Genomic DNA, 144179 nt, shown 5'->3' on the forward strand with positions numbered 1-144179 from the left:
ATTTCTATTATGTGCAAATATACTCTAAATAAATTCCATGATTTATTAAAACCATTTTGCATTATGTATATTGTCTTTGAAGCCAATCATTATTATATTTGCATCAGTTGGTTTACAGTTGCTTTCTTCCAAGTTTTTTAAAAAAATGTCTTAATCTTTCTTTGGGCCCGAGTTTGTGTTTCCTGTATCCTAATCAAGTATTAACCAGACTCAACCTGACTTACTTTCCTAGTCCAGACAAAGTTGGCCGGGGGCTGCCAACTACAATTTGCTAAATTAGAGTTGTGGAGCCACAGCCTTCCTTTCAATTTCTCAGTCAGTTATTTAATTTTAATGATGCAGCTTAGACAAACCAACTGACCTCTTATAAATCTTCCATGACATTGGAGGATAATTACTTTGTGTTTGTCTTTAAAGAACATGCCAGGGATAATCCATCATGCTGATGGTTTATAAGAAAAATACAAATCTTATTCTACATAAACAAGCTGTAACTGTTCTTTGCACTAACTCTGCCTCAAAAATATGGCAGCCTTTACATTTGATTGTCCTTGTTTTCAGATGGAAGAAGCTGGCTGGAGTTAGTCTTCAACTTATGACCACAACTGAGCCCAAAATTTGAGTCGCTAAGTTAGAAATTTGTTAAAGAGATTTTCTCCCCATTTTACGACTTTTCTCACCACATTTGTTAAGTGAATCACTGAAGGTCTTAAATTAGGAACGTGGCTGTTAAGGGAATCTGGTTTCCCCATTGACTTTGCTGGTCAGAAAGTCACAAAAGGGGATCACATGACCCTGGGACACTGCAACCGTCATAAATTTGAATCGTCAGGTACCCAAATATAAATCATGTGACCCTGGGGATGCGCCAATGGTCCTAAGTGTGTGAAACGGTTGTAAGTCACTTTTTCCAGTGCCATTGTAACTTTGAATGGTCACTAAATGAACTGTTGTAGGTTGAGGACTACCTGTATTTTAGCTGTCCCAGAAAAGTGACAAGAACAATCATCCCCTTCCTCTTCCCCAGCTGGATGAGCCCAGTGAGGGACTATGGTTGGTGGTAAGCCTCTCATTGCTTTCCAATGATGCACAAATTTGCTGATAAAAGCTGAACTGAGGCAACTGCTAGAATGTACGATACCTTTATGGTGGCATCTCTCCCATTGTCAGGGGTTTTTCCTCTGGTACAGATCAAGACGCTGTTTGATACCTAAGCAGAGCAGCCTCATCTGCACGATGGGACTGCTCTGATCTTAAAGCAAATTCTCAGGCTTGGCGTTGCTATGAATCACTAACATTTCAAATGATACAGTACGGGTAGTCCTCAAAACCTACGACCATACTTCAGCCCAAAATTTCGGTTGCTAAACGAGACCCTGAGTTTTGCCCCATTTTACGGCCTTTCTTGCCACAGTTGTTAAGTGAGTCACTGCAGTTGTTAAGTTAGTGCTACGGTTGTTAAGTGACTCTGACTTCCCCATTGACTTTGCTTTTCAGAAGGTCGCAAACAGTGATCATGTCACCCTGGGACACATAAATATATCATAAATATGAGGCAGTTGTCAAGGGTCTGAATTTTGGTCATGTGACCATGGGGTTGCTGCAATGGTCATTAAGTGTGAAAAATGGTTGTAACTTACTTTATTCAGTGCCATTGTAACTTCGTTCACTAAACTTCGTTCACTAAACTGTTGTAAGTTGAGGACTACTTATATGTACTTATTTACAGCAGAGACTACTTCCTAAAAGTACATTGCTTTAACTTATACCTGAACAGGCCATGAAAAACCTCTTGGCTAAATGATACCTTTTTCAGAATAAGGACATTTGCACCAATGCAGCATGACAATACTCAAAATTATATTCTTCAGATCACTGTTCCAGTCTGGCACAAGCTTTGGCATTTTGCAATCTATTCTGGGAAGACCACTTCTCACACAAATGACAAATAATGGCCTTCTCCCGTAATATTATTAATAAAATTCAATCATGAGTCCCTTTGTTCACTTTTTTAAAAAGGTTACATAGGTTTAAGTAGGGCAATTTTTTTTATTGTAATGTATTAGGCAAATGCCATTCCTGTCATAAAAGCTAATTGATAATGTGATTTGTTGTGCTGCTAATATATAATTCAGAAAGCTTTTTTAAAGGCTTTACTACATGAACAGAACTGTTTAATATTTATTGTGTTAACAGAGAAAGCATCAGGTTTAAAAAAACAACAGAGCTGTGTAAATGAAATATTTCTGGAAGCTTTTATTCTTGTTTTGGGATTTTGCCAATGGTTTTTCTAATGGAAAGGTCATTATTTCCTAAGTAATTTTTACCAGAACATATTTCTTTAATATGTGCACATATGTTTTTATTAAGAAAGAACAAGGATTATATACATTTTAGAAAAAAAATAGTTTCGCTAGTAAATCAAAATAGGTTATTTAAGTACCGTATATACTTGAGTATAAGCCGACTCGAGTATAAGCCGAGACCCCCAATTTCACCCCCAAAAACTGGCAAAAAATTGGTGACTCGAGTATAAGCCGATCCGCCGTTCTGCAAGCCTCCGCCGCCGGCAGAGGCTGGATCCGCGCTCTGCAAGCCTCTGCCGCCAGCAGAGGCTCGATCCGCCATTTTGCAAGCCTGAATACACAGGAATACCCTGTGTGGCCACGGCTCTCGGGGAAGCCCTGGTTGTCCGCTTCCTCGCTCCACGCTGCCATTCGGGGCCCGCGCGTTCCCCGGGCAAATCGCGGCGCCCAGCAGGCGAGGAAACACGCCCGCTCCAGTCGCCCCCCTTCCCTCAGGAGACGCGAAGCAAGTGACCGCCCGGAGCTTACCGAGGACTTGCGCGCGGCCGAGGCTTCGGTGCTTCCAGGATCGCGCGCACCTCTCCCAAGCCGTCGCCGTCCGGAGACCTGCCGAAGTTTGGGGAGGTTTGGGGAGGTGCGCGCGCACCTCCCCAAACCTCCCCAAACGTCGGCAGGTCTCCGGACCTCCGCGCCCTGCCTGCCTGCTTCTTTCCGCAGGCTGCTTCGTTCCGCAGCGGAAAGAAGCAGGCAGGCTGCTTCTTTCCGCAGCAGAAAGAAGCAGGCAGGCTGCTTCTTTCCACAGCAGAAAGAAGCAGGCAGGCTGCTTCTTTCCGCTGCGGAAAGAAGCAGGCAGGCAGGGCGCGGAGGTCCGGAGACCTGCCGACGTTTGGGGAGGTTTGCGCGCGCACCTCCCCAAACTTCGTCAGGTCTCCGGACGGCGGTGGCTTGGGAGAGGTGCGCGCGATCCCGGAAGCACCAAAGCCTCGGCCGCGCACAAGTCCTCGGTAAGTTTTTTTTGTTGACTGGAGTATAAGCCGAAGTGGAATTTTTCAGCCCAAAAAGTGGGCTGAAAAATTCGGCTTATACTCAAGTATATACGGTACCCAGTTTTAAAGACCAAGTAAAATTTGTTAATTATATATATATTGGGAGACATATTTTGTTCTGTATAAAGTATTTGATTTTTAAAATGCAGATTAAAGGCATTCTTCAGAAAGGCGTTATTAACAAATAGCTATTGTAATTTATTTAAAGTGAAGAGTCAGACATTTTTATGCTTTGGAACACTTCTAGGAGTTGTCATTTCTGCAGCTTTAAAATATATCTGGGGAGCCAGAGATTAAGGATAATTTGAGGAGGCCATTATGCAGTTCATTAATCTGTATAGTGATAACTACATAACATTCCTATCATTCCTGGTCCCTACCCATTTGTAAATATTGTTGCCTTTCTCTGTAATTTTCTGTCCAAATAAATGATTTTCCCCACTACCATTTTATTTGCATCTGTGTATACTTGTTTATGTATACTTGTTTATGTTTCTCAATTGTTTATGACTTCAAGTGCTTACTGAAATATTATTTCCTATCATTTCTGAATTCAGAAGGCAAACTTGTTATTTTCTCCCCAAATGCTTGAGAAAAGCTATTTCCTTGAAGAGCCAAACCAAAGTGCATAAACACACCTATGTGCATGCAAACTGACATGTTTGCATGTACATATTCACACGGGTTTACATAGACATAAGATCGTCATACCCGCTACTGACCTTCTGGATAACTTCCTCAGGCGTGTAGTAGCTCTGGATTGCTTGCCCTAAGGTAGGCAACTCCTGCCACCCCATCCTTGGTACAACATTGATAGGAACACAGGAAGCCCAAGGTCACAAGGCTGTCTTAAATACAATAATGATGATGACAGAGAGGTTGTTGCCATTGTTTTGGCTGTTATTGTGTTGTTGCTATATAACAGCAAAGTTTGCAGTTGTGGCAGGAATTTTAGCCCTGAGATCCATACTGGAACTATCTATCCCATATAGTAGTATTCCTTCAGATTCTAAATATTAATAGTGATCCTCTGTGGGGTTGATCCTAAAAGCAATTTATTGAGGCAAAAGCTGGAAGAAATGTTCACTTCCTAGAGACATGGTGGGAAACCTAAGGCACGCGTGCCACAGGCGGCACGCAGAGTCCACTCTGTTGGCACAAGCGCTGTAGACCCAGTCCTAGGCCTTCAGCTGGGTTTTATAAAACCTTTTCGCTTTTGGCCTCCACCACTGTGTGCAAAAAATAAATAAATGGTGATGTCCATTTTTCTCTATGAGTTCATGGTAACGTAACCCTAACCCTAAGTGGAATTTTCCTCCAATGGGATTTTCCCATGTATTTTACCAGGAAACATATATAGGGAAGGCTAGAAAAGTAAGTGCCCTCCTAACCATACCCAACCACACCGAATTTGTTGGCGATGTCCATTTTTCTCTATGAGTTCATGATGACCTAACCCCAACCCTAAGTGGAATTTTCCTCCAATGGGATTTTCCCATGTATTTTACCAGGAAACATATATAGGGAAGGCTAGAAAAGTAAGTGCCCTCCTAACCATACCCAAGAAATCTGAATTTGTTGGCGATGTCCATTTTTCTCTATGAGTTCATGGTGACCGAACCCTAACCCTAAGTGGAATTTTCCTCCAATGGGATTTTCCCATGTATTTTACCAGGAAACATAGATAGGGCAGGCTAGACATGTAAGTGCCCTCCTAACCATATCCAAGCACTCTGAATTTGTTGATGATGTCCATTTTTCTCTATGAGTTCATGGTGACCTAACCCTAACCCTGACATTTCTAGCCTTCCCTATCTATGTTTCCTGGTAAAATACATGGGAAAATCCAATTGGAGGAAAATTCCACTTAGGGTTAGGATTAGGTCACCATGAACTCATAAAGCAAAATAGACATCACCTTTTTTTTTTTTTGCACACTGTGGCGGTGGCCGAAAGCGAAATGTTTTTATAAAACCTAGCTGAAGCCCTAGGACTGGGGCGACGGCACTCATGCCAACAGAGAGGGCTCTATGTGCTGCCTGTGGCATGCGGGTCATAGGTTCGCCACCACGGTCATAGAGAAACGGATTTGCTCGATTTAATTTTTCTCTTTATGCAAGTCTGCTTAACTTCCAAGATTTTCCAGCTTTAACAACAATACTAAAGGGTATAGAGTAGAATAAGTGCAAATAGTATGCATTTCCAAATGTTCCTAAACATATTATTGATAAATGTTTCCTGGAATCTAGACTCCAAAATTCAAGATTCCAAGTTTGTTGATTCCTGGATCTCAGCATAACTCTTTATCAATGCTTTATGATAAAGTAGGGCTGTCAGACTGTAAAGAAATTCTTGCTTTTCCTCATCCATCTTTCTGACAGAAGACAGCAGTGTAGTTTCGAAGGCTAAAACATCTATTAAACGTGGCAACATTTTGGGGGAAAACACTCTGGAAGATTAAACATTTTGCATTAGCTGCATCAAGAAAATGAACTTTTGTAAACTATCATATTAGCTCCTAATACGTTGATGCCCGACACAGATGGATAATCATTGTTCATCTTGATTGCCCAATGCCAGCTGGCTTTTGCACTGACACATGCTTTTAAAGAAACATTAATAGCTGCATATGATTTTCCTGTCACCTGTTGCTAAAAATAAATGTTTGAACTTTCTCATGTCATTTGCTAAAACAATTATTGCTAAACTCCATGCTGTATTAAAGCAGCAGAAAAGAAGCCAGGGTTGACCTTACATTTTAAAAGAGCATTACCTATTGTTCTAAGAAATAGACAAACATCTCTCTCATTTTGAGTTAAAGAATAACTACATGCCTTTCTTTTTAATCTGTTAACAATTATGCTGAAGATATCGAAAGCTTGATTTTAGATGGCACAAAATGAAAAGCTGTTAAAAATGGAGCAGGTTGAAATGGGAGATCTATGTGGAAAATGCAACCGGAGGTAGTAGACTAGAGAAAAAAGAAAAAAAAAATCTTACCTAAATTATCAGACATTTCTGGAAACTGCTTCTGCACCAAGAAACTACGGTATTTCCTTAAGACTGAAAATTAATTTCTATCTATAAATGTTGCTTAATGTATTTTCTAGTTACCAGCATGATCACCACCCAGATTATAAAGTAGGATTTCTCACCCTTGCAACTTTAAGATGAGACAACAGAGTCCTTTCAGCAGTTCCAAAAAGATTCCACACCTCTTTGCACTATTCAGATAATCAATCTCAAGGGCACAGATAAACCTCCAAGTGGTCTCAGCAACTCTCAGGAAGAATGCTAACGACCAGCTGACTGCAAGGAATATAAGTTCTTCCATTCTCCACTATTCAACCAGAACCTAAGAAGCTTCTTGGATGAGAAGCAAAATGTCTTCAAAGAGAAACAAAGAAAGTCCAGTTGCCTCTTGAAAAAGCACCTTTGGGAACAATCATGACCTGGATGACTATCGCCATAGGCTTGAAGGTGAAATTAGAACATGATAATTCCCCAACCAGGGAATGAGACTTTAAGTCCAAATACTTTAAAGTTGCCATAGCAACTAATGTTATGTAATGTTATAAAGGAATGTTCGGAAAAAATATATGGTTTATCTGTTACAAATATAGTGTTGTATTATGGCTCAGTTCAAACAGTTTGAAGTAGATTAGGGAGAGAAACTGGGCAAAGATTACTTAGTGAAAGGGATTTACATCTTTAGCAATTGTAGGATTACATTAAACAGAATCTCAAAGCCAGCCTGAAAGCACCTCTCCTGTCCCTCATGTATACTCTCTCCAAAATTAGGGAGGTCCGTTTCCGAGATGCTTTATTCCCCTACCCCTCCTTTGAACTTAGATTTCATTTATCAGACAGTTGTTGAGGTTGTGGCTCTTCCTGCTGTCTCCCAAGGTCACTCTCACACACCATCACGTATGTTAACACACATATTTTTTTTATTTTAATTCCATTTATATCCCGTCCTTCTCCGAAGACTCAGGGCGGCTTACAAGCTTAGCAGTAGCCTTCATTCTATGTATATGCCTGCTTATTAGGGCATATGTCCATATGATGTAGCCCAATTGATGAATCAAAAGCTAATTAAATGAATATTGTAATGTGCACACTTCCAGAAAGAGAATCTGCAACCCTTCCCACCGCCTTTCCACCCTTTAGCTTGTCTCTACCTCCTGTCCAACTCTATAGACGAATTCAGACTTCAGTGAAGGTGTTCTGGTCTCCAGTTTAAATGAACTTAAAAATTATCCTATGGATTGAAACCACAGCATCCAACAGCTTAAAGTTTGATGGAGGCAGCCATCAGGCATCACGATGACTTTTTGGACAAGAGTCACAATAATTTCAATGTTCTTTTTATTCCTCAAATAAGCCCCCCCTTTCCTCAAATTTTCCAGAGGTCTGCAAAACTTCAATTGCCCTAAAATTCAATTAACTTTACAGCTGAAGAATATATAAGAATGAAATGGAACAAATATGAAAGGAATCATGGGTGCTTTCAAGTAAGTAATTTGATGAGAGAAACATGGTTGACATAGTTATCTGATCAGTCAGGCTGGGCGGACAGAAAGGGGAAAATCCATTTATTTCTATCCACAGATAAACCCTCAAATATCAAAATATTACAGATGTCATAATATTTATACTCCTGTGAAACAGACCTCTTAAATTTTTATCATGCTCTAATTAACTTTAGCACAACAGGGGAGCCTCCAGTAGCATTTTCCAGTGACACATTGATGTCTTAAAAGGAATACAAATAATTTATCATAGCAAACAGACATGTCTAACTTGCTGAGAAAGAAATATTCTAAAACTTTGAGAGATGTGGGCATGATTGGTTTGGGGAATTTTATTTGATATTTTTTCTATTAACCAGAAGCAAGAAGATGATAACATGCAATATAGTTGTGTAATGTGTGGGCATAACATGTCTAAATGTTTCATTTAGCTTGCTTGAGATGGCTGAAATGTTATGTGGCTGTAGAAATCCTTGCCGGGCCAATAACTCCATAGGGAAAACTGGGATCATAGTCATACAGTCATACATGTCCTTAAAAGGGCATAATCATGTACTGCTTTCTAAGACTAGAATAGAAATTTGACATTGTACCAAGCATAAAAAAAACATGATACATTTAGGGAAAAAATAGATATGAATGAAAACAGCGAGTCAACTCCAGCAGCATGAATTCATTCATATGTACATATGTACGTGCATGCAATTTATTGGCAGTGGGGCTCTCAACAATTCTAGGTGGTTTATATTTAAAAAGTTCAAAAGGACAAAACCACAAAAGGACATAATAGCCAAAATACAAACATATTTGACACCCCCTTCCTCCCATGGAACAGGGGCTCAATCTTCACCCCATCACAAGGTCAAAGAGAATACCCAGATCATTAAAAGCTTGCTAAATATCATCAGGGTGAGAACCATCTGGACCAATGGGGAAATAGCATCCCGGAGGCAGGGGCCAAGATAAGGAAGGCACTCTTCCTGGATTCTGCTAGATGACACTGTGCTTGACTGCTGGGACCTAAACATGGACACTCTGCCCAGTCTCACCATATGGGAAGAAACAACTAAAAACATGTAGTCAGTCAAATAATCAGGCCCTTTGCCATAAATCAGTTTGTAATCAATACTTTGACTTGCACTGAAAGCCAACTGACAATGTAGTTTGTGGAGTTACATTTGAAAAGAAGGCATGGCCATCACTGACCATGACACTGCATTTTGGACCCACTGAAGCTTCTAGTGGTCTTCAAAGGCAATCCCATATAGAGTGCATTAATCCATTGGTAGAGTGACAAAGCCATGAGCCATTATCTGAAGGAAACTGTCTAAATGGGAGCAAATGGCACACCAGATTTACCTGTGCAAAAGTCCTCTTGGCCACAGCTGCCACCTGATCTTTAGGTAAAAGCCATGAGTCCAAGATAACTCCCCTCTCAAAAAATTGGGCACCCATTCTAGATTAAGGAAATGCAACCCCATCCAAGACCAAACATGACAATTTTCCATTCAGGAGCCCAGGTATTCATGCTACTTAGTCTTGCCATGACTGAGCCTGAGTTTTTTTTCTCACCATCCATACTGCCAGATATATTGAGACTTCAATATCATTGTTTGGTTAGCCCAGGACCAAGATATTTTGAGTACAGTCTATTTATAGATGATATCTGACCTCAGACTGATGGATGACTTCATCTGACAGTTACATGTAGATGTCAAATAGAAGGAGTGATGGTGTGGAAACATTCAGCATCCTATAGGGGTGCGAGACGGTATTCCAGGGGGTGTGAAAACTTGGGTTTTCAAAATTATAGTGTATATGCATGATTTGTTGCTTTTGTAAGGGGTGCGAGAATATATCAGAAGCGTTCTAGGGGTGCGGGGTGTAGAAAAGGTTGGGAGCTGCTGCTATAGGTGATGGGCTGTGGGCTTTTGTTCTCTAACCCCTCCTCAACACCAATAGAAACTGGCCACAAAGAAAGAACAACCACAGAACAATGTCCCTCCCTCCCAAACCTTGCAGCTGGTTGAGAAGAATACCATGATTGACAGTAATGAAAACTTCAGAGAGATCAAGAAGCACAAGGAAGGATGCATTATCCCCATCTGGTTTCTGCTGCAAGTTATCAAGTGTAATGGATCGGTCTCTGTAGTGTAAGCCAGCCTGAAACCCAACAGAAAGGAGTCCAGATCATCTCCTTACAACTTACAACTTACATCCTGCAATGATACTTTTAACACCATCAATCCAAATCAGTCAATCTTTTTGGAAGGACTTGAAAGGTGGATTAGAAATGCCAAATCCAGTCTAAACATTGGCTGACTATGTGGCTATCCATAATAATAATAATAATACTTTATTGATTAGCCATAAGGCCATATCAAAAATATAAAATACAAAACAATAATAACACCGTACAAACATAACAAACTAAACTAAAAACAAAACGAGAAGAAAATACAATTTACATTTTTGAATCACCTCAGCAATTTATCCCAACAGAAATAAATTCAGTGACACTTGAGCAGTATCACTGATAGATTAAGTTCTTCTTTTCTTCTTCTCTCTCTTTTGTTGTTGTTGTTGCATAGTTGCAAGTCCTTGAAATAAAGAAAAGGAAAAAGTGGTGGCGATGGTGGTTATACCTGACTTATGTGAAGTGATTGTGGATAGATTGTTAACCTGCTGAAAGTTTGGTCTGATCAATTAGAATAGCAGATGGAATTTTGAGAACTGTAATTTTAAAGAGTTTAATAAGCATGATTTCTTCAGAGGCATATCAAGTAATCTTGTTTAATTAGTAGGCTTAGGTTTTTTTTAACAGCCATTTTGCATTTTTTTTAAAATATAGTAAATCTGTGTTTCTATGAACTGTTAAGTATCACTATTTTATCACTTATGCCATTCAAGCAATTAACTACAACAGCCTTGTCTCAGGCACCCAATGTAAAAAAACAGAAAACAAAAACCAGAACAAAACAAAACCAGGCCTCCATGTACCGCAATCCAACTTTTAAAAAAAAATGTAATCCTGTAACTGAAACATCTGACGGAAATTAGAATAACAAAAACATCAAGTTAAAAAGCAAGAGTTTAAGATAAATGTCAGTGTTAAAACTTTAAAAGAACCCTCAAGTCTTGGCTTCTTAAAAACAATATCAAATGCCATGAAAACCTGTTCCCTTCACACTCCAAGCACACTTCAAGAAACATACTGTTAATCAGGTAAACATGGTGTTGGGCAAGCCATACAAAATGGCATCCACCACCGAAGGATGAATCGGAGTCCGGCTTGGCTGACTGGGACTTTTGCTGTGGTCTTCTTTCTCAGCTCCAGGGGAATGAGGTGATCCTGTTAGAACAGGGGAAAATTTGAGTTACTCTACATGCTAAGACTGCAAGATTTTAAGAGCACAGGCAAGAATTAGATTGAGATTTTTTTTTTCTATTTGCATTTGGTGGAATTGAGTTCAGAAGGTTCACTTTTGCTTGCTTCAACAGCCGGCCAGTGTGGTACAGGGATTAAGATGTTTGGACTAGCACAGGGGTAGGCAACCTCGGCTCTTTTATGACTCATGGACTTCAACTCCCAGAATTCCTATGCTGACTCAGGAATTCTGGGAGTTGAAGTCCATGAGTCATAAAAGAGCCGAGGTTGCCTACCCCTGGACTAGCAGATATGAGTCTCCCTTCAGTCACAGAAGGATGTCTGCGCCACTGGTTCTCTCAACGTAATGTATCTTATGGGTTGTTGTGAAGACAATGCTAGGTATATCTATGTACACCTATGAGAGGAAGTTGTGCTACCATCTTCCGGTCGAGCTCCGGATGGCACCCGATCTCCGCTCCTTCCGGCGCGATCTTAAAACCCATCTCTTTGAACAAGCTGGCCTGGCCTGATGGGATGGGGTTGGATTTTATAAATGGATTTTAACTGTTAATCTGTATTAATTTATTATGGGCACTGTTTAATTACTTTTTAATAATTTTTAATTTTTGTATCTTGTTTTTATGTATTGCCCTGTTCACCGCCCTGAGTCCTTCGGGGGAAGGGCGGTATAGAAATTAAATTATTATTATTATTATTATTATTATTATTATTATTATTATTATTATTATTATTATTAATAATAATAATAATAATAATAATAATAATAATAATAATAATAATACCGTATGCATATTTCCCTGAGCTCCAGAAGGAAAAGCAGGATAGATATGAAATAAATAGATAAATGTTCAGACCCAGTCAAGCATTTTATTATATTTGAAGCCCCAATCCCAATTCCTGCTCAGGCAATACCTGATTAATCAGCATCTACCTAGGAAAGAAGTGTCATTTAAAGAACTACTATTAGTAATCAAAGAATTATTGTTTTTTTTTAAATAGAAAATAAGGCAGTGCCTGTTTCCTTGGAAAAGACACACCTGCTTTTGCTGTATGAATAGGGACCTGTGGCCAAGGGCTCTCTGACAAGTTTATCAGCAGACAGTTGTAAGCACGCGTGTTACATTCTTTTTCTATGTTTTAGTGCCATGTGTATAAAGGCACTGAGCCCCTTCTGACAGGCCATTGTTTCTTCATTCAGGATTAGCTTTGCATTTCGACATTTCACTGGTATTTAAAAATCACTGAAATCAAAAAGAATGGCGTGTATTAAGCTCCCAAATCAGCTCATAGAATAACCTGTGACCTGAAAATGTGTTACTGCAAAGGTTAAAGTAGTGTCTAAATTCAATACGAAAAGCTAGAAAATATCAAAGGTCAGCTAACGGTAAGGCTACCTGTCAGGAAATTCTGCCTTCTAGCTGATGGCCAGAAATTGTCCTGACAAACAAGACCTATTCTGAATATACAGAAATTTCTGATTTCTGGTGGAACCAGGTAACCTTTATGTGACTGAGTAGTGCATTTCAAGTATGAAGCTGGTAATGTAAACATAATGCTCATTTGCATTACAAATAGCAGAATTAGAGTTGGAGATCTTCTAGCCCAGCCTCCCCACTCAAGCAGGAAACCCTGACCTATAGCATTTCAGACAAATCTCTTCTTAAAAACCTCCAGTGTTGGAGCACCCACAATTTCTGGAGGCAAGTCGTTTCACTGAATAATTATTCTAACTGTTAGGAACTTTCTCCTTAATTGATTCTCCCCTTGATTAGTTGCCATCCATTGCTTCTTGTCCTGCCTTCAGATGCTTTGGAGAATAGGTTTGACACCCTCTTCTTCGTGGCAGCCCCTTAAATACTAGAACATTGCTATCATGTCACCCCTAGTCCTTATTTTCATTAAGCTAGACATACCAAATGCTTGCAACAGTTCTTTGAATGTTTTATCCTCCAGGCGCCTAATCATCTTTGTTGCTCTTCTCTGTATTCTTTTTAGAATCTCAACATCTTTTTTATATTGCGGCAACCAAAACTGAGTGGAATGTTCCAAGTGTGGCCTTACCATGGCATTATAAAGTGGTGTTAACAATGCACCTGATCTTGATTCTAGCCCTCTATTAAGGCAGCCTAGGATTGTATTGGCTTTTTTGGCAGCAGCAGCACACTGCTGGCTCATATTTAAGTGATTGTCCACTAGGACTCCAAGATCCCTCTCACAGTTGCTACTGTGAGCCAGGTACTACCTATTCTATACCTGTGCATTTGGTTTTTCTTTTCTAAATGTAAAACCTCACTTTTTGTACACTGAATTTCATTTTCTTAGATAGGGCCCAGTGTTCAAGTCTGTCAAGATCTTTCTGTATCTTGAACCTATCTTCTGGAGTGTTGGCTGTTCCTGCCAGCTTGGTATTGTCTGCCAATTTAATGAGTTTGCCTTCTATCCTCTTGTCTAAGTCACTGATACAGGTATTGAATAGTACTGGGCCTAAGACAGAGCTAGGGGTTCCCCACTGCATACCTTCCTCCACATAGATCCAGTTCCATTAAGGACTACATGTTGAGTGCGGTTGGTCAGCCAATTACAAATCCATCTAGTGGTGATGCAGTCTAACCCAGATTTTTCTATCTTAGCAATAACACTTAGACTTATATACCTCTTCATAGTGCTTTACAACCCTCTCTAAGTCATTTACAGAGTCAATATATTGCTCCCAACAATCTGGGTCCTCATTTTACTGACCTTGGAAGGATGGGAGGCTGAGTCAACCTTGAGCCTGTCAGGACTGAACTGCTGGCAGTTGGCAGAGTTAGCCAGCAATACTGCATTCTAACCACTGCGCCACCATGATTTTCTTATTAAGTGAACTTGATCAAATGCCTTACTGAAGTCCAAGTAAATTATACCCACTAATTTTGGTCCACTAATTTTGTCACTTTGTCAAAGAATGTGGTAAGATTTGTCTGACATAATCATTTTTTGGCAAACCCAGGTTTGCCTCTAAGTGTTCGCAGATTTGTTGCTTGATTATCTTTTCCAGAATCTTTTCAGGTATTCCTGTCAGGTTGATAGGTTTGTAGTTTCCTGGCTCCATTTTCCCCCCCCTTTTTGAAGATAGAAACTACATAAGCTCTTTCCCAGTCCTTTGGTAGTTCCCAGTGTTTGGAGCTTTGAAAGATATAGTTCAGTGGTTCTGTGAGTTCGTCTGCCAATTCCTTCAGAACCTTGGGGTGTAATCCATCTGGTCCTGGTGATTTGAACTGGTCTAGAATGCATAGGTGTTCTCTTACCATTTTCTTGCTTATTTTGGCTTATATTCCTAATCTTCATTTTACAGTATATTTTTTATAGGTTGGACTGTTTTTTTCTTTTTATGTAAAGACAGATGCAGTTTTTTTGCTCATATTACTTTGCAATTAGCTTCCTTAGTCCCAGTTGTTACTTTCTACATGGATGAAACTGTATGTTTTCTTCACTAGGACAAACAGTGCAATTCAAGGATACACTTTTATATTATAAAAAATAAAAAATTATAAAAATAAACGATTTACTTTCTGGTGGCTCATCCCAGAGTGTTTTCTTCCTCTGAAGAAGACGAACAGCCTGTCCAGTTGTTTTGCCTACTTTTATGAAATCTGCAAAACAAGAGCAGTTGTTTAATTAAGACATATATATATATATATGTTTTCTGAGGTTTTCGCAGGTGTTTGTATGTGGATCTTTGGTCATTCAGGTTTTTTCCCGCGTAGAATTGAAGGTGTAGGAGCAACGTTTCGACGGAATCCCATCCGTCATCCTCAGGCTGGTGGCTTCAGCTGAAGCCACCAGCCTGAGGATGACGGATGGGATTCCATCGAAACTTTGCTCCTACACCTTCAATTCTACGCGGGGAAAAACCCGAATGACCAAAGATCCATATATATATATATGGATATATATGGATATATATATATATGGATATATATATATATATATATATATGTATATGTATATGTATATGTATATGTATATGTATATGTGTATATATATATATATATATACATACATACAATAAAACATACGCAGATTCAACATATAGTGTCAGATCCCCAAAGAAATGTATTACTCCACTTTCTATCTATCGTATACTTGCTTTTATAAGCATTTTTTTGGGGGGGCTGCCATTCTGTTGGGAGAGGGAAATGCTTTGGGGGATGCTTTGCACTGTCTTGCCATGTTGCCACGCTGCCCTTCCTTCAGGAGCTGGAATGCAGCTGAATAACATCACCCTTACCTAAGAGACAGTTGGCGTTTGCAGCCAGAGAGAGACGAAAGTGAGAGAGATCTTGAAGGGCATGCCAAAGGGGCCAGTTACCACCTGTGGATTGGCTAGGATTCAAATGGACTCTGGGACCCAGGGTGAAGGAGCAACAAATATTGCTTTTGATACACTGCTTGGGCGGGTTTTCCCTCAGACCTCGCTTTGTTTTCCCTGCTATCACTAGTCCCTAATAAAAGTCCCTTTTGAGACAACGCCTGTTTCAAGAGTTCTGCTAAATTGGGAGGCCTAGTTGAGGCAGGTCCTTACATAAAGCAAGGACTGCATAGTGCCCAACCCAGAGAGGCAGCTGCCCTAGCGAGGTGGGTCGCAATCAACCTGTCTCTTCCTACCAGCGGAATGGAAGGGGGTGAGATGGCGACCTGGAGCGAAGCCGTCGCTCTGGCAGAGTCCAAGGAAGGCACTTCCAGGGACCTGGAAGAAGCAGGACCCTCGGCAGAGGGCGATCAAGCTAGGTGGTCGCTTGGGGTCGGAAAGAAAGAAGACCAGAAAGGAAGGGCTCAGAAAGTGTCCATCACCTGAGGTGGAGGAAAGAAAAAAGCTAAAAAGAAAAATCCGTAGCCTACCCCTCCCGAAAAAGAGGAAGCGGATCCAAATTTGGAGCTGGTGGAAGCAGTCTTAAAGCAGACCATAGAATATGTGGGAGAGTGCTTTGAGGAACTAAAAAGCCCAGCTTCCTTCCTCCGGAGGAAGAAACAGAGGAAAGAGCCGATGGAGAAGAACCCGTGGTGACCGAGGCAGCAGCAGTGGTTACCCCCCCTGCAGCATCTCTACAGTGAGTGCGACCTCCCCAAAGACCCAGAGAGACCTAGTTGAGGCAGGTCCTTACATATAGTGTTATATGTGTAACACATTGGGTGTAACAGAGAGCATTAAAATAAATGTCTTTAGGCATTTACTATATGTAAAGCACCCCACATCTCACCCCCATAAACAAATAATTTGTAGCATCAATTTACAGGTAGCCCTCATTTAGTGACCACAATTGAGACAATTCAATCATTAAGCGAAGTGACTGCTAACTATAACCACAGCTGGGCTCATGATCTCACTTCACAGCTTTCCTTTCCTTTGCTTAACAGAGTTTCAAATATAAGCAAAATTATTTTTTCCATCATGTTGTAGTTATGAACAGTTGCCGTACAAGGCAGTCACTAAGTGTGGATTACCTGCATTGCAACCTTACTAGGGCAAGCAGTGGTGGTGGGCAATGGTAATTTCCTTCAAAGCTAGCTCAGAGCTCTCACCTGGATTGTGATTATTCTTTGCCTTTGATTTTAAACGCAAACTCAGTGTTTGATTCAAGCATTTTTGAAAGTACAAATTTGATTGGAGAAATGGCTGTCCAGGGTTTGGACATAATCAAGACTTGCTGGACATACAGGAACCACTTCTCACTTATTAAAAATGAACCAAACCTGCTATTCATTATCTATTCTCTAAGGTCATGGATCTTAGATTCAAAATGGCTACACTTTGGCTGGCATGGGCCCACATTCATGGCAGCTGGCGCTGCTTCTTGCACTTAGGCTGCAAAAGTATAAATAATGATTTGTTCAAACTTAATACTTGATACTTTATCTGAGCTAACAGGCCAAATCTACATTCAGTCTGGACTAGTGAAAATGCATTGATTTTTGGATTTAATTTTATGTAGCAATGCTAAGCATACTTAAGTTTGCAGTCTACATTCAGGGAAAACAAAGTAAGATTCTGGCTTGAGCTGTTAACAGGGGAGCCTCCCGACATACTGTAGCTATGTGATTAGTTAGGGATCAGCCCTTAAAGATTTGTTATCAGAATGTTCTACAATTGCTGGTAGCAATAGGCAAGTACATGCTTGTCCCAGTATCTCTTTCCTTGGAAAACTACCATTTAACAATGGCAGGTGCAATAGTAGTGGCCACTGCACTTGTCTTTTGCAAGATCTGCTGACAATGGATTTGTTCCTGCCTTGCCAACCCATTCAGGCTTTAAGTACACAAGAACAGGGAACCAGTCATATATTTTTTCTAGGAAGATAGGTGGGAAACAAGATGTTAAATTCCCAACTTATTCCAAAGGTCAAATCTTCACAAAAGTTGTATGCCTCTCCTATATCTTCTTCTTGGAACCCACCAAACAAGAAAGCAGCATGCAAATAATGCAATTGTCTTCAGTTATAGTATCTTAATGTTTTTTTCATAAGCTACTGTATGTAAATTAAAGGTGAATTTTTATTAAACAAATATTTAACAAAATTATCTACTGCACAAAGAGCTGTGATGACCTAGCTACAGGAGAGGAACACTGTTTATAGTTAATTCAAATCTACACATGCTGTTTGCCTAGATTCACCACTTTTACTATACAAAGCATAATTTGATATAGGCAACTAACAGTTAAGCAAATGTGTAAAGCATCATAAAACCCTTTTATTTTTCCTAAGTTCCCACTGGATTTTATTTTTCATGGTTCAAACATTTTTGGAAAAGTTACAGATTACATGTAATTCACAGTTACAGAAAACACCGGGTATATGATTTTACTTGTCAATTATAGTTCTACTTGCTTAACAAGTGCCCTGCATGGATTTAGGGAATATAAGGACTTCCACAATTCTTGGTATCATACAGGGATCCCTGGCAAACATGTAGAGATTTTTAAGAAAAAGATCACTTGATGCAAGAAAATCTTTAAGAATCTAGATCAGGGGTGTCAAACTTGCCACATCATGTGATGTGTCGTGATGTATCGTGACTTTTTTCCCATTGCTGGAGCTGGGGTGGGTGTGGTTTCGGCATGACGCATCCGGCCTGCGGGCCAGCAGTTTGGCACCCCTGATCTGGATGCTTCACTTTCTAAAATTAGAGATATTAATCAAAACAAAATGACATGCAGTAGAATAATGTTTTTCATTGAGATTGCTTCTACATACTTTCACATAAATGTTCTAATCGCATTGTATTTTGCTCCAGGGTAGTAAACCATTGGTTGATTATGACAGAACGCACTCCAATAAGGCTTAGAATGATTGCAGTTGCAGTTGTCTTCTCCAGAGATAAGCGTAAAGAACTAAAAAAAAAAGTTATCAAGAAACTTAAAATATAAAATCACAAGCATTCTTGAATAACTTGAATACAACAGGCAAAAACAAGTGCATTCAAATTTTGTCACCACAGCTAGACTGCTAAAATGTAATTGTAATTTTCTTGTTTGCTGCTCATCAGTAAATTGGGAGTTAAATATGGGATATGCAAGCTATGAAAAGCTGTAACATGCTATGTAGATGTTAAGGACATGAGTGAAACATGTAGTTTTGTTCAGAATAAAATGTTCCAACAAAATATTCTGAGTTGGCAAATGCTGTATCAGAACAAAATCTGGGCAGTTCAAGTGCTTTTTTAAAAATTTAAAACATTCTCAGAACACCCTTTCTGTTTTAAGAAGGTAACACTGAAATCCAGCATGATGCGTTTGAAGCTCCATTTGGAGGCTGTTTCAATCAAAATAGTGGAATAACTAAGTTTTATTCCAATCCTCAAAACAATCAGAACACATATATTTTGCCCTGGTTTGCAATATTCAAAACTGAAAATCCAAGGTCAAAAGATTTTATTTATTCCATATGGTTTATTCCCAAGGTGTAATAATATAAGGTCATTATGAGAAATTGTTCATAGAATATCTAGTTGTGGTTAAGTCACGGATGAAAATAATATTTTAGTAAGTATAAACAAATCGCAATTTGGTATCCATAATGCACTCAGCTGCATGTTTCCATAATACTTCAATTCTACTCTGGATGATAACAGACCTTCTGGGGTAAATTTATTATTATTATTATTATTATTATTATTATTATTATTATTATTATTATTATTATTATTATTATTATTATTAATTTAATTTATATACCGCCCTTCTCCCGGAGGACTCAGGGCGGTGAACAGGGCAATACATAAAAACTAGATACAAAAATTAAAAATTATTAAAACGTGATTAAACAATGCCCATAATAAATTAATACAGATTAAAAATAGAAGTTCATTTATAAAAATCCCACCCCGTCCCATCAGGCCAGGCCAGCTTGTTTAAAGAGATGGGTTTTAAGATCGCGCCGGAAGGAGCGGAGATCGGGCGCCATCCGGAGCTCGACCGGAAGATGGTTCCATAAATCCAGTGCACCCACAGAGAGGGCCTCCTCAGGGGGCCACCAGTCGGCATTCTTTGACCGGTGGCACCCTGAGGAGGCCCTCTCTGTGGGAGCGTACTGGGCGGAGGGAAGTTGACGCCGGCTGCAGGTGCTCCCCAAGGTATTCCGGACCCATGCCATGAAGGGCTTTGTAGGTCATTACTAACACCTTGAACCTCACCCGGAAGACAACTGGTAGCCACTGCAGCTCGCGGAGCAAAGGTGTGATACATGGGGATATGATGGACAGTTCTACTGCAAGTAGCAGCTTATTTGTGTATTGTAGTATATCAGCCCTGAGATTTCAACTTTGAAAAAATGGAGTGAGAAATTTAACTGTCAACAGAAGCAAACTTAACAGACATGCTTTAAAAAAAGTAAAAGTATGTTGATATTAAATGCACATCAAATGAAGAATGTCAAAGCTTAATGTAACTTTATCTTCAGGTTTATCTTGCATTCCTTTCTCTCATAAGAGATACTGTATGTTGTAACATCTATTTTACCTTCTTCCTTCATCTTGGTTTCTTAAACGTATAAGACTTGGTTTGGAATGCACACGTCCTGAGAGTATAATCAATTGGCATTCTGAGGAAGAAAGAAACAGCAAAGCTGAGGTCATGTCAGGAGCATCTCAAGGCGTGAGGGCAGACTCTTCCTAAGCCATTCTTAAAGATCAAGGAATCTCCAGAATCTTGTGGTATGTAATATCTGGGACATCAGAAGAAGGGAGGACATCTTTTGGCAGGAAGGAACAGAGATGAGCTTGGGCAAATAGAAGCCTGTCAAGAGACTTGGAAGCAAGAAAGAGAAGAGAAAAAAAGGAAAGCTAGGGGAAAAAAGAGTGAAAATAATTGTCAAAATCAAGGAGCAACATAATTTGGGAGCAACATTTCCTAACCGTAAAACTTGTTCTCTATTTCTGCTAGTCCAGAGATTAGCAAATAGAGGTTTTTTTCTCATTTTGGGGAAATAAAGAGGGAAGTCAGCTAAAGGGACAAAGAGAGAAGAGGCAGAAATAGGCAAAGCTAAGGTAAGCTGCGACAGAACACAACATAGTCAATACAGGTAGTCCTTGATTTATGACCATAATTAGGACCAGACTCTTGGGGATTTGACCCATATTTCTGCAGCCCTTCAGAAGAATTCCACTCTCCCCCATGCATGGAGAGAAATTCCGTCGAGGGGTTGCAGAAACAGGGCTAGATCTTTGGGATCTCACTTCTTTGTCTGCTGCTCTTTGAAGGAGTCCCCTTCTCCTTCAAAGCGCTGCAGAAACAGGACTCAGATCTTTGGGATATGATCTTGCTCCTGCAATCCTTTGGAGGAGTTCTCCTCCCTTTGTGCACAGAGGTATATTCCTGTTGTGATTCAGTGTCAGCCTGTGCTCCCAGCAGCTGAGTCCGAGGAATCTGAGGAGGAGGAGGAGGGGTTTGGAGAGCCTTTGGTGTCAGAGGGAGGCTCTGATGCACTGCAGGACTCTCAGCCTGGCCCCTCCAGTCATGTTCCTCATGAGGCTCAGCTGTGTGAGTACGAGGTGTCAGACTCAGAAAAGTCACAGCTGAATCTGTTCAAAGACACTAGGAGCAGAAGGCAATCCAGCAGAGCAGAGCAGAGAAAATCAATGAGACAACTCAGTGAGAGGAGGAGAAGGCAGTGAGAAGCCACACCTTGGGACTGATAATAAAAGGGGAAGGTGTGGGCGGGGCTGGTTGCTGAAGGCAACCATTTGGAGACATTCTAAGAGAATCCTGGTCTGTTCTTGCTACTTCTTTTTAACTCTTGTTTGTTGACTCTTGTTTGATATTTTGATTCATTTATTGAAGGAAATATTCTGTTGCTTTTTTGTTTGAACTGTAAATAAATTTGTACAGCCTGTTGACTGTACAAAGGAAAAAGGGGTTGTCCCTGACACACAAACAGGGCCGGTCGTAGGCTGGAACAGAACAATTCCTTTGAGAGGCTGCAGAAATGGGACTCAGATCTTCAGGACTGGACTTCTGTTCTTGCAGACCTTTGGAGAAATATCTTACTACCTATGGTGGTGGTGGTGGGAATCTCGGGTGCGTGACAGGAGGCATCAGCTTGCAGTCTTACCCAAGAGCTTCCTTATTGACTGCCAGAGAATGCATATGGAGATTCTCAGTCATCCAGGTCATGGTTGTCCCAAAGATGCTTTTTCATGAGGCAACTGGACTTTCTTGTTTTTCTTTGAAGTATCTTTGGGAGACTTTCTAGAGAAGTTGGCAGAGAAGACTGCAAAGGACGATTACATGATTGCAGGGTGCTTGGCAACTGGTCATAAGTGCAAACAGATTGCCAAGCACCCGGTCTTAGGGATGGGGTGGGGGACATAATGTTTTAAGATTGCCGGAAGTGCTTTACATCCTTTCCAAGGATGCTGTACTTTTGGGCTCTTGTTAAACAACTAGCCATAAGTTGAGGACTACCTGTATGGAATACGAACATTGACAGTAGACCCAGGAATAACATAACAGTAGATCCAAATCAATGAAAAAGAAATACATTCTACAAAGAAAAAGGAAAGCGCTTTTTCAGGCTTAAGTGAATCACCTGGGATGTTCATAGCAACTAGCTTGTCAAGTGCTACGTGGGAGAGGAATCTTGCCATTGCAGAGAAAAAAAGCATACTGCAGTTATTCAATATGTATTCCCATTCTGTGTAACTGCAGGGGGGGAAAAAGTCAAAATTTAATTTTAACATTATTTTCTATTTAATAATTTAATTTAATTTAATAATTTGATTTCTATACCGCCCTTCTCCCGAAGGACTCAGGGCGGTGAACAGGGCAATACACAATAAAAATCAGATACAAAAATTAAAAAACCATTAAAAACCAATTAAACATCATGCCCATGAAATCAATACATATTAAGTTAAAAACTAATTTTAAAAAACCCAACCCCACTCCGTCAGACCAGGCCAGCTTTTTCGAAAAAGAATGTTTTAAGATCGCGCCGGAAGGAGCGAAGGTCGGGGGCCGTCCGGAGCTCAACCGGTAAGCTGTTCCAAAGGTCTGGCGCGCCCACAGAGAACGCTCTCCCCCTGGGGGTCGCCAATCGGCATTCTTTGATCGGCGGCACCCTGAGGAGGCCCTCTCTGTGGGAGCGCACTGGACGGAGGGACGTTGACGCCGGTCGCAGGTGTTGCCGTAGGTAATCCGGACCCATGCCATGAAGGGCTTTGTACGTCATAACTAACACCTTGAACCTCACCTGGAGAGCAACCGGTAGCCAATGCAGCTCGCGGAGCAGAGGTGTAACATGGGAGTATCGGGAAACTCCCAAGACAACTCGCGCGGCTGCATTCTGCACCAGCTGGAGTCTCCGGGTGGACCTCAAGGGCAGCCCATGTAGAGAGCATTACAGTAGTCTAGACGAGAGGTCACGAGCGCATGAGTGACTGTGCGCAAGGCATCCCGGTCTAGATAGGGCCGCAACTGGCGCACCAGGCGAACCTGGGCAAAGGCCCCCCTAGTCACAGCTCCAATATGCTCTTCCAAAGAGAGCTGTGAATCTAGAAGGACCCCCAAGTTGCGAGCCCTATCTACGGGGGGTAATAGCTCACCCCCCATGGCCAATGATGGGATAATCGGAATTTCCCGGGATGCCGGCACGAACAGCCACTCAGTCTTGTCAGGGTTGAGTCGAAGCCTGTTCCTCCCCATCCAGACCCGGACCGCCTCCAGGCAACGGGACATCACGTCGAGGGCATCGCTGGGGTGGTTTGGGGTGGAAATAAAAAGTTGGGTATCATCAGCATATTGGTGATACCCAACTCCAAAACCACGAATGATCTCACCCAGCGGCTTCATATAGATGTTGAACAGGAGAGGCGAGAGAACCGACCCCTGAGGAACTCCACAAATGAGAGGTCTCAGGGTCGATCTCTGCCCCCCTGCCAACACCGACTGCGAACGTCCCAGGAGGTAAGAGGAGAACCACTGGAGAACCGTGCCTCCCACTCCTAACCCCCTGAGACGTCGCAGCAGGATACCATGGTCGATGGTATCAAAAGCCGCTGAGAGGTCTAAAAGGACTAGGACAGAGGAACAACCCCTGTCCCGAGCCTGCCAGAGATCATTCACCAGCGCGACCAATGCCGTCTCCGTGCTGTACCCGGGCCTGAAACCCGATTGGTACGGGTCTAGGTAGTCAGCTTCCTCCAAGAACAAAGGGAGCTGATGCGCCACCACGCTCTCAACAACCTTCGCCAAAAACCGAAGGTTGGAGACCGGACGATAGTTGTTTAAAATTGCTGGGTCCAAGGCCGGCTTCTTGAGGAGGGGTCTCACCACCGCCTCCTTCAAGGCGGCGGGAAAACTACCCTGACTCAAAGAAGCAGTAATCACTGCCTGGAGCCAGCCTCGTGTCCCATCCCGGGCTGCATAAGTCAGCCAGGAGGGGCACGGGTCCAACAAACACGTGGTGGAGCTCAGCTTCCCCATGATCTTGTCCACTTCTTCAGGGGTAACAGGATCGAACTCTTCCCAGATTAAATCGACAAGACCGCCCGTATCCTCTTCGACAGACTCTGCCCAGTCTGAGGGAAAACCACAACAAAGTGTGTTAGTACTACAACAAATGCAACCTTCATTGCAGGGATCTCTCTCCCCCCTTCTCTAGCACCTTTCTTGGCAAGATTTCAAAATGGTCTGCCATTGTGTTCTTCCTAGGGCTAAGAAAGAGTGACTGGCCCAGTGCCACCCAGCTGCCTTCATGCCTAGAACTCACAGTCTCCTAGCTATGCCAAATTGTTTATTCCAGCCAGTCTAGAATACTTCTACAGCTAATATGGGACAGAAAACAATTTATAATTTAATTTTTACAGATGTCATAGAATATCAGCATTAGAGATGGACATACTTGAAACATTATTTGGATTGGTTTCTATGGTATATTATTTCAATTAGTTTATCCGCTTCAGTCCTTTTGTTATGAAAGACTGCAGCACTCTGGTTAAAAAGTATCGTAAGGTATCCTGAATCCTACTCATTTCAACATGAGTTTTGAAAAAAATGTAAACTTTGATTGATTTAAAATACTGTGATTCTTTCCATTAAAAATGTACTATATTCTTTTAAGACTAAAAATTTTTCTGAAAAATCTTAGGTTTTTTTTACATATATATACAAACTTCTTTAATTCTAAAATCAACAGACAAATGAAAATGTTGGTATCATACTGAATTTATCCCTTTTCAAATATTGCAGTGTGATTCTCTAATTAAAAATGGATAAAAGGAAAAAGATTGTTTGAAAGTGGAAATATTGGAATTGTGTTCTAACCTAACAACTCCTGGTGGTGGAATTGCAAACAATGAGACTAGGAAAAGGATACTTTACACATGGGCAAAAGCCTGCACTGTACACTATCTGGTGCATTTTATTAATGTTTTGCTCTGATTTATTAACTGTGGCTCTATAAAAGAGTGAGAAATAGAACTACAGAGAGCAAGAGCAATCTGTCTTCATGAAAATAATATGAGGCAGATTATCATGGAAAATTCTTCCTAAATATGTCTGTTAGGATAAACTGCAAACAAAAATGCATGACTGTAAAAATTTGCCCCTCGAATATATATTTTAAAAAAACCCTCAAGTTTTCAGCAAATGAAACTAGACAGATTCACAAAAATGAAAAAAGGGGAATAAACAGAAATGAATTCACCTATTCCTAATGAACATACATACCTTGGAAAGTGTATATCACCCATTATGCCTTCCCAACGAATGGTAAATGGCTCAAATTTTTCTAGGATTGCTCTAAAATTGTTTGCAGGATTTTCCAATTCTATATAGTATTTTTAAAAAAGGTATTAGCATTTGTTAGACTTTCCAACTCTAAATAGTTGTTAACTAACAATATAATAAAGGCAGATTTGTAAATAAGCACGCAAAAATTACATCCCCAATATTTTCCACTAAGTAGCCTGCACAAAGATTTATAATGCTTGATTTCATACTGGATAGCAATAAACAGAAGTTGTAAACATCACTTTGCCCACATTATAATGAGTGTAAACCAGTCAGGAAATCAGGGTAAAGCAGTCAGGAAATATAACCGGATCAGCTAAATCTACTTTATTGTAAGGCTTCATTAACAAAACCTTGCAAATCTGAAGGTACACATTTTCCACCAGCACTTTAAACAATCTGACCAATCAGGGCAGGTCCTTAAGTTTCTTTCTCTGACCCATTAAGCCCTTGCGGCTCTCGCCCTCCACTCTTGTCTGATTTTTCCCCCCTAAGCAGTATCTTTTCCCTCATCCCCCAAGGTCATGCACACATTCCATTACAGGGGGAACTTGATACAGAGAATTGCTAGTCACCTACTGGAATGTAATATAAGCTTGTAATACACTACATATTCTTATTATACTGGGGCGGGACATAAGAATGACTATTAATTTTTAACATCAGTCTTAGCTTTGCTGCCTATAAAAGTGATTTCTATGATGTTGGAAAAAGAAAACACAAAGCATAAAACAGGCTGATTTCTCATGGTTAAACAGGTTTAGCAGCCTTACCATCTTCTCGGCCATCATTATATGGATCCACAATATCTGAGACAAACAATTAAGAATGCGTAACTGAGGTGAGAAATGGGCCAGGCTGAACTGGCCTGTCCTGTCCTATAAAGGTTATAAGATATCCTCAGTCATAATATTGCAGGAAAATAGGCCCAGTAGGTTTGAAGAACAGGCCAACAGTGAGTAAGTATCTCTTTCAAAGAAATATTATCACCACCCCAACTTATCTGAATGTAATTTTGTCAGCACCATCATACTTCTGATTCTCTTCTCCCCTTCCATTGCCCCCAAATCCTCTTTACTCTTTACTGCTTTCTATTAATGTGGATCAACAGATTCCCATTCCACATACCCCGGCTGTTCTCCCATCATGAAATGCCCTACTTTCATATCCTGGTAACAGAAATTCACTTCTCCTTTTCTAGTTATTCAAAATTCACACTGAATAACTTCTCAAATTTATGCCTCCTTAGCTGGGGAATACTAGCAAACATTCACTTGAACTTTGTATCTTCACCCTAATTCTAAATTTATTCCTGATGATATTCAAGAAGGAAGCTTAAAATGATAATCTTTGGCCAGATTTCTGGATCTTAATCTACGATGTTGTTATTATATTTTACCAGCTGGTTGTGTTTTCCATAGAGGTATGTTTTATAGTTTTGTTTTTATTTATTGCATGCTATCCATATGATTTATGTGTATAGAAATAGTATAAGATAACAAACATACATGTAGTATGAGGAACATCCTTGCATTTCTTCAGTTGCCATTGTTAAGTCAGACATTTTGCTCTATTAGGAGTATATTTTCTTAGCTCTGAAATTTGATTTAATTCCATCCATCCATCCATCCATCCATCCATCCATCCATCCTAGAAACTCAAGGTAACATATCTTGTGGGAACCTTATTTATGAAAGTTCAATGAAAAACTCATTCTTTGGATAGTCTGATGAACAGCTACTTTTAAAGGATACATTTCACATTGTGGACATCAATGGAAATACAATTGGGTGGCAGAATACGGTTAAGAGACGGCTGTTTTATAATAAGAAACAGTTTAATTTGGCATGCAACAACCCCACCTCTGAAAAAAACAATTTCTCTAAACAAAAAACCTACATTTGAAATTCAGATAACACTGAACTATTTTATTAATCTAAGTGAACATAATTTTATGCTTCTCCAGAGGTTTTTTAATATACGAGAAAGGGCACTTTTTTTTTTTCTTGATGAAAAAAAGACATCACATTTACCTAGAGTTATACAGCTGGCAGGATGAAAAAGCCGAAGATGGGCAAAACCTCATGAGGAACTGAGCTGAGTGAGAGAAATTATATGTTTCTCTCAAGTAATTCTCAATTGTATCTCCATTTTTCCTGCTCTTTATGAAACACACATCTACTGAAAATGTCTAATTAATGCTCTAAATAGGAAATTTTAAAAAAACACATAAAAATGTTTAATTTTTTTTTCCTGAACGTGACCCATAAGAATTCAGCTGAAAAATCAGACTTCCTTTTTTTGTTTTTACAGGTAGTCTTCATTTAACGACAACTCATTAGTCACCATTTGAAGTTACAAGAGCACTGAACAAGGGGGACTTGTGAGTGTTTCTTAAAGTTGCAGCTGTCATGGTGTCTCTGGAATCCTGAGATCACAATTCAGATGCTTGGCAACTGGCTCGCAGTTATGGCGCCCTATAGTCTCATGATCGATATTTATTATCTTCACTGCTGGCTTCTGACAAACAAAGGCAGTGAGGAAACTGGCAGGAGGTTGTAAACGGTGATTATGCAACCAGATGGGACATTGCAACCAGGCAGGATTCACCTAATGGAGGGGTAGGCAACCTTGGCTCTTTTATGACTCGTGGACTTCAACTCCCAGAATTCCTGGTGTTGAAGTCCACGAGTCATAAAAGAGCCAAGGTTGCCTACCTGACCTAATGGGAGAAACTGGGACTGCCGAAATTGCCATCCTAAGTTGACTAATGTCAGGTGCAAGAAGCCAGGGACCAGGATAGAATTCAAAGTATGGGTAGTCCTTGAGGTACGACCACAATTGAGCCCAAAATTTCTGCTCTTAAGCCTGACAGCTGTTAAGTGAAATTTGCCCCATTTTACGACCTTTCCTGCCACAGTTGTTAAGTGAGTCACTGCAGTGGTTAAATTAGTAATATGGTTGTTAAATGACTCTGGCTTCCCCATTGACTTTGCTCACTAGGAGGTCTCAGAAGGTGACCCTGGGACACTGCAACTGTCATAAATATGAGTCAGTTGCCAAGCGTCTGAATTTTGATCATGTGACCACGAGGCTGCTGCAACAGTCGTAAGTGTGGAAAACTTTTTCCAGTGCCATTGTAACTTTGAATGGTCACTAAAGGAACTGTTGTAAGACGAGGACTACCTCTGCTATGAGTTTATTTCATGCTACCTATACACAGGAATCTATTAATGGACAAGGCAAATTGGCACTAGGTAAGAGTCAACAGAATTCAGGGGAGCTGGACGTAGGTCTCTTGTAGGAGCATAGCAACTCCAAATTATGATATGTGATACTTGCTAGCCCTGCCCCGTTCTTGCGTGGTGCAGTGCCTTGTTTCTGTGCCCCACAGTACGGTGGTGGCCGTTTTTGCACCTTGCAGCACGACGGCAGACTGTTTTTGTGCCCCGTGATGTGGCGGTGCCCCAGTTTTATGCCCCACGGCACAGCAGTAGCCCATTTCTGTACCTCACAGTGCAGCATCATCCATTTTTGCACCTTGCAGTGTGGCGGCGCCCATTTTTGGACCTCACGGCATGGCGGCAGCCTGTTTTCATGCCCCGAGGTGCGGCATCGTCCCATTTTTATGCCCCGTGGCTGCAGTGCTAATGCAAGTGAGGGGGGGGTTGCGCACATGTGTGCTTGCAGGCCACGGCCCACAACTGGGCCAGGGCCCACAGGTTGGGGACCCCTGCACTAAGTCCAGGTCCCACCCCCACCCCCAAATTCAGCTGACTCTAATCTGACTGGGAAAAATGCAACTGTCCATTATTTCAGACTCCACTGTTGAGAGATCTTGGGTAGAGGAAGAATAGTTTTCTTCTTTTTGTCTGGATTTTGTCTAGATTACATTGAAAATCCTGGATTGATATTGCTCTAATAGGTGATGTCTTTCGATGAGATGAAACCAGTTTAGCAAAATAGTTTATTAGTAACTTGTACTTTTTACACAGTTCCAAAGTGCATTTTTGATCAATACTGAGATTTTCATAAAGTCTTATGAACTTTTATTGCTACATTTGCTAGATAGATCTAATATGACAAAACCAAGGAGCTAAGAAAACATGTACATTTAACACTACTATGTATACTCAAAATAAAAAAAAACTATTAATAAAACAAATGTAATTGTCTTGGATATTGATGACGGCGTGAAGATATTAGTTAAGCATTTCAGGGAAACTCTGAAGAATATATACTTACTACTTTTGTACCTCTTCTTTGTTCACTCTTTGCTCTTGTACTCTTTTTCCCCTCACTATCTATAAGAATTAAAAGCACCGTGTAAATAAACTGTTTTTCTCTGTAGACCATGCATGCTCTTTAGTCTTGTATTTCAACAGCACTGTTAGGTAATATTAATAAATCAATAAACAATTTAACAATTTATTTGTTTATCCATTTAACTTGACCAAGATACTTCTTTTGTTTTTTTCTTTCTTTATTTTAGGATGGATCTCTTGACTAAGAAATCTAAAAACTTTGGGAAATCAGTCAGATAAATATAAAGCCTGCATTGCTGCCTCTGTTCCCATATCTCCTTTTTAAGATTTAGCACATACCATTTCAGCACTGCCTCACAGAGTGACTAGATTCTCTATCAGCATCAGAAGAAACCAAGATCTGAAATGCTAGCCTTATTTAGACAGTGCAGTCTATCTGTACAGAGGATGTAAACATCTGAAAAGTGTACGAGACATGAAAGAGATCTCTGCATATGCTCTGGTCTCTTAAGTTCTTCGTTATGCTGAGCAGAGATCTGAAAGGACCATCTTGTCATGCTGCGAGTTCTACTTACATAAAAGTAATAATAATAATAATCAGAATAGAGCTGAAAGGGACCTTGGAGGTCTTCTAGTCCAGCCCTCTGCTCAAGCAAGAGTCCCTATATCATTTCAGACAGTCCAGTCTCTTCTTAAAAACCTTGAGTGATGAAGTACCCACAACGTCTGAAGGCACAACGTCTGGTTAATTATGAATCTCTTTTCAGACCTTTCTGCTCAATCCAGCATTGCTGGAAAATGGGAAGGCTAACCTGAGATACCATGTCAGGACAGGATGCTCAAACCTAATTGCACAAATTGACACCAGTGGTCGTGGAGAAAGACTTGAATAGGATTTCTGGACTTCTGGACTTAAACTACAATGAGCAGTTTTTATTATATTTTCAAATGTTTGTTAACATAGCCATACCTCCTTCGTCTTTACGTATCCGATTGTAGACCATTTGGAGAGAGAAATCTCTGGAAAGAGAACTTATTGCATCATCTTGGAAAATAGTTAGAGCTTCCAAAGGTAATTCCAAAAGATCTTTATCTGCCAATAGAATCACACACTCTCCTATGTCTTCAGCACCTGATGATAACAAGAAAAATTAGATCAACTACAAACATAAGGCATTAAGAATAAAATCTCTTTTGACATTTTCCTTTCTGTTCCAATGAACTAATTTTGTTTTGATCCTTAAATTGTTAACCCTGTCTGATAAGCTCTGGGATATAGTATATGTTACAAGCTACAAATCCATTGGTGGGATACAGCCAGTTCACACCACTTTGGCAGAACCGTAGCTAATTTTTTATTGCCCAATCTCCAGAATGGACTTCCGGAAGTGGCATCCACACAGAGAACCAGTTGTTCACATATTTGAATCCCACCACTCTACGAACCCCTTTGTTTGGAGAGGTTCAATAACAAGTATTTAATTAACTATGTGGCAACATTTCCTTACCCACCTAAAAGTAACATCTGCATTCAGAAACATTTTTTGAATTGAAGCAAACAATTTTTTGTTTTGTTTTAGTGAGCATTATCAAATCTGAATATATGACTTGACTTCAGTTTCTTGTGCCTTCATATTATTAAATATTATTAGGAGCACACAACCTTAAATTAAGGCAACCTTATAGTGCATTGTTGCTCAAACTTGTAATTCATCGGAAAACTGGGATTAAAACCACCTTGTGGGATAGTTAATTTCTTTGAATCAGAATTTTGGCTAGGAGAAAAAGGAGTAATAATGTTTCTAATCTCTTTTCTTGCCAGACAGATGAGTACAACAGAAGGGTAAGGATAGTGAACCTGTGGCTGCTCTTTTAAACCAAATTTTAGCTACTGAATGGTTCCAAAAGAATCAATCCAGGTGTAAATTGTAAATAACATGCAAATTTGAAAACAATCATTTTTATTTAAATTTAAATGCCCTAAATATCCTTTGAAAGTTAAGACATACCTTGACTTGATGCGCTTTTACTTTTAGTTTTCCCTGAATCATCTGCCTTAGTTTTCCCTGGACTACTTTTTTTGATTTTTGCTGAGTCAGCTGGAGACACTGATGGACTCTGGCGTCTAAGGAGATAAAACCAGCAGAACATATCTTTACAACATAAAGATATAAATTTTAAAGAGCACCAACACCATCCATCCATCCATCCATCCATCCATCCATCCATCCCAGAGATTAAACCCTAGTTTTTTTCCTCCGACCTCTTCAAATAGATATAATAAATTTGAAACCTGAAGTCTTGCATGGTTACAAAACATTTCTATCTAGCTAGAGTCTCATTATTTCCCATCTTGCAAGCTTCAACCTTATACCATCTTCCTGTCTTATTTTCTCCATTCCTTCTCTGTTTGGACCTGGAGGTACAAGGTGCATCTTCTTTGAGTTGGGCACTTTTATTAGGGAAAAAAGGGCATTATGTTTCTCCTTCCGTTTCTATCTATTGGGTGGGGGGCTGACAAAATATCCTCCCCCTCGAAGTCTTCCTACCATTCCCTCCTGCTTTGGGAATTTATATTTCTTCTCCAGCAGGTTTTCCCTCCTACTCCATTTCCTGTTGATATCAAAACCAGAAAGTATACGTGTGTTTGTGTGTGTGTGTGTGTTTCCAAATCTTACTTCATCAGAGCTCCCTTTATTCCAGAAATTTTCCTCTGAGATTTCAGACATGCAGCCTCTGTCATTAATTGTACACATATCTTCCTCCCCTTCTCCCTCATTTCTGGCAGCGGCCAAAGCCAGCATACACCAAACAGTAATGATCATTGGAGAGAGCTGGGTGATGCCTAATGGTGGGCTGTTAATGCCTGTACATAAAGTTGGGTGTTCATGTATTGCCCATCTTTGTTATATGGCTTTTTCAGCCCTGGGTCTCACTGCAGAGTTGATGTTGGAATCCTTAACCTTGAGGAACTTGAGCTCAGTGCTCTGTAGCAATTCCGGGAAGGCTTGGGACTTTATATTTATTATTTATTTGATTTATTTGATTCATATACCGCCCTACTCCTAGAGGACTCAGGGCGGTGTATAGGGCAATAAAATAAGAATACATTAGATAAATAATTTTAAAACCCAAATCCATCAGGCCAGGCCGGCTTGTTCGAATAGATAAGTTTTTAGATCACGCCGGAAGGAGCAAAGGTCGGGGGCCATCCGGAGTTCAGCTGGTAAGCGGTTCCAAAGGATTGGAGCACCCACCGAGAATGCTCTCCCCCTGGGGGTCATCAGCCGACATTCTCTGACCGGTGGTACCCTGAGGAGGCCCTCTCTGTGGGAACGTATAGGACGGAGGGACGATGACGCCGGCAGTAGGTGCTCCCGTAGGTAATCCGGACCATGCCATGTAGGGCTTTGTATGTCATTACCAGCACCTTGAATTTCACTCGGAAGGTAATTGGAAGCCAGTGCAGCTCACGGAGCAGAGGTGTAATATGGGAGTATCGGGAGACCCCCAAAAGAACTCGTGCAGCTGCACTCTGTACCAGCTGAAGCTTCCGAGTGGTTCTCAAGGGCAGCCCCATGTAAAGAGCGTTGCAGTAGTCTAGACGAGAGGTCACAAGTGCATGGGTGACTGTACGTAAGGCATCCAGGTCCAGATAGGGTCGCAACTGGCGCACCAGACGAACCTGGGCGAAGGCCCCTCTAGTCACAGCTCCTATATGATCTTCTAAGGAGAGCTGTGAATCTAAGAGGACACCCAGATTGCGAGCCTTATCTACGGGGGGTAATAGTATGCTAAAACAAACATTTCTCATTGGTTTTGGTGGCTATGGCCCAGTAGCTTTTCCTTTTAAGGAAGGTCCTGGAGAAGGTGCTAGAATGTTAATCGCAAAGTGGGTTAATTAGCTCCCTTTCAGTCAGGGTTCACATTTGGGCATGAGACAAAATCACACTGGTTGCTGTACTGTATGACCTTCATCAGGACCTGAAGACTGGAACTGTAGCCCGTTGGTTTCTTTATATCTCTTGATGGCTTTTGGTAGCCTTGAGTATGGTATCCTTTGGCTCAAATTGAGGAAGCTGGGAGTAGCAGGGCTGTGGGAATGTGGCACATATTTCTGAGGCTTCAATCAATGGAATTGAGGGGGGTTATAAAATGGCTCCTATGGTGTTTCCGGGTCTCTCTCTCTCTCTCTCTCTCTCTCTCTCTCTCTCTCTCTCTCTCTCTCTCTCTCTCTCTCTCTCTCTCTCTCTCACACACACACACACACACACACACACACACACACACACACACACACACACAAACATATACCCCTACTTTTCAATATCTACATAAAATTTCTGGGGGAGGTAATTCTTGCCACTGCACCTCAAGGACAGTTTACAGTAATGAGTTTTATATAAATTCCACTGTATTTGGGTACCAAGATAAATATATAAACATATACACCAATTACCTCAATTCAGAGAGATTAAGCTGTGACAGTACAGGCTTCAAATATTCTTCCATATCTGACAATATTGTTTGAAACATAGATTCTAAATCTGGTTCCTCTTCATCTTCTGTACTCTAGGACATATTTCAAAAGAATAAAAGTACAATTTAAAAGGCCCAAGAGTAAAAAGAAAAGAAAACTCTGTACAAAATACCAACAAAATAATTCTGGGTTGTTAGCTTTCCTCTTGCTACCTTTTTTGTTCAATAAAAATAAAATATGCATGCATGGCATTTGATAACCATAACTTCAAGGAACATATAAATATAATTATAGTAGCAATTCTCATAGAATTTTCTCTACAATTAGTGACTTTCAATGTCAGCCTCTACTGCCACTTGGATATGGTGAAACCTCTAATTCTTTGTCATATATTAACAACCACCTACATCACCAGCTCTGCTAACAGTAGTTGCTCCCAGAAAACATTCTTACTAATGTTAGTAAAAACTATTCTGCAAAATATTTCAGCCTCAAATAGATATAAGTTGGAAAAGCTTTATCAAGGTTTTTTGCTTCAAACTGGCTGCTTTGATGGGTGTTGTTTTAACTATTCTGATTGTTCCATGTGCTGTAACTGAACTTTTATTCTGTGTCTTACAATTAAGTTTAAAAAATGAAAATTAAACATTAAAAAAACCCATCTTTACAGAAACTGGAACTACCATGTTCCAGTTGTTATTGGTTAAGATTAGCAGAAAAGCTAGGTAAAAATAAGCTTAACGTAGAGAAGACAGCTATTCTAGATGTGTGTTATATATGTGTAAACGTTCGAGAGCAGGCAACATAATTTCATTTTTAATGTGTACCGGTGTGCGCACAGTAAAAAAATGACAATAAAGGTTATCTAATCTAATCTAATCTAGATCTGATTCTGCTACTGGATAGGGAAAACATGGATGCTGTCATAAATTGATCAACTGGGACTGGAAGTAGAAGCGATATATGTCTGGTTAATAGATATATCCTGCCTATCACCCACAAAAACATATTGATAGTCCTCTGTATGAAAATTAGTGGAGGAACAGGAAGGGCATTCTGAAAAAAATGTTGTTGGTCAAGGAGAGGGAGAGTGGCAATCATATGGAAGCATGATATTTCTAAAATGCCCGTTTCTCCTGTGTCTCATCAGTGATATCATCTTATGGCAACACAATGGAGGAGGCAGGGCCCAATGCTAGAAGACTGAGCTATTTCCACAGCAAGATTGTGATGGTATTGAATCTTTACAGTCAGGCCAGTCTCTTTTGCCAGCTCAAGGGGCTAAGGATGAAAGCTGGAGAAGGACAAACTGGATCCACAACTGCTGGCGTTAGTAACCCAGAGGAATCACCAGGTAGCCTTGCATCACCCAAGTGCTGAAATAAGCATAGTATGGGAGCTTTGAAAATCTGAGCTTGAAGAAACATGCTATGCTACTTGCATCCTCTACAGACCACCAATTAGCAGGAGATTGGCCACAAAACCTTACTGCCAGTAAGTAAGTAATGCATGCTGCTGATTAAGTAACAGATCCTGACACAAGAACCTGCTTTACCATAGCCTCTGCTCCAATCGAGTAGTCTATACCGATGATTCAACCAAAAGAATTCTAACATTCAATTTAAAAAGAAAAAAATGTCAACAGGGAATATTTTACATGTAGAATTGCATTTGTAGACTGATATTTATGCCTAAAATGCCTAAAATTAACATGTTGGCCGAGTGCATTAAGGTTCCTTCAAAGAGTGAAAACGACCTCTCTTAAGCAAATTGCTGTTGGCTAGATTTTTCTGAGGGACGCGGTGGCTCAGTGGGTTAGGACGCTGAGCTTGTCGATCAGAAGGTCGGCAGTTTGGCGGGTCAAATCCCGAGTGCCGTGTAGCAGAGTGAGCGCCTGTTACTCATCCCAGCTTCTGCCCACCTAGCAGTTCGAAAGCACGTAAAAATGCAAGTAGAAAAATAGGGACCACTACGGTGGGAAGGTAACAGCGTTCCGTGCGCCTTTGGCGTCTAGTCATGCCGGCCACATGACCATGGAGACGTCCTCGGACAAGCGCTGGCTCTTCGGCTTTGAAACGGAGATGAGCACCGGCCCCTAGAGTCGGAAACGACTAGCACGCATGTGCGGGGGAACCTTTACCTTTACCTTTACCTTAGATTTTTCTGATAACAGATTCTAAGGTTGTTTTTCCCCCCTTTCTATTGGTGATGTTCCCCAGTTATTCCTTAAGGATCTTTTAAAATAAAAATTTAAAAAAAAATTAAAAATCAGAAATTAAGTATCTTCTTCTATAGGTTGGCAGGTAGGTAGCAAGCACAACAGATTTCTACCCAACCTAATCTCGTGGCTCTGGGTGAAAAACAAGGGAAGAAGGTGCTTTTTCTGAATTTCTATTGTTTTTGTAGCCAGAACATTCAAGCATGAGTTTGGGTCTTATTCCACCAGAATGCTGCTAATTTACAATAACACATTCCCACCTTGTTCACATCCTAGTTGGGGATAAAAATGTATCCTGTATAAGCAACTGTTATATATTATCTCATCAATGAAAGTAAAATAAACGATTATTTTACAAACATGTTATATTATTTGTAAAAAAAAAAATCCAACGTGAATCCACCATCAAAATTACTAAATTATCTGTGTATTTCATTAAAAAAAATATCTTACAGTGTCTAGTTTGGCAGATGATACTTGCTTTCTTTGAAACTCATCTTCTTCTATTTCTCTCAAAAGACTATCCATCATCTCCTCTTTAAAAACCTCAACTTTTTCCAAAATATTTAAGATCGTTTCTGGGTTCACAGGGCTCCGGACAATTTTAGCCTGCACTGTAGTTAATAAAAATTCAAGCCAACAAAATGCATTCAAACCTCTTTTAAAAAATATTGATTTTTCTTTTTCATATCCCCATTTATGTAGCACATAAACACAGAAATGAACGAGTAGTAGAGATGAATAATAAAAGTGTGTTTAGTTATTATTATAAAATAGCTATATTTCTAGATAGCCATTCATGAAGGATATATGAGCACTGAAGTATCACCCTCTCAGTTCTAAATATAAAATAATAGAGATACAAAGAATTGAAATTATTTAAAATTCAGTAAAATATCAGTTTAACAGAGCTCCTCATCCCTCCAACAAAAGGTAAGTCTTACCTTTCAACAACTCTGAAGTCACCCCTGCCTAAACCCACTCTGCAGGCTTCCTCATCCTGAAGTTTCTTCCACTTTCTCAATTTTGCACATGCACAAAATGCAAGTTGGATTTAACCAAAACACACATTTAATGGATGCCTCCTCCTCCAAAATAATCCATTCAATTCAGACTTTAATCTATAAATTCTACGATTAAAATGAATGTGGGAATAAATCAAGGGCTACTTTGGGTTGGCATGAAAAGTATTTTCCTGATTCAGAAATGAATCGGGAAGGCAAAAGAGAAAAGAGGAGAAAATAATTTGCCCAAGCAGAATTACTGTTCAAAGTTTGAATTAACTTTATTATGTGGTTATGCAAACAAATTTGATGGGTTGTGTACCAATGTGATGACATTACTGGGAAAAAAAATCATGCTGAGACAGACTATTGTCAGTCAAAGAGGTTAAACTCAGACATATTTTGGTTGCTAAGAAACTGTACTTTCATCACCCAAATGCTCATGTGTGACTACTCAGTGCAGTTGTGGAGAGAGAAATGCAATTGTGTTTGCATTATTTAGAGATACTTACAAGGTAGTTGAGCAAATTTTCCTTTCTGTTGTCCACCCTTTTCCTTCCCACCTTTTTCCTTTGGCTGTCCACCCTTTTCCTTTTGTTCCTTTTGTTCTTTAGGGTTGGTTGTTTTTACTTTCTCAAGTACAGCACCATACAATAAAGATCTATCAAAAGGAGGGGACAAAAACACCCTTACCTTTATTTTCCTGAACACAAGTAGTTCCTGTTTGGTGGTTGCAACTGGTTGTGGTGAAATGGATGGTTGTGGTGACACGGTTGCTAAGTAAATCACCTGACTGTGAGAGAAAGAAACACCCTACAAAGATTGCTGAGTGCTGCCATCTCATTGAGATAAAGTTTTCCCACACAGTGTCTTGTGCCTGACCTGTTTTTTTCTCTCCAATTTTTGTCCCCACACAGGGTGAAGAGATGATTTAAACCAAGTATCTCTGCAGCAGTGCAGCATGTCAATAAAAATGCTACCCTCAAATTAACAAGCTTGCCTCTGTAACCTTAATTAGTTGATTAAAAATTATCCGGCCAGCTTGCAGCTACTGATCAAAGCTGACCAGATCATAATCAGTAGCCATGAAGGGCTCTATAGATCACATCCAGCATTCTGAGCCTCATTCTTAAACATACTGAAAACCATACTGCTTGCTTAGCAGAGATGTAATGTGAGCATAGCATTGGGCGGGCTTTGGATGATCTCCAAGGCCCTACTTCCCCTTAATTTTTTTTAAATTTATTCAACTTATATGCCCCCCATTTCTCGTATAATTATATTATTCTGATTCCATAAATAAAGCAAAAACTTGACAATCCACAAACTGTTTCCTTCATATAGGGAGGAATTTATTCCCATAGTATTGGCAATTGCAAAACGGGCCTTCAAGCCTTTGCAGAGTTTGGTGGTTAATCATCACACTATGTATTTATGAATGAGTTTCACAAGTCCATCCAATATATTACAGCTGTATCAGTTGAAATGGGAGGATGACAAGAGTCACACCTAGGGCATGTATGGCACATTATGGTAAGGGATTCCTAACAAAAAACCTCTAAATACTAGAAGCTTCCTAAGAGAATTTTTCACATAGGCAGAATGTAAATACATGAACTGGAGAGACTCTGTTGAAAAAGTAGTGATGTTCAGCGGTAATCATGTTTAAACATTATGCTTGCATCAGTCATTCATGAGCATCGTTATATTCATACCTGTCTCCTGAATGCTGGAGAATAACTATATGAAAATTTGCAGGCAGTTCATTCATGATATTAAAATGGTGTGAAGAAATAGAGAGGCTTCCCCATGCCTACAAAAAAATAATTATTATTATTTTTCAAAGAAGTTATGAATACCATTCCTAAATATTATAAAGTATTATAACAGCCTTCTTATGGAGATTTTGATTGGATATAATTATTGTTATTTGTAAATATTTACATGTTAGTGATTAACATATGTGGATAGTCCTCAACTTATAACAGTTCATTTAAGTGATCATCCAAAGTTACAATGGCACTGAAAAAAGTGACTTCTGGCCATTTTTGACACCTAATGACCTTTGTAGCAGAAATTTTTGTGGTCATAAGTTGTGGTCATAATTTGAGGACTACCTATAATCATAATACCTTAAACTTATAGAAAAGTAGTTATAAGTTATATGTCAATGATTAATGTATAAAGATACTTCATTACAAAATTACAACAAACTATTGGTATGCTAAGAAAATGTATAAATGGATGAAGCTTTCAAAATATTTGAAAATGAAATGATTATGTTAGTTCATTTATCGCTTGTTCAGTTATGCAGTAAAACATCTGCACAGAAATAGAATGAGACTGTCAACTACTTATGTAAAATAATTGCAACATTACTGCCCTTTTTAGAAGGAACTTTTTCAGAATAATATTGTAGGAAAAGAGAATGAAGTACCATCTATGTATCCTGATGGGTGTTTCGATGAAACCTCTCTCTGGAACTGAGCGGGAATCACAATTTTATTTAACTGACCAAATTACCTTTGATATAGCAGCCAACCTGTGTTCTATAGTTTTGAGGAGACCAGTTGTTTCTCCTCTTTGTTGCAAGTGGTGCTGCAGATGCAACATTGCTGCCATTTGTGAACTGCTGCTGTTCAAGGTAGCCGCTAACAGGATTTCTTTCATAATCAAGGAAGCTGTACAGCTCTGAAAGATTGTAATATTAGATTTAATATCAGGTGAGCAAATGTTTTAAAAAACAGATTTCTAGTCAAAACCCAACAAGCTATTTACAGATACATTAAAATATTGTAAAAAAATATTTTCAACCTGATTCACAATAAATATAAAGGACATTTCCAACCTTTTACTATCTTCTAGGGAACAGCCTTTCCATAATGCTTACCCATTTTCTTACCTTAAAAAAAGAATTATGTAACTTTGATTTAAGTACCGATTATTAAAGATCTTCCTTTACTCTGTTTCAAGAGAATTTCAGATGAAAAACATTGGTATTTTTCCCAGAACAACATTTTAAATTGTTTACTTTGCAATGAAAGCAACTTAACTCTTTGGAAGGTGAATATAAAACTTCCTTCCAATGTGCCTTAAATCTATAGATCTCTAGATGCTTAGCAGGAAAGATGATTTGCATTGATCAAGAGTTCTCAATTACAGTACATGTACATCATATTCAAAATAATAAATATATAGCATAATTATAGTTGAAGCAAGCAAGAATTACAATTTCATCCCATAATATAATGGTCTGCATTCATAGATCCTTCGTATTTTAATATTAATATCACTGATTACTGTAAGGAGTTTGAAAAGCATTCTGATTCCAGAACGGACATTTTAAGAGTCTTCTACCAAGTTTGGAATAAAAGTGTTTCAATTTGAATCCAAATCATGGACAACTGAATTATGCATTAGCCAAAAACCCAGAAAGCCTAAGTTTCTTTCATGCTGTCACTGATTGGAGTTAGTAAAGAAGAGGAGGGCGCAGTCAGAGAGAAAAAGACAGATAAGCTGTTCAGATGTTCTTAAATTCTTTACTGCAGAAAAGGATTGCAATATATCACACATTTGTGCTTTTTTTTTAACCCTAGCCCCTTAATCCTACAGACAATTTTTAACACTATCCCAGGGAGGGGAATCTCATCTACAGCCATCCAATTTATTTCTGTGACCAGATGATAAAAAATGAGAAAGCAAGGAGCTTGTTTCAACTTCCCACTGTTCCCTATAACGTAATTCTTGGGTCGTTTCAAGTTCTTTCCCGCTAGAATACAGTATTTTCAGAACGTGCTGATGGCACATTCTAAGGTGAACTGTTTTATTCTGAGCTTGGAAGAAAACTTTTCTTGTGTTTAGCACACAACTATAATTACTAATCTAGTATAACTGGTAGCAGACACGATGATTCTGATTTTGATTTACAGTTCTTATCTTACCTGATAAAGAGCTAAAAACTGACTTGCTGAAACTGGATCAAATTGTCCAAAGCACTCCACCATTTCCAAACTAGCAGCTGCCAAGGTATCGATCAGGTTGTTATTAATTGCAACATTAATGCACTGCAGCAAAACCTCAGTTGATTGAAATAGGTATTCATGAGTCCAGGTCTGTCTCTTCTATACAGTTAAAAAAAGAACAACGTTCAGTATTGCTGCAGCTATTCTCAGAGATGAGAATGAAACACATAGGTACTTACCCCTTTGTGGAAGATGCATGAGTTTGTTCTTACCTCAAACATATGTTGCTGACTTCAAATATCTGGGTATCTTGAATGCTTAGCTTTCCTCTATACTGATAGCTTTGATTCTTTTTCCCACAATAATTCAAGACAAGGTTGTATGATGGAGTTCCTTAGTTACAAATACTCAGCCCACAATTCCTCATCTATTTCTCATTTCAAGAACAACTAATATCTGTGGTAAGCAATGCTTTTCCATCTATACCCAACCAAGGAAGTCCTCTGTGCCTCTGTGGAAGCCATAGGCACAAGTCTGACTTCTAAAGACTGGTAAATTTTGAATAAAAATGGCAGTCATGCTTCATTTTTTCACATGTTCCCCAGATTGTTAAAGGATTATCTTAAAGATTATCTTAAAGATCTTCCTTTTAATGTTTCCAAATAAGATATTAATTGGTTTCTATACGAAATACCAGTGCTCTCAGGGTTTAAAGCCAAACTGCTTTTCCCCAAAGCAGCTTTTTAACCCTAGCCCCTTAATCTTGCAAACAATTTTTAACACTATCCCAGGGAGGGGATCTCATCTACAGAGGTTTTTTTTATGAATAATGGACATGTTTGCTTCGCATTCTGTCTCTCTAGAAACCGTAGGTGAATTGCATAGGGAAACCCCATTGGAAATGCAAAGTTCATCTAGGGTTAGGGCTAGGGTTAGCCCCCCCCCCCAAATGATCTGCCCTCAAAACAAACTTCACTGTTCAATTTAGAGACTATGCCTGCTGGACCTTTTTCCATTCAGGTCTCTGTAGAAATCCTAGGTAAATTGCATGTGAAAACCCCATTTGAAATGAGGTCTGCCCCCAAACTAAACATCATGGGTCAGTTTAGAGGTTCCTTCTGCCTAGTAGACATGTTTGCTTTCCATTCCACCTCCCTAGAAATCCTAGCCAAATTTCATGAGGAAAGCCCCGTTTCAATTGAAAAAGTCTAGGATTAGGGTTAGACCCTCATGAGGTTTGGTCCAAAAATGAAGATCACAGTTCAATTTAGAGACTTTCTATGTATCTCCTGTACTACTTTGGTTTCCACTGTGTCTCTCTTGAAATCCTACCTAGGCAAATATCAGGTAGCATGGTTATCACCAATATGTTCAGGACAAATCATCTTTCCTGGCATTGCATCCTTTCCAGATCTAAATCCATCTGAATAACTTTGGGAAGACATTTATATCTTTAAGTATAACCGTTACTACAATGCATTCAACAAATCTCTGGCACACTTTCAGTACTGTGAACTGCTGCTCCCAGAACTGCAAACCAGCACTGCTAAAGAAATACTGCGAGATGTAGTTTCAGCACAATTGATATGCGTCAGTATATGCCCTAGTTTAGATGATGCTGTGCAGGTTATACAGAAACATACCCTTAATTCATTGGCTTTTTTTCTGTAGTCATCAAGTTGTTTTTTGGTAAGTTGCAGCAGAGGACTTGGAGCTTCATAATGTTCATCTATTGTTTCCATTTCTGGTGGTGGAGATTTCTCAGAATTGATTTTAGCCACCTCCTGCATATCACGATTATATAAAAGAATCACAGTCAAACAGAAATGTATTTGTTTCAGAAAAGCATGCAGCCCAATGCAAGGTTTAAAAACACACAAAAGGCCTCCCTTGAGTTTGTAGCAGAAAGCTACAAATACAGTCTTCTACGAGCACTTAAATGTCAGGTGTTGATTTCAGTCCACACTTGCCTTCAGCTCACACCAATTATTCCCAAAAATATACACATGGATCATTTGCTTTAGAAAAGAGAAAGAGCAGATGATAGAAACTCAGAACTGCTTGTATCAACAGCAAAGATGTCTATAACGATAGAGTATTTTTTACATTTGCCTTAGCTCATATTACAACCTCATATTATATATTACAACAATAGAAATTGAATTAAATGATTTGTTTAAGCAGAATGCAAATCCATAGTACCCTTGGCAAATGAACTCAACAATAATTAATGAACTATCTCTATGTTACATTGACCTAACCGCCCTGAGTCCTACGGGAGAAGGGCGGTATATAAGTTTAATCAAATAAATAAAATAAATAAATGTTATATTTGATTGCTTTTTCTTTCTACTCATCTTTTAGAAATGATATACTTAAAAGAGGATTTTAAACGTTTCCTTATCTTTCAGCACCAAAAATCAAAATACTACTAAAAGAAATAATTTGTTTCATCTCAATATTATTACTCCAAATCCTTCTCTGAATAGTGCAAATTGTTCAGTAACTCTTGGTAACTTAAGATTCTTAAAACTTTTCAATAAAAAAAAGATTCAGAGGATACTGATTGCTGGAGAGAATAGAAAACTGAGATTACTAACTATCTATTGCAAATGACAGCATTTTGTTGTGGGTCTTATTTTTTATCATATATCATAAGCTTGCACTAAAAATGGCCAATGAAATCTATTTGGAAACAATGCAGGCACAAAATCCAATAAAAGTGATTTAAAGAACTTTAATTATATTGTGTAAACCAGGCCTTACTATTGCATTTTCGCACCACTGAATATCCACACTAAAAGGCTCTATATGATTAGCTAAGAAATGTAGACTCCTTCCAGTGAGATAGAGGTACTTGGCTCTTATGTCAGGACAACCACTACAAAGACTCGGTAGGCTTGTAAGTTGAGCATGGGCATTATGACCAACTGTTTGCGCAAGGGTGATCCAATCCTGTTAAGAATCCAGAAAATATAAAATAAAATAAACAAACTATTGAGGAGGTCAAAACAGTAAAAAAAAAGTTTAAAATATGATTGCATTCAAAAATATTTACCAAAAATAGAAATAAATGAGTGCTTTAGGAACTGACTCCTAAAATGTTGCTACAAAAGTTACGCAAGAGAGACATTCCTGAAAACCTCTAGGTATTATCTAGTATTTGGCATTTGCCATATACTTGTTTTTAGCAAATTTGGTTTCAGCCCAAATTTTATAAACTGCTTTGACACTTTGAGGGTGACCAACACTGGGAGAAAGAATGGAAAAGTAAATTCAATTCTCTGTTACATCCAACAGACTTTGATATTGTCAACATGTATGTTTCTAGCCACTCAGGATAGTGGATAGTGACTAGAAATTGCTGCCACACTCTAGCAGCAATTATACTAATGAGTTTCACATAAGATTTTAAAATTAATATCAGTGTAAAATCATTGAGTGAGATTACTCAGAAGTCTCCAAGGCACATTTCTGCTCTTTAAGAAATGCCAGGTTTGTAGTCTGTGAGTAGTTTTGTTCGTTGCCTGAAAGTTGAAAATATCCTGTGATACAGAGGGTATTGCCGGCTGAATGGCAACTTTGTCTGTATAGGTATTCCTTGACTTGTGACTACAATTGAGACCAATGTTTCTGTTGCTAAGTGAGACAGTTGTTAAGTGAGTTTTGCCCCATGTTACGACCTTTCTTGCCACAGCTGTTAAGTGAATGCAGTTATTAAGTTAGCAGCATGGCTGTTAAGTGAAGCTGACTTCCCCATTGACTTTGCTTGTCAGAAGTGATTACAAGAAATGATCACATGACACCAGGACACTGCAACCATCATAAATATGAACCAGTTGCCAAACATCTCAATTTTGATCATGTAATCATGGGGATGCTGCAACTGTTGTAAGTGGGAGAAACAGCCGTAAGTTACTTTTTTCAGTACAGTTGTAACTTTGATTGGTCACTAAACGAATGATTGTAAGTTGAGGTCTACCTTATCTTTTCTCATTCCTTAATCATCAGAATTCCCTATGTATATTTTTCAAGGGTGGAGGGACTACTGTAGTGAAAGATGTGTTACTATCTTCTCTGAGGTACTTACCTGTATCTGGATTGAACCTTTTTGCTGATATTTTCAATGAGACTTCCATGATAATAATGATTTCTACTGTATATGTGGCAGATTGTATGCAGAAGAGATTAATTATGAACATATTGCACAAGTGCATACCTGTTCAACTGAAGACGTATCAGGTGTAAACCTTACAAAATCCTCAATAATTTGCTCAATTTGGTCTGCTCTAGCTTCTTTGTTCTTTTTTTCAATATTGATAAGAACAAAAATATCCAAAATGATCTCTATGAAGTTCACCTTCATGTTTGCAAGTCTTCTCATTAAAGGTGTATTTATATTTCTAGTCTGAAATAAAAAAATATTATACTGAAAATGGAAAAGAAACATTAAAAAACGATCTCAGTTTCCATAATTGCAAAAAATATCAAGATAAACATAGGATCCAAGTTTGGAGGAAAGAAAACCACGATCTGTCATACTTTCATTTTATATCTGCACTGTCCTGTATTTCTGAGATACTTTAATACATCCTTTTAACTAATAATAGTCTTCATGTTGTGGATGCTGACTGTAACACACATAAACATCATACGTACCTCATTAATTGGAAGTATATTATTAATATGTTGGAAAAACTCTTCCATTTGTGATACTGCACATTGTGCTAATCTATATGCATCTATATAATGTCTTTGCTTGTCTGCAGCAGGTTCTGTATGTTTACCAAGTATCCTGTAAAAAAATAATTTTAAACAGAAATGATATTTAGTACCATTCTAAATAAAATAGAATGGAAAAAGAAAACATATAAGCAATACAAAATTAACAAAATTAAATGTCTAAAATAGCTAAAAAAAGAAAGAGGAAAAAGGATGAAGAAAAAGAGCTACTGAGTTTGTTTTCCTTTTTGTACATCTGCTAGTTTAAGCGCAGAGTTGCCTTATCGGTATGTATGTATGTATCAGCACATACATACATACATACATACATACTCCTTAGAAGAGAGACTGTGTTTTTATTTGCCTTGCTGCATTGTACTGTAGGTATGGGAACCATTCTTCGTAAAATTAATTTATTAAAAGCCAAAGCAGTTGTGTTTGACAGGAGAAATGGAATAAGTAACTTAATGTTACTGTACATAAATGATGAAAAATTAGACCAAGTAAATGAACTTGTGTTTCTTGGTAGGTCATTTACTAAAGATGTTAAAAAAATAAATAAATATAGAAATGTCAGTTTTTAAGACCCCCTAAATGCTGCTAGATGTATGATCTGTTTGAAAAAAATGAATACTTCTCAAAATAAGTGAAAATGTCTGTGTATAAGAATTTATTTTTGCATGTAGTTGTGTGGAGGTGAGGCCTATGCACTCAGAAGTATTAAAAACAATGCAGTAAGAATGGGATACTTAAAAAAATATGTGTGTTAAAACAAGAATTACAGAATTGCAAGACAAATACATGAAGAAAGAGTGAACGGTTTGAAATGAAGGGGAAGACCAAGTGAATTATGATTAGACGGAAATGATAAGATCCTCAAAAAGAGAAAAATGAGAATTTTAAACAACAAATGGAAATGTATGAAGTATATAAACAGGCAAAAATAGGATAGAAAGGCTTGAAGAAATGAATGGTGCTTGCAATGTTTCCCTTTCTTTTTCTTACAGTACCTCAAGTTTTTAATTTGTTGGACTCTTTTCTATTCTTTTCTGCATTCTATTAAATGTTGCTTATTTAAAAAAAACACAAATAGTATGGTATATATGCATGTAGTTATTTATGAAAAATTCTACCTAAGGACTTACCTATGAATATTTGCACATGCCATCAATGCATCAGCACTACGATCTTTATATCCATAAGAAAGGAAAATCTTCTCTATGTGAATTAACTTATCATAGGATTCCAGCAATATTATTTCCAACTCATGAGAATAACCACTAGTGTTAATGAGATATTTAACCAAATCTATCTGTATATATGCTTTCCTGCACAGGAGAATATATGGACAACATAAGGTCAGAGATTTCCTCCAAAGTAGCACATATATTTAAGCAACTATTCTTACTGCTATAAAAATAGCTCCTTGACTAACATTTAATTAATTAGTTAATTATTAGAGCATATTAGAAAAGCAGAAAAATCTAATGTTACGCTCAATGGCGAAGAATAAATTTCAGCTTGTTTGTAAAAAATTGAATAAATAAATATCAAATAAATCTGTGACCAAAAAGTGAATGTTGGGCAGTCTTTTTATTTATAATTTCTCTGCACAGGTAGTCCTCAACTTATAACAGTTCATTTCGTGTCCGTTCAAAGTTGCAACCGCACTGGAAAAAAAGTACGGGGTCATCTGATCATCTTCTGCGACTTTCTAACAAGTAAAATCAATGGGGAAGCCGATTCACTTCACAGCCACGTTACTAATTTAACAATTGCGGTGATTTGCTTAACAAAACATGGCAAGAAAAGTCGGAAAATGGGGCAAAATTTATTGAATGAATTTCTCACTTAGCAACTTAAATTCTGGGCTCAATTGTGGTCATAAGTTGAAGACTACCTGTATAGAAATAATATCTCCATATAACGACTTGTGTAATAAAAAAAAGTTGTTACTGCAATCAACAGCATCCTTTGGAGGAGGGATCAAAAGGGGTAAGACAGTGTCATGGTGCGGCAGTACAAAGTCCTTTCCCTTTATGCACATTGTATCTGTGGTGGCTCAGTGGGTTAGGACGCTGAGCTTGTCGATCAGAAGGTTGGCAGTTTGGCGGGTCGAACCCCGAGTGCCGCGTAGCAGAGTGAGAGCCTGTTACTCGTCCCAGCTTCTGCCAACCTAGCAGTTTGAAAGCATGTAAAAATGCAAGTAGAAAAATAGGGACCACTGCGGTGGGAAGGTAACAGCGTTCCGTGCGCCTTTGGCATCTAGTCATGCCGGCCAGATTACCATGGAGACATCCTCGGACAAGCGCTGGCTCTTCGGCTTTGAAACGGAGATGAGCACTGGCTCCTAGAGTTGGAAACGACTAGCATGCATGTGCGGGGGAACCTTTACCTTTTTATCTGCAATGTAGATGCCCAGCTTGGTGTGGGGATTAAAGCATCAGGCTAGAAATTGGGAGTTCTACTTCCACCTTAGCTGCAAAGCCTGCTGGGTAACCTTGGACCAATCACTTTCTCTCAGCCCTAGGAAAGTGGCAATGGCAAATGCCCAAAAAATCTATAGGAACTAATCCAGGTAGGCACCAGAAGTTTTTTTAAAAAATTACTCCTATGGCACACAGAAAAAAAAATCAGTGTACAAAAGCGGCAGTTCTTCACGCACACAACTGCAACTGCCATCTTAGCTTTTAAAAAACCTTTTCCCCCACTTAGATGCTGGTGATTGCATTGCCTCCTTGCTTATTATAATTTAGGAGGGGTCCACAAAGATGTTATTCAATCCAGGTGCTACTGTTTTCACAGTTGCATGGCTTTATCGCCTTAAAGCAGTAGAATATTTTTTTCTAGGTCTGTGTGGAATTCTGAAAAAAAAGTTGGATTGATTTAATGAAAAGCAAAGAGATTGTCTGCTCACACAAGACCTAAAATCAACTGGACCATTTTCAAAGCAAGCATGATCTTATTAAACTAGATTAATAGAATGAGGAGGCTACAATGTTATTTTTGAAGAGACATGTGGAGGATTGCATTATTACTTGATTATAAAAGTAAACCCAAACTACAATACTATCCTAACTTGTAATAATTACCTGGCTTCAAAGCATGCAATTATAAAACCCAATTCAGATTCTCGGTTGGGTCTTTCCTTCAGTAATGGCCTCAAGACATTTATGTTTTTTTGCAGAAAATGGCAAGCCTGCATCTATAGAAAAACAGGTTGTCAAAAATACTAACAAAGTATTTCAGGATAAACTGTATATCCTTTGGATTCTGTAAAGCAAAGAAAAGCTGGAGTAAAACTGCAAACACAGTTGAGGTCACATAATTTTCACTTAGTGACCACTTCGCTACCATTGCAGTTACTAAAAGAGGGCTGCCTATATTGATCGCTAGTATTAAAAAATAATGTACTACTGGATATTTCAATTAAATAAATGAATTATTTCAGGGGTTCCCTGACCCCCGGGTCATTGCCCACTAGCAGTCCACGGTCCGTTCGAAACCGGGCTGTGGGAGAAATGGGCAAGTGCATGCCCATGAAGTGCCACTTGCGTGAGCAGTGCACAAATGCACGCATATGCGCAAAGCTCCATTCCCGCAAGCTCTTGAGTGGCCTCAAGCTTTGTATGCGAGCTCATGAGCCTGCTGCTCAAGCAAGTGGAGCTTCATGTGTGAGTGCAAACACCCTCCACTCAATACAAACCCCCATTTGTGTGAGTGGAAGGTGCCCGTGTGCACGTTCACCACACACCCACACCCACACCCACACACCCACACCCACACCCACACACCACACACACCAGGCCGAGCCACCAAGCTGAAAAGGTTTGTTGTAACTGCTGGTTTACTTACCATTTTATCATTTATTTCCTGGTCATCTCCTAAAATTGCATCAGTGAGAGCAAAAGTGCTCCCATGCCAAAACTGTTCATTTCCACCTATCAAGCGGGCCTTTTCAAGCAGTGCCTTCGCTTGCCCATGGTTTTTTTCTAAATTAGCTAGTACAGCCAGAAGATAAAGGCATCGTGATATACCACATGGATCATTCATTTTCTAAAAAGAAGAGATTTCAAATATGTTTTCAAACGTAAGTTGGAACATTATGATCGATAATATGCCAGACCATTCCATTCCATTCCATGTCTTTATATATTGTGAAAAACAGATTTCAGAAACTATTCTCCAAGTTTCTGTTATTTATGACATGAAATACTTTTTCAGAATAATTTCAATTAAATTCGGTCAGGAAATGAAGAAGAGCTTGCTTAAACTAGGACAATTTATCACAGACTTTGCTCTTTATGAATCTTGAGTCATAAAAAGGCAGAGTTCTTAAGCTGCAGTTTTCTGTGCACTCACCTTGAAGTAAGACTCACTGAATTCAGAGGGCCTTGCATCTGCACTGCACTAAAACTACTAGATAACCTTGCTCAATATTTTGCTTAGTTTTTAAACCAAGGGTTCACATTTGAATAATTTGAGTAATAGCTGCTAAGTCATGGCTGGTTCAGGAATTCTGGGAGTTGGTCCACAAGTCATTAAAGGGGCCATCGTTCCCCACCCCTGATCTAAGGAAAAAACATAGGATAATCTGTTCCAAAAAGTGTTAAAAGATCAGAAATAGTGCAAGTCATCCTCTGTATCAGGAAACGGGATACAAAAAGACCACTATACGTTTTACTCCTTTTTTGTGCCTGTCAAAATATTATGGGCTAGGTAACCAAGCAAGTTTCTCTTATCTAGTATAAGAAGTTTTTTCTGAGTTTAACCCACCTGATAGGAAGAAAGATCCTAAAAAGTCATTAACAGCAATACCAACAACAAAAGCTACATCTTAGGCCATCACACCTGGAAACACAACCAAGTCTTTCTGGAAAGCTGACTGGGTCAATACATATAAAATCTTAAAGAGGTATGGCATTTCAAAGGGTTGGCATTGCTCTTTTAATGAATCCCTATAAGAATTGTTTTTGGAAATTCAACAATGAAATTTAAATATTCTATATACTTCACACTTTAGGCTAAGACCAAGTCACTTGAGTTTCTGACAATTATGCTATTGCTGATCAAGAGTTGAGCACCTACTATTGTAAAACTAGCGACAGTTTTTCCTCTTATTCATAGTTATAAGATATATATTTCCTAGAAATGACAAATAAAAAGAAACAATTGGAGACATGCACATTTAACAAAAAAAAAAATTAAGTTACCTGAGTTGCTTGGTGAGCTTCGGAGAGTAGTAACCTTGCTGGTTGATATAAGCATAGTTGGATTAAGACTTCAGCTTTTTCTATCCACAAGTAGGGGAGAGAAAGCCCATTTAATTCTTTTTCAGTAACTGCATTGAGTTCCAAAATCTGGAAATAATTTATTATAGAAATTATCCTTTTTAAAATGTCTATGTTTTAAATCATTATAAATTATAATTAATTATAAATTAAAATTAATTATGTTAAAAATATATGAACTTAAAAGCTCAATCAGGGAACATAGTAAAGTATAGGTATAGTTAACTTTATAGTTTACCTTTTTTATTATGAGAGCAATAAAACATATACAGGCAGAAAAATGGGTTGAGCTGCCTTGCAACTTTCATACATATATTGTTGTTGTTAGTTGCAAAGTCGTGTCTGACCCATCGCGACCCCATGGACAACGTTCCTCCAGGCCTTCCTATCCGCTGCCATCTTCTGGAGTCCATTTAAGCTCACGCCTACTGCTTCAGTGACTCCATCCAGCCACCTCATTCTCTGTCATCCCATTCTTCTCTTGCCCTCAATCTTTCCCAGCGTTAGGCTCTTCTCCAGTGAGTCCTTCCTTCTCATTAGGTGGCCAAAGTATTTGAGTTTCAGCTTCAGGATCTGGCCTTCTAAAGAGCAGTCAGGGTTGATCTCCTCTAGGACTGATCGGTTTGATCGCCTTGCAGTCCAAAGGACTCACAGGACTCTTCTCCAGCACCATAGTTCAAAGGCCTCAATTCCTTGGCACTCAGCCTTTCTTATGGTCCAGCTTTCACAGCCATACACTGCAACTGGGAAGACCATGGCCTTGACTATATGCACTTTTGTTGGCAGGGTGATGTCTCTGCTTTTTAATGTGCTGTCTAGATTTGCCATAGCTTTCCACCCCAGGAGCAAGCGTCTTTTAATTTTTTGGCTGCAGTCCCCATCTGCAGTGATCTTTGAGCCCAGGAAAATAAAATCTGTCACTACGTCCATTTCTTCCCCATCTATTTGCCAGGAATTTCATACATATATACAAGAGGAATATTGGTTACCTTATCTTTTGCAGTAAACAGCTTCTTTCTTTGCTCTATATCTAGTGTTGTCCAATCAAAATTTTTATTTTCCATTTGGTTATCCTGTATGGCATTCTCATTTTTAAATGCAATCTCTTGTCTGAATCTGAAAAAGGGAAAGAAAATATTAATGTAATTGGTTAACATAGACATAAAAACCCTGTTATATTAGCTTATTGTTAAGCATGGAATCACCTTCAACTTTCTTATGCCAGCCTAGTAACCTATACATTTATGAAATTTATTACTGCAATCAATATTGAAACTGCATGAAAGAGAATTGAACTGGTTGATGGGATTTTAACAAATTTTGGAAAGGTATCTATGAATGCTCCAAGTATACCACATAGGCTGCTTTAGACTGGAATATACAGCACCTGACACTTAATTATGCCATTTGTTACATACCTTCCTTGTTCCTTTTCATTAATAAAGACATCACCCACTGCCTTTTCATGGAAAGATGCTGCTTGATACATTTTTAAATCTGAACATATTTTGGCAAGCCTGTGAAAGCAAATGACATATCTCTTTGTAGTATAACACTGATGTCATATATATAAATTTACATGCAAGCATACATGCATACTGACAAAGAAAAATCTGATTCAAATCCACATAAAAGAGCAAGTGATGTTTGCAGTAAAAACAAGTTTAAAGTAAAATGTCCTCAACCAATAGTGCTTTTAAACAGCAGGAGGAGAAGATGCAGAGAGAACTTCAATTGTGAAGCCTAATTGAAAAATGGATTACTCCTAGATCCATTTAGAATTGTATTTAAATTAGACTTCATATTTTAAAGCAGCAATGTAATATAGGTTGAATTATCCACCATTGCTTAAAAGAAGCAATATCATTTGACCTTCAATGAATTGGAAAATTATTCAGCACAAAACTTTCAACAATTTCAAAATTAGTTCATACAGCTAGAATCACATAGAGATCTCTGCCTGCCTGGAAAACTCAGATGAAACCTAGCCAATGATAGCTGTGATTACAAATGGAGTGGAAGAATGGTGGCTGGAAAAGCAGATATTTAATGCTCTTTTACTTGTTACATCTCCCAGGAAAAGACTCCACACCCATTGATGGTGGAGTTTCTGTATATGCTTTTGTCACATTAAAAGCAGTGAAAGATGGAAGAAGCAACTTCCAAATACTGTTTCTACTGCTACATACAATCCTCTTATCATTTCTCAAACTATATTGTAGTTTGTGAAGGAAGTTTGGCATATATAAAAACCAATGTATTACTTAGGAGACCCTAATCTCAAACATTATTTGTTCCACAATAAAGTAAGGTGTGGAAAGATCTTGCTGTTCTCCTCTCAAATAAGGTTTGGGGATTAAGAAGTAAGTTTACCTTATGCAACTTGGTTGAGATGGCCAAAAATCTGTAGTTAGAATGAAGCTACTTGGTGATAAATGCTTACCTACAAGTGTTGCTATTTCAAGTAAATTATATCTGTGGTAAGCCTAAATATAGTGCAATCATACATCCCAGGACTGTAATCATACTTCTGGGCAATTTCAACACTAGAATAAGTGCCTCAATTAATCACTTCAATTGCCATTGCTATACAGATTATGTTGCCATTGTTGGTCTAAGTGTATCAAGTTTTCACAGGTAGTAATTAACTCATTTTTTAAAAAAGCTTGATCAAATTCTACACATGAAGTGGTTGATAGGAATCAGAATGGGGACTAAGGAGCCAGAGTAGGTATTACTGCATTGGTTATATTGTGGTCTGAAACAACTTGATAAGTAAGGTCACCTTTCTTAGTGATCACATTGTTTTGATAACTGCCTCTCTCACTCATTCATACACACACACACATGTAACTGTGGTTTAGTGCTGGGTCCCCAACCTTTCTGTGTTGGCAGCCCAGTGGGAAAGGGAGGAGCAAGCACCTTTATGCATGCATGAGCATGCATGCTAATGTGGCTGTGCACATGTGCGTGCAAATGGGGCTGCAAGCATGCATGCTAGTGCTGGCTCACTGCTAGTGCCGGCGTGAGACTCGTGGCTCACAGCTCGGCTAGTGCCGACGCAAAGCTCATGGCTCGAGTAGCGCCAGTGCACAGCTCACAACATGGCTAGCTCCAGCGTGAGGCTCACAGCTCGGCTACCACTGGCATGAAGCTCACAGCTTGGCTAGTGCTGGCACAAGGAGGGGTGAGCACACACACATGCACTGGCCAACCACTCATGCAGCTTGGTGGCCAAGAGGCCATGGCCCGGCAGTGGGCTACAGCCCCTAGGTTGGGGACCTCTGGTTTAGTGAATTTATTAATATTCCCCAGCAATTCCTTTCACCAAAAATCCCAGAACTATCCCAATTAAGTCCAGCCACAAGCAGACCAATGTTAATCCACAGAGCAATGGCCAAAGAGTCCACAAAACCCTTGAAAGTTTCTCAAACAAAATAAATCCACCAGGCAAACTTAAATCCACAACACAATAGAGCTCAGGAGTCAAGAAAAAGTTAAGTTTTGAAGGCACAATTCAAGTCAAGGCACGGTGTCAATCCAAAGCTAGGCAGGAATCACAACAACCAGAAAACACACAGCTAGGAAACAAACACTTTGTTCCCAGCAACACCTCCCTCTGTCTGCTGTGCTAAATATCCAGCTTCAGATGCAGCCCATCAAGAAGGGTGAGGCTTTTTTTTCTCGAGTAGTCTGGCTGACCTTCTCTGCTCCTGCCTTTTCTCTGCTCTACATGTTCTTTGATCAGGTGCAGAAGGCAGCTCTTCCTCCTCCTCACTAACCATCTGCAACTACATGCTTTCCCCAACTGGAGCATCAGCCAAATCTCTTCCAGACATCTGCTTGGAGCCATAAATTAACTCAGCTCCTGACATGCCAAGAACTGGTTCATCCTAATATCTAGAGAGGTATCTGTGGAATAATCCATGGGAATCATCATAATAGCATCTTTTTCCACCACAAAATAGTTATTGTATCCTAACAATTTTTTTCTGCATTGCAAGGTCAATGTAAGAGTTTTCTTTACTATATTATGAGAATTAACTTTATATCTAATTACAGTGGCTTGTCCCCAGTACAGGTAATCCTCACTTAATTATAGTAATTGGGGACCTGAATTTCTGTCGCTAGCAGTGTGGTCATAAAGAGTACAGGTAATCCTTACTTAATTACAGTAATTGGGGTCTTGAATTTCTATCGCTAGCAGTGTGGTCATAAAGTGTGATGTCACATAACAGCACCACTCAGTTATGGCGATCCTCACAATTCCTGTTGCTTTGCTAAGTGAGGATCATGAGTTGTTAAGTGGAGACCACCATGGAACTTCCTACTGGTGTCCAACAAGCAAAGTCAATGGGGAAGCCAGCAGGAAATCACAAGTTCCAGGAGGCTCACCAGCAGGCTGGCCAGCAGGTAAGTGCCTGTTGTGGTGAAGCATGAGTGCATCGGAGACAGGGATGGCTGCTACTGGGTGGGGGAAGGTATGTAATCTGGTTGTCAAGCATCACAATCACAATCACATGACCTTAATGGTGGCAGTATGGTCAGAACTTTGAGGACCCATCATAAATACCACTCATTCAGTGCCATTGCAACTTTGAGTGGTCGTTCATTAAATGAATGTAGATAAGAACAGTCATGAGAAGGTGTACACGTATATCAAGAACCAGTTGTTAATATCCAGCCTGTGATAGTGTTTCATTCTCCAAAGTAGTAACAGTAAAAGCTAACTTATGATTATGTCAGGATCAAAGCCAATTTAATTATATTAAGCCTGAGAAATATATCTGTATCTGCATATGTGTGTGTATAAAACAAAGTAGGAAACACAATAATATAGTTGGCAGAGATTAATTCAAATCATTAAAAAAGCAAAGCTCTGTGGCTTTCTGACAATTTATAGCTGAATCCTCTGAGGGCTACCCTATGGCTAACCCCTAAAAGCTACCTATTATAGAGCAAACACTCGCACTATCTGTCTGGAAAAAGCATTTATTGAACTATTTTTTGGTGATGACTCAGCTAATATATTGATCTTTGAATTAAGTCAAGAATGTATTCATGGCCAGCCACTAATATCCTCCTTTGACATTTCTAAATTAATCTTGCAATTGAAAAATGGAAAGGCCACCTGGGAATATATGATTCTACTGGACTACTGAAAATTAACATTGATTGGTAAGCCCCAACTTTGGTGACCTTATTCACTTTTCTAAACTGCTTCTTTCAGATCCCCGAGGACTCGGCTGATCTATTATTGCAACTATTTTTTTTTTAAAAAAACCCAGAATGGATTTAATCCAATCAATGATCATTCGATCAATTTACAAAGTACGACCAGTAAATTACAGTTACATTGTTTGCATTAGAAACTGTTAGATGAATTAATGCAGGAAAATATTTTCTCAAAGGAGCAAGTAGGGTTCAAATATAACAATTTTAGACCAACATAGTAAAGTGAAATAAATTAATAGCTCCCTATCCTTCCAGGAAACTTAGTGCTTAATTTTGGATCTTAAATCAGAGTTTGATTTGATTCGTAGGGAAAAGCTCTGGAAGAATTTAACACTCTTCTCTATGGTCTGCTGATTATTACTTCTAATAAAAAAAATCAAGATGATAGCTAGATGCAGGTCCGAAATAATGGCCAACAAATATGAATATCTAGAGCCAGTTAAATCTTTTAAATATGCTGAGGCTACTTTTCAATTCTCTAGTGTTGGAAGAAACCAGCAAGATTAATCTCTGATATCATCCAGTGCAACATTTTAAGTGTCTTTTTAAATCAAGCTGTGTTGTAAATTCACAAAATTGACATTTGCTCCCCCAGCATGAAAGAGAAGGGCATGTACAAAATTCCCAAGAACCTTCCAGAAGGAGGCATGCTATTGCTCACATCGGCAGGAAGAGATTCCCTCAGCTGCTGTGTTCTTCAGCTGAAGAAATGCTTTGCCTTTTAAAAATCTGAATTAAGACACTAGGAGAAAAGGAACAAGGGGTAATGTGAAGGAGAAAAAGAGAGCCAAGATGCTCCTGCAGATTTCATTCTAAGCTGGAATTGGTCCAGTAAGTATTTGCTGGTTCTGTACTTGAAAAAAGTATTTTCCAGGGAGAAAATTGGTACAGGAATAACCTCTGTCCTCATTCCAATCTATTCACTATATAAGGAAAAATAAACAAAGTTTGCATTTTGTTTTATCTATAGCTATTATGACTGTTAAATTACGGTCAGATTATGACCATTCAATTAATGACTGTTCAAAGCCCTGAAAAAAAAGGTCTTTTACTGACGTACTGTTGTAGTACCCGTGGTCACATGATCAAAATTCAAGCACTTGGTGACCAGCATGTATTTATGACAACTGCAGCATCCTGGAGTCATCTGATCACCATTTGTGACTTTTCCAGGGGGCTTCAAACAAGCAGAGGTTCAATAGGGGAAACTGACCCTGGTCAACAACTCTGTGAATTAACAGCTTGCTTAATGACAGCATGATTTCCTTAAGGACTGCAGCAAAATAGGTAATAAAATCAGTTGTGATGCACTTAATGACTCCATCAGAAGTTCTGGTTCCAATTGTTATAAGTCGAGGACTATTTGCACTGTATTGTGCTCTACGCACAGCTACTTCAGTATTTGCTTTCTGTAAATGTTTGATAAGCTGTACGTTTCATGCAACCTGGAGTCTCTTCAAAAATTTCACATTAAAATGATAAAGAATTAAAAAAAAGAACTTCTTTCATTTCACATAGATATTCCATAAATTTAGTTTTCATGCTTCGTTTCACATACAGTTGGCTTACAGAACAACCCTGTACAGTACATGTTTATTCCCATTATTTTCAAAGCGGTTTATTTCTAGTTAATAAACTATAGCTGCAGGGAACTTACTACTTAAAAAGGGAAGAGCTAGTCAGTCATTTCAGCCAGTTTGAAAACTGCTAAGAGCACCATGAACCGATGCATAAAAGACAACCTGTATCAAGAACCATGGCGCAGTGGTTAGAATGCAGTATTGCAGGCTAATTCTGCCAACTGCCAGCAGTTCGATTTTTACTGGCTCAAGGTTGACTCAGCCTTCCATTCTTCCAAGGTCAGTAAAAATGAGGACCCAGATTGTTGGGGGCAATATGCTGATTCTGTAAACCGCTTAGAGAAAGCTGCAAAGCACTCTGAAGGGTATATAAGTCTAAGTGCTATTGCTATTGCTATTTTGAAATAGCTTCCGGTCCTACAGAGCGATGACTGTAATTACAATCAAAATGAGTACATATACTGAGTATACATTCAATATAAATGTTTCTAAACAAATACTTCTGGGGACAGATATTCCAATTCCAATCTCTTTAAACTTGCAGAAATATTCTATTGGCATGCAATATAATCTAAGGGGCTTTGGAGCAATGAAAAACGTAGCATGAGCTGAGATGTTCCACCATAAAAAACAACTACCCAAACATAAATTTATCAATGGGCAGAAAGGATATTGAAATGTTTCACATTGACTAAAAATAATGAATGAATACAAACCTGAGACGGTAGAGATTTGACAGACTTTTGCTTTCAACAACATCATGAGCAATGATTTCAGCCAAGTGAAGAAGTGGAAGAGTCATATGAGTACATAACATTGATTGTAGTTCCTTAAATAAAAGGTCTAAGTAATACAAGGTGCGTGTCTAAAATTAAAAGAATACATGACAAACAAGCTCACTATGATGGCAATACTTGTCTCTCAAGTGTGCATTTTCACTTCTTAAAAAAAAGCCCTCTGAAATAAATCCCCCAAAGACAGATTTCTATACAGTACTGCTAAGAATGTAAATGTTTGCAAACTGCTAAGCATGAACACATACTTAGGTGAGGATAACAACATTTCATATTTTGAGCTACTAAATAAACTTATCTTTGCTGCTTACTTATACATGTAACACTTTGACCAACTTGCAGATATTTCAACAAAAAATACCCCCAATACAGGTAGTCCTTGTGTTTCTGACCATTGCAGCATCCCTGAATCATGTGATCACTAATACGGACAGTAGTTATCCTGTGCCTATATTTTTATTCTTTTTTTTTCTCCCCTTGCTAAACAGATTGACTGGAGAGAAAGGGATTGCAAGAAAGTAAACTCTTTGCTCTTCTATACATCAATAGCAATGCAATCGCACTAGCTGCCCTGGGGCTGACAGCTGGGTACTCTACTTAAACAACTTACAGTATTCTTTTGAAATCTCTCTCTCTTCGATCTCTCTGCCCTATGAGGAGGGGCATGAAGGAGTCAGGCAAAGGAGACATTGCCTTTAGAAATTGCTTCCCCCTTCCCAGAGAGTAGAGAGTTGGAAAGGAAGAGATTTCAAGTGAGCACTGTTAGCTGTTTATAGAGAATGCCTGGCTTCCAGTTCTTTGGCTACCAGCACAATTGCATTGTTTTCAATGTGTACAAAACAGCAATCAGGTTTCAAGCCTTCCAAAGAGCCTGGGCATAGTTAGGAGGCAAGCAAAAAGCTGAAAATTATTAGTCTTGTCTCTGTTCAATCTGAAAGGAGTCATGGTCAAGTGATTTCCCACTTAATGAATGCTTCACTTAGTGGTGTAGTTATTAGTTCTAATTAGGGTTGTTAAGAACTGTACAAGGACTACCTGTAATTTCAATATGTAGTAATAAGGAAGAAAAGAAGCCAGAAGCAAGTCACAGCTGGAAGTACAAAAGTGAGAGGTATAGATAATTTCAATTATGGCCTATTGAAGACATTACTCACAGGTGCTAAAATGGTTTCTCTGTTCACAGTACAGCCACTTGAGTCCTGTTTAAAGGCTTCTCTCATCTCATCAGGACACTCATAGTTAGCCCATTCCTCCACATTTCCAGGCAAGACATCAATTGCCCCCTTCCTTTTCACCTTCTCTTTATTGGCTGAGTGTATCTGAAAATTGGACTCTTTGTTTTTAAGAAAGTTTTCTTTTTGTTAACATAAATGAAATCAAAATACATGCATTAAAGGAAATGTACCTTTTTTACATCTTTTGGGGATTTCTCTTTATCTTTTTTAGGAGGGCTTGTAGGTGAACCCTGAGTAGGATCAGGCTTTAGGGGAAAAAAAAGAAATAATGGTTGATTTTTCTGTAATAATACATTCAGTCCTAATATTTTTTTTCTTCAAACAAGTCTCAGCTCTTCTCATGGGTTTAGTCTTGGATTTCCAAGCAGAAATAATAATTAAAAAAACACTATAATATTTCAGATATGTGAACATGACTTTGTTCACTGTCCTGTTTCTTCAACAGATAGAAATTCCAAATTTGGGAACATTAAGGAGATAACATTTTATCATTCAATCTAATTATAACGAGGAAGGAAAGAGCCACTGTTTAAATTTGTAAACAGCAGGAAAGTGACAGTCATCAGTTAAATTTTAGACAGATGAGTCTACATAAATAAGATTCTGTGAATGCATCTCTCTCACCTTGTCTTATAAATGATCACTGCTACAGAAATTGTGATGATTACACTCATGAATGTTTTGACAATTTAAAGATCTGTGGCAGCATTTGTGCTATGTATACATTTGTTTCCAAGTAAACGGCATTCGTTTCCCTGCTAATATATTCTCAGAAAGGTAGTAAGAGAGGTGTCAAGGTTTAGCCTTTCTAGATATTATTACATTATCACCCTTATGATCCTGAGCACCCACTCTGCTAATTGATGTTGATACATGCTGGTAGACTAACAAATCTGAAAATCCAGATGTTCTCTATCCATGGATTAGAAGTATTAACAGTACCCTTACTTAATAAAGTAACATTGATAGAACATGGCAGTATTTGTAACAAGCTATATGCTTCATGATGTCATCGCAACGGTAACATAATTATGAAATTGTGTCATATTTGTTTGCTATGTCATTGACATTATGGCATATGTGTGATTGTCGTCTCCACCCCCCCCCCCCCAATGATGGGAGGATATGAAAACGTCAGCTTTTAAGGTGCGTTACCTTTTTTGCATCTTTATCTTTTGACTTTGGAGTTGCTGATTGGGATGGTGAAGTTTTGGCCTTTAAAAGTAATCCTGCTGTTGTGAATGACATCTGAAAAATAATTGCACTTGCTTTTGGGAAGAAAAAAAAATCCAAGAAGTACAATTCTTAATTCAATTAAATGTTGATTACAGATTGCCTTTATTTTCTGTTCAAAAAAGTCTCTATACATAAAAGTTAATGTCATGTATCATAATACAAACTAGCTTAATAAAATTCCTAGAAAAGTAAAGTTCTTTTTTTTAAAAACGTAACTGAGCCAACAAATACAGTCTGATCTACTTGGTATCCCTAAATTTTTACTACTTTTAAGGGACAACTTTTTTATTTTAAAAAAATCTTTTCTAAAAATGGCAGGGGAACATTGGTTTCTATGAAGAGCAGAGCATCAAAAAATACATTCTCTCTGGCTAAAAAAACCTGTAAACTATGACTGTTTTTCTTCCTTGGTTGGGATGTGCCAATAAGGCTTTTAAAGTAATAAGTGATCTACCACTTTCCTGCTAACATACATTGTTACATTTGTGCTCTGATTTACTCATTTTGATATATTCCAATTCAGGTTACACTTTTTTGTATAAAATATGCTTAGACAGAGATTCTGAAAGCTTCATTGCCTTAACCTTGACAAGTTGCTTGATTCACTGTAAATAGTTTTGTATGGAATATAATTGCACATAAAATATCAAAGAAATAGATTAATTTTGTTTCCAATTAAATGTTGTTATAATATCAGCACACAGCAGAAAATGAGATACAGTTCTGTTCAGACTAATAGCATTACAGATTCTATAATTCTATACAAGTGGGAATTTCTTTTGAACAAGTTTTTGGAACAGACTTGACATTCAAGTGTATCAAGAAATCACTTGCATATAACTTATCTTCATTAAAAGCTACAATAATTCTTTTTGGAAGATCAACATGATTGCAGTAAGTGCTTTGAATTCAAGCCATTGTTCATTTAAAAAAAAACCTAATAGACCTGTACAATGCATTTAACAGCCTTCTAGTTACCATGTTCTTATCTCACCTGCCACATGCGATTCACAAAAGCATACGCCATCAAACAGTATTGCTCATAAAATGTTGAACCATGGCCAGAAATGACTGCCATTATTGTATAAGCTCTAAATAAAGCTTCTAATTGTTTTATGCTTCTTAATTCTCCAATACTAATTTGGTTTCTTAATTCTACAAAGAAAATATGAAGAATCAGTCAATATTGTTGAAAATGTTTTATATAACAATATAAACACATTGTTGATACATTTTTATGTAACAGACATGTTTTGTATAACTCGTAAGCTCCATGTGTAGCTGAAAGTCTCAAGCATTAGTTTTATCTTCCTCACCCCTTAATTTAAAAAATCATAAGGCATAAAACAATATTTTGTTTAAATGAAGAAAGAGGAAAATATCATCTGTAGAAGACCACAGGAAAAAATCTAAATGTTTTTTAATGTCAAAGGGAAAAGTATTATATCACACTACACCACCAATGCTAAAATAAACACAGCTGTTTTTGGAACATAGCTAGAAAAACGTACCTTCTTCCTCAGGGCTTTTTTGGAGAGGACTGAGATACAATAACATATTTATTGCCCATTCCAGGTGTTTAATAGCCTCACTAAGAGGAAACTGCTTGCAATACAACCATTCTGCAAATCCTAAGATATTATCCACTTTTTTTAATTCAGATTCCTTTTTCTACATAAAAACAAGGAGCACATATTTAGACTAGATCTTGATATACATTCCCATTCAGAGGAAAACAAGGTAATATAAATATACAAAAGCCTACATTGCTTCTTGGAAAGTACAATTTCAGATCAGAGAGTCATAGAATTATAGATTTGGAAGGGTTCAGAAAATTAATCTAGCCTAACCCTCTGCAGATTATTGCTTGCTCAGTCTAAGCAAATACTGGGGGGAAAGGAGGCATTTTCTACACCTGTCAGGACCAAAAGCCATGATTAAGTTATGTAGCAACAGGGGTATAAGCCTAACTTTGATATATCTCTAGAAGACACATCCATTTTTTTTCAATTCAGAGATAGTACTAGGAATTTGGAGGAAGGGAAAACTATGAATGACATGATAAATATCAAAAGCAACATTTCAAAATTGAAATTTACATCATTCACTTGAACTTTGTGTTTCAGATGCCTCTAACATCTGGTACGCCAAAGGTATCTCAAGGACAGCTCCTTAAGGCCAGAAATATACTGAAAATCCTTAACCATATTAATTCAGTCTTAGGCCTCCCCAGGTGTTTAGGTGGAGAATCACAAAAGGCTACTAATCTTCTTGAAAGGAAGATCCAAAACAAGAATTAGGAATTACATAAAGCTTATATTCTTACTACCATTGTCAGATATTGATTTTTCATCAGGAATTGCAAACTAATAGCATCTTTTAAAAAGAAGATATGCACGAACCTTTAAAACTTCAATTGCATTTTGGTAGCAAGACAATTGTCCCACAATATCATAGGAAACAGACGCCAAACGATGCCACATATGTGACATGTAGTCTTCAGTTTCATCACGGAATTTCTGAATTTCCATTATATAATTACGTCCTAGTCTTGCCTTTACCATGACCATATGCTTAAAAATTGGGCTATGAAGGAAAATTTTATTTCGTCAGTATTTATGAATGACTTAATAAGCTGACAAAGTGGTTATTTCAAAACTTTTTTTATAAAGTATTTTGAAGTCAGAAATCACTATTTGAGTTGCAGGAATATTTACCTTCATGATGGAATGAAGTTTATTCATATCCAAACTTTAGCATAATAGTACATAAGAAATTTTAATATATTACATTCAGGATTACACACAGCGGAATTCCAACAGTGGGATGAATACAAACTAATTTAATATTCAGAGGAGGCTATTACTGGTAGAGGTTAACAAAGGCTGCCTCCAAATGTACCCATTTGTAGAATTTAATGCTAGTTAAATTACTAAGTAATATATTACTAAGTAATATATCCACATTGAAGAAAATAAGAGCTGTTTCAACAAACCCAGTAGAAAAAATTGCAATGTGGAATGTTTTAGGCAACCGCTGAGCTACAAATGCTTGCTGAAATGCAATTAGTAATCATTTTCACTTCAAGATATTGGAGTGAAAAGGAAATAAAGGGGGAATGTGTTTATAGGAATATGCATATGTGACTATTAAATACTGTGACTGACTTGCAACCAGTGATGTGCTGCTACATGCTAAGGACAACCTCTTTTGGCCCCATTGCTGCCACCAAACACCATTAACTGCGGAAGGGCTGATTTGTGCGCCAGGCACTGAGGCTCCCCTCTGCCATCAACCAGCTCGCAAAATTTCAGAACCAGGACTCTTGCCAGTTGGTGCAAGCTGTCTCCAGCCTGCCACTTGCTGCAATTCACCATTAGAAATTGGTGAAGCTCGTTAATGATCTTCTGCCACATGTGTCTAATGAACGTCTTTTGTATTTTACTGTATACTTGCAATTATTAATAGTATGAGGGGGTCCTTGGTGCTCACTGACGGTGTAACCTAGTCTGGGTAATGAAATGTCTGCTAGATAACAACCAAGTTCAGACAGCACCCTTCATTTCAACTATGAGCTACAAATGTTCTCCTTTATTGGTATTAATAGTGTTCTGGAAGCATCCTGGTTTCAAAGAACTGTTCCTTTCCTTCAAATATCAGGTAGTTAGGCACTGTCCCCGAGGAATAGGGTTAATTAGAAGACCTTAAGTAAGCAATATTGGAACCCCTTTGGTTAGTGGGTTACTAGAACATTTATGGACTCTATGTTTCATAATGAATTAAAAAAAACTGGAGAGAAATAAAGCAAAACTGGGGAAGGAATAGTAGATTGGGCATGTTACAGGTCTCTAAGCCAAGAAATCTGTCTGTCAATTCTCCATCAAAGCCCCTGCCATCTAGAAGATTCTCCCTTCAAATATTAGGATGACCCTGACCCTATTGGCCTTTTGTAAGGGTATGAAAACCTGGCTATGTGCCCAGGCCTATAGCCCTGTGTGTCTTTAAGGCTCCATTTTGTTGGCTATATTAGCATTGACACCAGTAGCTTTACTTGACAACTATATATATATATATTTATTTTGTTTTAAATACCTTTAATGGTATATGCTGCCAGGGGCACTTGTTGAGATAGGTGGCTATAGACATCAAATAAATAAATAAATAAGAAAATTAGATTTCTCTTACTATCAAAAAAGAGAGAAAGAAACAACGGATGGAAACTAATCAAGCAGAGAAGCAACCCGGAACTAAGGAGAAACTTCCTAACAGTGAGGACAATTAACCAGTGGAACCGCTTGCCTTCAGACGTTGTGGGTGCTTCATCAGTGGAGGTTTTTAAGAAGAGACTGGACAGCCACTTCTCTGAAATGATGTAGGGAACTCCTGCTTGAGCAGGGGGCTGGACTAGAAGACCTCCGAGGTCCCTTCCAGCTCTATTCTGATTATTATCATGAAAAGTTGTAGATTGAAGACAACCACCTTAGTAGAAAGTTTCTCCCCGGGTTAATTCTGGTTATCATAATTACTTATGATAACCACAGCGATAGCATTGCATATTAACTGAAATATTTTGCCAACTATCCAAATGACTTACAGTCTGTGCTTTGTGCGAGGGAGAATCTGAACCGCTTCATCTAAAACCTTAAGACCTGTCTCCCAATCGTTTTTATCAGCATGTGCTTGGAACAGTAACACATACAAGAATGTTCTTAAAGTCAAATCTTCCTCAGCACCTTTGAAAGACATTAACACAACATTTCAAACCTTACAAAATCCATTCAGGTAGAGATCATCAGCAAATGGGGAGAAAATATTTAAAAAGATGAAATGGCAAAAAAAAACTTACCTGGAAAAAAATGCCCATCTGATGGGCTGCTGCTCTGAAAATCTACTGTAGGCCATTGATGCAGCTGTAACATATTATCTGCTTCCTAAAAAATAAAAAAAAATAAAAATGAGGTCCTGATTGTAATAGAAAAGGTGTCATTGACATTTGAATTACAATGTTGTGATTATAACAAAATAAACTTTTAAAATAAAAATGGGGGGGGGGGGAAACCCAAGACAGTACCACTTTACAATGCCTTGGTAAGGCCGCATCCAGTTTTGGTCACCACGATGTAAAAAAGATGTTGAGAGTAAGAGTGCAGAGAAGAGCAACAAAGATGATTAGGGGACTGGAGGCTAAAACATATAAGGAACGGTTGCTGGAATTGGGTATGTCTATTTTAATGAAGAGAAGGACTAGGGGTGACAGGATAGCAGTGTTCTAGTATCTCAGGGGCTGCCACAAAGAAGAGGGAGTCAAGCTATTCTCCAAAGCACCTGAAGGCAGGACAAGAAGCAACAGATGGAAACTAATCAAGGAGAGAAGCAACCTAGAACTAAGGAGAAACTTCCTGACAGAACAATTAACCAGTGGAACAATCTGCCTCCAGAAGCTGTGAATGCTCCAACACTGGACGTTTTTAAGAAGAGACTGGACAGCCATTTGTCTGAAACGGTATAGGGTTTCCTGCCCGAGCAGGGGGTTGGACTAGATGACCTTCAAGGTCCCTTCCAACTTTATTATTATTATTAGTAGGATCTATTATCTAGTGGCAGAAAACAGCAAACTATCAAGAAGAGTGAGACGTAGGAGGTTTGAAATCCTTTCCAAAAATGACCAATTGTGCCGGGAAAGTCAGGTTGTCCAAAGATATTCACTTGTTATTTTATTAGGTAAAACAATTATTTATTTATAATCATTTATTATATACTATATTTATATATATATATTTATTTCTTAAAGAGATGGGAGTACCAGAATATCTTATTTGTCTCTTGAGAAACCTATATGCGGGCCAAGAAGCAACAGTGAGAACTGGACACGGAACCACTGATTGGTTCCAAATTGGGAAAGGAGTCCGGCAAGGCTGTATACTCTCGCCTTGCCTATTTAACTTATATGCAGAGCACATCATGAGAAAGGCAGGGCTAGATGAATCAAAAGTTGGAATTAAGATTGCTGGAAGAAATATCAACAACCTAAGATATGCAGATGATACCACTCTAATGGCAGAAAGTGAAGAGGAACTGAAGAGTCTCTTGTTGCGAGTGAAGAAGGAGAGTGCAAAAGTTGGGTTGAAACTAAACATTAAGAAAACCAAGATCATGGCATCCGGCCCTCTCAATTCCTGGCAAATAGATGGGGAAGAAATGGAGGTAGTGACAGATTTTATTTTCCTGGGCTCCAAGATCACTGCAGATGGGGACTGTAGTCAAGAAATTAAAAGACGCTTGCTCCTCAGGAGGAAAGCCATGGCAAATCTAGACAGCACACTAAAAAGCAGAGACATCACCCTGTCAACAAAAGTGTGTATAGTCAAGGCTATGGTCTTCCCAGTTGCAATGTATGGCAGTGAAAGTTGGACCATAAGAAAGGCTGAGCGCAAAAGAATTGAGGCCTTTGAACTCTGGTGCTGGAGAAGACTCCTGCGAGTCCCTTGGACTGCAAGGCGATCAAACCGGTCAGTCCTAGAGGAGATCAACCCTGACTGCTCTTTAGAAGGCCAGATCCTGAAGCTAAAACTCAAATACTTTGGCCACCTAATGAGGAGGAAGGACTCACTGGAGAAGAGCCTAATGCTGGGAAAGATTGAGGGCAATAGAAGAAGGGGACGACAGAGAATGAGGCGGCTGGATGGAGTCACTGAAGCAGTAGGCGTGAGCTTAAATGGACTCCAGAAGATGGTAGAGGACAGGAAAGCCTGGAGGAACATTGTCCATAGGGTCGCGATGGGTCGGACACGACTTCGCAACTAACAACAACAACAATATTTATTTATTTACCTTTTTACATTACAGTGCAAGATGTTCATTATTATTTTCCTCATCAGGTTTCGCTTCTGTTTTGAGCGTTGGAAGTCAAATCAGCCACGAATCCGGTAGGAAAGTCCTATTCCTTACCTGCTTACTTTTGGCCTCTGATGCTTTAATGATGCTCTTGAGAATGACTTCAGTAGGTGCTTTGAGATGCTGCCTGTCTGCCGAAGAACCAATGAAAGGTAAGCATGCATTCCAGAAATGCCGGGCTGCTACCATGGCAATGCTGAGATTTCCTGCTTCTCCTGCATATCTAAGAAAGGGGAAAAATAAAATAAAACCCACAGGCCTGCTGTAAGTAGTACATAATACAATTGCAGTGATTCTGATTAACTACCCTCTTGGACATATTTCAACATTAAGACATTGATTTTTTAAAAAATTAAAGGGCTTATCCATTAATAAAAACAATGGATAAGTTTTATCTCTTGATTTCTCTTTTTATCTATCTATCTATCTATCTATCTATCTATCTATCTATCTATCTATCTATCTATCTATCTATTATCTATCTATCTATCTATCCATCTGTTATATGGCATATAACAGAGATAATTTTTAGTAATTTAATCATTCCTGAGATTTTGTCCTCTAAAATAATTTTGTACTGATTCATTAAAAAAACCTCCCAAGATTACATATATACAGTTATGAACACACCCACATAATATTTGCTGTATAAAATAAAATAACAAAATTATCCAATGAATTAATTGTAAGGTTAATGTTTTAATGTTTCTGCTGTTCTAACAAGTTAGTAATTATTAATTATCCTGATTATTTAAAAATTAGCCAAGTAAATAAGCATAATGTGCTTATTAAGCCAATTTCTTAGTTTCCCCCAGAACTTGCTGTTTGTTGGATGTTGACAACAATTGTCAAAATTATTTATAGGATTTACACATCAACACAAACAGTAAAGCTTTCATTCTCTTTTTCTTTTTCATTACCATAATAAATATTTAATATTAGGTGATATTGCTCTTCCCAAAGAATCAAGTATTCCATAATTACAATCAGCTCCCATTATTATTTTACATTCTCAGAACAGGAGATTCTACATACTTATAGATTAGCCTGTTATGCTTATTTATGCCATCTGTTCTTAATTTCATAACTTTCCTTTAGTTGAATATAATATTTTAAAAAAGTTATGTTAGCTATATTTTCCCACATGTCAAAATCTATGGGGTGACTTATCTCTTGCACTCCATTTATCTTACACAGAACTGCAGTTTTATTTCAATAGCACTTCAAAGATTTCTGAAACTAAATGTTTCCTGTTAATAAACATTATTAAGTTTCTGTCTGATTCCTGAAATAAAAATGTTTGGTGTGATGGTTAAGCTGCTGGATTAGGAACCAGGATATTGTGAGTTCTAGTCTTCCTTTAGACATGAAAGCTGATGGGGTGGTTTTTGGGTAACCACATGGTCTCAGCCCAACCTACCTCACAGGGTTGTTGTGGAAAACAAGAAGAATTATGTACAATTTTGGAAACTTTGCATCGTCTAAGCCAATTACTTTTTCATATTTTCTATTTAAAATGCCTTTTTAAAAACTATGTCTTCTTGCCAAAGAGCTATTGAAATTTATCCATGTCACATGTCTTAAATACATTTTTTAGATTTGGATTTAATTTTTTATATTTTTATATTTAATCTTCATTTGACTAACTTTATGTTTTATTAAAAGGGAAAAGTAAAGTTATCAAAAGTCACAGACAAAATTCCATCCAGGATTATCTCAGACTGTTAGCTAGACTAGTGCAGGCAGAAATCTCAGTTTCTTTAACATTAATACAATGTGGAAATGATTATTACTGTCAGTCTAAAAATAAAGCTAATTCACAAAACTATTGATCTCTCTTTTTTTAAAAAAAAAACTAAATGTTTTTTTAAAACTAAATACCCAGAAACAGACATTAAATGATGCCAAACTACATCTGGCCTTTGGCCTTATTTTATGACGCTCTTGCTTTAATTTTTTAAAAATTCAATATGAGATCTTCCCTGCAACTTGCAGGGAAAGAGAAAGTAAGAAAAAAAAGAATAAAGGTTTCTATTCTAAAATTCTGCTTTTATTTCAGTGCGTTCAATACACAGTTGCTATTTGCCTGGAATTTATACATTTGCTGGTGTTAATATTCAGATTTCATTAAAATAAAAAAAATGTTCCAAAAAAAGATCACAACATACCTTGCACTTTCAACAAAGGATTTTGAGGCTGTAACTCGCAAATGTTTTTTGCCAGCCAGGTTTTCCATTATACTCTTTCCTTGAGTACAAGTAGCGATACTCAGCATTTCTTGTCTGGCACTGTAATCATTTCTACATAAAGAAGTCAAAAACAAACTTTTGACTAATAACTCAGTTTTCAAGATCCTGCCAGAATAGAGCAGTGCTTTGCTCTGCAGGAATTGAGAAACAGACAACCTAAAACAGGGGTCTTCAAACTTGGCCCTTTTATGACTTGTGGACTTCAACTCCCAGAATTCCTCAGCCAGCAAAGCTGGCTGAGGAATTCTGGGAGTTGAAGTCCACAAGTCATAAAAGGGCCAAGTTTGAAGACCCCTGACCTAAAACTTTCCATTCTCCTTTTTGGGCAGGCTAAGGGGGGAGAGTTGGTTTTTTTTTTTTACTTATTGGACCTAAAAGCCACTTCTCATTTTATCAGCTAATATTCATCACAGTTAAAGAACAGCAACTAGGATGATTAAAGGCCTGGAGGCTAAAATATATGAAGAACAGTTGCAGGATTTGGGTCTGGCTTGTCTAGCGAAAAGAAGGATTAGGGGTGACATGACAGCAGCATTCCAGCATTTGAGAGGTTGCCACAAAGAGAAGGGGTTCAACTTATTTACCAAAGCACCTGAAGGTAGGACAAGAAACAATGGATGGAAATCAATCAAGGAGAGAAGCAACTTGGAACTAAGGAGAAACTTCCTAGCAGTGAGGGCAAATAACCAGTGGAACAGCTTGTCGTCAGAAGTTGTGGGCGCTTCGTCACTGGAGTTTTTAAGAAGCAACTGGTCAGTCACTTGTCTGAAATGGTGTAGAGTCTCCTGCTTGAGCAGGAGGTTGGACTAGAAGACCTCCAAGGTCCCATCCAGCTCTATTCTGATTGAATTGTTTTGTCTAATTCTGTGTACAAAGAATCGCAGATGAACTACAGGTAGTCTTCGACTTACAACAGTTCTTTCAGCGATCATTTGTAGGTGCAACGGCACAGAAAAAAAAGTAACTTATGACCACTTTTCACACTTATGCATCTTAAAAGAAGCATGGAGAAACTGCGGCATGTTTAGAGGACAACTAAAGGATGATAAGGAATCTGAAATTAAATCCGGCGAAGAAATAGTTAAAGAAGATAAGCATAGTTAGCTTGCAAAAGACTGAGAGGGAATTTTTAAAAAGTGGTCACATGTGGACCTATTCTCTGTTGAAACAAACAAAACAACTGGTAAGAACCAACAGGCTGAAGCTGAGAACATTACATTAAACAATGGAACAGTCTGCCTAGAACAGTGATATCATATGCTCCATCTTGATGAAGATTTTTAGGGTCTGGATGGCCAGTTGCCAGGAATGGTTTACTGGATTCCTGCACTGAGCAGAAGGGTGGACCTGATGATTTATATCAGGGGTGTCAAACTCAATTTCATTGAGGGCCGCATCAGCATTGCGGTTGCCCTCAGGGGGCCGGGTGGGCATGGCCTGGGTGGGTGTGGCCTACTGGGTGGGCGTGGCTAGAGTGCGTATGGCCTACTGGGTGGGCGTGGCCAGCTCTACATCGTTCGCATCAAGGGTGCCTATGGGGGCCTGGGCAGGAGTGGGACAGATCTGAGGGTCTCTGGCAGAAGGAGGGTCTCTGGGCCAGGGCCAAGGCAGTGGGGACTGTTTCCAGGATGGCTTTGCGGGCCGCATGAAACCACTTTGCGGGCCAGATCCGGGCCCCGGGCCTTGTGTTTGACATGTCTGATTTATATAGTCCCTTCTAACTCAGACTTTTAGTCTGAATCTTGCTTTCATTTTAAGATATCGCCAGCGCAGAGCTACACAACTACTGTATGTAGCATGTGGAACTGGCAAAAAACTGCTTTCAACATTACTGTACATCAATATAATAGTATAATAATTGTATCCATTAGAGGTCAGTATTGCTCTATTTAATTCGTTTCTAAAAAAAAAAGTCTGAAACCAGTTTTCCTCCTCGAGTACTGCTACTTTAATGGAAAGATTCACTATGCATTAAGGTGATAAACAGAATAAAAAGCCCTCTTGAGTTAAAAGTGAATTTTAAAAGTTATAAAAATCTGAACGTGCTTTCCACCCAGAAATTTAATTGAAAGCTCGAAAGTATTTCACACAAAATAATATTAAAGAGCAAAATAATCAAAATAACACTATGGAGATCAGAGAAAAGAACTGTTGCAGCTGTAATGAGGGAGAGCCTAACTAATAGTAAGATGCTGGTGATTAGACATCAGATTTCAGAGTTAGTTTCTACATCTGATTCCATCACCACAGAAAATTATTTCTTCCTTTCTTACCTCTCGTTAGGCAAATTAGGAGGGCCATTTAGCCCTCTAGAACTCTAAAAAGAAGCCTGAATTCACATCACCTCAGTATGGTAGGTGAAATGATTAAGCTGAATATCACAATCCTTCCTTCTTTTGGGGAAGAAGGCATTTTTAGGAGAGGGAATAAGAACACAAAGATCCTGTTGTGCAAATTGCTCCGTTCTTTCCCCAAATCACATGAAAAATGGTCCCCCTCCTTCCAGCGAGAACCCCTGTTCAGGAGCTTGGGTTAAAGGACAATGACCACAAACATGGTAGGGAAGGCAAAAGACTCCATATTTACTCAAGTCTCTTCTACTAACTTTGGATTCTGATCGTGATTCCTTGAAACCTAACTGCCTTAATCCAAGTCAATGCTGGTAGTGACACATTATTTAATTATAGCTACAAATGAAACAGGGATCATTGTGAAGAGTTTTATTTTTTTGAGGGGTGGATGGAAACCTGCAGCTAAGGGATCAAGAATTATGCAAGGTTGCTTTTTTATATAATTCAGTATTTAAAAGTAACTTGTCTACTTACATTCCCTTTTTCTTTGGATCTGTGTTAAATGGCACTTTACCCAATTCCAAAATCTTCTGAGAACAAGTTATCACCAGCTCATGGTCATGGAGATTATGTGCAAAATGCATAAGCCTGGTCAGCGTCTGAAGCTGTACAAGCGAATCTGACCAACTGCATTCCAGAGCCATTTTTACCAACTACAAGGAAGTGGATAAATATATATATATACATGTACATATATATGTATAATAGGGACGCGGTGGCTCAGTGGGTTAGGACGCTGAGCTTGTCGATCGGAAGGTCGGCAGTTTGGCGGGTCGAATCCCGAGTGCCGCGTAGCAGAGTGAGCACCTGTTACTCGTCCCAGCTTCTGCCAACCTAGCAGTTCGAAAGCATGTAAAAATGCAAGTAGAAAAATAGGGACCACTACGGTGGGAAGGTAACAGCATTCCGTGTGCCTTTGGTGTCTAGTCATGCCGGCCACATGACCACGGAGACGTCCTCGGACAAGCGCTGGCTCTTCGGCTATGAAACGGAGATGAGCACCGGCCCCTAGAGTTGGAAACGACTAGCACGCATGTGCGGGGGAACCTTTACCTTTACCTTTATATATGTATATGGATTCATGAACTGATAACATTAATATTCAACACCTCCAGTCTACAGTGTCTCAGAATAATAACTTGTACCTTTTTCTAAAGAATGATTTAGGAAAAAAAATTGATATTGATACAGTAAGTGCTTCTGGCTTGGGAATCTGTGTTGCAGGTCATTTTATAGGTGTGGGCTATAATTACCATAAACCAAACAAATTTAAGACATGAGCGAAGTAACTACTTGGAAAATATATCCTTTGAATTGTACTGTATTCCAGTTTTAAAGAGGAAAAATGTTTTCAGGTTTAAAAAAGGAAAGTTTCAGTATGTTTTTTTTGAAGAGATTCAAAATATTGATAAAATGTAAAACCACTCTCTTGATTATTTGAGCCATGGAAACCCAAGGGATTGCTATTAATCCCTTTATGGGAGAGAAAAGAAAGAAGAAAGGGGGAAAAAACCTCTTTTCTACCACCCTATCTGTATGTGAGAGTGGGTCTGCAATCAGACCAAGGTTATGACAATACCAACATTCATTAGAACCATGGTCTGATTGTGCTATTCATATTAGTCATCTGACTGGAATCTTTTGCTCTTTTCACCCAGATCTACTTTTTCTTCCCTACCCTTCATCCCCATTCTTTGCATTCCAAAAAAAGCTTTGGTTAACTTGAACCACAGTAAAATAGCAGTCTGAGAAACTGAAGTTTAATTCTTTTTCATACATTTAACATGAATGTGGGTTATTCTATTTGTGGGCCCAATAAATACACCGAAGTAGAATTATTGTTTTGGATGTGCCTCTGTGTTTTGAGTTTGATGTGGCCTTCTAACTAATTTATAAAAAGCTACTACTATTATGACAAAAGGACAAGGAGGAGAAAGGGGAGGAAGAAATATAAATACCTGAGACAAATTGGGAAGTAAAAAATCCATAAGGTTCAAGCCATTGCACGAATACATTTCCAGGCCAATAAAAACTTTTATCATGGGACTTGTCCCATCATCATTACCCTGAATAGAAAGAAACACTTATTCAACAGATAACAAGGCATCATATTAAATAAGTACAAATATACACTTTACATTTTTATAGACATCTCAAATTCAGACTCAATCTAGCTTCTCTAATATACTTCATAGAACAATCTATCATGCAACTCAATTGCAATCTAAAATGATATTACCCAAATGAAGATTAACAAATACATCTCCCCTTGGTGAGAACTTGGCCTCAGATTCTGAAAAAAATAGATTCTATTATAGGAAGGGGCAATCTTTTTGTGCTTTTCTACAAATAATTTTTGGCATCTGAGTCACAGGGTGCATGGCACTAATATAATAGAAGCACTTGTTTTTTTGGTAATTTGGCAACATATGAAGATTAAGCAGGGTTTAAGGCATGCTATTTTTTTTTTTACCAAAAATGAAGGTAACTGGTGTTATGAGGATCACATTGGGAGAAAGTTGAGATAATCCTGGTTGGAATCCTCAAGTTCAGATATTCATATTTAGTAGGGCATATATACGTATGTATGTCTACACACCTAGCAGTTCGAAAGCATGCATATGTGAGTAGATTAATAGTCACCACTTTGATGGGAAGGAAACAGCATTCTCTGTGCCTTTGGCATCTAGCCATGCTGGCCACATGACCATGGAAAATGTCTGCAGGCAATGCTGGCTTCCTCAGCCAAGAAACGGACATGAGCCCTGAGCCCTAGAATTAGAAAAGACTGGACAGGGAAACATTTACCTTTTCTATACTGACTGTGTGAGAATACAGCCAAGCTTAAGGTCTATCTATATATGTAAAATGAAATTCCCAGACTGGAGTTCTCTTTTTCAAACTGGTTCTCCCTGGTGTTATGAGGATGAGCAATTTGATATTCGCAAGCAGCATGCTATCCCCCAAATCCCCTTTCTGGTAGCCACCTTGTCAAAAAATACCTGACATAGTTTCCTTCTGTTCTGAAGTGAGAAGCACTAAAACATGGTTTATGTGCTTAAATTAGGCTTAAGGTAATTTATACCACAAAGGACACCTCCCTCCAACAAAAAAGAAAGAAAACTAGATAAATTAGAATGAGAAAGAAAATAAATACTGCCTCTGTCTACTCTGCATCATCATCCACCATCTCTCTGCTGTGACTCTCAGCTATCCAAAGGCTGCTTTTTTACACTGTGATAGAAAGCATGGATACCTCCTCTTCAGATCCATGCCACCTCCCAATCTGCTGCTGAAGTAATTGTTTGGCTTTTACCCAAGTTGCAATAACTTGTTGACGCATAGCAATAGGTACAGGCTCATCAGGTGCACTTCCAGTAGGCAAATGCATAGCAAATTCACAGACCTAAAAGAAATTATTTTATAAACGCTATTTTTTAAAAAAACAAACTAATGCAGAGGCATATTAATATATTTGGGGGAGCATGAGATGGAGAAGGGGCTATCTATATTACTGATAAAAAGCTCTCCCATCAAATAAACTAACATTGTTGGTTTGCCAATAAGTAATACGAAGTCGGACACGACTTCACAACTAACCACAACAACATAACAAATAACATTCAATTCATTCATTCATCTATCCATCCATCCAATTTATATGGCAGCCAATGTCAACATGTGACTCCGAGCAGCAAACAGAATTAAAATAAAATAAAATAAAAATGACAAACATTACAAAAGTTAAATACAAAGCCTCCAAGAAACATCCACTCAAATAACTTATACATCCAAGAGGTGGGTCCCTGCGCACGCTGGGGCCTCAGGCCTGGGCACAGAATCAGATCTTTAGGACCTTATGAATGGCCAGCAGGATTGGAGGTCCCTGGAAGGTGAATTCTCCATAAGGTGGAGGCTATGGCAAAAAAAGGCATGTCTCCTTGGCCTACCAACAGGCATTCTTTAGCCAGCAGGATCCTAAACAAGCCATTGGGCTTGATCAGAGTGGACGGCAGAAACAACTGAGAAAAGACAAGGGCCCTCAAGTAACCTGGTCCTAAGCCATGAAGCTTTAAAGGTGACAACCAGCACCTTGAATTGCATCTGAAAGCACACTGGCAACCAATGCAGCTCATGGATAGTGTTGGTACGTGTGCCAAATAAATAATGCCATCTAATGCATTCTGCCCAAGTTGAAACTTCTGAATGCTCTTCAACATAGAGGGCATTGCAGTAATCCATATGAGAGGGTAATGAGGGCATGAGTGACAGTGAGCAAGACTTTTTGGTTTAGCAATGTGCGCAGCTAGTACACCATCTGAAGGTATAAAAAAACCCTCCTAGTCACAGCATCTTGCTCCCAGATTACCCACCGGGCCTATATGAAGTAGTAACACAACTCTGATGGAAGGTTCCCAGCACCAGGAACTCCAAACACCCAAAGCCACTCATTCTTGCTTGGCTTCAGCCAAAGTTCAGATTCTTAGATTTGTAAGAGACATCTTCGTCATTTGGCCCTTTCTTCTGCTTCCAATTAAAATGCTTACATATTCCATGAAAGAAAGAATACCCATTAACACTGTAGCTACTTCATGAAGTCAACCTCTAAAATGAACTGGCAGTCAACCATACATCGTCAATCTGTCCACACAGGTTGAAGAAGATGTTTAATCATGTGTAACCTATTCTGATGTAGAAAACCATTAGGATAAAAAATATACCTCTACAGCTGCTTTAATATCGTGGATTCCAGCTGGATCCACAGGTGTAATTAGAGCAGTGAATGATTTATCATGTCCTTTTAAAGCAGTCTTTTTACGTTTGGTGGGCCCTTCCTCATTAATTTTCTTTTCATCAGTTTTGGAAACAATTTTGGGAATCCAGGGAAGAATCAGCCCTCTTGCCAGAGCATTACATAATGTTACTAAAAGAGTAGTATTCCTGAAACAAAACAAATCAAGAGGAAGAAAAATTGTTTAAAGTTAATATTATAAACCAGCGCTTTACCATGCCAAATTAAGATATGCATTCATTAGTACCAAACATGGAACAGATGTGCAACTGGTATTTATTTATTTTGTTTAGGTAGCTCCATCCTCAGAATATCAGTCTCTGAATACTGCCTATTTGTACAGCCTTCAGTTCCATAACTACTATTTATATTTCAAGTAATATCATAGTCTTCCTGCTCTGTCATGTACGCTCAACAGACCTAATACACTGCCAATAGGTACAAAAAGGGGGGGGATGGAAACTCCATCATGCAAAAACAGTATAGACAATTTTCCAAAAAAATAATATATCATAGCTAAAAAAAATTGATGGTAAAATTGAATGAATCAGAGCACTTCTTCAGTAATTAAAGAGCAAAAAACCCCACACAGAAAGTGCTTTAACCAAAAAGTGAGGAAAAAAAGAAAAAAGAAAAAAAGATGGTATATCATTGTAACAGTAATCAGTTAACAGCTGTGGGATAGAAGTTGAACAAATTAATGAACTATAGCCCTAAGGCAGGGGTAGGCAACCTCTGCTCTTTTATGACTCATGGACTTCAACTCCCAGAATTCCTGAGCCAGCCATGCTGAGGGGAAAGGGAGAGTTTCCAAGCTGAGCCATGCTGGCTCAGGAATTCTGGGAGTTGAAGTCCATGACTCATAAAAGAGCCAAGGTTGCCTACCCCTGCCCTAAGGAAATGAATGGAATGAACACTGGAATGAACACTATTCATTTCCTAGTCAATATTCTCAAGTCTTGGGACAAGAGTAAATCCTTCCCTGGTGAAGAGGGAGAGCTGGCTATGATGAAGTATCCAGGAACCATCCTTTATTGATATCAAGTAAAATCTATTGGCTGGTGTAAGTCACTTAGACATTTCGATGTAGAGACAAATGTATAGTAATTCAACTTTTTAACAGCAATTAAACAGCAGTAGCATTTGGGTTGAAATACAAAGGACTTTCCTCCTTTTGAGTAAGTAATTGGAACCCTGGAAATAATTTGGAGATGGAAAAAACAGGAAAACTCATCTTTCTTTTCCAGACTTAAGAGTCTGCAAATAGAAAGACATTAGACTTATCCAATATTTTAAAATGCTATCTATAAATAAAATAGTGAATTAAAAATGCTTGGACTTCATGTTAACCTTGCTCTTACTCTGTAGGTGAATCTGCTCATATAGATAGCAAATTAGTGAGTGATTTATGCCCAAACTCTCAGTATGCTTTAACTGGGATATAGCATTATTTTAACGATATGCTATGTAAAATAAAGAAGATGGTTCTTCTCAGTCATCTTGAGCCAAGAGCGCTATTCCAGCTTTACTCTTATGCATTTAACTGTAATTCTGGACAGGAAAGAGAGGTCAATGGTTTTCTGCCAGATTATATACAGAGCTATACTGAGCCCTGATGCTTGTTATCTCAGTTGGAAGAAGTAATCAGTCTTGAATTAATGATGAAGCAAATCTGGATGTTGGCATATCTTGGAAAATATATGAACTCAAGCTCTTTAACTTGTTAAACATATGGAAGCAAGGAAAAGAATTATTAGCATTTCTCATGAATTCAGATTTAAACCTGAAGTAAAAAAAAACAATTTCACAATAAATAATTACAAATCGGCAAATATCAGTAGCTTAGCAGAAACCCCTTGCCAAATAATTTGCGTCTGGAGGGGGTGCAGCAGAAGTACATATTCAGGATATTGGCTCATTGTCAACCAATGTTAGACTTGAGATACTCAGTGCTCACAGATTAATAGCCAAAATGTCTTATAGACAACTAATAGTTTTTGAAATTCAGCATCAAGACACCACTTTTTACAACTTTTAAGACAAACTACCTGCTTGAAATATCCTGGAGATAAAAATAACAATTTACTCAGATCTGCCTTTGCATGAACTAAATTTAAGAAAGTATTTTGATTTGGAATGTATTTTGGAAAGTAATAGGATTGTATCCAATAATCCTCTATCTTTCTTTTGGGGATGAAAATTTACAAGTTCATCGTCTTTCGTGGTTCTCAAAGACTCTGTGCTTATCAGATAAATAACAAACTTCCTATTTTTATTTTTATTTTAACAGTTGTTGCTGTTAGTATAGAACTTATTATTTTATTTTATTTCCAAGTGTTGGGAGAAGTAACTTAAACCAAACTGGAAGTTATAAGAGATCTTCCTTCCTTCCTTCCTTCCTTCCTTCCTTCCTTCCTTCCTTCCTTCCTTCCTTCCTTCCTTCCTTTTTTCTTACTTGGGTTTAATTTTGTACACTAGCAGTACCAGGATACTGGTAGTTGGATATTTTCTTTTCTATAGTTCTTTAATTATTTTTAGTTTAGATCCATGTTCATTATTTAAATATTTTCTATTTATGTATCGGCTATTTATTAAGCCTAGTACAGCATAAGATGTACAGTAAAAAGTGAAAAAAATATTTTGTCTGCATGGAGGCATGGCACTTACAGTAATCAGCTGGAATGTAAACAGATTCAGATTCAAAAGAAAGGGGGAACAAGATGAAAAAATTATAACAAGGTATTATGTTGCAAGAAATGTTGGCTTCTAAGGAGGCCTAAATGTCTACAAATATTGCTTGCAAATTAGCAGGTGCCTAAAAAGGGGAAGTCAGAAATCCAGTAGTCTTTTCACTTTTGCTCATTTATCTGTTTTTTTCCTTTCACACACACACACACACACACACACACACACACACACACACACAGGATTTCAAAATTGTTGAATATTTTAATATTAAGTAATCAGTTTAAGATCAAAACTTTATTATGCAATAAATACTTTTTTATGCTCAACTTCTAAACTCAACTCCTAAATTGTAACTAATAAAAATAGAATATTTTCCTTTCTCTCTTCTCAATACTCATTACTCTTAGCTGTTTAAACAACTGAGTGTTAATAACCTTTAATTATATATAAATATATATGAATATCATAAATAAAGCAAAGCAATAATGAAAAGGGGGAAAAAGAACTAAGATTATTTATGTAAATATATGTATTAAAAGTATTTGTATCACAGTCAGAAAAAAATAATATACGTATAGTATGAGAGATCTGAGCACTTAAGGATCTACCTGTGCAGAAACACCCAGTGTTATCAGCCAGCAATAATAACAAGTCACATTATTTCAAAATGGAGAACTATAAAGGCTTGCCTTAGTAAAAAAAGATTGACTTGTTAATGTCATTGTTATGTATCTTAAACCAATAATGTTCTTACATCAAAAGGCCATTAAAAGTTATACTTTCTTATTAATAACCTTAAAAATATCAAACATCCAACTAAACTCTTGTAAAACTTACCCAAAGGCCCCAATATTCTTAACAGCACTGAAAAGGATTTGAAGGGGGTCAACAAGTTCTCTTTGCCTTTTCGAAATAATCAGATGCTTATTGTGATTTAACACATACGCTACTGTATTATGTACAATCCAGGCTTCATTTAACTCCTCTCCAATTTTGACAGCTCGTAGAAAGTTTTCCATAGCATATTGAGATAAGTGGTTTATCCAGTTGCTTAACAGGTAGAAATTTGAATTATTAAAATTACCAAAAAGAAAAGGGAACGAAACAGAAAACAATCCATTCTATATAGTATGGTCAGGAAAATATCTGAAACATAATTATTTTTTCCCAAACTATGAAATGTAACTATTTTCAAATAATGTACTATCATAAAGTTCTTCTATAGACTAGCCTTAAGATTTCTGTTTCCTCTGATGTCTTTTGGAGACCTTAAACATGCAACATTATGTTCTCCTATATTTATACACAATATAAATTTGCATACATGCATATATAATTACCCCATTTTCATATATTATTAATAGTTTATCTCATTAAAAAATCATTTCCCATTGACACCTGGCTTCTATTCTACATATAAAGAGGTCACTCAGTAACATCTTGATTACTGTAAGATCTAACAGGGCACTGATCTGACATTTCCAGGAGTTTTGAAGAGACGAAGCAAGAAACCACAGCTTTTTAGTTGCATGGCCAAAGTTGTAGGACAGACTCGTAGTAGCGATCAGGCTATCCTCCTCTTTGTTGATGTCAGAGAAGTTATTAAAGATGGAGTTGTTGCAGAAAGCCTCACCCAATTTTCATTTTATTATAGCATATTTAACTTCTATTTTTTATTGTTTGTGTATTTGTGTATGGATGATCCTTATCAAATGGTTTTTTATGGAAATCTATACAATCAGTGTTTTAAATGGTTTTATATTACATGTAAACTGCAAAAGTCTTTGATAGTGGTGCCATAGAATTGTGAAAATAAATTCCCTGCTTACTGTTCTAAGGTTCTTTTGTAGCGTAATCTTATAAGTTTACTTAGAAAGTAATCTCATAATAGATCATGAGACTTCAACCTCCAGGCTCCAGGAGACTAAGGGGAGATTGGACAGCCATTTCTCTGGGATGTGTGGGTTTTCCTGCTTCGGCGGAGGGTTGGACTGAAGGATCTCCAAGGTCCCTTTCCAACTCTATTATTCTGTTATTCCAGTTAGGGACTGCAAATATCTTGGTAACCACTAGATGTCAGCAAAGAGATACAGAAAATGCTCACTCTTTGGATCTTGTGTCTTAATGTAATGTGTGAAGAAGCAGCCCACATATTTAACTCATAAATGCTACAATCGCAACTGATCCAAAATGTTGTGTCCCATGTACTTACTGGCTTTTGGCACTGGGAACATGTAATACAAATTTTGCAGGCCCTGCAGTGGTTGCTGGTTGGCACAACATTTAAGGGTACAATTTAAAGTGCTGGTATTGTCCTATGGACTCAATTGGTTAAGGAATTAGGCTAGAAACCCAGAGTCTGTACGTTCTAGTCCTGTCTCAGGCACAAAACTAGTTGAGTGACCTTGAGTCAGTTTCTTTTCCTCAGCCCTAGGAACGAGACAATGGGATATCATTTCTGAAAAACACTCCCAAGAAAATTGCAGGGACTTTTCCAGGCAGTCTTCAAGGATTGGACACAATTGAATGAAAGAAAGAAAAAACCTATAAAGCTCTAAGCAAACTGGCATTAAAAAAAACCCAAAACAACCAAAGCAGGTAATAGCACTTCAAAACAACCTGTATATATTCCATTCTGATTCTTTTCCAATTTGTGTTGAATGTTGAGAATATCCTGAAGTGTGTGTGCTTCCTTCTACAGGGAGGACAGGATAATCATTGAGCTGGACGCCTTCTGTTCTTAGTAACTGAATGGTAGCCTAAATACAGACACCAGGAGAAGAAAACAACTATCAATGCACTAATATAAAAAGATCAAAACTGTATAAAGTTCTTAGTGGTAGACATAGACTATTCTTATTCTTATGTTTTCTTCTTATGCACAGATGCCACAGCAAAGCTAAAGCTGGAGGCTTACTTCTCAATTACATTGCCTGTAAGGGGGGGAAAAAAACCTTCCATGATTAATTTTAAATTAGCTGCAAGAAATATTCATTCTGATTCTGGAGGTTCTGGGTTATTTTATTTCACTTAGAGAATATTTCAGGATCTAAAACCCTCACTTAATCCTAAATGCTTGAGTTTCAGCAAATCAGTTCATAGTCACACATCACAGGGAGCCAAATTGGCTGAAAAAATAAATGATTTTTTTAAAAAAAAAACTTTTATATTTGAATTAAACCTATATTATAACAAAATAAGAATTTTAGTCTTTGTTTCGTAATATAAAATGCAGTAGAAGCTTAATTTCAGCTGTATCCTCCGATACATTATGTATGAATAGTTCAGATGCTAAGACAAAAAAACCCTCAATTATATAAACTCTTATGTAGACTGAATAGTAATGGAACTTGCATTCTACAGATATTGGTATGTAACTCCAGTTTGGTCTAGTACCAGTTTAGTCTAATGGTGAAGGCACAGGGCTAGAAAGCAAGAGACCATGAGTTCAAGTCTCACCATGGCCATGAAAGCCAGCTGGGTGACCTTGGGCCAGTCATATTTTCTTAGCCCAACTCACCTCACAGGATTGTTGTTGTGGAGAAAATAACAGGAAGACAGTATGTTCGATATGTTGGACGCCTTAACTTATTTGTAAAAATAAGGGCAGAATAAAAATAAATGAATAAATAAGCTCCCTGCATTGTCTGTTGTCGGTCATGCTGAATGGGACTTCTAAGAGCTGAAGTGTAGCAAAATATGAGTCCATGCTCCTGTTTTTCACAATGGAAAAGATATTTCCTTGCATGCAGAACATGTAAAATTTTATGAGATTAACCTTTCAATTCTCCTACGCCAGTCATGTCAAACTGCCGGCCCATGGGCCGGATGTGTCACATCAAAATCCTGCCTACCCCATTGCCGGCAATGGGGAAAAAGTCCCGATATGTTGCGACACGTCACATGATGTCGTGAGTTTTTACATGCCTGTCCTACCCTAAGGCCCAAGACAGTCTGTTTGAAAAGCATGATCCCCATGAAACAGTAGTTAATGAGAAATAAGAAACCCAATTGGTGTAATTTTTTAAATACAAAACTACATGCATAGAGGAGACGAACATTATAAGCATTTTTTTTTACTGTTGGCCAGTGTTTCTTAGATACCCTTTCTCAATAAAAAGCAGCAATATGTAAACAAGCTGGAATAATGAAGATCAGTATCCTATACCAAATGCATTAAAAGGACTTTAAAATTATCTCACGGTTGTATAATTTACTAACCTCTGCATTGATACACCTTACTTCTGCTAAGGTTCTAAGCAGATCTCTTTCTAAAGAAAATACTTTGATCGGCACCGGTGACTCTCTTAATATATTTCCTTCAGAATCATCAGATGTTGTAGTTGCACTACCTTTTTTCTTCACCACTAAGACACATAAAATGCATTAGTTTAACATTTTGTGTGAACCTTTAGTTGAAACTTTTACATTTTAGAAATTCTTTGTGAAGGATTGGCTAACTTAGAATTTGACAGAAGCACAGTTCTGCTGATTGGAGGTGACTGTTTGAAGTTACAACGGGACAGAAAAAAGGGACTTATGATCATTTTTCACACTTATGACCGTTGCAGCATTGCAATGTCCACGTGATCAGAATTCAGACGCTTGGCAGCTGACTCATATTTACGACAGTTGCCGTGTCCCAGAGTCATGTGATCCCCTTTTGTGACCTTCCGACAAGCAAAGCCAATGAGGGAGCCAGATCCACTGTACAACCCACTTCAGAAATGTCTCACTTAGCAACAGAAATTTTGGGCTCAATTGTGGTCCTAAGTCGAGGACTACCTGTATTGCAACATTTCCTTCAGGTCTCATCTTCAATGAAAACACACTTAAGAGGGCAAAAGCAAATCCAACAAGAATTAGATGAGTGCAGAGGGTTTCCTATACTGTATCTCTTTGCTCATGTGGAATTTTGTTGCCCAGATCATATTAGCAATGCTGTTCTAAGGCAATCTAAGTTGCTGGCATCCAAACGAAACTATTAATCGTCAACGTCACATTGACTTAAAAAAGAAGAAACACTTTTAGCAGTGGTACTAAAAAATTTCTTCTTCCAATGACTGCAAATAATAGCATCAAACCGACATTTTCAAGTGATGATTTTAAAAAATAGTCAGGGCAAGGTCACAAATATCCTCTTATTCTGTTTTACTTCTGCTTAGATCTTCGTGACCTTAGCATAAAGGTCTCCTAGCACAATTAGGTAAATACACCTAAACTCCCTCCTAATTGTGAGGAAACCTGATAAAGTCTTTAGAAGCATCCACATATTTGAAACAGTGAGGACACTAGGATGTATGTATTCTAAGCATACTTTTATTGCTTCAATTGCACTACAGGCAGTCCTTGACGTACGACCACAATCGAGCCTAACGCTCCTGTTGTTAAGTGAGACATTTGTTAAGTGGGTTTTGCTCCATTTTACAACGTTCCTTGCCACAGTTGTTAAGTGAATCACTGGATTTGTTAAGTTAGTAACATGGCTGTTAAGTGAATCAGGCTTCCCCATTGACTTTGATTGTTGTTGTTGTTGTTGTTAGTTGAGAAGTCGGGTCCGACCCATCGCGACCCTATGGACAATGTTCCTCCAGGCCTTCCTGTCCTCTACCACCTTCTGGAGTCCATTTAAGCTCACACCTACTGCTTCAGGGACTCCATCCAGCCACCTCATTCTCTGTCGTCCCCTTCTTCTATTGCCCTCAGTCTTTCCCAGCATTAGGCTCTTCTCCAGTGAGTCCTTCCTTCTCATTAGGTGGCCAAAATATTTGAGTTTTAGCTTCAGGATCTGGCCTTCTAAAGAGCAGTCAGGATTGATCTCCTCTAGGACTGACCGGTTTGATCGCCTTGCAGTCCAAGGGACTCGCAGGAGTCTTCTCCAGCACCATAGTTCAAAGGCTTCAATTCTTTGGCGCTCAGCCTTTCTTATGGTCCAGCTTTCACTGCCATACATTGCAACTGGGAAGACCATAGCCTTGACTATACGCACTTTTGTTGACAGGGTGATATCTCTGCTTTTTAGTGTGCTGTCTAGATTTGCCATGGCTTTCCTTCCAAGGAGCAAGCGTCTTTTAATTTCTTTGATTGTTAGGAAGTCTTAAAAGGGGATCACGTGACCCTGGGACACGGCAACCGTCATATGAGTCAGTTGTGAAGCATCTGAATTTTGATCATGTGACCATGGAGATGCTGCAAGGTCCCGTGAAAAATGGACCTAAGTAGCTTTTTTCAAGTTGTAATTTTGAACGGTCACTAAATGAACTGCTGTAAGTCGAGGACTACCTGTATCTTCCCAGAGGTTTGGCACCTTGATGTGATAGGAGGGATCAGTATCTCCAATGATGCTGAGTTTGAGGCTAATAGAAGATGAGCTCTCAATTAGGCCATCAGTCCTAATAAAACTGAAAGAGGAGAGGGTGTGTGTGTGTGTGAAGCTAAAAGTAATTCACAACAAGAGGGAAGGTAAGTGTGGCTCCGAAGAAATGAGGGAAACTAACTTGCTTAGGGAAAGGAACCCTAAAATACACAAGATGAAGTCACTGGCAAACCAACTCTGTATTAGTGCCAGAAAAAACATAAAAACCTGGCTGAAATATTTAGATAAATTTAAATGCCAGTTGGAACTTCTATGTAAATGGAATAATGTCCATCCCCACAAAATGGAACGTGTATGTCAGGGGTAGGCAACCTTGGCTCTTTTGTGACTGGTGGACTTCAACTCCCAGAATTCCTGAGTCAGCATAGCTGACTCAGGAATTCTGGGAGTTGAAGTCCATGAGTCATAAAAGGGAATACTTGAGCTGGTTTAGCTAGCCCAGGGGTAGGCAACCTTGGCTTTTTTATGACTGGTGGACTTCAACTCCCAGAATTCCTGAACCAGCATGGCTGGCTCAGGAATTCTGGGAGTTGAAGTCCACCAGTCATAAAAGAGCCAAGGTTGCCTACTCCCTGGTGTATGTCATCTGATGGTAATGGAAATTAAGACAACCACTAATTGTTTATTTCAGATGTAATTGGTACCAGTTCAGGAATTACAATTGAATCTCCAACCATATCTGGTGCAGTTTTCTTCTGTCTACACACGTGTAGCCTGGTGCTAAATTTGCTCTAAGGAGAGGCATCACTTTTCAGGCTGAGAAAATTGCTGCTGGTTTCAATTGTTTGTCATTAACAATGAGGTTTGAAAAATCTGTATGAATGCTTAACCATGGGAAGGAAGCCCATTCTCACAGGTGTCAGGCTTTCTATATCTTTCAAACATCTGAAAAGTAAAATGAGGCTTCCAGTACAAGCCCCCTCGCCCCCACTAACTACTCAGTTGAGGGTATTATTAGCAAGCAGAAATTCACATATTTTGGAGATGTGATAAAAGTAGATGATGGACTAAAAAAACTATTATTGGCAAGACTGAACAAAGTAGAAGGGAAGATGATTGTTAAGGTAAATGGATAGGCTTGGGATTTCAGTTGAATCTCCTTGGGGCCACTGTAAATTGTTTGGAATATTGGAGATATTCATTTATATGGCAACTAATAAAATAATCTGCAGATCTTAATGGTCCAAGCAATTGAGTATTTGAATGCACATCCTATGAGTGAATAGGTTCTGCCCTTGCGTCTATAAAGAAAAAGAGATTCTGTTATCTGCCTTGATTATGAAATAATGTTGCACACAAATACCAAGACTTACATTTTTTACGTTTTGATACCTTTATCACTTGATTATCATCATACAAAAGGCAGAACCTACATGCAGCCCGACAAACATCCCATACGCTTTGCTTCCGTGCGGTTTTTGCTATTTCTGACCAGAGGCGGATTCTGTAGCAATGATTCAAAATAAAAAATCATTTTCTTTTAAGAGCACAATAAATATAAACATAAAACTCCTAAAAATAATGTGCTGATTTTTTTTTCTCAATCTGTTCACCATTAGGGGCCAAAGGAGGTATCCAGGTAATAAAGAGGACAAATATACTTCTGTAAGCATGTGTTCTGCCTTCATATTTTGCATTTGTATATATATGTGTGTCTGTGTGTATAGGAAAATTTACCACTCTCTTACATAGTTCCCTCATGTGAAGAAAGGAAGGAAGCTTAGAATTGTATAGCCAGACAATGATCTGAGCCACTGAGCAATTGTATCTGCCATAGGGAGGCACTGCAGGAATATTTTCTCTGCGTTGCCAGTTTGTACTACCCCGCTCCCGCCCTCCCCTAGTACGGCAAGAGGGTTCTATGACAACTCACCCTGGCCAACTTGTCATAGCCAACTCACTGTGGGACAACTCACCACAGCCAACCTGCCAACTCTTTGAAGGACAAGAGTTACAGTAATATCAAAGAAATAGTAGAATAGAATCATTAAAGAAAGGATGCCAAAGGAGAGACAGAATGAAATGTGAATGGCAAAAATTTAAATATTTTTTTCCTTTATTTTAAGTAATTAAATAGAATTGTTAACTTATCCTGCAGCAAGTTTTCCCATGGCGAGTTGGCTGCAGCGAGTTGGACGTGGCAAGTTGTCCGATTCTGTGGTAAGAGTTCTACAGGTGTTTATTCAAACCCACCAAACAGGTCCTCGGAAAGCACCCCTGGTCAGGATTCCAAGCTCAGTACAGCCAAGTGTCACTGGGCAACCAAGTCCAATGGGCACACATGAAGTCCAGGAAAGCAGTCCAGGAGTCAAACAGATCAGGATTCAAGGCACAAGTACACAAGGCATGAAACATTGCTCCGGCAACACTCAAGTCCTCGGGGGGGGGGGTTAAGTAGGCAATGCTAGTGCAGACCTTCATGAGAGGCGAGGTTGCCTCCTCATGAATAGTCTAGTTGACCGGCATTGTGCCTGTCTCCTCTCTGCTGTATGTGTCCTTGGATCAGGAGGAGGCCTGGAATCCTCCTCCTCATTACTAATGGACAGCAGCTGCTCCTGGTCCTTGCCTGGATCGTCCTGGTCAACCTGCTGCAGCTGTGTCTTGCCACCCTCAGCCTTTAGCCTGTCCCTCGTCCGACTGACCCACCTGAGGCTGCTCCATCCTCTGAGCCCCAATTTTGACCAATACTCAGCTCCATGCTTTCCTCTAAAGACTGAAACTCCTCCTCCTCCTCTGAACTTGAATCTGGAGAGGGGTGGGGGTAGATCCATGACATAGCTGAATTCAGTCCATTGATCTTTCTTTTGTTGCATTCTCCCCATACAAAAGATTTGATCCCATTTGTGTTCCCTTTCCAATACCTCTGCTCAGTATTCTGGGTCCCTTTATACAATTTCTTTGCAATATTATATTAGATTGAAAAAAACAGGAACAATACTTATTAACACTCTAGTTAATTTAATCTGAGGGAAATTGTGGCCACCAGGGTGTAGTTTTATCAAGAAAAAAATAGTTTTTCAGAAACAAAATAGCTTATTTTAAAATATTTGTCTACAACCGTAATTACCTTTCTTTTTCATTTTCGTGTCCTAGTCTCTTCAAATGTCCATCTGCTTTCTCTACATTTCTAGCATGGTGCTCTGCTTTTGCACAGAGATAGCTAATTTGATCTTTATGTTTACTTGGGGGAACTAAATAGGAAGGAAGAAAATTTAATATAGTTTGGATTAGTTTCATGGTATTGCTACAATTATTTCACAATAGTTAGTTGAGGTACTGGACAACGATCGGTATATAAAAGTTCTACAGAAAGTATAGTATAGTACAGGCAGTCCTTAAAAAGTGACTTATGACAATTTTTCACACTTAAAGCCATTACAACGTCTCCATGGTCATGTAATCAAAATTCAGATGCTTGGCAACTGACTCATATTTATGACAGTTGCAATGTCCTGGGGTCACGTGATCATCTTTTGCGACCTTCTGACAAACCAAGTCAATGGGAAAGCTAGGTTCACTTTACAAGTGTGTTACTAACTTAACAACTGCAGTGATTCACTTGATAACTACGGCAAGATAGGTTGCAATGGGGCAAAGCTCACTTAGCAACTGTCTCACTTAGCAACAGTAATTTTGGGCTCAATTGTGATTGTAAGTCAAGGACTAACTGTAGCTGCAATGTGCCAGGTGGTGTCCTGCTGCAAGCAGCCATCAGCAACCAGAAGAAGTGGGCCGGTGGCCATGCAGGCTCCTGCTGGACGGGTCTCCTGCTGCTGCTGCTGCTGCTGCCGCCGTGAGGTAAGGCAGGTGTTGGGGTGTGGGAAGACTGGCTGTGGGGGCTCTGAGGTAAGCAAGTACAGGGCACATGGGGCAGCTCCATCCTCCCACCCCCATGCTAGCTTGATTTTTAAGTGTGTGCCTCGCCCTACCTAAGCTTGTAAGCCACCCTGAGTCTTCGGAGAAGGGCAGGATATAAATGGAATTAAAATAAAATAAATAAATACCTCATACAACCAGACAGTGAGAAGGAGTGGGTGGGGTCTTAACTAGGGCTTATTTTGAGGTTAGGGCTTATATTAGGCATACATGTAAAAATCAAGCTAGGGCTTATTTTCAGACTAGGTCTTCTTTCCGGAGAAACTCGGTATGTGCTTCATCTTTCCTTAAACAATTTGCAGAAGGAACCTAAGGTGACAGGAACTGATTTTAACCATTTCCCTACTGTCGTCTGCTATATTCTCTGAGCATAAGTCTTAAACTTTCTTGACTTTTAGACAGCACTTAAAACCTGGCTGTGTGCCCAGGGACGAGAACTGAGAAGTTAGTGAGGCCCAGGTGGTGTGTTGTAACAAAAATGCCATTTATTTTTTGTTTAGATTAGGGTTTGAGTTTTTACAGTTATTTATATTGCTTTAATTCTTCAATTTTGTACACTGCCCAGAGTCGTTTTTGCAAGAGTGCCAGCCATATAAATAAAATCAAATAAGTAAATCATAAACAATTCACAGGACAAGATGTTTTTGTAACTACAAAACATTGAAAAGTTGACATACGCACATATACACACAAGATTGATGTATTTCAGAAGTCAAGCAATCCTCTGTTAAATGGTACAAATATTTAAAGTAGCATCTTTTCAAGTCTTCCCAATTTTTACCAGCTTTCTTTAATTAAAGCTCATCTCTAATTTATATAGAAAGTTTGCAAAATGTTTGCTGAAAAGCTTATGGCTTCAGGGAACAAAATTTTTCTGCAGCATTGAACTACCATAAACAATTTAAGTGGAATATTTTGAAAATACTTTTTGCCCATAAGGATCTTAAATGAAGTCTCATATTAGGTTCATGACTGTGAAGGGAAAAAACCCTCATCCAAAGGTGATGTATTACCTTTGATGTTTGCTTTTAACTAAAACTGATCTGTTCGGTGGTAAAATAGCTCCACCCGAAGAGAAGATCAGAGGCAGGAAAATGGCTCCTGTTCTCATAATTATCATGTTGTGCAGTCCAACTTTAAATGTGAGAAGCTGTAACTGATTATTGAGGGAAGAGGAGGTCACTATTAATGGCGCTTTCTCAAAAATTAATTATCTGGCGTGGAAATTATTTAATTTTTCCAATTGCAATAAGGAATCATTGAAGCCAAACTGGTTAGTCAAAGGGGGATGAAATATCTTAATTTTGCCATTACCCAAAACCTTAAAATTACCTTTAGCCTCGTTTTCACTATCAAGAACAACCTGAAAAGCCTCCGGTGCTAATGCAAGGCCAGCATTCACCAACAGAGAGCGTTTTTTCCTTACACTATCATTTGCGGTTCCTTTTTTAGCCTGGAGAGAAAAAGGACTAATTATATTGGTAAAAATGCAAGAAAACATGATCAATGAAGAAGACACATTTGGGTTCAGGACTCCACCCCAATTAGCTATGTCCCCTCCAAGATATTTTTCCCCTTCATCTGTTTGTTTGTTTTTTCTTTCCAGACGACATGCTTTGATTATTATTTTTTTTGCTGCAACCTATCGCTGTTGGCTTCTGGAAAGCAACAAACCGAGGGAGCAACCATTTCTCTACCCAAGGCTTTTCTCTTTTCTCTTTTCTCTTTTTTCTCATATGGCAAACAAGAGGAAGAAAGGTGGCATTTATTGGTTCCCCAACAATATATGTGTGATAAGAAAACTGAGAAACTGTAGCCATTTTCATCTTTTACTTTCATTGTGGGTTTTTCTTCTTCCGTTGTTTGGTATTTCAGATGAAAAAGGAGGGGGAAGAGGGAATACCTGAGCTGGTTTAGCTAGCCCAGGGGTAGGCAACCTTGGCTTTTTTATGACTGGTGGACTTCAACTCCCAGAATTCCTGAACAAGCATGGCTGGCTCAGGAATTTTGGGAGTTGAAGTCCACCAGTCATAAAAGAGCCAAGGTTGCCTACCCCTGAGCTAGCCGTAACAATTGCAATTGTATAAGCATCAAGGTCAATTCTAGATAAAGTTTTTGCGGGCTGAAAAGTTGGGAGGAGAGCCCGAGTTTTAGATTAATTGGTGAATGTGATTTATGACAGCCTTTCTGGGGTCGGAATTGCAACTTGTTACTTTGTAGCAAGGGGGAGGGAACTTTAGTCTTGGGTTCAACTATGTAAGTGCCGATACTTTGTTTCCTGAATAAAATGTTCTCTTAGGAAGAAATCTTTGCCTTGAAGTTCTTTTAATTGGTTTCATCATTCTATGGGAACCATGACATGCACTCCAACAGCTTAAAATGAAAGCTTTTCAAGACATGTGCAATCCTGCTTTTTCCAATTGTAAGGTAAAAGGTAAAGGTAAAGGTTCCCCCGCACATGCATGCTAGTCGTTTCCAACTCTAGGGGCCGGTGCTCATCTCCGTTTCAAAGCCGAAGACCCAGTGCTCATCCGAGGATGTCTCCGTGGTCATGTGGCCGGCATGACTAGACGCCAAAGGCGCATGGAACGCTGTTACCTTCCCACCGCAGTGGTCCCTATTTTTCTACTTGCATTTTTACGTGCTTTCGAACTGCTAGGTTGGCAGAAGCTGGGACGAGTAACAGGCGCTCACTCTGCTACGCGGCACTCGGGATTCGACCCGCCAAACTGCCGACCTTCCGATCGACAAGCTCAGCGTCCTAACCCACCGAGCCACCGCGTCCCTTTTTTCCAATTGTACTGATGCTCTAATAACACATCCTGCTCTAATATATCCAACAGTTACCTGTTCAATCATCAAACTTGCTTGGTCTTCTAGACGCTCCAATGACTTATACAGCATGGTGTTTAAGCTAAGCCGATGGAAAGCCATTTTGAGGTATTCATGGTACTGCCCATTGTTATCAAGGTTGATGGCCTTCTCTAGATGTTCCATTGCAGTCTCTACTCTGTCTGCTTTTTCTTCAATACGAGCAATTTCCATATGTACTTGACAACGCAATAAAATCAACATGCTAGGAAGTAACCATAACTGTTTTCAAGTACACAGATTAAGATAGTCTATAAAAACTTTCTCCTTATGCAATAGGTATCTATTACAATTAGTTTATTATCATTACACACAACAATGTGAAAACACAGCTGCCAGTTCATTAGCTGGTGTTGGCCTATATAGTAATTGCTTTTTAACCTATACTATAAATGTTATTTAAAGGTGAATTAGGCTAGTTTCAAACAGGCTAATTATAGGAAAGATGATCAGGCAGTGCGACCCTGGCAGTTCAAAACATCCCTGAATGATACTAATTACTTGGATCATTTCAACTGGGATTTCATTGCTTTGGTTAATCTGATATATATATTTTTTGTCACCTACTTCAGTCACTCTGAACCTATTCTGAGAAAAGGATGGAGAAAGTGAGGCTCTGCTAGTTGTCCTAGACTTCTCAGTGGTTTTTAATACCACCAACCAATGAGTGATCTTTGGACAGTTGTCCTACCTGTTTGATTAAATCCAGAAAGGGGTGTTGGGGAACTCCTGATACCTATCCTGTGACCTGATAGTGTCTCACAGGTTTTCATCCTATCATATATTTAGTATCTACATGAAACTGTTAGAGGAATGAGTTTTGGAGTGCATGCCAATGACACCAGGTCTACTTCTTATCATTCACCTCCAACAAAACAATTGATACCCTTGAATATGGCTAATGGGCTAGACGAGGGAGAACAAGCTTAAATTAGACCCAGCCAAGATAAAGGATGCCTTTGGTGAATAAAAAGATTTAGAATATTAAACTTTGCAATAGTGAATACTGCACATCTTGATTCACTATTTCCCAGCTACAATCTGCCCTGAGCCAGCTGATTTGCCATTGGTTATTCCTCACCTTGGTTATATCCTGTCATCACTACTGCAATATTTTCTATGCGGGACTGCCCTTGAAAAGTGTCCACAAATGTGGCATGTAGGCTGTTAACCAGCATAAAGCACAGTTATCATATGGTGCCTTCATTAAAATATCTGCCAGCTGATGCCTCATTGGTATTGTTATATCAGGTGCTCACATTTAAACAGGTATTTAAGTATTTAAAGCCCTAAGTGGCCTAGGACTTGTCTAAGGTAAGCCTCTCCTGTCTGGAAAGATGCAGAAAAGATCTTTCTGAACAACCTTCTACAGACAGAGGACCTTCTTTCTGGCATGCCCCCCAGATGATAAAATGCCTTTCTTCAGGAACTGATCCTATCTTTCACTATTTGAAAAAAAATAAAATAAACACGCATCTCTTTCACCAGGTTTTTGATTTTTACATAATTTTAGTATCAATTATATGTTAATTTTAATTTACGGCATGTTCTTATATTCTGCTTTTTCAATGTTTGTTAACTGCATTGAGTGCTCAGATGCAGAAGAAAATGGAAATAAGTTTGGAGATACACAGGAGCCACTAAGAGAAAATAAATGACAACTCAGTCTTGGGAAAGGGGTGGAGTTGAGAAAAAAACTCAAGACAGAGCCACCTCGATTCCCTTTGGTATAAGAGGGGGCAGACAGGCTCACAATTCTGTTACTATAACCTATAACAGTAATGTAAACATTCCTATGATTTTTTTTTCCAAAATTTCCTGATATCAGGCTGACATCCTATAAATCAGTAAATCTATTAAGCTAATAGATATCATGCTATCTAAAACAAAAAGAAAGGTAGACCAAGACGAATTTACCTGTCAATCTTCTCTAACACTTCAGCAATTGCCAACAGGGATTTTAGTATATGATGTTGCAAATTGTGTTGCAACAGTGGTAAGCAGATATTCCACTGAGTAGTACATACGGCCTGAATAATATTAGGATCTCTCAAGCGAATTGCACGGTTCAAAATTAAATCAAGTTTCTGTATAACTTTTAATTGAGCCTGTGAGAATAAAATACGGTTTGCAATTATTATGGAAGCAATACTTTAAAGAACCTAGTCTGGAAGCTCCCTCATAATTTTCTCCGAAGACTCAGGGCGGCTTACAATTTAAAGCACAAATCAATGTGCTTAGCAATAGCGTTCATTCTATGTATATGCCTGCTTATTAGGGCTTTCGCCCCCCCCCCCCCGCAGCATTATTACAAAGTCAGCTTATTGCCCCCAACAATCTGGGACCTCATTTTACCTACCTCGGAAGGATGGAAGGCTGAGTCAACCTTGAGCCTGGTGGGATGCGAACCTGCACTAATTGCAGGCAGCTGGTGTTACTTAAGGAGGCATCAGCCCACTGCTCCACCAAGGCTCTTTGATTGGGATAGCATACTGATCTGTTAACACTATTCATTTTTTTCCACTTTTCTAGTTTGTGCCTTTTTATTGGTAGCTACATCTGGAAGCACAATTTATGATTTGCACAAGCAGCAGACTCCTGAATTAAGAGATCATTCTCGTGCTTTCTAACTTGATTCTCTTACTTTCAAAAGAGATAGTCATTGAATTTATAGATCTAAAGTGGAGGGCGTGTCTGCCTTTACAAAATAATATTAAGTAAGGAATCAACATACCTCGACAACACTTTTAGTATAAGTTTCAATTTTAGGCCCAAGTGTTTGGACTTCACAGTCACATTCCAAGCAATCTAATTCAATTTCTCTTCCTAGGTCCTATTAATATAAGCAAAATTTAATTAAAGATAAATAAAAAGGAACAATCTCTGTTGCTTTCAATTATTTATTTATAATGGTCAGGTTTTTTGCTTATAGATGTTGCGGTGGCTCAGTGGGTTAGGATGCTGAGCTTGTCAATCAGAAGGTCGGCAGTTTGGCGGGTCGAAACCCGAGTGCCGCGTAACAGAGTGAGCGCCTGTTACTCGTCCCAGCTTCTGCCAGCCTAGCAGTTCGAAAGCACGTAAAAATGCAAGTAGAAAAATAGGGACCACTACGGTGGGAAGGTAACAGCGTTCTGTGCGCCTTTGGCGTCTAGTCATGCCGGCCACATGACCATGGAGACGTCCTCGGACACACACTGGCTCTTCGGCTTTGAAACGGAGATGAGCACCGGCCCCTAGAGTTGAAAACGACTAGCACGCATGTGCGGGGGAACCTTTACCTTTACCTTTAATTTACATATAACATTTACCCAGCCTTCCTGGAGAATGAAAGTTCTAATCACCTTAGACATGAAAGCCAGCTAGGCCTCTTCAAGCCAGCCACTCTCTCTCTGCCCTAGGAGAAAGCAAGGGAAAGCCACTTCTGAACATGTTGCCCCCCCACCCCACCCCCAATGAATATACTTATCCAGGTAAAACTTTCCAGATATTTCACTACTTGAAATATTACATGTATAATGTGACTATTACGGTTATAATAGTGAAGTGGTTCCAAAGCACCGGTGCAAACAACATTTATTAGAGAATGCATATCCTTTAAAACAGCGGCGCCTCAACTTTTTGGACACCAGAGACCGGTTCCATGGAGAGAGATTTTTCCATGAACCGAAGGGAACATGGTTTGGTGGGCTGCTAGCATCGTGTGGATGGGGCTTTACTTGTTTGTGTGGCCCAGTTTCTGGCATGCCATGGCCCAGTGCCGGTCCACAGACCAGGAGTTGGGGATCCCTGCTTTAAAAGAGGACTGTGCAGGTGGTCATATGAAGTCCTTTTTAAGCACTTGGGGGAAAATGGTGATTTTAATTATTTTAAGGTTCATCAAAAATATTCACATGCACTTGTAACACCAAACCACTCTTTAAAATGATTTGAATATCCCAATAAAAATTTTAAAATCTTATTCAACCAGCTGAAAGTAGCACCCACAAGCGGACAAGCTGTAATATAACTTCCTATTATTATGGACATATATAACGTGATTTCTTTATGTTTTCAATCATACACTCCTCTATATTCTATTTCTAATTATTGTTTTAAGAGAACAACAGTGCTTCTAGGGAAAAATGTGTTTTAACGAAGTAATTTGGGAATGATTTTTTTAATTTGTTTCTTTTGTTTATACAGCACCTTTGCACCAAAAATACATTTACATACAAGTTTAAAAAGGTAATCTTTTGTAATAAGGATGCTTCATGACAATATAATTCAAGCTAGGATTTCTTAATACTCACATGAATTTTAAATTTCTTCAACTCTTTTAAACATAACATTGCAATATTTATACAATTTAACCTCAAAGAAAGTCGTGCTAGTTCCAGCAGCAAAGAAATTCTGCAAAAGTAAAAAAAAACAGAATCAGAGTAAAACTAGCAAGTAACAGTGACTTTTATGTAGTAAAGACTAATAATTACCTTGCTTACTCAGAATTAATTTCAACTGAGGTATGAACAAAAATATAGGAGAATGGTTGCAAGTTTAGTATCCCAATTGGCTTATTGTAAGATAGAAGTACAGGGAACAGTAATATAAATAAAATCTGATAGATTTTTTAAAGATTCAGTTAGAAAGGTACCGTATATCATTTATCTACCCGTCTACTTCTCTCGCTAAATAGCAAAGGAAGGGAATCCTATCTTCTTCTTTTCCTACTATATTAGTTAAATAAATAGTTCTTGGTTTCAAGCTGGCAACTGCAATCTTGTTATAAGTAACTGTTGAGCATCTCCCTCCACACAGAGAAGGATTAGCTGCCCTAATATGGGGCGCCACAGGGGAATAAAGCCTTATTCTTCCATCAGGCTTTCCCTAATATTTATGGCATGAAACAGCATTAGTATTTTCTCTATGGTGCTCATTATTTGAAAGAGGCAAATCTCGTTCAATCACGAACATATTTCAGAATGCTTGGAAGCCTGTGTTAGGAAAAAGAGTTAAATCAGAGCTATAACAAGAAGTCGATTTGTGTGATAAATAATGCAGAGTATTATCATTTATTGCGTGGGGAAGTCACTTGGTATCGGGGGATAAATAGTTCACACTGAGCACAGAAGGTATTACATTTACTTAGATTCTCATATGTGTTCAGCAGGGAAGAGAATATTCAATGCAGAATGGTCCTTGTGTGTGGCTGAATCAACAGTGATGGAGCCCTACTTGGATAATTGATTCTGTCCCATGTGCTGGGCTACTTTGTCCATCATCCAGGGTTGCTGGCTCATCTGGGGTAGCCACTTAGTTTTGATATTGGAGTGAGGCACTGGACAGTTATTTTGACAATCAGTGAAGGAGCCAGGCAGCCAGTAGGCATTGGGTGAATCCTTAATGTCTATGTCAGTATTTCTCACCCTCAGCAACTTTAACACTTGTGGACTTTAACTCCCAGAATTCTCCAGCGGAGTTAAAGTCCACAAGTGTTAAAGTTGCTGAGGGTGAGAAACACTGACTAAGTCAGAGGTTTTCAAACTTGGCCCTTTTATGACTTGTGGACTTCAACTCCCAGAATTCCTCAGCCAGACCCCTGGCCTAAGTAATGACTCTTTTCCTGCAGCAGCTGAAGTAGGAACAGGCAATCAAGCTGTCAGGCTCCTTTTATCAAGACTCAGCAGTAAAGACCTTTTGACTTTACATAATTAAACTCATTTCCTGGGCTAGATCCTTGGCAGAAGTCTCACAGACATCTAGATAAGAGTCTCTTATAGCAGAGAAATGAATCCGAATGAAACAGCTAATGCCCCGTTGCCAGCGTTAAAGGTGAAAGTGTATCAGTTATTCAAATTGTAGCTCCAGCAACTTCTCACGAATGAATGGACCTTTTGCACAGTTCTTGGTGTCCTCGAATTTGAAGGGTGGTTGAGTGTTTAAAAAACTATATGAATCTTTGCCAGATAAGTTTAAAATTTTTTAAAAATTTGCACCGACTGCCCATCTTAAACAACTCTGGGTGGTTCACAACAGCAGTAAAACCAGGAAATATAAAACATAATCATAAATCGGTAAAACAAAATAAAAAAAATCCTGTACCGGGAAGGGGAAACACCCAACCATACAACAAAACATAAATCTTGAATAAAAAATAAATAAAACAGTTCCATGAATGCTCATCCACCTCAAATAAATCCTTTAGAACAGGGGTCCCCAACTCCTGGGTCATGGCCCACTACCAGGCTGTGGCCTATTCGGTATTGGGCTGCTTGACCTCCTGGCTGGAGTGCGCGCATGCAGCTCAACTTCAAGGTTGACTCAGCCTTCCATCCTTCCGAGGTAGGTAAAATGAGGACCCAGATTGTTGGGGGCAATTAAGCTGACTTTGTAATAATGCCGCTTTGGGGTGTGTGTGTGAAAGCCCTAATAAGCAGGCTTATACATAGAATGAAGGCTACTGCTAAGTTTGTAAGCCGCCCTGAGTCTTCAGAGAAGGGCGGGATATAAATGGAATTAAAATAAAAATAAAAAAATAAAAACTTGCGCAGGCTAGTGGGCAGTCACATGCATGCAAGCCGGCCCGCCGCTTGCACAAATTGGGCTGTGCGCAGGCGTGACAGCCTGCCGCTTGCGCAAGGGCTGTGTGCATGGGCATGCCAGCCTACCAGTTGCACGGCCCAATTCTTCTCTTCCCCTGGGCCACCAAGCCACAAAGGTTGGGGACCACTGCTTTAGAACATCAAAAATAAATACCAAAAATACACACATCCAAAACTATGTAAGCAATACATACGTAAACATGCAAAATACACATTTTACATTTAAAAAGGCAAAACAAACAAACCCGGAAGAACAAGTATACCAACAAAAAAGAAAATTTCTTCATTGCTATTAGGAAGTTTGATATATTATCTGAACACTAACAGATGGGGGGGGGGGGGAAACACAGTTTGGCCAAATAACTCATTATCACCTGACTCATTCACCAAACATAAAAATAAATGCTGGTTTAAGATTATATCTGAACAAAGTAAATATATCAATTTTATTTTTTAGATCTGGATACAATAAATACTGATACTTTTAAAAAGTTTCCAGAATGTTGCTAAATATGAAACTCACCTTTCATTACGTTTTACTTGTTTTTTAGATCCTTTCAAAATTTCAAATATGTTATTCAATTCTGTAGCAGCATCTTCTGGAATCTGATTTTTATCTAATTGCCTGCAATTATTTTATAAGTAGAAGATTAATAATATTTGGCAAATTTTCTATCTATCTCTATGTATCCATCTCCATCCATCCATCCATCTTAGGGACTTCTAGGCCAAATAAAGTACATCTTGTAAAATCATCTGGAGTGGGTCTGCATAAGTTCTTGCTCCCACAAGAAATGAGATGGGTTTAGGTCAGAAGATAGGCCTCCCCAGTAACAGTCCCAACAATGGAATGCGTCTATCATTCTGAAGATACATAATGATTCTGATTCTTTGCAAGGAAAGAAAGTGAGCATTTTATTCTTTTTTTATTATTGTATTATGAATGATTTACCGTATTTTCCGGCGTATAAGACGACTAGGCGTATAAGACGACCCCCCAACTTTTGAGATGATTTTCATGGGTTAAAAAGTCGTCTTATACGCTGGAAAATACGGTATGTATCTATGAAGATTGCTTACTGTATGTTGAGATATTGCTCAGTCATTAGATTTAAATAGTCAGCTGTACTTTAAGCAAGGAGACTGCTTTTTATAAAACATTACAAATGCAGTTTAGGATATAAAAGGGGTAAAAAAAATAGAGGGAAAAAATGGAAACTATGCTGCCTTGAGTTACTGAACTTAAAACAGGATGTAATTCTAACAGATCAATAAATTCAGTTGGAGCATTTTCTTTTACTTATGATTTCCACAATACTGGTCTATCTTTACATGTACAAAGAAGTACATGCGTAAAAGCTGATACTTACCCTTTGATTGTTTGAATTTTATATATGATATTCAAATTAAGACAGCTTTCAAGTTTGTCTTCTATATCTAAAACATCCACTAGTTTGTTACGCACCTGTAAACAATTACAATAACTATATCATCAGATTATAGAAAGAAGAAAACCATCAGAATTTCCAACATTGAAATTCAATGTAGATTCCTGGTATTTTCATTATAGGCTCTATATGATAACTGTGTACAGCGGAAGATTTTCCCATTTTTAAAATCAGATTTGACTTTTCGTTATGGTCATTCTTAAAGTACAAAACAATTAGATTTCAACCTAACACAAAGATCTTCCTAAGGGTAAAATGGTTCCTTGAGTGAAACTATGTAGGTCATCAAACTATACACGATTACCAAGTACTTTGCTCAATTAAACTAGCTTTGCTCAATTAAACTATAACACACACTTTTCCTTTCTTTTTAATCTTTTTATTTTATTCAAAAAAAGTTTAAATATAAAACACCAAAAGCATTTCCCCAAGATGTCTGCTGTAGGAACTTTCCTGTTGAGGATCTGCCAATTTTACTGCCAAAGCTGGTTCTTTGGCAGTGCTGCTCCTTGGATCTGAATGGGAGCACTTAGAAATGACCCAAGACAGCTTTTGGATGGCTGTGGACCCACCTGGGAAGGGGAGTCTTGAAGATTCCAGTTCTCTTTGGGAGCAGGTAGAAGGCCACTGGGCATATATCTTCCTCTCAGCAGTTCATTTTCTTAAATATGCATGGGTTTTAACTTCACTTTTTGAAACCTCTGTGTTACTTTGTTTTTTTAATCTTTAAAAGTTGACTGGTTGGCTGAAGGCTGATTTATTTTAACCCCCTGCTGAACTCTATCTGGTTTTTTTTTCCCTTTTGATTTATGCTCTTTTGAATAATTTTTATTTCTTTGTAAGAAAACACGGCATGTCCTTGGATGGTGAAAACTGCTTTTACTTGATTTACATTTTATTGGACTACAGGGATTTTATATTATATCAATTGGCAAAAAGTTTGGAGTATATCTTTCTTAATCTTTCTTTTAATCCTGGATCGAAATATCCAGAAAATATTTTCCCTGCTCTTTTGTCTTTTGTCTTATTCTGTTTTGAAGAACAACAATGCAACAGATTACAGAAAAGGGAAGGAGGCTGATACTAAAAAAAAGACAGTTTGGCAACATGCAATTCTTAGCTGAAAGCTTTTTCCAAAGGTTTGAGGAACTTATTAATGCTGTGGAAAACATTCAGAGGCAAGTTACTGTAAATAAATTAAACTACAAAAGGAATGTGATTTCAAAACAGTAGATTCCTAGGAACTATAAACCCAGATTTAGAAATGTCAGAGGTGACTCCATACACCTTCCCCCCTGAAACTCAAGTCTGCATTCTTATCCAATAGCAGAAAACTCTCTGAGTGGGTAAGTAACAAATTGGTGGTTTTTTTGGTGGATTGAAGGAGATTAGGGAATGGATTTATCACATTTAACTGGGGAAAATTTCATGTGGACTTTTTTGGGAAGACAGGTTTGTATTTATTGTATTTAATCAGACAACAGTTGATAAGAATTGGTATTAAGAAACAAACATGGATATTTGATCCAGGTCCAATCAGTGTTAATTTTTGGGATGGTATGGGATAGTTAAGAAGTTGTGGAAAATTTCCTATAAGTTGATTATAATAACAACAGGGTTTTGGAATTTTAATCTTGTCTTTTTTATTATTGTTATCATGTTAACTATTTTGTTAATATAGTATATAGATGATAGGTTAACAACTTGGAAATAGAATTAGTAATTTAAAATTCTTTGGGCCTGTTTCACAATTAGTATATTAATATATTAATCAGCATTCAAATGGGGGTAACAATATATCTATGTGTGCTAGTCTTTTTTAATGCACTTTTTTCTTTTTAATCTCATTTGTTTTGCTTTTTTATTTGTTTGTTCTCCCCCACACACACCAAAAATTGTTATAACATTCTTTTCCATAATGAATCATCAATTTATCACCCATACATATACTTTTTCCCTTAAAATGTAGCATTATACAGGATGTCATTAGATTCTTTACTACTTTCAATTTCAGTTTCCCACAGAAGGATTGTATAGTTGAGTGCAGGACAGGACCCAATTAGCAGAATAACAGATTTGGAAGGGACCTTGGAGGTCTTCTAGTCCAGCCCTCTGCTCAAGTAGGAAAAAAATGGAACTTCTCCTTGAGCTCCTGAAGGCTATAAAGGCTATAAATCTAACACGTAAATAAACTGCTAGACAGCAGCGTCTTTTTCTTCTTACATTTTTATTTCATTTTTTTGTTTCCTACTGCAATATATCCTTTTCATTTTTTTATTATGTATCATAAACTATCCTTATTATTAGAAGGATATAAAGTGAGATGCATACATTACTCATTCAGGTGAAACACCATCTTTCATACATGTAACTTTTCTAGCACTCTGTTAGCATCAAGGGAAAGATATAAGTTGTATATAACATTTTCAAAAGTTACCATTATTGAAAATAAATCCTCATATCTACTTGGAACATTTTCTTCAATGAATGTGGCTGCAGTAGAGGAAAAGGTTGTGGCTTCTTCCATTCTTGAAGCATCCAGGAAACACTCAAGCAATTCTCTGGGATGAAAAAATGGTTATATTAAATATCCTTTGGAAAAGTATTGGTAAACAATATATGATTTATTATTATTTTTTGACAAAAGCCTTTGAAAACTTGAAAGTTCTTTATTTTATAATCTTGAGTGAAAATGAAGATACTATTTTGAAATTATTGTAACTAACACTTTGGTTTCTGTACCAATAAAATAAAAAAATTATTGCCAAATAATCATACAGTATGTCTTATTTGAAAGCTATTTAAAGGCTATTATTTTTCAAAAAGCACATATGAAACTCATGCATGATCTCCTTCCTTATCTACTGGATGCAAAATCTTTAGCTTTTATTCCAGACTTTTTTAAATAGAACATTCAAGTAAAATAATCTTAACTAATAAGCCTAAAGAATTTACGGTAGTTGCTAGGTTTGCTGTGTATATTTTACATCATGTATATGTTACATGATCACTCATTTTGAAGATAAGAAAATAGAAAAAATATTACTCAATTAATCAGAGGCACAATAGTAAAAAAGAAAAAAGAAAAATGCAATCCTGTCAAACATGCTTTTTAAAATCATTTGTGCTATACATCAGATAATGTTTTTAAAAAATGATAATCTGTCCAGTGTAGCAGAATAAAATTAAATGTGTTTTTCTTTCATTTTCTCTTACTGAGAAATCTGTCCAATAATCTGCATTTTTGTTAGGACAAAAAGGATGACCTCTCTGTCCACATATTACATTTGCCCAAACTTTAGGACACTGTAGCCATTATGCAAATTTTGTATCTGTAGACGTAGAACTGAAGCATATACAAGTGGTCCTCACAATTGCCCTGCTTAATGGACATTCAAGGTTACAAAAAGTAACTTTACAACTGGTCCTCACAGTTCCTTGATGATCATGTAACTGACATCCAGAGGCTCCACAACTGGCAGGCATTTATGATAATCACGATTGCCATTTGCATGCTTCACAGCTGGCTTTTGACGAGCAGAGTCAATAAAGAAGTAAAATTACAAGTGGTGATCACATGAGTGCACACTTAATATCCCTGGGTGACTTGTTTAATGACCCCAGCAGAAGTGAGATTGTAAGTCCATCATGATTATATGAAGTCTCGCCTAACAACTGCATTTGCTTAGCTATGGAGTTGCCAGTCCCAACTGCGGACTACCAGTATGAAGTGGAGTAATATGTATTTGAGATGCTAAGATACTCAAAACAGATGCACAGCATATAGAGAGAGATATGTTTGTATTCCCCTGAACTGAAAATCATGTCCCATTAGAAAAAAATATCACAACAAAAGGTATAGATCCTTAAGTCTCCTATTCAGTTAATTTTAAACCAGTCATTCCGTGAGTCTATGACTTGCATAAATAGGTTTTATGAGGTTTTCCAAAAACCATTAGATCAGCTTCCATAATCATTTAAAAGTTATTTTAGAATATCATGAAAACATACTTTTTGTCAAATGCCAAGAAAATCAGGAGATTCAGGCAGTTCAAATGAGTATAAAGATTTATTGCAAGCTTAAGCACTCTACAAGAATCTGAGCAACTGGCCATTAAGGGAAATGAGCGGGAGATAAGAAGATGGGCTGGAATTAGATCTCTTGCTGGTGCGCAGGGACTCATGACTTGTGATGTGTTTGACCCTCCCTCAGGCTCCTACACTTTCTTAGGTTGTATTCAAAGCACTAAATTAGTGATTGGTATTCAAAAAAAAAATTCAGGAATGCTAGCAGGCAATTTTAACCCATCCTATTGTCAAATCAAACAACTTGATTTCTGATTCAAAATCTTGACATTATATAGCATTTCATACATAATATTAATAATCAATGTTAAGTTGTAACTTAACAACTCTTTGGTGAATGTTAACAATAGGACATTAAATTTACATTTGAGCCAGCATCTCATTGACTAGAAATTCTTGGACAGCTTCTTTTCTTCCTATGGAGATATTTATAACATAGGAAAAGCTATCATTACTGCAACCAAAGAAATTATCAAATTGATTTTGCTGACATGGAATGATTCTTTCCCTAAACAGGAATTCACCTTACATCATAAGTTCTGCTGTCCAATCTTTGTCTTCCTCATCTGGATGTTTCAATGCAGGCACAATCTGAGACAGACTTGGTATAAGAAAGTAGCGGAACCCGGGCTTTAAAAATGGTCTTATATTTTTCCAATAAATAACTGAAGCATTATATATCAAAAAATAGTATCTGGAATAAAACATATTATTATTCATTAAGATTAGCTGGCCCCAAATAGAAATAGGCAAGAAATGGTTATAGGACAGACATGTCAAACACAAGGCCCGGGGGCCGGATGCGGCCCGCGAAGTGGTTCCATGTGGCCCGCGAAGCCATCCTGGAAACAGTGAGGGAACGGCCCCCACTGCCTTGGCCCTGGCCCAGAGACCCTCCTCCTGCCAGAGACCCTCAGATCTGTCCCACTCCTGCCCAGGCCCCCATAGGCACCCTTGATGCGAACGATGTATAGCTGGCCATGCCCAACCAGTAGGCCATACGCACTCTAGCCACACCCACCCAGTACACCACGCCCACCCTGGCCATACCCACCGGGCCCCTTGAGGGCAACCGCAATGCTGATGCGGCCCTCAATGAAATTGAGTTTGACACCCCTGGTATAGGACATTCTCCTATGAAGACTTTCCACCATCAGATTACTATATTGGTTTTTTTTATTCATGGATAACCTGAAGCCAAATGTAAGGGATCGGTCAAGGATTATTCCAAGATATTTTGGATGGCAGTTGTGTTTTATCCTCTTTCCACAAAAAGGATATGTTTAACTCTCTCTTTGCTGAACGATAGCTTAGTTTTATACTTCAGTAGGGCATAGCCTCCATTTCTCATAATATTGGCTTAATGAACTCAGATCCTTAGTAAGAATATATTCTGCTTCCTCAGAATCCTTGGTTTGGATAGCTAGTGCCATATCATTGGCATAGCAAAACTTTTCAGTTGGATTCTGGTAAATCACTTGTATATACTGTAGATTAAATAGAAGTTGGGCTAGAACCGATTCCTTGTGGCAAGCCATTCTTAATGGAAAAGGATTTACTAGTGGTACCTCTTACAGTGACCTTGAAGTATCGGTTTTAAGCATGTTCCCCAGAAGGCTTGTTACTTTTAGGTTTTTAGTTTTCTTCAGCTTGAGCAGCAAACTGTCAAGCTACCCCATGTCATAAGCTGCAGTCAAATTAATAAAAGCCACGGAGGTTTTAGTCCTTTTTGGAAACCAACTTCGATAAATGAAGTGAGAGCCAGACCTTGCTCACAGGCACCTTCTTTTGGTGCGGAATCCTTTACATTTTGAAAACACCTTGAAGTAATTGCACAAAAATTGAAAACCATTTCAAAGCACCTGGGATGATCTCATTGCAGCCACACTAGAAGCAGTTAGATGGCTAGCTTCCTCAGATATTGAATTATAACATCTAACCCCTTGCAGTTCTGTGGCTCCATATTATCACCATTTTATTATGGTTTTATCTTAATTTAACATCTTATCTCCTGTACTGTATTCTCCACATATCACTTCATTTGTATATCAGTGATTGCATGACCTCTGTAGATGCCATACTCTAAATAAATAAATAAAACCTGAAGTCTAGCTAAGTAATATAAGCCAGGAACATATGATAGGAATGTGGTTAAAAATCAGGCATTCAGTCTTGCCGTCTATATAAAATAGATAGCCACATTAAGGCAAAGCACATTAAGTGGCTCGCAGCCATTAACCCCCCCTCTCCTTCTTACTGATGATGCTACCTAGGGAGTTATTAAAACGTCTGCAACAAAACAACCATGCTCAGAGATCACCAAGAAGCCAACAAAAGGACAATACTTTTTACGCTATGAAGTAATTCTTATTTATTTAGTTAGTCACAACAATTGTTTCAAGCTCATTATTGAATGAAATCAGGGAGATGATCTTCAAAAGGAAAGGAATGACAAAAATCTTACCTTGGATCACTTAATGCAAAATCAATTGTTTTCAGCAAGTTTATATTGAATTTTTCAAATTGTTCCTAAAAGGAAATGCAAGTATTTCACTTTGAAATAAAATAAAACTCTACAATATATCGCTCTTCTAGTATCAACAATCCCCAAACTAGTATTAATTCAGAACTCACAACTTCTACATACTTCAAATATATGTATTATTTTTTTCTATTTATAATATGTATACATGTATATTATATTGCACGAGTTGGTAGGTAATAAAGTAAACTCTTTATTTAATTATTTAAATGGGGGAGAGGTATAGATTACAGCAGAATGTCCATTATATCTGAATGGAATCTTTGGATGCATCTTGCAGTACTTCATACCTGTGTAAATAGTAAATATGATTTTATACATGTGCAGAATCTGACACTGCACAAAACATGCTAGGTCTGCTAAGTGTGTATAATAAAAACTATTTAATACACTTAAGTTACCACAATCCCATTCAGAGTAGGGTTTTGTGAAGTATTTGAATGGGACACTTTGCAAAGTATGACATTGCAAGCATTAAAGCACGTTTGTTCTCCCAGACTTTTGTAGCTCCTCCAAAGCTGTCCACAAAAGTCTGTGGGTGTTGTCCATGCACCATACTTTGCTTTATGGGCTTGAAGTCAGTCCTAACTCACTTTGAAAAGGGTTCTTTTCGAATGCTTTGCTTAACCCAAGTTCTCAATCTAATAATACAGAACCATGGGCATCCACTGGAAGACATAATGATCTTAAAACAAACATTGTTGCTTCCAGACGTTACTATATAAATGATGTGAGAGATTTCTCAGAGATATAAGAGGCAGCAGAACAAAATGCACAAGTAAAATTCTTTTATGAATGTCCTTGAATTAAGAACCAAGCCGTGCTTACCATAATCATTATACCACTGTTCCTCAACCTTGGCCACTTTAAGATGCGTGACTTCAACTCCCAGAATTATCCAGCCAGTATTACAACTACCATTGCCTTTAATTTCCCTTTCAAAATAAGAGCCTCTAGATCATGGGTGTCAAACTTGCTGCGTCATGTGACGTGTCATGACGTATCGCGACTTTTTTTGCATTGCTGGAACTGGGGTGGGTGCGGTCTCCGTATGATGCAACCAACCCACGAGCCAGCAGTTTGACACCTCTGTTCTATATTAATAATATCAAAATCAGTCTTATACTCACCAAATTATCAGTAGATACAGGAGTATATAACTGGCTCTGGCACAAATATGCTCTACCCAAGAATTGGTTAACAGGAGCTTTTCCTTTAAAATACATTTGTAGACAGTCATGGCTTATTTCAGGAAGACCCATCTAAAATTAAACATATTTCATTTTTTAAAGAAGATCTACACAATATTAATAAATGGCATGCTACCCCCAAGAAAATCAATGGGCTGTTACCTGATATGCTTGTTCTGCACATAAGACATATAAGTCAAAAGAGAAACTCTCCAAGGAATCAAGGGCAGATTTTCCGTCATGTGCTGATTTGATCAATTTGTAAGTACTTTTCAAAGCATCAACATCTTTAAAAAAATAAATTAGGTGAAAAGTATTTTTTTGCATTGTTATATCGATAATGAAAATAATTTTGGGTAAGAGTAATTAGAAGCTTGAGGAATAAGCCTGAGAGATAGTTGTGCTTCCCCTTGATGTCGTGCTTTGGGCCACAGAAGCAACATTATGTTTTTTACCCAACAAGAACACTGATGATTTTTTTTCTTCATTTTAACCTTCATTTCAAAGCTTTCTTCTAGTAACCTTCTAGGCGAGCCAGAGGATACTCAAATGCCACACAAAACACAGTAACAACAAGAACATTTGCTTTTTAGCTGTTGCCCAGCAACTTTGAAGGGATGCTTGCTTGAAGCATCATCAATGCACTCTTTGAAGCTTTGCATAGCCTAAATCGGTTTACTCAGTTCAACTGATTTTCAGGGTTTGTACCATGCACTGAAGCGTAAACTAAAACTATCAGCGGGGCCTACAAACTACACTGAACTAAAATGGGGTTGGCAAGTTACTGGTTCAATTGTGTCGTGGAAACATAGACATATAGCATGGTTCTTCATTAGAAGCCTTGCCTAATCAAAAAACCTGCTATAGACATTGATCTATCTCAAGGAGAATTTGTGTGACTAATACATATTTTTTTATTTTTATTTATTTATTTTTAATTCCATTTATATCCCGCCCTTCTCCGAAGACTCAGGGCGGCTTACAAGCTTAGCAGTAGCCTTCATTCTATGTATATGCCTGCTTGTTAGGGCTTTCACACACACCCCAATCGGCATTATTACAAAGTCAGCTTAATTGCCCCCAACAACCTGGGTCCTCATTTTACCTACCTCGGAAGGATGGAAGGCTGAGTCAACCTTGAGCCTGGTGGGATGCGAACCTGCACTAATTGCAGGCAGCTGGTGTTACTTAAGGAGGCATTAGCCCACTGCTCCACCAAGGCTCTGAAAGACTGAAAATAATCACTGAAAACAAATTTAACCTTTCCTGTCAAGTAGCAATGGGACTAAAGGGGTTGACAGTTGGAAACAATGTTTTTGCATGCAAAAAAACTAAAAATAGTTTGTATATTCATCATGTAAATAGATACTCAGTTGTCCATGACAAATGATCATCATCTTAACTGTCAAATATTATCCTCATCTTCCACCTCCTCATATACCATATATTTATATGGTGCAAAGCACTATTAACTTGGACAAAAGAGTTTATGCAAAGAAAGTCTAGGAAAAGCCAACCTCATCCAAGAATAAATCTGGATCTTACTTTCTTAATTTTAATTTGTTCGATTTTAGGAAAACACCCATTTAAAAAAAAAAAAAGTCTGGAAGAAAACTTTAACAGTCCACACAATAAATACTAAAGAGAATTTAAAACCATTTACTTTCTTCTTTTTCAGCATCTGACAGCTGCTGCCTAATCAATATCTCCATGCCTTTTCAGCTATTTATTCAGACTTTGTTCAGAATTTGCTGGAAGAAAAAAAAAACAATCCAGGATGAAAAGCAAAATAATATTTTAGGTTATTTGATCAGGAAACATTCAGGCATTTTGCGAGATTATTTGGGATTCAGTATCTGCGCTAATTGAGATCTGGCTGCTCTTTTGAGTAACCGTATATAGTTCCACTACAAAAGAATATATATGTGTGTGTAGCTCAGAGTTGAACTGTGGAGTTCTTGGGGCTCTCTTAGCTTAGTTGTTTTCTTGCAGAGTTTCATTCCCCAACTAAGTAACCTCCTCAGTGCAAGTGACTGTGGGGTTTGCTCCCTGCCTATATAGAGTCAGCGTTACACACTCATTTGCACTGAGGAGGTTACTTAGTTGGGTAATAAAATGTCTGCAAGAAAACAGCTAAGCTCAGAGAGCACTAAGAACCCTGCAAGTTCAACTCTGGGTTATCTCCTTGGTGGTTCTTTGATCGGGATTTTGTTCCTTGATTAGGATATTATCTTCTGCTTAATTGTTTGCCTGATGTTAAATCTTTGCTTCTTTGTTTCCTCCTCAGCTTTTTTATTATCTGTTTTGAATGCTGTGTAAAAATCTGGTTTATGTCTGCCTTATTGCTGGCTGCTAACGATATAAAGGATGAGAAATACGCCATCCAGTGGTAAATCTAGAACAAATTTTGCAAAGTATGAAGCATATCATTCAGGTCGGTTACTTGGAGCTTATCTGAGGAGCAGCTATATCTACGTATGTGTGCATGCGCATCTATCCCCATAGATGCGCATCTATCCCCATAGATGCGCATCTATCCCCATAGATGCGCATCTATCCCCATAGATGCGCATCTATCCCCATAGATGCGCATCTATCCCCATAGATGCGCATCTATCCCCATAGATGCGCATCTATCCCCATAGATGCGCATCTATCCCCATAGATGCGCATCTATCCCCATAGATGCGCATCTATCCCCATAGATGCGCATCTATCCCCATACATTCACACGGACACACAGGCGTACCTTTTCACTCTCGCACACAGGCGTTCCCAGCTGGGATTGCTCCCAAACGATGCCTCATCGGCTCTGCTGCAGCTCCCTTCGGTGTCTTCTTCAGCCCTACCCGCCCCCAGAGGCCAGTCCACTCGCTCCTGCGCCGGTACTAACCGGGCCTCCCTCCGCTTCACTTCCGAGGCGCTCCGGGTCGGGATCGCCACTAACGCCCGGGAGCAACTTCAAGCGCCGCGCGCCGCCGCGTCCTTCCGTCTCTTAGCAACGCTGCGCTTGCTACGCGATTCACTCGGTCTGCTCACGTCCCTACGGGATCCTTGAGAAGTCAGAATTACTTGCCAAGCGAACAGTGTCTCTCTCTCTCCCCCTCCCCCCCAGCACTGCCCCGAGACACGTCAGCAATTGCAGAGATTTAGAGCAGGGGTCTCCAAACCTGGCCAATTTAAGACTTGTGGACTTCAACTCCCAAAATTCCTCAGCTAGGCAATCTGGCTGAGGAATTCTGGGAGTTGAAGTCCACAAGTCTTAAATTGGCCAAGTTTGAAGACCCCTGATTTAGAGATTCTGCTTGTCGCTTTTTAAGCAGTGGGTTAAAATACCCGGGAAAGCTAAAAGTAAATAGAATTGATACAAAAAATCGGAAGCGATTGTGTGTGTGTTTGTGTGTGTGTGTGTGTGTGTGTGTGTAAACTTGTTCTTAAGAATTTTAGTAGCACTCCGATCTATTTGTGGCACGCTGGGGACCCTGCAAAAATGATTTAAGAAAACTGTAAGCCAGTATTTCTTATCCTCAACAACTATAAGATGTGGGAACTTCAAATCCCAGAATTCCCTAGCCAGCCTGCTTTTGAGGTTCAGAAACATGACTCTAATCCAGACATGTCAAACACAAGGCCCGGGGGCCGGATGTGGCCCGCGAAGTGGTTTCATGTGGCCCGCGAAGCCATTCTGGAAACAATGAGGGAACGGCCCCTGCTGCCTTGGCCCTGGCCCAGGCCAGCTGGAGCCAATGTACAATTTTATGGTGGTCATCTATGTTGAAATACATTCAGTCTTAGCTTCACAAGGCCGTCTGGAAACAGTGAGGGACCTGCCCATGCCGCATCGGCACTGCCCCCTGGGCACAAGCTGGGGAGGTATCACCCTTTGTGAGGAATGAAGAAATGCACCATCGCCTGGAAGTGGCCAACATGTGACCGTGCCTACTTTGGGCAGGCTAGGGCCTGGGCAGCGTTGTGCTTCTCTTCAGATTCGTGCCATCCGGCTCAGCCTCTCGGCACTGTCAGGAAAGTGCCCCACTGCCTGCCAAAACCGGGCAGGCTGGGGGCTAGGCAGCACTGTGCAGGTAACATCGACTCTCATGCTGCTCATGGCATCCCCTCCCCCAGAGCCCACCAAGATGGATATGTGAAGTGGCCATGTGCTGGCCACTTCCAGGCAGTGGTGCATTTCTTCATTCCTCATGAAGGATGACACTTCCCCAGCTGCGTTTCTTGCCTGTTTTTCTCCCTGCCTCATCTCAAATATTTTCCCACCACTCGAAGGAAGGAAGGAAGGAAGGAAGGAAGGTGAGGGAGGGAGGGTCTGAGGGAAATCCTGCCTTAGTCCTTCCCTGCTGCCCTTTCACCATCCCCTTGCCCCTCCTCCTGGCCTATCCTGGGGGGGTCTCCAATCCTATTGCTAAGAAAGGTTTGGATACAAAGCAAGGTCTCCTCACATGGAGAGGGAGTGGGCCTCCCTTTTAACTTTGCCCTCATACCCATCATGAGCAACCTGGCTAAGGAGAGCAAGCACAGCAGCAGCAGCCTTGAGGAGGAGGTAGGTGCAGCTGGCCGCCACCTTGGGGAAGTGGAGCTGGGCTTAGTGCCATGAGTGCTTGATGGCTGGGCTGGGCATTTGACCTCCACGCCACCGTCCAACCCTCCCCCAAGCTCTGAGAGGAACAGTGAGGCTGCTCCAGTGGACCATGCCTTGGCACTTGCCCCAGTCCCATCTCCTTCTGCCAGAGACCCTCAGATCTGTCCCACTCCTGCCCAGGCCCCGATTGGCACCTTTGATGCGAATGATGTAGAGCTGGCCACGCCCACCCAGTAGGCCACACCCACCCGGCCCGCCAAGGGCAACTGCAATGCTGATGCGGCCCTCAATGAAATTGAGTTTGACACCCCTGCTCTAATCCATGGGTGGGGAACCATGGCCCTTTTGTGACTTGGGGACTTCAACTCCCAGAATTTCTGAGCCAGCCACACTGGCTCAGCAATTCTGGGAGTTGTAATCTCCAAGTCATAAAGGGGCCATCGCTCCTCATCTCTGCTCTGGTCTAAGGAATCTATCCAGTGTCAATCTCAAAGGTGCTTTTTCAGGAGGCAATTGGACTTTCTTATTTTTCTTTGAAGACGTTTCACTTCTCATCCAAGAAGCTTCTTCAGCTCTGACTAGCTGGTGGGAAATGGAAGGATTTATATTCCTCGCAGGCAGCTGTGTCATTTGCATTCTTTATTCTTTGAAACCATTTGGAGGTTTACCTTCTTGGAAAATTGGAGATTGAGAACAATTTGTTTTCTCAAAGATTAAGTCATGGCTTTATAACAGAAGCAGATTCTCTTTATGCAAGGATTGTTTACATAATAATTAATGCCATTAAAAATGAGAATGATAAATTGATAAGTTCATGGTTATCCACTACTGACTTACAGTATTTTTGTAATACTACTTAGTTATCACTGAAATGTTATGCCTGCCTTCATTATTATTTTGGCACAGCAGTAGTTACATGACTAGGAAAGAAGCCAAAATTCATTAGTTGGGAAATGAGCATTAGGATAGTGAAATCCTACATCAAAGATTATCCATTTGGATAACTTTAGTAATATGAGAGAGAGACTTTATTCTTAAATTTTGTGTCTGTGTCATTCAGTCATGGAGCCATTGCTTGATATATCTTTTTTTTTATGCTGCAGCAGTATGCAGTTTTACTGCAAAAAATAAAAAGGTGCAGCACAGTTTACTAACAAGCATCCTGTACAGTAAATATAGTATCAGATTTCAAGAGTTGTTTATTAACACTATCATTAGTGTAAGAAGACAGCGTACACACCCCAAGAAAGAAATATTTTGGGAAATTGTAAAAAAGTAGAATATTATATTCTGCCAAAGGAATAATGGAGAACATCTTAGGCAGAACCCCCCCTCCAGCTTTGTATGGATGAGAGAATCATGCAGATGTTAAACTGCATTGACATGCATCCTTGCCTTCCATCCTTTCTTTATGATAAAATTATTGGAGATGAAAGCACTGCCACCAGTGACATGGCTTTGGGCTGAGATCCCTTATAATTGCCCCAAACATCAGGTTTTTATCTATTAATAAAATCAACTGGTTATGAATGGTTGTCTTTTGAGATGGAAAGCTTTAATATAGGTGATCTCTTTTCAGTATACGTACCCAAGCATGTTTTAGAGAAGGAAAATATTTCACAGATGAGCAGTACCAAATGAAAACTCTGTCAGAGATAAATGAGATATTGTCAAACTCTACTGCCAGTGTTTAATTCCATCATTCAAAGAGAATGCAAACAACAATGCATGTATGCAGTGTTGCAGAAATGACCTCCCCTCTTCTGAAGTTCAGAAAGGTAACTCTTCATTAGAAACAAAAGTCCACAAGAATAAAAAGAAATCCTCCATAAGAATAAAAGAAAGATTCCCCAGCCTTTCCTGAATTGCTCATTGCTGACTTCCCTCCATGCCATTCCTAGTTGCCCCCAGCCTCTTGCAAGTCCCAAACAGCTATAACCGAGAGAGTCTGGAAAGCAAGGGGGTTTAACTGGAGTGCAGGGACTTCTATAAGGAGGAAAGGGGCAGAGTATGAGGGGAACATGGAAAGAAAGAGACCCGCACCTGGGCAATTGCCACCTAATCCCTTTTGCTTTTTGCTAGAAGAAGGGGTACTTACTCTAGAGTCCTCCCAGACATATAGAGTCCTCCCAGACATGAACAATTTAAAAACTGTTGGAAGTGCAGGAGACTCTGTAAGAGAGTCTTGCTCTGAAGTGCAGAAACTCTGTAGGTGAGTCTCGGCAGAAAAAGTTTTGTTTGACTGGGGAACTCTACATCAGACTGTGCAGGGTGGGGTAGGTGGTTGGGAGTGTTGTGATTCAGTGTCAGCCTGTGCTCCCAGCAGTTGAGTCTGAGGAATCTGAGGAGGAGGAGAAGGAGGGGTTTGGAGAGCCTTCAGTGTCAGAGGGAGGCTCTGATGCACTGCAGGACTCTCAGCCTGGCCCCTCAAGTCGTGTTCCTCATGAGGCTCAGCTGTGTGAGGAGGAGGTGTCAGACTCAGAGGAGTCACAGCTGAATCTGTTCAGAGATGCTAGCAGCAGAAGGCCATCCAGCAGAGCAGAGCAGAGAAAATCTATGAGGCAACTCAGTGAAAGGAGGAGAAGGCATCGAGAAGCCACGCCTTGGGACAGATAATACAAGGGGAAGGTGTGGGCGGTGCTGGTCTGTTCTTGCTAATCTGTTTGACTCTTGTTTGACTCTTGTTTTGAATCATGTATTTTTGGTTGAAGAAAATATTCTGCTGCTTTTTTGTTTGAAAGACTTTATTATTTGGAACTGTAAATAAATTTGGGTTGGGTTTTTTCCAGCCTATTGATTGTTAAAAGGAAAAAGGGGTTGTCCCTGACACACAAAAAAGGCCGGTCATAGGCTGGAACAGAACAGGGAGGTGGTAGAAGCTGGGCATGTCCCATTTTCACATACCCCGTTGCCAACAGCCCAAACATCCGTACCACCCCTGAATGGCCTGAATTCTGGGTGGCCCGGAGCTTAGCTCGGTGTCAGTGGCAACAGCAGGTGGTGTGAAAATGAAAAGATCCCAGCCACTGCCGCCATTCTGTGCTCTGCCTGCCTGCTTGCTTGCCCAGCTCTCCCTCTGGCTGCCCGCAGCAAGTTGTTTCCATGGCGAATTGGCCATGCTGGCCTGTCCTGCGATGACTTGGTGGCCATGAGTTGACAGAGGCAACTCGGCAGTGGCGAGCCGGCCATGGCAAAATGTCCTAGACCCCCTGGAAGCAACAGCCATTGGCAAGAGAATTGTTTTCTATCCTGGTGCCTTAACCATTAGACCAAGCTACCTCTCCCCTTGTGTCAACCCTTCAGTTAACATTTAGTATATGTTAAATCAGGTGCAAGCCAATTAATTTCAGGGTTTCATACTTTCTAGGTTGACCAGTCAACTGGTCCACCAATCCATTAAAAGAAAAAGTAGCTGGAGAAGTTGGGATTTCAGTCTTCTTCACAGCCAAAAGAAAATCGAAGAGCAGGAGTACAGATCAAATGAAATAGGAACTGGGAATCAGTTGAATCAGAAGTTGGCGAAAGAAAAGACATCATTTCAGCTTGCTTCCCCCATTTGCACCAAGGCACTGCACATTGCCTATTGGCAGGACGTAGGCAATGTAACTGAGAAAACGCTTTTAGAATGGAGCCCTTAAAGATGTACTCAGCAGCATGTGAATGGTCAAATAACAGAAGGTTGCAAGCAAGCATGTCTGCTGGAAATGATTAGTAAAAGATTCAGAGGTTGATCTGGAAGCTCTTCATCCGTCATAAGAAATACTTTTATAGGCACAATTCTTGAAATCTAGAGAACTTCTTCTCTGACTCTGTAGATGGCAGCAGAAGATGCAGAAAACAATGCCCATATTACCAACTTTTTAGGAGTAAAGAGTTATATATAAATAATGAAATAGAACTCTTAAGATATCCTGTAGCTCAGCCTTTATCATTTTCAGTTTGAGGACGCTAGCTGTGCCCGTCATAAGACGGAAGTTGGTAAGAATTAGAATAAGCATCTTGTTACAATCCTTTAGCCATTCTCTTCTCTTTGAATTTATGACAACAAACAAAGAAAAGACTCTTGTTGTGCTGTTATTTATTGTTTGTCTGGTTTTTGGTAGCCTATGCATGGTAGGTATTATATTTTGAGTCTTGGACTATCTTTGATTTTGCTGTCTATGAATGGGCTATTTCTGCTCAAAGCAGAACATTTCTAATCAACGTGGAAACAGTGTTCACTTAGAGATGAATTGTTCAATTTGCCATGAGGCAGCTTCTTCTCTATTTCATTTCTGATGTAGTTCAATTAGTTCAACTGTTTACGTGGCTGTAATTTACTGCAGGGAAAAATATATTGATCTTTTTGTGAATAATTATACGTTTGGAAAGAAATATCAAGTGTAATTTATGTTGATTCTGACTGCTGTAGCATTGTATACTTAGATGTTTGTACGGTGTACAAATTCCTCCAGATAAGTGTTCGTGGTACAAAAATGTTAAATCAATAATATCACTTCAAACGAATTACCCTGCTTTTAGGTAGCCTGCTACGCAGTGGCCCAAAAGACAGAGAACATTCATGGTCTGCTTATTTAAAAGAGATGATCCTAATCTACTCCAAAGGCTAAATAGTAATATTCTATTTTGATTTCAATTGTCATTTCTGAAGTATTCTCTACCCACAAGTAGGGGGAAAAAGCCAGTGAGGACAGTGGCCAGCTGGAATGGGACAACTTACTGCAACTCATTGTGGCCAACTCATCACGGCCAACTTGCCACAGCCAACTCACCACGACCAATTTGCCATACGTAGGCTGCCCATAGACACTACAGCACCAGACCCGGCCCCAGCAACACAGGTCCTGGTGCTGCAGGAACTACCAGAATGCCCAGTACATGCCAGTACATTGCAGACAAGACAGCCTCTGACAACATCCTAAGTAGGGTACACTTGGGTTTGCACAGGCTGGCAGGACAAGTCCCCTGGACCCGAATTCCAGGCATAGTTCATCAGGCGGCATGAACTCTCCACACACCGGGGTTGCCTCCTATGGGGAAGCAGGGTCATCATTCCCACAGCATTCTGGGACAGGGTGTTGGAGTCTCTGCACGAGGGACATCCGGGGGTGGTTAGAATGAAGGCACTGGCCAGGAGTTACCTCTGGTGGCCAGGGCTGGACAAGGACATTGAGGAACGAGTCAAGGGCTGTTACACATGCCAGAGATCCAGGCCAGAGATGCCCTAAGCCCCCGTGCACAGGTGGGAGGCAACACACACCCCCTGGTCCCGTGTTTACATTGACTACGCGGGGCCCTTCCAGGGCCAGCTGTTCCAGGTAGTAGTAGACAGCCACTCTAAGTGGCTGGAGGTAGTCCCTGTTCCCAACATGACCTCAGCAAGGACAATCCAGGTGCTCAGGGCTCTCTTTGCCACACACAGCCTCCCCGACGTAATAGTGTCTGATAACGGGCCTCAGTTTACTGCTAATGATTTCCAGGCATTCTTGAAGGCGAACTGGATTAGACACGCCACTTCCGCGCCCTTCCACCCATCGACTAACGGTCCAGCTGAACGGATGGTAAGGACGACAAAGGACGCACTCCGGCGCATCATCAGTGGGGACTGGCACCAACGGCTGGCACAATTCCTGCTCGCCCAGCACACCACACCATGTGTGGCCACAGGGAAGAGCCCAGCAGAACTACATTGGGGACGGCGCCTCATTACCAAGCTTGACTGGCTGCACCCTGACCGAGTGGCGGCAGAGACCGAGAAGCCCTCGGCACCTAGGGTGCTCCAGGTGGGGGACCCAGTCTAGGTAAGGAACTATGGGGCAAGACACCCATGGATTCCAGGGACTGTGATAGAGAAAACCGGGCCTCTCTCCTACATCGTGGGGGTGGAGGGGGATCGACACATCAGGCTACACATCGACCAGCTCAGGGAAAGGGCCCCTGAGTGCACCACCCATGTCCAACCAGGAAACCACACCCCAGCAGAACCCCAACCAGCTGAGAACTGCACGGACCCTGAACCAGTGTGGGAGGGCCTCCAACAGCCGGCCCTGCAGCAGCAACAGGGCATCATCAGTGGCGGTGACCCAGCGGCTGGGCCCAACCCAGCCCAGGAGCACCGTGAGCCAGTTGACCAGGGCCAGGGAGAAGCCCCACTCAGACGTTCCACCAGGCCCCACAGGACGCCAGCTTACCTAGCGTTTGCCAGTGACACATCAACCTCGCTGTATATGTATACAGTTACATATTGTATATAGTTGTATTATGTTGCATAGTTGCGGAGGGAGGCTCTTCTCGAAGGGGGGAGGGGTGTTATGTATCCAGGTGCAGGTCGCCTATATAGCAGCGGCCACTAGGGGGAGTTGGCCTGGACGGTTGGCGGGAAAACCTAATGTCCGGCGGGAAACCTAGGGCCAACCCCATTGGCTAGCCACCTACCTGGCCAGGTATATAAGGAGGCCAGGTAGCCCGTGCTTCCTCAGTACGGACCCCTACAATAAAGAGCTGAACCTGTACTCCGGCTGGCGTCTCTTCCTTGCATCGGACCCACTACATTACACTATGGAAATGCACACTTGAAAAAACATGCCAACACCAATAAATGATAGAAGAGCTTAAAAATAAGAGCCAAAAAGAGTTTGTTGTGAACATAGTTTTGGAACATGTCCCATGTGGAGAAGTCACAACATAAAAGCTAAAGATCTTTCTACTTCTACCCATTTTTATCCCTCACACCCGCAACCAGGTAGATAGGCTATGACAACATTTTCAACTTTTAAGATGTGTGGATTTCAATTCCCAGAATCCCCCAGACATCTTAATATTGCTAGGTTTGGAAAACATTGGACTACAGGGAGAAAGCAAAGTGTCTTCTGTTTCTCTAATAAAACAAAAAAAAACCCAAAACAGTTTAAGCCTAAGAAGACGGAATTACAGTAACATGACGGCCTTCTTTTTCCATATATTCTTCTTTTACTCTTAGACCATTCCAATTCCAATTGGACATTTATATCTTTCTTTCTGTTAAAAGGTAAAGTAAAGGTAAAGTTTCCCCCCGCACATGCGTGCTAGTCGTTTCCGACTCTAGGGGCCGGTGCTCATCTCCGTTTCAAAGTCGAAGAGCCAGCGCTTGTCCGAGGACGTCTCTGTGGTCATGTGGCCGGCATGACTAGACGCCAAAGGCGCATGAAATGCCTTTTTATTTGAGGCATTTTAACTTTCCATTAAAATGCCTCAAATAACAAATAATACCCCTTCATAAACAAAAATCAAGTCAATATGGTTGATTTTTTAAAAAACAGTAACCTACTTTTAAGCACGAAATTCCACCCAGAATGTTATCCCATTGTCTGTTTTTGCATTTGTGTTGAAAAAAAAAGTTTGGTCTCTTGGCCAGCTACGTCCCTGACCCTGGCAGCAAGAATTATCTTTCCCAGACACCCAATAGGGTTGATTTTTTTTTAAAAAAAACAGCAACCGGCACCATTTTAAAGGATGAAATTCTTCCCTGAATCTCATTCTGGCATCAGTTTTTGTGTTCAGGTGGGGAAAAAAATCATCACCCAGCCACAAGTGTCCATACATCTGGCATTGAGAATTTTTTCATGGGAACCTGAAAGGGTCAATTTTTAAAATCAGCAACTAGCACATTTTTATGCATAAAATTCTACCCTGGCATCAAGAATTTTCTTCCCCAGGCACCAGATAAGGTTGATTTTAAAAACAGAAACCAGCACCATTTTAAAGCATGAAATTACACCCCAAATATCATATCAGTGGCTGTTTTGCATTCCCATTGAAAAAAAAGGCAGCTCAGCCACCTGCACCATTGCTCCCCCATCTGGAATGTTCTTTCTTGGGCAACAGGTAACAGTGATTTTTTAAAAACAGCAACTAACACTATTTTAGCATGAAATGCTACCCAGAATTAGGCAGTGTCCCAATTGAATAAAATAAAATACTTATTGTAGATATTTTATTTGACAGAAAAGTAGGCTGTGCGTGACTACAGGCCTTTTTATCATATATGTTACATTGTAATTTGTATTACATGCTTTGTTTATAATGAAGTTTGTGTGAAGACCTATTATAAACTTTGACTTGAGTGATAACTTTTGTTCAACAGTTCAACAATCTATGAACACTCAAAGCAAGGAAAAGGTAGAATCTCTATTGATATCTATTAGAAAGAAAGAATATTTTTTAAAACATTCTTTCAATAATTTCAAGATTGATGGGTTTCATAGTTTTGCAACTCAACGGTAACACCCTAAAGCAGGGGTGTCAAACTCAATTTCATTGAGGGCCGCATCAGCATTGCAGTTGCCCTCAGGGGGCCTGGTGGGTATGGCCAGGGTGGGCGTGGCCTACTGGGTGGGCGTGGCTAGAGTACGCGTGTCCTACTGGGTGAGCATGGCCAGCTCTACATCGTTCGCATCAAGGGTGCCTATGGGGGCCTGGGCAGGAGTGGGACAGATCTGAGGGTCTCTGGCAGAAGGAGGGTCTCTGGGCCAGGGCCAAGGCAGTGGGGCTGTTCCCTCACTGTTTCCAGGATGGTTTTGCGGGCCACATGAAACCACTTCGCGGGCCAGATCCGGCCCCCGGGCCTTGTGTTTGACATGTCTGCCCTAAAGGCTGACTGAAACAAATCCCACTCACTAAATAAATCATGCATTATTTCCCTATTTATATTAGCTCGTGAAATGTCTTTATTGGTTAAAAACAATTACTAGCTCTCTGGTAATTAGTAGCTAAAGACTATTAAATATATTAAGGAGGTTATAAGTACAACACACTACTATAGGCCTCCAAAAAGCTTTTCAAAGGGATCCCACCAGGGACAGAGCTCACCACTTCCAGAAGCGGTGAATGCTCCAACACTGGAATTTTTTAAGAAGAGACTGGACAGCCATTTGTCTGAAATGGTATAGGGTTTCCTGCCTGAGCAAGGGGTCAAACTAAATGACCTCCAAGGTCCCAACTTTATTATTATTATATTTTTCACATGTGAGCCCCCTAGTCTGCAGCAATTGAGGGGAGGAAGCAGATGGAGAGAAGAGGGTCCTAGAACTATTTATTCCCAGCAGTTCACAAGCAGTATGCCTAGGCTAATCCTTGGTCACTGAAAGTATCCTTTCTGCCCTCTTGTTGGTGCAACTGGTAATGGAGTCCATAGACTCTGAAGGAAACTCTGGCCTGAACCTGGAGAGCCGATGAGTAGTAAGATAGTTGATGCAGCTCCCATGACTAATGAGTTTGACCCAACACAGGTAGATACTGAATCTTTTATGGAGAACTACATACAGAGCTTGCCCAAGTGCCTAATGTTTAACCTTTGACAGTTAAAAAGAGGAGAAAAGCAGAGAGGTCTGTGTCTGACTTCTTGACAAGAAGGGATGTCATCTCCAATAACCAGTGCTTTTTTTGTAAAAGAAAAAGGTGCCGGAACTCATACATGTCATATAACCCACCTTGCCTACCCTACAAGGTTCCATCCAAAAAAGGTGCCGGAACTCCGTTCTGAGCGTTCTATGAGAAAAAAAGCCCTGCCAATAACCAACAGGGGGAGGGCATGTTCTTGATGTATAAGTCCTCTCTTGTGGAAAACAAACGTTCCACTTTTCCAAACAGCATTCCATAAATGCCCTTTTCAATTTTTATTTATGCTCATTGGTCTAAATTCTCTATAAAATATCAAATGACAAAATATATAATAAAACTGTATTATTAAAAGGTAAATAATCTGAGGATATGTCCCAAGTCCAACTTAATTCAGGGGGTTCTACTACAGGGCCTTCCATATGAAGACCTAATATAACGAGAAGGCTTCAAAGGCCCTAAACTAAAATATCAAGAGGTATTTTTTTACTTAACAGCATCAATATGACAAAGTAGGTCCTACTTATTTTACTCCACCTTCTTCATCAGCTAATGCTGCCTTAGGTTATGAATATGAATATTCATGATTATTTCATGCAACCTGTTATGTATGCAGGCATCTGCATAGCAACAGCCATCAGGGGGCGTGGCCTGGACAGTTTCGGTGGGAAACCTAGGGCCAACCCCATTGGCTGTTAGCTTACCTGGCCAGGTATATAAGGAGGCCAGGTAACCCTCATTCCTCAGTTCACTTCCCCTTCCAATAAAGAGCTGAACTCACACACCGGCTGGCATCTCTCTTGCGTCGGACCCACTACACAATAGTGGCGACGAAGGTGGGATTGCTGCCGACCAAGAGCTGAAGTCACTGGGGAAACGCTCCGCGAGCTGAAGGGAAAGGCATTTTTCCTTCTTCCCCCCACGACCGCCAGCCGAACCGGCAACGCCAAGCGCCACATCCACGACCACCTACTGCCATGGCTAGAGCCGGACAACCCCGCGAATTTGAGACCCGCCGCCCCGAAACCTGGACCCGTTACCTGGCTCACGTTGAACTGTACATGCGGTTCAATCAGATATCGGAGGACGGTGCAAAGGCGGCTGCCCTGCTCTGCCTTGGGGGACCAGCGCTGCTGGAAGTCGCTGCGAACCTGTTCCCCCAGGAGGCCATCAACACCGTCGCGTACCAAGACCTCGTGGCCAGGCTCAACGCACATTTCAGGCCCCGGCGCTCCAAGGTGGCCGCACGGTCACAATTCGAGAAAAGGGACCAGCGCCCCGACGAGACCGGCACCGACTTCCTCGCCGCCCTACGGGAAGCTGCCGTCGCTTGCAGGTTCACAAATTTGGAGGAGCAACTACGGGACTGGCTGATTTGCGGCCTACGCGACAGGCGGTTGCAGGAGCGCCTGTTCGAAAGAGAGGAGGTCTCTCTCCAGGAAGCCGAGGACGCCATCCTAGCCCACGAAGCGGCCTGCGGGGCCGTCCAAGCCTGCCAGGGAACCCGGCCCGGCAACCAGGCAACCAGCGTCCACCGGCAAGGGGCCACAGAGGAGGACGACCTGAGCATCGACCTCCTCCAGCGGAAGTCGACCCCCGACCAGCGAGCCAGATGCCCAGACAGGCCCAGGCCTCCCAGCAACACTGCCGTTCCCCAGAGGTGCGCAGGGTGTGGTGGGAACCACATGCGCAGCCTCTGCAAGTTCCGGTCCGCCACGTGCCGGGCCTGCAAGAAAACAGGCCACATAGCCGCCGTCTGCCGTAGCCGCCGCCCCGAGAGGAGATCCACGAGCTGCAGCCGGAGGAACCGCCGTTCGAAGGTACTGGGGCCCCCACCAAAACAAAAATTGGCTATGTCGAGAGCCGGCTGGCCATTAACCACACGGGTAGCCGCCGGCTGCTCAAACCCAAAATTAGATTAACAATCCGTTTGCAAGGTGTCCCTTGCAGCATGGAGCTTGACTCCGGATCAGCGGTCTCAATTATTTCAGACGAGACCCTTAACCACATAATTAGCCGGAGCAAGCAACGGATTAAATTACGGCCTACTAAATTAACCCTGACCGATTTTCAGAATTCGCCGGTCAAGGTGAAGGGGGAGGCCACCATTTCAGTGGGGTTTAAGGGTCGCGAAGGGCACCTGGACGTTGTAGTGGTAGAGGGCCGCAGAGCCAGTCTGGTCGGGCTGGACTGGTTTGAGGCCCTGGGAATCTCAGTATCCGGGATCCATCGGATCCAGGGGGACTCCGTTGAGGCCGTTTGCCGGGAGTTCGCCGACGTCTTCGACGGGTCATTAGGCAAGTACACAGGGGCCCCCATATCGTTCAAGCTTAACTCGAACGTCTCCCCCGTTAGGGTCCGGCCGCGGTGAGTCCCGTTTGCGCTCAAAGACAAAATCGAGCGCGAACTAGACAAGTTGGTGGCCCAGGGAATCTTAGAGCCTGTAGATGGAGGGGAGTGGGAAACCCCCATCGTGACCCCCCTCAAATCCAACGGGGAAATAAGGATCTGCGCCGACTATAAGTGCTCGGTGAACCGCGCCCTAAACCCGCACGCTTACCCGGTTCCCGCGGTCAGCCACGTTCTCGCTTCCCTCCAAGGCGGCACCATTTTTGCAAGGCTCGATCTTGCACAGGCGTACCAGCAACTCACGGTCACTAGGGAAACAGCTGACATCCAAACCATAGTAACCCATAGGGGGGCGTTCCGGGTGAACAGGCTGCAGTTTGGAGTCAGCGTTTTCCAGGAGGTTATGGAAAAGACACTCAAGGGCATTCCAGGAGTCTGCCCCTATTTTGATGACATCCTGATCGCAGGAGCATCAGCAGAGGAACTGGCAGGGAGGCTTAGGGAAGTGCTGGCAAGGCTGCGCACAGCTGGCCTCAAACTCAAAAAGGAAAAATGCAGCATAGGCGTTCCTTCCACAGAATTTTTGGGGTTCAAAGTAGACGCCAGGGGAATCCACCCCACAGAATCCAAGGTGAGGGCCATCAAACTAGCACCCACACCCAAGAACAAAGCAGAGCTTCAGGCATTCCTGGGTCTGCTGAATTTCTACCATACATTCCTCCCACACAAGGCAGCCATCGCTGAACCGCTCCACAGGCTGCTAGACAAACAGGCAACATGGGCCTGGACGGCCACCCATGATCAGAGCTTCAAGGCCCTGAAGGCATTGCTGTCGGACAAGTCCACAGTAACCCATTTCATCGAGTCCAAGCCCATTTGTATCGCCTGCGATGCATCCCCTTATGGTGTGGGCGCTGTCCTAAGCCACCTTGAGCCCAACGGGGCACAAGTCCCCATAGCATACTATTCTAGGACACTGTCTGGAGCAGAAAGAAACTACGCCCAAATAGACAAAGAAGCCCTGGCAATCGTGGCAGGAATCAAGAAATTCCACGATTACTTATATGGCAGGGAGTTCACTGTCTTCACGGACCACAAACCACTCCTGGGCCTGTTCACCACAGACAGGCAAACCCCCCAGATTCTGTCCCCCAGGATGCTCCGGTGGTCCATCTTCCTTGCAGCATACAATTGCAAGCTGGTACACAAGCCAGGGAAGGAGATGGACCATGCAGACGGTCTAAGTAGGCTCCCCCTAGACACACACGACCCAGACCCAGCACCAGCCACACAGATCCTAGCCCTGCAGGAACTACCCGAGTGCCCAGTTCTTGCCAAGGACATTGCCAGCCACACAGCCACGGACAACATCATGGGCAGGGTGCACTCATGGGTTTGCACAGGATGGCAGGACAAATCCCCGGGACCAGAGTTTCAGGCCTATTTCATTAGACGCGATGAAATCTCCACACACAAAGGGTGCCTCCTTTGGGGTAGCAGGGTCATCATTCCACCCGCACTACACGCCAGGGTATTGGACTCCTTACACGAAGGGCACCCGGGGGTGGTCAGGATGAAGGCACTGGCTAGGAGCTACCTATGGTGGCCCGGGTTGGACAAGGAGGTTGAGGATCAGGTCAAGGCCTGTTACACGTGCCAGAGATCCAGGCCAGAAGTGCCACATGCACCAGTACACCGGTGGGAGGCCACACACACGCCATGGTCCCGCATTCACATTGACTATGCGGGGCCATTCCAGGGTCAACTATTTTTAGTAGTGGTGGACAGTCACTCCAAGTGGTTAGAGGTAGTCCCTGTCCCCAACATGACCTCGGGGAGGACAATCCAGGTGCTCAGAGCTCTCTTTGCCACACACGGCCTCCCCGACGTAATTGTGTCTGACAATGGGCCTCAGTTTACTGCTGCTGATTTCCAGGCGTTCTTGAAGGCGAACTGGATTAGGCATGCCACCTCTGCGCCTTTCCATCCATCTACCAACGGGCAGGCCGAACGGATGGTAAGGACGACCAAACACGCACTCCGGCGCATCATCAGCGGGGACTGGCACCACAGACTGGCCAAATTTTTACTAGCCCAACACACAACACCATGCGTGGCTACCGGCAAGAGCCCAGCAGAACTGCGATGGGGACGGCGCCTCATCACCAAGCTGGACCGCCTACACCCAGACCGGGTAGCAGCCGAAACCGGTAGGGCAACATCACCATCATCACCATCACCACCAGCATCACTACCATCACCATTGCCATCATCACCCACACACAGGGTCCTCAACCTGGGGGACCTGGTCTGGGCAAGGAACTATGGGGCTGGACATCCTTGGGTTCCGGGGACAGTGGTCGGAAAAACAGGACCCCTTTCGTACATTGTAGGGGTGGAGGGGGACAGACGCATAAGGCGACACATCGATCAGCTCAGAGGAAGAGTCCCTGAGCATGTCACACACGCCCCTGAGCGCGTCACACACATCCCTGAACTCAACGCACACGATCAACAGGAGGACCACACTCCAGGAGGGATCAACCCAGCTGAGGACGTCACAGGGCAGGGACCAGAGGAGGAGGACTTCCTGATGCCGGCTCCTTGCAGCCCTGCACAAAGGCCTCAGGAACCCACGGTCCAAGCCCAGGGGCCAAGCACACCCAGACGATCCACCCGTCCACACAGGACACCAGCCTACCTGTCGGACTATGTGTGCAAGTGACCCTCACACAAGGACACCACTGTTTTTTTATATATATACTCATAGTTATAGTAGTTGCATGTTGTTGTTATGTGGGTCTTCTCTAAGGGGGGAGGGGTGTTATGTATCCAGGCATCTGCATAGCAACAGCCATCAGGGGGCGTGGCCTGGACAGTTTCGGCGGGAAACCTAGGGCCAACCCCATTGGCTGTTAGCTTACCTGGCCAGGTATATAAGGAGGCCAGGTAGCCCTCATTCCTCAGTTCATTTCCCCTTCCAATAAAGAGCTGAACTCACACACCGGCTGGCATCTCTCTTGCGTCAGACCCACTACACAATACAACCAATATGATCATCACTGGGTTCATATGAAGTTGCACACAGAGTGGTATTTTCATCCTTGGGAACTCTCAGATATGTGAACTTTAAATCTCCAAATTCCTCAGCTAGTGAGGTGACACACCTGGAAGTTACCAAGATTGAGGAACACTAAACATTTACAGTGAAAATTTGGCAGTAATGAATGATAGCATTTGGAACTCCTCTGCACTGTTGAAATATTACTTCCATGCCATTATTCAGATTTATGAATAAGCTAATTATGTTGAATTGTCTCTTATGAATCACTTCTGATTTTTAAAGAAGTTATTTCCTCTCTGACATAATAATACTGAGTAATTATTGAGTAAATCTGAAAATGGAATGATGATTATATTTTGAAAAATCTTCTCTGTTTCTAGGACATAGACAATATTTCTAAATAGCAATTGATAGATGTCTTCTGGATAAAAAGAATTTAAGTTAAGATGACTGCATTACGGATGTACTTTGGAAATTAGAGAACTTTATAGTCAGTGCTTTTTTTGTAAAAGAAAAAGGTGCCGGAACTCACACATGTCATACAATCTGCCTTGCCTACCCTACAAGGTTCCATCCAAAAAAGGTGCCGGAACTCCGTTCTGAGCGTTCTATGACAAAAAAAGCCCTGTTTATAGTAGACTTTGCACCATAATAGCGCCATTAAAAATGGTCTAATAAGAGCACACAATGGAACAGTTCTTTATGTTATACTGTATATTCATAACTAATGTTGTTTTTGCAAAAGTAATTTGGAGAGAGACTATGAGTAACATATTTTTGCAATTAGTTGATTGATTCTCCTTTAATCATATATTGGGGATCATTATTCTGATATAATTGGATAACAAATATCATATGGAAATATATATATTAGACTATATCTTTTATTGCTCTGGTCAAAAGTCATGGTTCCTTTTTTCATTATTATATTGTTTCCCTACTATTATTTGTATGAGGTGCTGTGGAGTCAGGTAGCCTTATAAGATGGATGAATGGATATTTTCTAGGCATCTCTGACTCAGGTACTGTATTCTGCGTTTGTACGCTCCAGTGTTCCCATGAAAATTCCTTTCTCTGTAAGTATGGCTTCCAAAATTTCAATTTCATATTTAAGTTAAGGAAGAAATTGTCTGTGTTGGCCCCACCCAGCCCAAGATAGACATGAAATAATCCAGCCAAAATTCAGTTCTGATAGAAACTTACCAGACTAAGTCTACAGCAGTCTAATCCTAACGGATATACTCTGGGAGACTCTAGGGCAGACATGTCAAACACAAAGCCCGGGGGCTGGATCCGTCCCACGAAATGGTTTCATGCGGCCCGCGAAGCCATCCTAGAAACAGTGAGGGAACGGCCCCCACTGCCTTGGCCCTGGCCCAGAGACCCTCCTCCTGCCAGAGACCCTCAGATCTGTCCCACTCCTGCCCAGGCCCCCATAGGCACCCTTGATGCGAACGATGTAGAGCTGGCCATGCCCACCCAGTAGGCCATACGCACTCTAGCCACGCCCACCCTGGCCACACCCACCCGGCCCCCTGAGGGCAACCGCAATGCTGATGCGGCCCTCAATGAAATTGAGTTTGACACCCCTGCGAATAAACCTTTGACCTTAAGGTATCCTAACTCTCTTCTTTGATCCCCAGTTCAACTCAGGGTTTGTTCTTTCTTGTCTCAACCCCCTCCTTCCTGGGAAACTGCCACTTCACTGCAGTCCATCACACCAGCTCCTCCTTCACAGTCTGTGTACTATAGAGGGACCCAAGATTCACAGTGTGACTATGTGGTTTGAAACTGTCAGTATTTTCTCTGCATGATTCCAAGCATTCTGTTCTTCATATTCAGTTGCTTACTCTCTGATCAGCAGGTACTTCAATCATCTTTAATTTTAAAGAAGAAGTAACAAAATTGTACAATGTCTTGCTAAGAAATATTTATTAAGTCCCTTTTCTCTTTATATTTTAGATGGCTGTTGTAGACATTAATATTTCTTTTTCTTTTTTTAATGACCCTTGGTAACTTTTTAATGTCTGCTAATGACTGCATTTAAATTGCATTGTTACTATTGTATTTTATATATTATATATGTATAATAGTATTTTTTTTCTTTTTTAAAACAATAATATATCATTCTGAATGTTCTTTTAAAAATCATTTATTGCTCCAAGTCTTTTTTTTTTCTTTTCTGGTTTTTCTTTCATAAAAATATCAAGGAGGGATTTTTTTCATTTTAATAAGAAAATATATAGTGTATTTTGTATTTCAATTTGGAACTTAATGTTATACATCAACAATGATATCAGTGATTTGCTTTTGAAAGTTAATTGCCAGAGTTTTGTTGTAATATGGATTGGGCTAAATATCCCATGAACAAGCAGTTGTACCCAGACAATATTCTGTTTGCTAAATATTGAAATTGTTACTGGGGGATAACCCCAATGTTGACCCCAACCCTGTCCTAATCCCAACCCCGATCCCAACTCCAGCCTAAACCCCAACCCCATCCCCAACCCTATCTTATTCCTAACCCTATAAAATCCAATAAAACTCTTCTAAAAAACAGTTGTATTCTTTGCAACATAATTTAAAAAACAAAAAAATGGTGTCATTTTTTTTTAATTTGAAGAGGGGTCTAAGACTACTCTCTTGGCAAGGGGAAGGTATAGAATACAGGATTACATCCAACCAAAGTTGCAGTCAGGATGTTGACACTCATGACTGAGTTTTGATGACACCCCTTCACTCCATTATTGTTGAAAGAACATAGTAGTGATCGTGCTCAAGTTTCACATAAGCTCTGCCAAGGAGAGATCAATATTTATCTTGCTCAGAATAATTTATACTGCTTTTAGTTCATATTGCACTCCTGTCAGAAGCACCGAGGTGCTTCCAAGTTGTAAGGATTAGCCAGTGACATCACCGTTGCCTGGGGGATGCCCAGATGGGGGCTCCTTTCATGTCCCTGGAGGAAATGATGGGAGCTCACCCTGCCCCATGGCAACATTTGGGTTCTCGAATGTGGACTTGCTGCTTGACAACTCAGCATCCTAACCACGAGAGTCACCGAGCTTCTACGACTTTTAGTTAAGAACATGTTTTTTAAGTTGTATAATATATTAGGAGAAGGAAAGGTTGTATAAACTTGGTTTTAGTATGAATTTAAAGCCTAGTTGGAAAGAAGAATAGTTTTAGAAAATTGATATAAATTGTTTTATCTGTGATTGTTTTTATTGGGTATTAGATTAAAAAGTATTATTTTGTATTTGAATAATTATTGATATGATATATATATGTTTGGAGTTTATCTATATGAGTTAAAGTGCGATAGTTTAAATAGTTTAGGATTGTTTGCGTAAGTTAGATTATGATTGTTTGTATTTTTATACCCTGTATTCAGCTCTGGGAAGTGGGGGGGAGAGGGGAAAGGGAGGTAGGGGTTGGGGAGGGTTGGGGAGGGGGAAGAGGGTGGGAGGGGAGGGGGTTGGGAGGTTTTTTTTGTTAAAGATAAAATATATTGTAAAACTTTTTAATAAAAAAAGAACATGTTTCAAAAATTGCACTCTTCCAATGGGGAGAAATTCTTCTATGCCAAGGGATATTTTTAATTGCATCTGTGACAACAAACGAATGCATCCTCCATGTTCATGAGTCTATAAAACTTCTTGAAATATGAGGCACATATAAAGAGGTCTATTCTTTACAAAAAATTTAATTTTTATTCAGTGGAGCTTATATAAGAATATTTGTTTTATTGCATCTCTAACCAATCATTGGTAATTATAATGAATCAATGGCTGCTGTATTCCAAAAGAGTGCAAAGTATTGAATTACCACTATATTATGAATATTTTTATTTTTTTTAAAAAAAAAAGAATGACCGATGCAAATCATGTGGCTTGTGCTTATTCAGCTCCCTCAAGTTTTCCTTGAGAAAGTTAAGTCAATAAATAATCTTAATGAACCTAAAAATAGAGGGTTGTGCATCAACATCCTCTTTCACTCAAAAATAAGACAAATATCTCTCGATTGAATGAAGGGGGAAACTTAATGATGCAATCAAATGTGCTATCATGGTACTTCTTATGTAGGAGCTGAAGAAACTCAAGATGATTCAATAGATGTCTAATTCTTCCTTGTATTTCTCTCTTTCTCCACACATGGGAAGTGGACGGGAGAAAACCCTCTGTTTCAATAGTTGTTGGGTAGATAGCACTGTTTCCTAACATACATACATACATACATACATACATACATACATACATACATATGTTTGCCAGAGCATGGAAATGAGTGAATAAAACTTAAAACTTCAAAGAAAATATAATTAACTAGAAATGCCCATTTAGAGGAGCACTATATTGCTGAACGAAGGGACGCGGTGGCTCAGTGGGTTAGGACGCTGAGCTTGTCGATCGGAAGGTCGGCAGTTTGGCGGGTCAAATCCCGAGTGCCGCGTAACAGAGTGAGCGCCTGTTACTCGTCCCAGCTTCTGCCAACCTAGCAGTTCGAAAGCACGTAAAAATGCAAGTAGAAAAATAGGGACCACTACGGTGGGAAGGTAACAGCGTTCCGTGCGCCTTTGGCGTCTAGTCATGCTGGCCACATGACCACGGAGATGTCCTCGGACAAGCGCTGGCTCTTCGGCTTTGAAACGGAGATGAGCACCGGCCCCTAGAGTCGGAAACGACTAGCACGCATGTGCGGGGGAAACTTTACCTTACCTTATATTGCTGAACAAGGTTCTAGCAGATATGGAAGAAAGTGCAAGGAACACTGATTTCCAGGAATTGGTGGACCTCTCCTATGATCAAACATGGCCCTAACTTATTTGACACCTGTCGCATACTTATACATTTCTTCTGTCTATTCCAAAGGAAGATTTTTAACCACATATTTGTTGTCCTACTACTCTGAGAAGCTCCATATATCTTAGATGTCTTTGTGGGCAAAGACTACTTTATGTGCTTCAGATTTTCAGGTATCTGGGATTGTGTAGGGATCTCAATGATTAAAGGCAGGCTTAGAGCTTTGGGAGATGAGGAAATAGCCATCTTGCTCAAACCACAGTCAAAAGGACACTGGGCTGTCCTAATTGCTTTTCTAATCACTTTTGGGATTTGCTTGTTAATTGGTTTTTGGCGACACTGGGTAAGTTTTCTTCAATCTTTAACTGAAATTTTTAGTACCGGCTCCACCTATGTATTAAAATGATACTAAGGGCAGTTGCCATCCTACAAAAGTGTTGCTTTTTTGTTAACTAATTCATGTTTGCCATTTCATGATGCCTGTCATCCAATATAGTCTGCTGTTTAATATTCTGCCTTGTTCTAGTAACTCACGGTTTAAAGTAACCTCAGTTCTTTGTTGAGGGGAAATGATATGACACTGTCAGTTTAAAGAAGGCGATGGCTGTTTCCAGTGTTCCTGTAACAAGGAGGAAGCAGACAGATCCATTTCCATAATACTGTATCATCTAAGATATAATCTAAATATATATAATCTAACCTTACACCCCTTCATTGAAGGCGAATAGTTTTGGGAGGGATAGTAAGGGCTATAGGCCACATGATCAGGAAGATTTTAATGTGTTTGAGCAACATGGTGGAACTAAGGTAACATACGACCGACAATCTTTGCTGGCCTGGCGAGTTTCTAGTTGTTTTGGAACTGCTGGTGAGACCGTTAAAAGTCGTTGGTGCTGTTTGAATTTGTTCTACCAGCAGCAAGATCTGACTGCTGGCCTAGTGATGGATTGTATTGCAAATCAGGGCTGTTTCCAGAGGAGGCAGAGGAGGAGAGGACCTGGAGCTTATGGAGCGAAGGAACTGGATGAAGCTGTCGGCAGGCCCAGAGGAAGAGAGAGAGGCTTTTGGAGGAGTTGGTGGCGGCGGCAGCGTGCTCCAGGGGTGAAAAGAAGCAAGGCCTCTTTAAGGAAAAGGTGGAAGAGTCAGGATCAGAAAAAGGAAAGAATACAAGCTAACTTGAGGGCTAATCCACATGGAGCCCCATTTCCATCTGTCCTGTTTGCCATCGTTCACTCCCTAGAGACTAAAATGGACAATGTGAAATTTGAACGGGCCATGAACAAGGAGTATATATCGGAGGTGGTGACCCTTTGAGAGCTGTACGCAACGAAATTTCATTTTGATGTATGCCGATTGGTGTACATTCAAAGTGACAATAAAGTTATCATTATCATTATCATTATCATTATCATTACTGCCTTGTTGTGGCGAAGGGGCTTGCATAATTCAATGAAGCTATGAGCTATGCCGTGCAGGGCCACCCAAGATGGAAATTTCATAGCAGAGAGTTTTGACAAAATGTGATCCACTGGAGAACGAAATGGCAACCCACTCCAGTATCTTTGCCTTGAAAACCCTATGGCCAGAACCAAAAGGCAAAATGATATGATGCTGGAAGATGAGCCCCTCAGGTCGGAAGGTGTCCAATATGCTACTGGGGAAGAGCAGAGGGCTAGTACTAGTAGCACCAGAAAGAATGAAGCGACTGGGCCAAAGCCGAAAGGACACTTAGCTGTGGATGTGTCTGGTGGTGAAAGGAAAGTCCGATGCTGTAAAGATTTTTTCTCCATAGGAACCTGGAGTGTAAGATCCATGAATCAAGGAAAGCTGGACATGGTCAAACAAGAGATGACAAGACTGAACATCGACATCTTAGGTATCAGCGAACTAAAATGGACAGGAATGGGAGAATTTAATTCAGATGACCATCAGGTATACTACTGCGGGCAAGAATCCCTCAGAAGAAATGGAGTAGCCTTCATAGTCAATAAAAGAGTAGGAAAAGCAATACTGGGATACAATCCTCAAAATGACAGAATGATCTCAGTTCAAATCCAAGGCAAACCATTCAATATCACAGTAGTCCAAGTCTATGCCCCAACCACCAGTGCTGAAGAGGATGAAATTGACCGGTTCTATGAAGCCCTACAGCACCTTATAGAACTAACACCAAAAAATGATCTCCTTATCATCATGGGGGATTGGAATGCTAAAGTAGGAAGCCAAAAGATAAGCGGAATAACAGGCAAGTTTGGCCTTGGAGTACAAAATGAAGCAGGGCACAGGCTGATAGAATTTTGTCAAGAGAATACGATGGTCATAGCAAACACTCTTTTCCAACAACCCAAGAGACGGCTCTACACATGGACATCACCAGACGGTCAACACAGAAATCAGATTGACTATATGCTCTGCAGCCAAAGATGGAGAAGCTCTATACAGTCAGTAAAAACAAGACCAGGAGCTGACTGTGGCTCAGACCATGAGCTTCTCATTACAAAGTTTAGGCTTAAACTGAAGAAAGTAGGAAAAAGCACTAGGCCACTCAGGTATGAATTAAATCATATCCCTGTTGAACATACAGTAGAGGTGACAAATAGATTTAAGGAATTAGATCTGATAGACAGAGTGCCTGAAGAACTATGGACAGAGGTTCGCAACATTGTAGAACAGGTAGCAACCAAAACCATCCCAAAGAAAAAGAAATGCAAGAAAGCAAAATGGCTGTCTGAGGAAGCTTTGCAAATAGCTGAGGAAAGGACAGAAGTGAAAGGCAAGGGAGAAAAAGAAAGATACACCCAATTGAATGCAGAATTCCAGAGAATAGCTAGAAGAGATAAGAATGCCTTCTTAAATGAACAGTGCAAAGAAATAGAAGAAAAAAATAGAATAGGGAGGACCAGAGATCTTTTCAAGAAAATTGGAGCGATGAAGGGAACGTTTCATGCAAAAATGAGCATGATAAAGGATCAAAATGGCAGGGACCCTAACAGAGGCTCAAGAGATTAAGAAGAGGTGGCAAAATTACACAGAAGAACTACAAGAATGAGCTTAACGTCCCTGATAATCACAATGAGGTGGTCACTGACCTCGAGCCAGACATCCTAGAATGTGAAGTGGGCCTTAGAAAAGCTGAGCAACAACAAAACTAGGGGAGGTGACAGTATTCCAGCTGAGCTATTCAAAATCTTAAAAGACGATGCAATAAAAGTGCTACACTCAATTTGCCAGCAAATTTGGACAACTCAACTGTGGCCACAGAATTGGAAAAGATCAGTTTACATTCCAATTCCAAAGAAAGGCAGTGCCAAAGAATGTTCAAACTATTGCACCATTGCACTCATTTCTCATGCTAGTAAAGTTATGCTTAAAATCCTACAAGCTAGACTCCAGCAGTATGTGGATCGACAACTACCAGAAGTACAGGCAGGATTTCGAAGAGGCAGAGGAACTAAAGAGTTTCTTGTTGTGGGTGAAGAAGGAAAGTGCAAAAGTTGGGTTGAAACTTAACATTAAGAAAACCAAGATCATGGCATCCGGCCCTCTCAATTCCTGGCAAATAGATGGGGAAGAAATGGAGGTAGTGACAGATTTTATTTTCCTGGGCTCCAAGTTCACTGCAGATAGGGACTGCAGCCAAAAAATTAAAAGACGCTTGCTCCTAGGGAGGAAAGCCACGGCAAATCTAGACAGCACACAAAAAGCAGAGACATCACCCTGTCAACAAAAGTGCGTATAGTCAAGGCTATGGTCTTCCCAGTTGCAATGTATGGCAGTGAAAGTTGGACCATAAAAAAGGCTGAGCGCCAAAGAATTGAGGCCTTTGAACTACGGTGCTGGAGAAGACTCCTGCAAGTCCCTTGGACTGCAAGGTGATCAAACCAGTCAGTCCTAAAGGAGATCAACCCTGACTGCTCTTTAGAAGGCCAGATTCTGAAGTTGAAACTCAAATACTTTGGCCACCTAATGAGAAGGAAGGACTCACTGGAGAAGAGCCTAATGCTGGGAAAGGTTGAGGGCAAGAGAAGAAGGGGACGACAGAGAATGAGGTGGCTGGATGGAGTCACGGAAGCAGTAGGCGTGAGCTTTAATGGACTCCAGAAGATGGTAGAGGACAGGAAGGCCTGGAGGAATGTTGTCCATAGGGTCGCAATGGGTCGGACACGACTGCGCAGCTAACAACAACAAACCTTACACATTTCTTTGTATTAGAGGAGAAATCTGGCAGGTTGTTGAAAAGTCTTCAATTACTGTATAACAGTGCAGCACTTAAAAATAATTTGTCTTCATTTCCACAATATATTTTACAAACTCTGTATTCACATATGGAGATGAGAAGGAAGACCTATACTACTGAATTTATCTTTTAAAAGTATGTCATTTTCATAATACTTCAGTGAAAGAAAATGTTTCCCTTCGCCATTTTTCCTCCTGCTCTTCATAGTCTGGTTGCAAAGATTATGGCTGATTTGTTTTGTTAATGATTGATGCTAAATAAGCTCAATATATTGTAATCAAGTTTTTGCTTGGTGTTTATTTCAGAACCTGGCTGAAGGAATTCTGGGAGTTGAAGTCCACAAGTCATGAAAGGGCCAAGTTTGAAGGACCCCTGTCCTATATCAATAAATGAATGTATTTAGCAAGTACTTATTGTTGCCCAGTAATAAGCTAGTAATTGAAGGAACTCTGGACATAACTGAGGGAAAACTAGATGGCAATCCTCGTGACAAACATTACCAAAACATGGTACATCAATCCTTATCTTAGTAACATTCTCAAGGCTATTAGGATTTATTCTTGAATGTATATTTCAGTACTCAAAATATTTCTATACCTCTGAACTACACCTCCAAATTCTGTACAGCCTACCAGATGTCCTAAAAGGATGACATTTCTGTCAGACAACCTTAAACTTTTTAAGCATTAGTTTCTTAATTGTTGTTAATGGATGTTGACACATTACCTTTTTCCTACCTAAAACATCAAGAAAAAATATTTTATATTGTAGCTGTTTAATTTGCACATCATAATTCAAAAACCTATGTATGTGATTTTAATTTCAAAGACTCTACAGTACATTCTTTCGCTGAAAACAAATGAAAAAGAAAATATTATAATAGACGGCCTATAATAATGAAACATCAAACACCTATTAATAGGTGTAAAATGCAGATCTGCAATAGCAAACCATGATTAGCTGGCATCCATTTCATTCCACACCATTTTGCTTCTGGATGGCCATTATGCTCAAAGAAAGCTAATAATTGCATACTATGACACCTTGCCTAGAGGAAAACTAGGACTTCTTCATCTGTCAGAAAATACAAGTTTATACATTCAATTTCTGGGAGATAATTGAAATTACACTGGACAAGTACAGGCGAAGCAGGCATTGTTCATATTTAGATGCAATTAATATTTTCTAGTGAAGTACATACAAATGTTGGAATGTTAAAATAGGTTGTATTTATTTTTTGGCTTCCTGTGTTAACAGGACTTGTTTCATTAACTTGTTTAATAATTTGCTTCCTTAAGAGAGAAACCAAATTTTACTTTTTTGTAGGTTTTAGTGAACTCAGGATACTTTAGTAGGCTACTGCTAAGCTTGTAAGCCGCCCTGAGTCTTCGGAGAAGGGCGGGATATAAATGGAATTAAAATAAAATAAATAAATAATAATAAATAATAATTTTATTTTATTTCTTTTTCAAATTTAGCTGAAATTTGTAGGGATGTAAGAATATTAAAGTTCCTCTAAATTACATTTTGTGGGTTGCTGTACTACATGAGTATCCCACATGGAATGATATGGCAATAACATCATATAACATAATATCATTGCACAATTGACACAAATTATATTTTTTGTGATGATGCCATGATCTTATGGTGGTTTTTTATTTTATTTTATTTTATTTTATTTTATTTTATTTTATTTTATTTTATTTTATTTTATTTTATTTTATTTTATTTTATTTATTTTATTTTATTTTATTTTATTATTTTATTTTATTATTTTATTTTATTTTATTTTATTTTATTTTATTATTTTATTATTTTATTTTATTATTTTATTTACAGTATTAGATTTATATGGTTGCCCACTCATTCTCAGTGACTTTGGGAAGCTTACAAACAATAAAAACCCAACATAAAAGAATAAAAAACAATAATCCCCCCACCCTCTGGCGACAACATGCAATCAAACGAGTCACTTGATGGGCTCCATCCTACTTTGGGTTCCCCAGGCTCCTCAGTAGAACCAGATCTTCAGGGCCTTACAAAAGAAAGTCAAAGTGAGGGCCAGGCCAGTCTCTGCAGGGATAATATTCCAAAGGGAAGGAGCCATGGAGAAGGCCCTTCTTCAGGATTCCACCAGATGTACCTCCTTAGGACATGGGGCTCTTAACAATCCTTGCCTTCCTGCTCTAGTAGGTTGGATAGATATAACTCGGAAGAGATAACACAGTCCTAAATTTGAGGGAACACCTCCTGCCAGCATGAAATTCCCTTCATCCAGTGCGCTCGCACAGGGAAGGTCTTCTCAGGGTGCCACCGGTAAAAGATTGCCGGCAGATAACACCCAGGGGAAGGGCCTTCTCTGTGGGTGCGCCTGCCCTCTGTGGGTGCGCCTGCCCTCTGGAACCAGCTGCCCGTGGAGCTTAGGACCGCCCCTGACCTTCGTTCATTCCGCCGGGACCTGAAGACCTGGCTCTTTGAGCTCTCTAGCCCAGGCTGAGAATTTTTAACTGAGGTTTTTAGTTAAGGGATAATTTAATCTTTTTTAATTGTTTTTTTAACTTTTGTATTTTGTACTGTTTGATTTTAAATACCCTGTAAACTGCCCTGAGTCCTTCGGGAAAGGGCGGTATATAAATTTAATAAAATTAAATTAAATTAAATTAATTAAATCATGAAGGGATTTAAAGGTGACAATGAGCAGCTTAAATTGCACCTGGAAGCAAATTGGCAGCCAATGCAACTCCCGAGGACAGTGACACGTGCACATCTGGGTCTGCACAAAACCATGTGGGCTGCTCCATTTTGAACCAATTGGCACTTCTGGATGCTTTCAAGGGCAGTCCCATGTAGAGCAATAGTTAAGACAGGCAGTGACTAGGGAATGAGTGATGGTGAGCAGGGATTGTTGGTCCAGGAAAAGGTGTAACTGGTGCACAACCTGTAGTTCTTATGGATATCCTGGCTAATCTTTCTTGGCTAGTCTTTATTATAACATTTAATGCAAGAGAGGAGACTAATTCCTTTGTGGAAATGACAGCAGTTTTCCTAAAAATTATCAAGTACTAGAATGTGGAAAACTAGTAGATTTATTTACGATTACATTCAAAGAAAGTTGTCATATAACTGGATGATAGATGATAGGAAGCAGTTCATTCACAAAGACTTGTCATCATTTCAAAAGAACAACTATTACAATTAATTGGGAGAAGAATCTTATTTTTGTCAAGAGATTGCCTGAAGTGTCTCAAGAGTAATGTAAATGTTCTGACAGAGTGAAAAGTTAACTTGAGGGCAAAGTGGCATCCATATCTCCAGAAGACCCTTAAACACTCTTGAAAAGCTCCATTACTATGATACCAGGAGTTCCACTATTCCTTCAATTGCATCATTGGAAAGATGTATTCCTTATGGCTTCATCAGATGTCTTATAACAGGGATCTTCAAACTTTTATGACTAGTGGACTTCAACTCCCAGAATTCCTCAGCCAGTGTGCCTGTCTGAAGAATTCTGGGAGTTGAAGCCCACAGGTCATAAAAGGGCCAAGTTTGAAGACCCCTGTCTTATAAGGTGGCAAAATAATAAAATCCTTCCCAAGAAACTTCCTCCTCCCTTATATTCTTTTGTTTTATTCAGGGCTTTTTTTGTCATGGAACGCCCAGAATGGAGTTCCGGCACCTTTTTTGGATGGAACCTTGTAGGGTAGGCAAGGCGGGTTGTATAACGTGAGTTCTGGCACCTTTTTTTTTATTATTTTACAAAACAAAGCACTGGTTTTATTTATCCTGAGTGGTAAATGAGCTTACTCATCCATACAATGATAGATCCATTGATTTCTCTGTGATTATAATCATAACCCTTTCTGCAAAGAAATTTAACTTCACTGTCAATCCGTAAGAATGGATTGAGAGGAAATTGTACTGATATGATTTAGTTACTCTTTATTGCAATAGCTTGTTACTAAAATTATCATTCTGACTGGGCATCTGCAATAAGTTCAGTATGAAGATTTGAATCAAGCCAAGTCATTCCATATAATCTTTACATGAGTAAAATTCTTTATGTAAAACTGTTCAGCTTATACTGCGAAAGCAATACAGGCAACACGGTTACTTATTTGTATATCGCATCCCAAAGCAAAGTGCATAGCAGTGCCTAATATGTTGGCACAAAGTAGGAAGATGAGTTTAACTCCAGGAGACCTTTCAAGCCATCTGGTAAGAATTCCCTTGAAGAATGTCTTGCTGCGAACAGTAGGGAAACTGCTAAGATGTTAAATAGGTTGTTCCAGGAACTAATCACCGCAGTGTGGTTGTTGAACATTATGAAAAGAATTTTCTTGGTGAACAATGTGGTGTAATAGTTCCTTTTCTCATTTGCAAAGACTTTGAGCTAGATCTTTGCGGAGAATCTAAATACCTTCAATGTAAAGATTGCTGTAGCGTGTGCTGATTTTTCTTATACAGATTAGACATGATAAAATTGGCTCTGTTTCATTCCATATTCCAAAGATATTCATGCACTGGTAACAGTGTTTTAGCATATCAGACCAATGGCATCTGTCATTGACTACTATATGGTCTGCATCATTCCCAAAAAGTACTATTAGGCAAAGTACAATAACCACTCTGGCAACCCTCCAGCTCTTATTCCTGAGTCCTTCAGCCATTCCCTCACTTGAAGGATCTGAGATTACATGAGGGCTATTGCCTATCTGTAACTCAGTGCCAGTAGCACTTTGTTGTGAGAAAGGATCCTGTCCCTTGCCAGTGTTGGATCTGCTTGCTGAGCCCAATGAATTTTGGACCCAAGATGAAGAGATAGCACCATCATATGTTTTATTTTAGAAGCAACGTGTCTTCAAAGCCCTGAATATATGGGAAATATTTTGCAGGTTTTATAATTACACTGATTTTCAACACATTCCAGAAGCAATGGAAAAATGCTGGCTTCAAAGTCCAAAGTCCAAAATAGATTGTGACCAGAATAGTTTAGAAATTGTCTACTTTCACACAAATGTGCTAAAAAATTGAGAATAGGTTTGTAGGTCTCAAGGGAATCCCTTGGTAATTAGAGGCAGAGCCTTTCCATTTGCTGCACTCCAGTTGCTGAAATTCTTTTTCCAGCCACACAATTGAAAACTTATTTGTTCAGGCCATCTTTTTTGAGGGGGGAAGCCACAATTTCTAATTCTCTCAGTGTAATTGCTATACTTTATGGTTTCATCCCTGAGCTATTCTGACAAGTTGACCGCAACTACATCTCATGCTGGGAAACAGTTTGCCTCGTTCACACTAGGGCAATACAACAATGTCTGAATAGCATTACTTCAGAAACACCAGTGACCGAATCAACTATAGCCCCTTTAGAAAGAAAACTAGCCTGTATGAAAAAAGATAATTTATTTATTTATTTATTTATTATGGGACTTATATGCCGCCCTATCTCCCAGAGGACTCAGGGCGGCTAACAACAATAAAAAACCAACAGTACAAAAGTTAAGAAAAAAAATTAAATAACAGCCCCAAATATTACACAGTTAAAATTTAAAACTTTTAAAAACCATCATCAATCCAGGTCAGCCTGATGGAAAAGGAACGTCTTGAGGTCGCGGCGAAATGACCGGAGGTCCGGGGCCATCCGAAGCTCAAGGGGGAGTTGATTCCAGAGGGCTGGCGCTCCCACAGAGAAGGCCTTCCCCCTGGGGGTCGCCAGCCAACATTGTCTGGCCGACGGCACCCTGAGGAGGCCCTCTCTGTGTGAGCGCACTGGGCGATGGGAAGTCATCCCCGGCAGCAGACGGTCCTGCAGATATCCCAGGCCTAAGCCATGTAGGGCTTTAAAGGTAAGTACCAGCACCTTAAATAATAGGCAAAACTTGTTATTGACACATTACTAACATAATATACAAAATAATTATGTCTGAAAGGTGTTTGTGAGTTATCCATACAGTAGCTCATGCTACCTGTCTTTTTACCTAGCTAGGTACCTAATGTTAACTAATACAAACTTTAAAATATATTAGATAATTTTCTTGGTAATCTTCAAAGGTTAAGTTTGCAATTGTAAGAAATGTTATTATAAAATATGCATTTTAGCAAAGTCTTCTTTGTTCATAGCACTTGAACTGCATAGATTTTAGCCAACACATGTAAGAAGATATTCTTTTTATCATTTTTGGAAATTAGGAGGTTTTTTAATGAACAAACATTTAGTTATGGGAGTTTAAGGATGGGTTTCCAGTTTCCTAGAT

General features: G+C 39.7%; 1 protein-coding gene across 1 annotated transcript; it reads right to left on the bottom strand.

Annotated features, from left to right (window-relative positions):
• Positions 1-14350: 14350 nt before the first annotated feature.
• Positions 14351-111423, bottom strand: CFAP46 (cilia and flagella associated protein 46). Its single transcript, XM_083363311.1, has 59 exons — positions 111168-111423; positions 109667-109791; positions 109445-109576; positions 108237-108301; positions 106302-106466; positions 104124-104247; positions 101609-101703; positions 100762-100863; positions 97950-98049; positions 96395-96493; positions 95578-95768; positions 93637-93865; positions 92122-92242; positions 89981-90104; positions 88227-88357; positions 84759-84904; positions 83157-83296; positions 81375-81587; positions 77779-77998; positions 76314-76463; positions 75016-75123; positions 73532-73710; positions 70626-70757; positions 68512-68680; positions 66410-66494; positions 66158-66296; positions 63966-64149; positions 63075-63234; positions 62558-62718; positions 61483-61575; positions 60498-60572; positions 60247-60411; positions 59015-59163; positions 52902-53000; positions 52473-52599; positions 51406-51552; positions 50048-50248; positions 49285-49397; positions 47338-47520; positions 46130-46265; positions 45690-45878; positions 44237-44425; positions 43114-43254; positions 41450-41629; positions 40032-40199; positions 39224-39321; positions 38021-38169; positions 36958-37118; positions 34266-34378; positions 31816-31931; positions 30777-30938; positions 29787-29845; positions 27296-27356; positions 26315-26350; positions 25479-25578; positions 22339-22451; positions 20271-20352; positions 18508-18644; positions 14351-14907 (listed from the first exon to the last, which is right to left on the bottom strand). Exons 1-59 carry the CDS (start codon positions 111214-111216, stop codon positions 14786-14788), a joined length of 7902 nt encoding a protein of 2633 aa, XP_083219437.1. The 5' UTR covers positions 111217-111423; the 3' UTR covers positions 14351-14785.
• Positions 111424-144179: the final 32756 nt, after the last annotated feature.

This window comes from Vipera ursinii, assembly GCF_947247035.1.
Source record: "Vipera ursinii genome assembly, chromosome: 5".
In the NCBI taxonomy this organism is placed as follows: Eukaryota; Metazoa; Chordata; class Lepidosauria; order Squamata; family Viperidae; genus Vipera; species Vipera ursinii.

Coding starts and splice junctions, on each gene's coding strand:
- CFAP46 (XM_083363311.1), bottom strand. CDS start 111,216: ATGGAGATATTGATTAGGCAGCAGCTGTCAGATGCTGAAAAAGAAGAA. Junction 109,577..109,666: donor GTGCAGAACAAGCATATCAG/GTAACAGCCCAT, acceptor GTTTAATTTTAG/ATGGGTCTTCCTGAAATAAG. Junction 60,412..60,497: donor CCCCAAAAGATGTAAAAAAG/GTACATTTCCTT, acceptor TCCAATTTTCAG/ATACACTCAGCCAATAAAGA.